Genomic DNA, 142,803 nt, shown 5'->3' with positions numbered 1-142,803 from the left:
AAATTCCTCATGGAGAGCAGGTTGGCAAACCTTAAACATGAGGTTGTTGCAAAACGAATTGCGACTAAGGCGTCAGCCACAACAATAGCTTTGCCCGAAGTGTGAAATTGTCAAAACAAAGTCTTTGATGTTCTCAATTCAGCGTCACGGTCTGAGATTAAGATCATGTGGTGAAAACATACTTGAGGCTTTGGTTCTAGAAAAAGATTTCGCAACGGTTGCCGAGCAAGTAAATGTCACTAGACTTTGAGAGAAAAAACAAGTGCAAGAATTCAAGATCATGAGTTGGATAGTTGCGTGTTCATGAAAACGAAGTTGGCGAGACGCATACGCCACAACTTATTTATGATTTTGGAAGAGAATGTGAAGCGATCCCCCTTCACCAAGGGTTCGATCTCTGTGCTTACTTGTGCTAGTCCCTGGATCGACTCACTAGCACACACAGTTCAAGATGTAATACCAAGATACAAAGGTCAAAAATACTTTATTACATCGTATCATCCAGAACTTAAATTGTACTTACAAACTTGCATGACCTCCTAGGCCAGCATAAACAAATAATGTTCAAAACCATGATAACAAAGTATCACGAAGCTGCAGCGGAAAAATAGAGAAAAAGGGCCTCATCTACTCCCAGAGGAGAGAGCATGTTGGAATGTAAGCACATGACCCAGAGAAATATCGACAAACCTCACTCTTCGTCAGTTTCACCTGCATTATTAATTGCAGCCACTACGTGGTCAATACATTTGAATGTATTGGCAAGCTCACCAGAGTTATAAAGGACCTACCAAGTACATGCATAGTTTGGCTAAGTGGGGTTTGGCCATTTTGCATAAAAGTATCATTATTCAAATCCTACCATTTTTCGACAAATAGTTTTGAATTCTATTGGACACGGGGTAGAAACACCCATGCTCCTATTAACCTAGGCACATTGAGTAGAAACATCAATGCTCCTACCCAGTTCAATCCATTCATTTTATTAGGAAATTTGAATGAGTGAGACCTTCCTTACAGCTCCAATATCTAGTTGCTCATAATTGTCCGTAACCGGGGACACGGCTAAGTACTTAGTTTGACACTCTCGAGAGGTGGTACACTTTACCCACAAGAAATCGACGTGTTAATCCCTTGCTGTCCTCAGGGTAGAGTAGCAACGGCATCGACTACTGGAATTTTCAGAACATAATCCCCCAGACCACCTGAGGGACGCGCCCCCACCTACACTGCTACATACCGATGTCACCTCGGATCCGGGTTCATATTTCTTACATCCATCCTGGCAGAGCCCATTATACCATGTGGTTGTACTGGAAGCTACTAAACAGGAAACTAGTCCAGTCTCTGGTTACCCCGGGTGGCATTCCTCGGTTGCAACGCAGGCGCTCCCATAGAAATGGCGAGACGACTCATAGAAATGGACCCATAGAAATGGACCTGCCGCCGCATACATCTCCACTTCCTCAAAGCAGCCCACCCCGGACGGTTCATTGAATTACTTGTTTTGCCATACACTAGGAAAACTATATTTGTAATTCAATAGTATCACATTGTAATAATACCGTCCTCGTATATTATCATAGCATAGCGTATCACTACTACGATGGCAATTGGTGGTGAGGAAATGGCAAAGGTGTCCTATACTACTAGGAGAGATCATAGCTACCATAGGTACAATAATAATCCTAACAATGCAACTAATAAAATCTAGTGCATAATAAAGTAATAGGTGAATGATCAAAGTGAACTTGCCTTGATAGTAGTTGGTATTCAAACACTCTTCGCAATCACACTGTTCGCTCTCCGAGAAAACTATACAATCAAGCAAACATACACATACATAAACACACCATACAAACAAAGAATATGTATGCCATGATGCAATACAAATCATGTGACATGAGTTTTGGTTTATTTTAAACACACCAAAGCATTGATAATTAAGCACATGCGATTAGGGTTTTTAAACAAAAACAAAAGCTAGGATTTAAATCCTAAAATGAGGTTTTATTTGCATCTGCAAAACAATTTAATTCAAATATATTTATTCCTCTGCCCCATTGGACAGAGGACAATAAAACAAATTTTTGAGCACTGGTTTCATTCAAAAAGGACTTCTAAATAATTAGTTATGATTTAAATGACATAAAACCCTAATCTGTAATTTGAATGTGATTTAAATATTCAAATTTGAAATTTGACAGTGCCAAAAGATTCTACACTTCCTAAGGATTCCAAAAAGGTGTGGATCACTAAATTTGGCCAAACAGATTTAAAGTTATGATCATTTGAAATAACAGGGGCCTATCTGCAAAAAGACCATTTAATTATTCCGGGGGATTAAAATTACATTCTCATTTTATAAACCAGGGGCCATGTGGCACGTTATTATTGGACGGTACCGGTTCGGTTTATAAATAAATCCGAGCCGTTAGATCTAACTTATAAAGATCGGACGCTCCACAGTGCGTACCGGTTCGTTTTATAAGTGATCTAATCCTAGCCATCGATCTAGATCGGACGGACGAGGGGCTAGGGTGTCTTACCGGGCGGCGGCGGCGGTCACCGGAGACGGAGGAGACGGCGGCGCGGGCATGGGCACGGCGGCGCGGGGTGCTCCGGCGACGTGGGCGCGACGGGGAAGCGACGGGGAGGCGCGGCGCGGCACGGCGGAGACGGGGGCGCGGTCGGCGTGGGCTCGGGCGGCGCGGGTCGTCGCCTAGGTCGAAGAAAACGCGGCGGCGCGGGTGCGGCTCTGACGAGGGATTCCGGCGGCCTGGCGGCGTGCGAGCGAGGGAAAATGGGGGGAGGAAAGGAGAGGGGGTCGCGGGGGTTATAAAGGCGTGCTTGGGCATGAAAATGGAAGGCCGGAGGAGGAGATTGCGGCGGCGGGCGCGCGGGGACGGCGGCCGGGAATCACGGCGGCGGCGCGGCCGCTTTCCTTCCGGGGAAGAAGCCCCTGACAGGTGGGCCCCACCTGTCAGCGGGTGCGGGCGCATGCGTGGGGCGGCCGGGCAGGCGGGGCCGGCGCGCGTGCGGTCGGACTGGGCCGGTTCGGCCCAAAGTGGCCGGGCCGGTCCGGTTTACCCTTCTTTTTTTTTTGACCTTTTCTTTTTCTGTTTTTCTCATTTCTTTGATATCTTTTGAGTTTGAACTCCAAATTGGTCCAAATAAATCCCAGAAAATTTCTAAAATCATATTCCACCATGATTCAACTTTTGGGAGTAGTTTTCCCTCAAAATAAAATATGTAAAAATACATTTGCCCTATAAATGTCTTTAGGGCCATATATCTATTTAAAATAAAATACTTTTTCAACTCGAAATAATTATCCAAAAATTATGGGGCAGCTCATATGTGCAATAAACCCCTTATATATATAAACTTTAATGGTTTGAAGATCCAAAACTCAAATATGTGTAAACAAAATCTTTTAAAGCCTTTTGTGATTCAAATTTGAATTCAAACATGCAGTTGTGGCATGATGCTCATGGATGCAATGCACATGTAAAGGTTTGAAATTTTGGGATGTTACAGAATGGCGCCTAGACCTTAGTGAGAAACATCTCAAAAGATCCGAAAAGAGCTTGAAGAGTCTAAAGGAGCTAGAACTAGAGAAGGGTATCACAGTTAGGTTACAATGATAGGAAAACTGTGGATTAGGAAGCTTATCTTTCAAGATATGAAAACTCATCGTACTATGAGGTACAAAGGAAACACTTATCCTTCTTGAATAGCGAAAGGAACGCGACCTTGTAGAAGTTAGAACTTCAGGAAGCCAGAATTTACCTAAGTTAAAGCCACACATTGATCCATCGGTCCAACGTAACAAGAGCTAATAACAAGAGTGGTCGATATGGGGGCCAATCCATCTCGCACCCAAACTATCAACTTTGTACATGAATAGGTGGATTGAGCAACTTAACTCTTGGAATTTACAAAAGCAGGTAGAGAGATGGTGCAACAAGATTGGATAGAACAAGACGGAGATTTTCAGCAAGATTCTGCTGATTGGAGTTGTCAAGGACATTGTTGAAGAGGACCACCAAGAATGTCGAGATATTCTTGAAAAGACAAAGTTGAAGAGACAACAGAAAGTTGATGAAGCATTGGTGAGGCCAAAAAATATGATTGTGTACTCGTAAAGACCAAAACGAGTGGTGAAAGGAAGTCTTTGGAATGTCCTCATTCGGATTTTGAGTTTACGGTAGCCCATTCTCAAATCAAGTTTAGAAAAGGACTCACGTACCGGACAGCTGATCAAAAGATCGTTGATGCGCGGGAGAGGATACTTGTTCTTAATTGTACGCTGATTAAGAGGACGATAATCAATGCACATGCACTTGGTTTTTATTTCCCTTCTGCACAACAGAGTGGATAATTCCAAGGATAAGAACTAAATCGAGAGTAGCCTTTATGTTCGAAGTCTTCCAATTCTTTCTTGAGCTTAACAAGTTATTGGGAAACATGTTACAAGGCCGATTAGAAATTTTTGGAGCTAATCCTGGTTCTTGTTTGATAACAAACTATATTCTTTGTTAGACAGAATGCCTAGCAAATTCTCAGGAATAACATCCGGAAAGTTTCAGATACATGGAAGAGATTCAAGAGTTGAGAAAAGAGTGCGAAGGAAAGTCAAAGCAAAACAGATTCCGAACGGAGGTAATGCTTTGGAAGTCTTCGTCTGAGCTCAGTGTGATGAACAAAAAGAAGCTTGGGAAAGAATCTAGTTGTCATTCATACACAGAAGAATGCTCTAGAGATTGGAGAGGTTTGTTTGACCACTTTTGCATAATGCATGAGTGACAAAACAAGAAAGGAAAGCGACCATAAGTGACATTGCAAAAAAAAATTCAAGGTTATAGTCTAGTTCCAAGTTGTACCACTGATACAAAGTCGTACACACAAGGTTGAAAAGAAAGATCCGAGTTCATCAAAAGATAAACTTGATCCATAACATCAATTATGCATCACATATTGCATGGGATAGTAGTACACAATTGCTATGGATACATGAATCCCAGTAATGAGGATCAAGCGTTACGGACACATTTGGAATTGCCTGTGGTCTCATGGAAAAAATGAACACCGTAAGGCGTTTACTTGCCATAGAAACACGAAAGATGATGGCTGTAGCTGTGAGTATGGTGAGAAAACCAGGCTCAAAGATAAAACCACCAACATCAAGCAACTTGTTGGAAACGAGAACTAGGGTTTCTCAGGGTAAATCACATCCTTAAAGAAGAACCCATCATCTATAGTAGCCAACAATCAACGCAGAGCATTCCATTGTCGTTCACGAGTGGGACCAAGCTAGAAATGTAGATTCTGGTTGATCCAACCTTCATCATGTGCAAACTTAGCTATGCTTAGGTCAGCTGATGATCCTTAAACTTATTGCACATGGTGAAGTAAAATCCCAATTCATGAATGTATCCCTTAGGAATGCATTTTGAAAAGGGACTTCTCCATACTGAGGTACTTCGTACGCAGCAGGGTAAGGAAGATGTGGTTTGGCATGCTAGATTGCAATCTCAAATGATACCATCCAGTGCCACAAACACATGAAGTGGTGTTGCATCAGACGGCTCATCGTCTTAAGTGTAAACCACTACACGATACATCTCCTGGTTGAGATCAAGGTAATCTTCGTGCACAACGTTCTAAGATTCCCAACAAAATCCATGTAACCCAAGGCATTGCAAAACATAGCCAGAGATGACAGAAGATCTTGACTCAACGGACAAAGGAACAACATGTGAAACAACCAACCTAGAAGAAGGCGATCCACGAAATCGTTAAAAGGAAGGTAAAGCCAAGGTAGAAAAGCAAGTTCTATAACAAATATAGAATGCCAGAAAGAGAAAGGAAAGAACAGATTGACGTACTCATTGCATTACGCGGCATGGCCAAAAGACCAGCCTTGTTCTCGCAGCGAGTCAAATCGGACAACCTGACGAAGCCAATTGAAAGAATGTGAAACCATCCGAAAGAAGGCAAGTCGGGGAGTCAAGAAGAAAAGAAGGAGACGATCGAAAGAGAAGAAAAGCTTGGTCTATAACACATAGAAACACCAGCTAGAAGAGAAAGTAGAATGTCTTCATCTGTCTTGAAGCAAAAGAAGAGACAAGAAAGACACCACCTGAGGTACTACGGAAAACCCACGAGATACTTAGTTTGCAAAACTTAAGCGAGAGGGAACTTTTCGGAAAACGAGAAGGGTGGGTGGGTGGGAAAGAAGAAAAATAGAGCCTATTTTCACATTTTTAAATAGTTTAGAGGAACAAAATAGATTTCTAGACACAACTTCGACCAAAAGAAGCCAGGGAATCATAGAGTCAGTTTAGCTTTGATACCAAACTGTGAGACCCTGGGACTGAATTTATGCAATTTAGCCCCAAATGCTAACTCGCGCATAAATTAAGCCCCAATGCCTCCCTACGATGAACACTTCACAACATACACGCAATGTCGTCGCTCGGTGCTCCGACACTGGGGGCGTGCGGCCACGTCCCCCTTTTAGGTTCGGTAGGGGCGTCTGGGGCGGAGACCCGGTGATCGCCGGCACAGCCGATGAGGCCCTACGGGGCCGGCGAGACGAAGTGCTAGGGGTACGCGCTAGCCCAAGAACAGACGCACGCACGTTTTTTACCCAGGTTCGGGCCACCCGGAGGTGTAAAACCCTACGTCCTGCCTGTCTGAGCTGATATTGATTACGGATCAAATGTTTACAGGTTGCCGGGCAAGCTCCTGGGCTTCCTCTCAATGTCTAAGTACTCCTTACTGCTCTCTGCTGGTAGTCTACTGGAACCAACTGATCCTCGATCTAACGAGCCAGCGAAGGGAACTTGTGGAACTGAACGACTGTCCAACTGACTAACCCCCTTGACCGTTGGCATGGGTCCTCCTTTTATACACAAGGGGATGCCACATGTGCCACGGTGCATGAGCTACAAGTGTCCAACGGGGAGGCATGCAACTCCCCCCGGTGAGCTGGTGGCGCGCATGGGTGCCACCTCCGCTGCTAGGGGCCTAAGACCGTAGGGTAGGATTAGACAACCACTGTTCCTTGGATCGGACGGGTAACTACCCGTCGGTCGGCTTGTTTACTGAGCCGTGCGCCTTACTCCTTGCCCTGGTGGGACCGCGCGTCTCGCGCCCGCCACGCGCTCGCGTGGCGCTGTCCACTGGGCCCCACGCCCGAGGCGGGGGCACGCGTCCGGGAACCCCTAGTCCCAGCAAGTCGACCCCGGGAAGCACCCGGGCCCAACGCACCCGGGAACCCCTTCCCAGGAAGCAGCTTCCAGGGAGGTGCCCAGGCGGGAATATTCCCCGAAGCCCCGCTAGCCCCTTTCGGGCTGGTAGCTTGCCGGGGAGCTCATAGACGCTCCCCGGGGTGAGACCTTCCCGGGAACCCGGGAAAGGGGCCCGCGCGTCGCGCAGCGGTGGTACCCCGGGTGCCACTGGTGCGACAGTAGCCCCCGGGCGTGGGCCGGCATCACCTGTTCCTGGAAGGGTCTTCCCCTGGTCGGTTGCCGGGCTACGCCCTTAACCAACGCGTGGGCCCCGATCAGTCGCGGGCCCGCGTCCCTTCGCTGGCCCGTGTACGGCGCCATTACAAGCGGAGCAGTAGACGCGCGATCTCCGCCCTAACTCCCCCCCCCCCTAAATAGGGTAGTTAAGGCCACTCCGCGCATTACTCGCAGTGATTAGGAGTTATCCCCGCCCACCCGTAGGGTACGGAACCGGCCGTTACCAAACGGCCAGGCGTCATAAAGCCTCTACTGTTGCCAAAAGGGGAACAACAGTTTGCCCTTTTGCCTCCATCCTCTTCCGCATCTCGTATCCCTGTGCCCCTGCTAGCTTCCGCCCGTGCTTTCCATGGCGCCCCCCACCACCGGGAAGGGGAAGGAGGTCCAGACTTCGAAGAAGCCCGCGACAAGCAAGACCGAGGCGGCAATCAAAGCGGCCGCCGCCAAGGATCAGAAGAGGCAGGAGATGCGCGCCACAATCACCTTCTTCCGCCCGGGCTATAACGGCAAGGCGCTGGGGAAGCTCCGGCTCGCCGTCGCCTCCAGCTTTAACGAGCACGGGGAGACGCAGATCTTCCCGGCGGGCGTTGAGCACCAGGACAGCGATTTCTGGGTGTTCGCGCGCTTCCTCCTCTGTGGCATGGTGCCGCCCTTCTCTCTGTTCCTCCACGCACTGATGGAGTCTTATCAGTTGCGGGTGGCGCAGCTCCACCCCACCTCGCTCTTCCTCCTCGTCACCTTCCAGTTCCTCTGCGAGGCGTTGGTGGGCGTGATGTCGGTGGGGCTCTTCCGCCACTACTTCTACCCGCGGATTGACAACGCGAAGGCGATGTCGTCAGGGGTGGTCTTCCACGCCTGCGACCAGATGAAGTTCGAGTTCATCGTCCGGTCGGGGAAGAAGATTGAAAAGGACTGGCGGGGCCACTGGTGCTGGGTCCGGGTGGAGGACCCCCAGGAGTTCATCCAGTCGCCGACGGAGTTGCCGGTACCCCAGAACGGCTGGCAGGACAGGTACCACCGCGACGCCGACCTCCTCCCCATCGGCTAGAGAGGCTCACCGATGTCGACGTGGCACGCACCTTCGTCCACCAGCGCATAGCCCCGCTGCAGCTACGCTCCCGGCCCGCGTGGATGTACACGGTTTCCGGGGACAGGACACGCCTCCAAGCGGACGGCATGGATTTGGAGGCCCTCAGGACATGGGTGAGGGGATCTTCGGCGAGATCTTCCAATCAACGGAGTTCTCGCCGGGGGTTTCTGCCACGCCAGCGTCAAGGCGCTCCGCGACATCGTCGGCGCCTTCCCGCCCTGCAACGAGTGGGGGCTGATGGACGACACCCCCACCCGGGTCCCGCACGCTCCCCCGCAAGCATCCCGCGGGAAGCAGGTGCTCGAGGAGAGCAAGGGCGGGTCCGAGCCCAGCTGGCCCTCCTTCCGGTCGCTGGACGACGAGGCGGGCCAGGTGGCCGCGTCCCCGGAAGTTGTCGCCGTGGAGGACGATGACGAGGAAAGCAGCAACAACGCGCCCTTGATCGTGAGAAGATCGAGGGCGTTCGTAGCGGCCGCAGCCATCTCCTCAAAGGCGACGTCCGCCCAGGCGGCGGCCACCAACCTGGCGGCGGCGGCCGTTTCCAGGGCGCCCATCGATACCTCGCCGGCACCCGCGGCAGCAGGGGCCGCGGGTGCCTCGGCGGGAACCGGTCCCAGGGTTCCCGCCGGTACCCCGGCCGCACAGGCGCCTGCGGGGGTCACCGGCGCCCCGGCAACGGCCTTCGCCCCGGTAGTGGGGGCCTCCACGAGTTTGGCTCCCGGCGCCGCAGCGGCATCGCCGTCAACACCCAGAGCTCTCCAGGTTACGACGACTCCGCGGGCGGCCACGGCGCCGCCCGGCACACCAAGCAAGAGGACGCACGCCGAGGTCGGCGGCGGCGCCGACCCCGCTGCCGTGGGGGTCAGTAGCGGTGTGGGCGTGTCCCTTGTCGACTCAGCCCCAACGGAGACAGGGCCGGCACCGGGTATGTCCTTGTTGATTCTCTGCAACTGCAATTTCTGTTAGCTAGGTTCATGAATATACCTCCTTTCTGCAGTCGACGGCAGCTCGCCCGCGGCAATCCTTGTGGATGCTCCTGCCGGCGCAAGCGAAGCAGAGGAGGCTGCCCCGGCAAGCCCGACGGCCGCACAAGGTAACCGTCCTGGTCGCTCTTGTCCGCCTTTGAAGGCGCCATCCTTCGCCGGTTCTCATGCTTCTCATTGTTGCAGGCACAAGTGTGCCCATGCCCGGAACGGGCGCGGCCGTGGTCAACCCGACTCGGTCGTCGAGGCCGCGGGGGTGTAGGTGGAGTCGGAACCGCCTCTCACGTCCGGCCCCACTGCGACGGACACAGCGGCAGCAGAGGACACCGCCGCCGCCGTGACGGCACCTGGCGACGCGCCCGAAGCCGCAGATGTGGTCGGCACTATTGGGAATATGCCCTAGAGGCAATCATGTATGATGTAATTCCCAATGTATTCATAAATATTATTAAGTTGTCCTTGTTTGAACATCTGATATGTATCATTGAATATGTGATTTGATTGTGGAACTATGTATTCATGTTGGCTGATGACTCGGTTCCACTTGTCATGGGCATGGTGATGTCATTCCAGCTTACACGGACTCGGCTAAAGAGTTTAGCGAGTCGGACTGACCCATATTGAGATGCAATGAGTAGGTCGTCATTTGCATGTCTCAATCAATGTAATCCTTAGACCTGAGGTTATCGCACAATCCGAGTTGTGGATCACCAACTTAGGTTCTGTCAAACGTTGTTCCGTAACAGGGCAGTTATAAAGGCAGAGTTCGGGTTGACTGAGAATCAAGTTGTGTGATGTGGATAACCAAGATGGGATTTTGCCCCTCCGACTGGAGAGATATTCTCTGGGCCCTCTCGAGTGATATGATTCGGGAAGCATGGCCATGCGCGACTCGGTTAACTGTTAACCGGGTCGATCGACTAACAGTTAGTCGGATGAATCGTATATCACAGATCGAGAAGAGAGTTGAACTATTAAAGGGATGATGATTAATCGCCTATAGTTCGACAAGGTATATCGTGAGGCAAAAGGGACTAAGACGTATGTCACATTGGAAGGTACGTCGTCATAACTCGATGGTACTTGGGAGTCGGCACGTTTTGCTAGGAGCCGCTACCGATTGATCGATTGAGAGTCGGACTCCAATCATGTCCAAGTCGCCATGAGCCTGCGGGGTCACACACTTAAGAGCGGGAGCAAGTATTTGGTCGGGTTGGACCCGAACCGGAAATGGGCTGACAACGCGAGTTGGACTCGCAGAGTGGATGGGCCACAAATGCTGGAGCCCACTTCCACCGGTATATAAGCCGGGGCGTGGGATTTCTAAGGGGCACGGTTCGCCAATCTCATGCGTTGAGAACCCTAGCCCTATTCAGTCCAACCGTCGCACCGGACCTAGCAGTCCGCCGCCGGAGCTCCTCCTCGCACGCGTGGATACCGGCAGAGGTGCTATACGTTCAGCACTTCGACGATCGCGGGATTGGATCGGCTGGATCGGATCGAGGGACTGCACTGCATCAAGGCGCTGCATCGATAATCCGCAACTGCGCGTCTAGTGGTAATCCTCGTGGCTTTCTAGCTCGGCTAGATCTTGGGAGTTCGCGTAGGAAAAGTTTTTGTTTATCTCTACACGCCCCTTCAGGCACGGGCTCACCCGTCGTCCAACAGGAGGCAACCCCCGCCGGGGGCAGGGAGCCTTCTCCAACCCCAGGGTCCCCGAGCGCAGGCGCGGGGGAAGTTGCCGGGGAAGAACGGCAAGACCCCCGGGAGCAAGTCGACGACCCCGCGCCTAGCCCCACTTCGGCAGCAGGGGCTTCATCATCCTCGGGGGCTCGCCTGGGTACCGACCTCGGCACCCTCGCCGGGGTCGCTTGGAACCCTCTTACTTGGGATCCAAGCGTCTTTGAGCGAGGGCACCGGTTCCTGGACACCGTCCGGGACCAGCAATTGGCCTTCGTCACCTCCTTCCACGAGGTGAGGGAGCACCACACCGCCGCCAAGAATCAACTCGGCGAGGTGCGGGAGGCCGTGGAGAGAGAACGGCGCGAACCCTCCCGGCCGCGCGAGGCGACGCGCCTGGCCGAAGAGGAGGCGCGGCTGGCCCGGCACGCCCTAGAGGCTACCCGGGAGCCGGTAGTCCCGGAGACCGAGCTCCGTCGGCAACTGGAGGCCCAGCGCGTGGAGCTTCAAGGAAGGCTCGACACGATGGCGGCCACCCTCGAGGTGGACCGGAAGGAGCACGCCGAAGTGCTTGCAATGGCCCAGATGCGGCTGGACGAGAAGAGCGAACTGATCACCAGTTACCGCGGCGAAATCCAGGGCCTCCGCGTCTTGCTGGAGGTGCAGGTCAAGGTTGCCGAGGATGCGGCGAGAACGGCAGCTCGTCACAAGGCCGAGCTCAATTCCGCCAAAGAAAGAGCGGCCAGGCTCGAGGTCGAGTTGGCCGCCGTCCGGGAGGAACTCGCCAAGGCCGGCGAGGACAACGCGACCAAGGCCGCAGAGCTTGCGAAGCTGGAGGGCCGCGTCAGCAAGGCCAAGAAGGCCGCGCAAGATGCCCGACTCCACCACGGCACGCTGATCGGGCAGCGGCAGCTCGAGACGGAGAAGCTGACGAAGATCGCCCAGTCGCTGCGCGACCTGCTGCCCAAGTTCGAGCTGCAGGCGGCGGAGGTGGACGGCACGGACGTCACAACGCTGATCCCCTTCTTTTCCGACTTGGTGGGGAAGCTCGGGGCGCTCGATGTCTAGATCGCCAGGTATGGCGCCAACGAAGTCACCAACTGCGCTCGGGAGGTCACCGGGACAATCCTCCCGCGGATCCATCTCCGGGACCCGGAGTGTCCCTTCGAGTCCCTGCTGGACGCTTGGTCCGACAGCGAGGACGAGCCCACGCACACCCAAGCAGTGCGCGCGTTTGTCGATGAGGTCATCGAGCGGATGCAGATAAAGCCGGAGCCTGATCTCCCCGCCGACCCCCCGGCCGAAGACAGCGACAACTAGTTGCCGCAGCCCCCCGCCGTACTCGCTGCTTCCACTGTACCTTCTTCTGTTTACTTTCCCTGCAAGTATGGCGCTTAGCGCCGTTTGAACAATCACATTTTGATTAGTCCATGTAATCATTCGGCACTTAGTCAATCAAGCTTGTTAATTTGCTCAACTTTTGTCCCTTATTCCTGAGACTGCCTCGCATGGTGGTTCCCTTAGCCTTTGCGTGTTACGCCTTGTGTTGCCGGGGACTCGCACGCCCCACCCTTGACCAGACCAGGGACCCGGGACGGACCCGTGGTGCCGACCTGGGGCCAAGCGGTAGACGGCGAGCCACTCCGCTTGCGGGGTAACTACTCCAAGCCGTGTCCTCCCGGGACGGACCCGGGAGCCACACGGGGAGCGCACTCCCCCCGCAAGCGTCCTCCTCACACCCCGGCCGCGCGCCGGTTCCGGGACCACACTTGGCAAAGCAGCGTTAATTCTTAGTTAAGTAAACTTTTTCGACAAGTTCGTTGTTCCTGATGCTGTCTAGCGGGGTGGCCCCTTTTAGCCTTTGCGTATTTTGCCTTGTGGTGTGGGGGACTCGCGCGCGCCTCACCCTTGACCAGACCAGGGACCCGGGACGGACCCGTGGTGCCGATCTGGGGCCAAGCGGTAGCGCAGAGCCACTCCACTTGCGGGGTAACTACTCCAAGCCGTGCCCCTCCGGGACGGACCCGCGAAGCCACACGGGGAGCGCACTCCCCCCGCAAGCGTCCCTTTGAACACTCCGGCTATGTGCGGGATCTGGGGCCGCACCCAGCGAGACAGTGCTCAGTTTCGTTCAGCTCTTAGCGAATTCAGCGTTCATGTTCAGACACTTAGCTTTTTCGTTCGGTCCAATGCCTCGTGACGCTCGGCGGTAGAGTGCAGACGGGGCATTGCCTTGGTAGGAAACCACCTTGGGTACCTGTTCAAGGAAAACGATCTCTGAGGGATGCGGCAGGAGCGCGCGGGTAGGATCGCCGCCAGCGGCAACCGTCGACGACAATGCTACCACCACGCTCACGCGGCAACCCTCGCCTTCAGGGACGGGCCCTGGCCTTCAGGGAGGAACCCTGGCTTAGGAGGACTCCGCCCCGGGAGCAGCCGCAAGATGGCTATAACATCCTCGCCGCCAGCTTCGCCCCACCCCGAACAGCGGGCACGGGTGGCGAGGAAGTTATAGCCTCCCAGCGACAGCCCCCGCAACTGGGGAGACCTGGGTTTTTTTTGGGGAACTCGTCCCAAGGGATGTGTCAGCCCTTGTTGCCCGGGAGCAAAACTGCTCGAGGGCCGCGGCAGGGACACGAGGATGAGACGGAGCGGGCGACGAGCGCCGGCACCGACGCCCTCACAGCGTCCTCGCAACGACCAGCGCCCAAAAAAGGCTCTCTCAAAGGGAATGCGGCCGGGTCTCTATGATAGGGCACCCGTAGCACAAGGCACGGAGGGCATGCACTACCATAGAGTCTCCGCGGCAGCCCCTGCTCCTTGCGGAGGCGTCCTATGGAGGGCGGCGACAAGGGCACTGCGGCAATGCACCCCATCAGCACCGGACGCTGATGGGATGCACCACCAAAGTGCCTCTGCGGCGACCCTCGACCAGGAGCCACCCACTTGAGGGAGCGCGGCAGGGGCACAACGGCAGTGCACCCGTCGGCGCAGGACGCCGATGGCATGCACTCCCATCGTGCCTCTGTAGCGTCTCTCGGGGCTGGCTCGATGGGGTGATGCAGCAGGGGCGCGATGGCAGCGCACCTGCCGGCGCTAGGCGCGGCGGGAAGCACCACCTCCGTGCCTCCGTGGCACTACCCGCCTTAACGGCCCCGAACCCGACTTCACTCTGAGACGTTCTATGGTTGGGGCGCGCCTTTTATAGGCGCGGGAGGGGGATTTGCCACCGCGCGCGACGGACCCGCGCAGCACCCGTGGCGCCCTTCCTTCGAACGCGGCGCAGTTTCCGCCGCCATGTTTACCAGGCAACCGTGGCACACGTGGCGGCAGCCTGTCGACTCAGAAGCCTCGGAGTGCGGTGAGCCCCTTGTGTTGCGGACCTCCCGCACCACAAGGCACCGGCATATGGTGCGACCCGTGGGCAGCTCACGGGCGCCACAGTGTACAAGATTCCACTCTTCCCTGCAGGTTAGACTCTTACAAGGCCCTAGGTTCTGCAAAAAAAATTGAAACTTACGAAAATAAGAGAAAATAAGCAACACAGACAAACCCCTCCTGCTTCCCAGCCCCCGGGCACAAAGGGGTCGATGCCAAACTTGGATGTGAGCATTCCCTTTCCCAGGCGCAGCGACTACGTGGTGCAAGCTGCGGGAGCCGAGCAACTGCACGCCCCAGTGATGCACGTTGCAGGAAGCCCGCCAACGGCATGACCCGTGCCGGAACGATCCGGCAACGGGTTTACGTTTCGAGGCCACAACAGTGCCCTGCTCACAACCAAGTATGGAAAGACACCTTTGTGCACTTAAAGCAGGAGACAAAAGAGGAAAAAACATGCGAATAAGCAAGGCAAATCCAAAGCTCAGGAGCGAAACAGTTATCTTAATTCACGATTAAGTAGCGGTTTACACGCGGGGGCTACCCGGTTACACTAGTTCGAGAGGTATGCATCGGAGGCATCACCTGAGGGCCGGGCTCCGCCGCTTCACGGGTAGAACTTTCGCAAGTGCTCAATATTCCAGCTATTGGGCACCGGCAAGCCGTCTTCGGTTTCTAGACGGACAGCCCCCGGCCTGGTCACCTGCACTACCCGGAAGGGGCCCTCCCATTTCAGAGTCAACTTCTTCCCGGCCTTCGTTCCTTGTATCCGGCGCAGGACAAGGTCTCCCTTCTCGAGCCCCTGGGGACGGACTCGTCTGTCGTGATAACGTCGGAGTCCCTGCTGGTAGCGCGTGGCTCGCACAGCAGCCCGGCATCGAAGCTCTTCGATGAAGTTTAGATCGTCGACCCTTTGCCAGTGTTGGCTGGTGTCGCCGTACGCGCGTACTCGGGGAGATCCGTACTTGAGCTCGAGGGGCAGCACCGCTTCTGCCCTGTAGACAAGGGCGAAAGGAGTTTCGCCCGTTGCCCGGCTAGGTGTGGTCCGGATGGACCACAACACAGGCTGGAGTTTTTCGATCCAGTGCTTCCCGTGGCCTTTGAGCTTGTCAAAGGTTCTCGTCTTGAGCCCCCGCAGTACCTCTGCGTTGGCTCGCTCCGCCTGTCCGTGGCTCCTCGAGTGAGCGACGGACGCGAAGCGCAGCTTAGTGCCCATGTATTCGCAGTAGGCTTGAAACGCCGCGCTCGTGAATTGCGTGCCGTTATCGGTGATCATGCTGTTAGGAACACCAAACCGGCACACAATGCCCTGTAAGAACTTGATGGCCGCCTGGGCAGTCACCTTCTGCACTGGTTCCACCTCCACCCATTTGGAGAACTTGTCGATGGCCACGAACAAATATTCGTAACCGCCAACCGCCCTTGGTAGCTTGCCGATGATGTCTAGCCCCCAGACCGCGAACGGCCATGAGGACGGGATGACATGCAGGGCCTGCGCCGGTTGGTTGCTCTTCTTTGAGTGGAACTGGCACGCCTCGCACGTCTTCACAAGTCGCTCCGCATCGGCCAGGGCCGTGGGCCAGTAGAAGCCATGCCGGAACGCCTTGCCGGCCAGAGACCGGGAGGCCACATGGTGTGAACATGTGCCTCAATGTATGTCTTCCAACAGTGCGCACCCTTTTTCCTGCGGCACGCAGATGAGTTTGACACCGTTCACACGCCTGCGGTAGATGTTACCATCTACCACAGTGTACATCTTGCCTTGCCGCGCTACACGCTCCACGGCGACGTCATCCTCCGGGGGAGCCTCCCCTTTCAAATAGCGGGCAATTTCTTCCGCCCGGGGGGGAATCTCCCTGCCAACGCATGCCGCCATATCAGCGGCATGGACCCCCGCTGCTGCAGGGGTTCCTTTGGTTGCCGGAGGGGCGTCCCTTGCAGCCGGCTGGGGGGCGACTGAAGGAGCCACTTGCTTCTGACAGAAAACCCCCACCGGAGGCTTCCGGCGCTCTGCTGCCATCTTGGCCAGCTCGTCAGCAGCGAAGTTACCTTCTGCTTGACGTGCTCGAAGCGCAAACCCTTGAACTTTCGTTCAAGCTTGCGGACCTCCTCCACGTACGACGCCATTTGAGGACAGTCGTAGTCCTTGTTCACCTGGTTGATCACGAGCTGGGAATCGCCACGAACAACCAGGCGCTTAATGTCGAGGGCGATCTCTGCCCGCAACCCGGCAAGCCGGCCGTCGTACTCCGCCGCGTTGTTGGTGGAGTTAGCGAAGTCGAGTTGAATAGCGAACCTCAACTGGTTCCCTGTTGGTGACTCGATGATGACCCCGGCGCCCGCTCGCTGAAGACTGAACGCACCGTCGAAGTAGAGGACCCAGTGGTCCTCATCCAACTTGCCGGGAAGGCTGGTCTCCGGCTCACTTTCTTCTACGCCCGTGGACGTCCATTCCGCGACGAAGTCCGCCAGGGCCGTGCTCTTAATGCTTTTGGAGTTGGCAAAGCGGAGGTCGAACTCCGACAGCTCCATCCTCCATTCGGCCACCCTCCCAGTGGCTTCACGGTTGGTGAGGGCTTGCTCAAGGCAGAACCCGGACACCACCGTGACGCGGTGCGCCTGGAAGTAGTGGCGCAGCTTGCGGGACGCAAGGAGAATCCCCAGAAGGAGCTTCTGTACTTGCGGGTACCTTGTCCGCGCGTCGCGTAGCACCGTACTAACGAAGTACACCGGGTGCTCCACCAACTGCTTCCGCGGCGCCGAGGTTGCCGGCTCGGGGGCGGTCCCCGGGTCTGAGCCGGTTGCCGGGGGCCGCCCCGCCCCCTGCCCTGCAGCCCCAGTCCCCGGGACGTCTTCCTCCCTCTCGGCAATCAGCACCGAGCTGACCTCCTGGTCAGTCGCCGCTAGGTAGAGTAGCAGCGGCTCGCCCAGCTTGGGGGCCACGAGGATGGGCGGCGACCTCAGGTACTGCTTGAGTTCCTGGAACGCCGCCTCGGCCTCGGGAGTCCAGTCGACTGGACCCTTCTTCTTCATTACCCGGAAGAAAGACAAGGCACGCTCGCCCATCCTAGAGATGAAACGTCCCAGCGCAGCAACACAGCCGTTGAGGCGTTGGACATCTTTCACCTTGCGGGGGGCCTCCATCTTCTCGATGGCTTCTATTTTGGTTGGGTTGGCCTGTATCTCCCTGTGTGAAACCAAGAAACCCAGAAGCTGCCCGGAGTTGACACCGAAGATGCACTTATCAAGGTTCAGCTTGAGCTTGATCCTGCGGAGGTTGTCGAATGTCTCCTGCAGGTCATCAACTAGCAAGTCCCCACGCTTTGATTTGATGACGATGTCGTCCATGTAGGCCTCCGCGTTGCGGCCTAGCTGGGGCACCAAACATTCGCGTAGGGCACGCTGGAATGTGGAGCCCGTGTTCTTCAACCCGAAAGCCATGCATGTATAGCAATAGCAGCCAACCGGGGTGATGAACGCTGTCTTTTCCTCATCCTCGACCGCCATCTTGATTTGATGGTAGCCAGAGAAAGCATCCAGAAAACTCAGCAAGTCACAACCAGCAGTAGAATCAACTATCTGGTCGATACGGGGTACAGGGAAGGGATCCTTGGGGCATGCACGATTAAGATCGGTAAAATCTACGCACATGCGAAGCTTATTCCCTACTTTAGGCACTACTACAGTGTTAGCCAGCCAAGTGGGGTACAAAACTTCCCTGATTGCCCCGGCAGCCCTAAGCTTGCCCACCTCTTGCTTGATGAAATCTTTCCGCTCTTGTGCTTGCCGCCGAATCTTCTGCTTGACGGGGTGCACATCCGGGCGCACCACGAGCCGATGCTCAATCACCTTCCTAGGGACTCCGGGAAGGTTCGACGGTTGCCAGGCGAACACGTCGGCGTTATCCCGGAGGAAGGTGATGAGGGCGCTTTCCTATTCGGCAGCCAGGTTCGCACCGACGGTAATGGTGCGCTCCTTGTCGCCGGTTTGGAGGGGCAGCTTCTTCACTTTGGCAGCCTCCTCCCGGAGCCCCTGCCCCTTGCCGGGGTGCGAACTCGAGCCTGCGCCTCCCCCGGCAAGCCCTTGCAGGGCGGCGCGGGCCTTCTTCGTTGCCGGGGCATCACCAGCAAGCCGTCGTCCTTGACAACATCCTCGTCGCCGGCGTCAGCTGCAGCAGCGGCCCGGACGACCTCACCAACGCACCAAGCCGCGTCTTTGAGGTCGCACCTGATGGAGAGGACCCCATAGACGGACGGCATCTTCATCACCCCATAGGCGCAATGCGTAGCCGCCATACACTTGATCAGCGCTGGCCGACCAAGGATCCCGTTGTAGGGCAACGGGGTATGGGCCGCGTCGAACACTATGTGCTCGGTCCTGAACGCTTCCCGGGACCCGAAGGTGACCGGCAGCGTGACGCGTCCCAGCAGGCGCATGATCCCGGGGTTCACCCCCCGGAACGGTTCGGTGGGCTTCAGCTGCTCCATCGGCAGCTGGAGCTTTTCCACCAGCCTGGCGGACAAGAGGTTAAGCCCCTCTCCATTGTCCACCAGCACCTTGGTCACCGTCATATTGCTAATGATCGGCGAGACGACGAAGGGTATTACCCCTGAACCCAACTGCCGTGCTGGGTGATCGTCGGCGCTGAAGGTGATCGGCACGTGCGACCACCTCAGCGGCTGCTGCGGCTCCGCATCCGGCAACAGCGCGCACACGTCGCGAGTGAGGCGGTTCACCACGGCGTGGGATGGGAGAGCGTAAGCTCCCCCATGAATGCAGGCGACGCAACGAGGCTCCTGGAACCCCGGTTCGTCGCCGTCGGTATAGTCAGACTCGCGCTGCTCCTCAGCGCGCGCCCTGTCGCGTCCCCGAGGAGGGCGTTCCCGCCCCGCGCGGGGTTGGCCGCGCCCCCCTTGGGGTTCACCTCTCCGGCACCACCGCCGGCCGGCCTCGGACCCGCCCTGCGGTTGTTCGGGCAATCTCGGGAGAGATGCCCGATGTCGCCACAATTGAAGCAGGCACCGTCAGCGTGTCACTCCTCGTGGCGCTACTCCCGCCGCTGCTTGATCCCCTGCAGAACGCGGCAACTCTGTGCGTTGTGGGTGGAGTTGCTGTGGATGGGGCAGCGGGGCGCGTCGCCATGCTTCCCACCAGACTCTCCACCCGGCGAGGCCTTCTTTGCGGGCCTCGCGGCAGGAGCCTCCGAGTCCGCAGCGAGGACTTGTTTCCCGCTGCGCTTGCGGGAACCCTTCTTTTGCGAGCCCTCGCCAGGGCTGGCGGCGGCCTAGGCTGCCAGCTCGGGCGCTAGGCGCCTTCCTCGGCCAAGGCGCATTTGTGCGCCAAGGCGTACAAGTCCTACATCGTCCGGATCCGATGCGTGCTCAGCTTCTCGCGCATCTTGGGATCGCGGACGTTGATGGCGAAGGTGTTGATAATGGCGGCTGCCTCCGCCTCCGGGATGGAATATGAGAGATTGGAGAAGCGGTTGACGAAGGCCCGCAGCGTCTCTCCCGTTTTTTGCACGATAGTGTGCAGCTCCGCCATGATTCCCGGGCGCTTATAGCCACCCTGGAACGCGCTCACAAACTGCTCGCGCAGGTCCGCCCAAGTGGCGACGGACCCGGCGGGCAGGTTGAGCAACCAGGTTCGCGCTGATCCTTTCAGGACCATCGGGAACCAGTTCGCCCTGACCTTGTCGTCGGCACCGATGGCATGCATGCCCAACGTGTAGGTCAGGAGAAAATCCTTGGGGTTAGCGGTCCCGTCGTACGTACCGAGCGCAGGCGCTCGGAACTTATGGGGCCACGTCACCCGCCGCAGCTCGCACGTGAACGCGGTGCAGCCGTCTTCGGGGCCCATGGGAGCGTCTTCCTGCTCCTGGGGGCGCGGGCGCTCCACCTCGCACCTGCGTCGGCGCTCCAAGCGCTGGCGCAGATCCTCCTGCTAGCGGGCATTCAAGATGCCACGCGCATCGCCCCCCGGAACGGTGGGCGATGAGTTCGAGGACCCCTCCGGGCCCCCGTCTCCTTGGCCTCGCTGAGGAGGGGGACGGTTCTCCCCCTGTCGTGAGGCAGGTGGTGCGTCTCCGCGCTCCGGGTTCTGCCCGTGGCCAGAGCCTACCGGGGCGCCCTCGCCTTGCGGCTGCTGGGCGGCCAGGGCGAGAAGCACTTCCAACTCCTCGCCCCACGTCTCGTGCGCCGGTGTGCCCTGCTGCGGCTCGTACCGCACCATGACACGCGCGGCGACGATCGCTTCAGCCGGGGTTCGCACGGGGGGCAGCCGGTTTCCTGAACGGCTGCTTCCCGCCCTGGCCCCGGACGCCTCCGGGTGTGCAGGGTGCGAACCCCCAGGGGTTGCCCGTGACGCAGCGTGCTCCTGGTGCCGCTGCCGCGGGGCGTCCGCGGGCCGTGACTCAACCCGTTGGCTGGGCCGGGCGACGCCGTGCGTGCTCGCCCGGCTGCCCCCGCACTAGGGGCAGCCGGTCCCCTTGGCCGATTGTCGGTCGATGGCCGAGGAGTCGGCAGAGGCAGCTACATTTGCTGCACCCTTGAGGGCTCGGGGTTCTCTTGAGCCCCCGACTCGGGTCGCACGTCATGCGACCGCGTGTGCGCCGCTGGGGCCTCACACGGGTCTATGCGTGAGTCACCAGCCCGCTTGGGGGCATGGTGACTAGGCTCATCGGCGAAGAAGAGCGAAGCCGACGCTGATGGAAACTTCTGCTGCCGGTGATCTCCGGCGTTGTCCACTCCCGCGCCCCCTACCTGGCGCGCCAGATGTCGTCGCTCGGTGCTCCGACACTAGGGGCGTGCGGCCACGTCCCCCTTTTAGGTTCGGTAGGGGCGTCTGGGGCGGAGACCCGGTGATCGCCGGCACGGCCGATGAGGCCCTACGGGGCCGGCGAGACGAAGTGCTAGGGGTACGCGCTAGTCCAAGAACAGACGCACGCACGTTTTTTACCCAAGTTCGGGCCACCCGGAGGTGTAAAACCCTACGTCCTGCCTGTCTGAGCTGATATTGATTACGGATCAAATGTTTACAGGTTGCCGGGCAAGCTCCCGGGCTTCCTCTCAATGTCTAAGTACTCCTTACTGCTCTCTGCTGGTTGTCTACAGGAACCAACTGTTCCTCGATCTAACGAGCCAGCGAAAGGAACTTGTGGAACTGAACGACTGTCCAACTGACTAACCCCCTTGACCGTTGGCATGGGTCCTCCTTTTATACACAAGGGGATGCCACATGTGCCACGGTGCATGAGCTACAAGTGTCCAACGGTGAGGCATGCAACTCCCCCCGGTGAGCTGGTGGCGTGCATGGGTGCCACCTCCGCTGCTAGGGGCCTAAGACCGTAGGGTACGATTAGACAACCACTGTTCCTTGGATCGGGCGGGTAACTACCCGTTGGTCGGCTCGTTTACTGAGGCGTGCGCCTTACTCCTTGCCCTGGTGGGACCGCGCGTCCCGCACCCGCCATGCGCCCGCGTGGCGCTGTCCACTGGGCCCCACGCCCGAGGCGGGGGCACGTGTCCGGGAACCCCAAGTCCCAGCAAGTCGACCCCGGGAAGCACCCGGGCCCAACGCACCCGGGAACCCCTTCCCGGGAAGCAGCTTCCCAGGAGGTGCCCAGATGGGAATATTCCTCGAAGCCCCGCTAGCCCCTTTCGGGCTGGTAGCTTGCCGGGGAGCTCATAGACGCTCCCCGGGGTGAGACCTTCCCGGGAACCCGGGAAAGAGGCCCGCGCGTCGTGCAGCGGTGGTACCCCGGATGCCACTGGTGCGACATGCAATATGTTCACCGCAGGTTGGAACAAAAATGATATCATTACATCACTCTAAGACACAAGATGAAGTCAAGCTCATACAAGGAGCGAAATACCAAGTTATTACAACTCATGGACATATGTCCACAATCATCATTACACCAACGGAAGCAAATTATGCCCGAGTACGGACAAGTTACAATTATTGCCTAAGAGGCTGAAATTAAAAGGAGAGCCCGCCACAAGTTCACGGAACCCTGCTCTGGAATCTTCTGGCTAAACGTCGAAGTTGTCGTCGTCGAACTCCACAAAGTAACCACTCACCTGCTCCTCTGGGAACTCTAGAGAAAACAACGTTGCAAAGAACCTGAGTACAAAGTACTCGCAAGACTTACAGGAAGTCTCAAATGATGGATAATATGGTGGGGTTATGCAGCAGCAATATATATCTGGAGAGACTCACTAATGACATCGTCTAAGTAGAGGATGAGAAACATCTACTAAGTGAGGTGATCTTCTAATAACTAACACCAACCAAACACAACCTCTTATCACCCCCTCAACCCCTTGTGAGGAAATGATCCAAAGGCACTCACACTTAAGTAGTTTTAAGCATATCCATGACTAAGGCTAATTACTACTTAAGTTGATGAGATTAAGTTGATTAAGATGATTAAGTTCTCTATGATAAAGTAATGACCAACCAAGTCGTCCATAACCGCGGACACGGCTTTCCGAAAGATTTATCCCTGCAGGGTGTGCCCATTTACCCGTACACGTTCGACAACCCTTATTGCCACCCGAGTAGGAACACATAAAGGCGTGTGTCGGCAGGATTGGGCGACACGATGTTTCCAAGCCCCACAACTAATCCAGGGGACCACCCAACTGAGTCTAATCCGAGACGAGAGCCCGGCCGACGCGTCGTACGGACTCAAGAGTTGCATGGACAGCTGGTAGCGGTTCAGAGCCCGCAGGATAACCACTCCAGATTAGTGCCGCAATCCTATATGTATGCAAAGTACCAACATATCTCCAATCACAACACCAGTGTATATGCTATATGCCAAATGAAATGCCCGAACTATGTGGCCCCTAGAAGAGCTATGAAACGAGTACTAAGCCGAAGGGGAAGCCATATCTTCTCTTCTTCGCTGACCTCTTAGTCCTCGGACCCTCTGACAATGATGTCATTCTAGGGATGGATTGGCTTAAACCTCATCAAGCTTTGATAGACTGTGCTGCTAAATCTGTCATTCTAACACATTCCACTTGCCAGATAGTCACTTTCCACTCTTCTAAGGCCACAAACACCCGGCTCTACTCTCTAGACGCAAAGCCACTTCAACTTTGGAATCTGTTAAGGTGGTTTGCGAATTTCCGGATGTTTTTCCTGAAGACTTACCAGGTATGCCTCCTGACAGAGCGGTTGAGTTTGTGATCGAACTCGAACCAGGAACGGCTCCTGTTCATAGGCGTCCCTACAAGATGTCTCCACCAGAGTTGGCGGAACTTAAAAGACAACTTGAAGACTTGTAGAAGAAAGGATACATCCGTCCAAGCTCCTCTCCTTGGGGTTGTCCCACTCTGTTTGTGCAGAAGAAGGACAAAACCGAACGTCTGTGTGTTGATTACCCTCCTCTTAATCAACATACAATCAAGAACAAGTACCCACTTTCTAGAATCAACGATCTGTTTGACCAACTAGCCGAAGCCGCAGTTTTCTCAAAATTCGATCTACGCTTAGGGTATCATCAAATCAAAATCCGGAAGGAGGACACTCCAAAGACCGCTTTCACTACTCGTTATGGTCTTTACGAGTACACATTCATGTCTTTTGGCCTCACCAATGCTCCAGCTACCTTCTCTCGTCTAATGAATTCTATTTTCATGGAATATCTGGACAAGTTCGTTGTGGTCTACTTGGATGACATTCTTGTCTACTCTAAATCCGAGGAAGAACATGAAGAACATCTTCGCCTCATCCTTTCCAAACTTCGTGATAATAGACTCTATGCTAAGTTCTCCAAGTGTGAGTTATGGCTTCCAAAAGTCAATTATCTTGGTCACGTCATCTCAGCAAAAGGAATTGCTATCAATCCGGAGCGAATTCAGAACATTGTTGGGTGGTCTCAACCCAAGAATGCAAAGCAAATCCGGAGTTTCCTTGGTTTGGCAAGTTATTGCCGACGTTTTGTCCCCAATTTCTCCAAAATTGCCAAGCCTTTGACCGACCTTCTCAAGAAAGACAAGAAGTTTGTTTGGACCTCTCAGTGCAAAGAGGGCTTTAAACTTTTGAAGGAAAAACTCACTACACCTCCAATTTTGGCTCCTCCAGATACTACTCAACCTTTCCAAATCTATTGCGATGCATCTCGCCAAGGTGTAGGCGCTGTCCTTTTCCAAGATGGGAAAGTTGTGGCATATGCGTCTCGCCAACTTCGTCCAAATGAACTCAACTATCCCACGCATGATCTGAACTCGTTGTAGTTGTTTTTGCAATAAAAACATGGCGGCATTATCTTGTTGGTGTACCTTGTGAGATATTTACAGATCATAAGAGCCTCAAGTACATCTTCACCCAACCTGATCTCAATCTCAGATAGCGACGATGGATGGAGTTGATCTCAGAATACAATCTGTCGATTAAGTACACTCCAGGCAAAGCTAATGTTATGGCCGATGCCCTTAGTCGCAAATCTGATTGCAACTCTCTCACAGTCACGGAATTACCTCCTGATCTTTGTGAGGACTTCAAGAATCTTAACCTTGAGCTTATTCCAAAAGGTTATCTTGCAAATCTGGTCGTCACTTCTATTTCATCTTTGGAAGACAGAATTCGTAAAGCTCAGCTCCTTGATGAAATTGTCAAGAAGGTTTCTGATCAGATAAAAGCTAAAGATCCCAAAGCTAAGAGATTCTCACTTGATGACAAAGGAACTGTGTTCTTTGATGATCACATGGTTGTTCCTAGTAATCAAGACATAAGAGATTCTATTCTCAAAGAAGCCCATGACACACCTCTTGCTATCCATCCCGGCTCTACCAAGATGTATCAAGACATCCGAAAGAGCTATTGGTGGACTGGAATGAAAGAGCACATTGCCAGATATGTGTCTGAATGTGATGTATGTTGCCGTGCAAAGGCAGAGCATCAGAAGCCTGCTGGTCTTCTTCAACCTCTGAGTGTTCCAACATGGAAGTGGGAGAAGATCGAAATGGACTTCATCACTGGGTTTACAAAATCTCGCAAGGGCAATGATGCAATCTTTGTGGTGATTGACCGACTTTCTAAAGTTGCTCACTTCTTGCCTGTCACAGAAACAATCTCAGCTAGTCAATTGGCCGAATTGTACACTACCAGAATTGTCTCCCTCCATGGTGTCCCAGTTGAAATAAGCTCCGATCGTGGAAGTATCTTTACATCCAGATTTTGGGAAGCTTTCATAAGGCAATGGGCACTAATCTCCTTTTCAGCACCGCTTATCATCCTCAGACTAGTGGTCAAGTCGAAAGAGTAAATCAGGTCCTTGAAGACATGCTTCGAGCTTGTGTCATATCCTTTGGTATGAAATGGAAGGAATCTCTGCCGTTTGCGGAGTTCTCTTACAACAACAGCTATCAAGCAAGTCTGGGCATGGCGCCATTCACTTTCCTCTATGGTCGCAAATGTCGCACTCCCTTGAACTAGACCGAGGCAGGTGAACGTCAACTCTTCGGGCCAGATTTGATTCAAGAAGCTGAAGACCAATGCTATATCATTCGGGAAAATCTGTTAGCAGCTCAATCCCGTTAAAAGAGCTACTATGATAACAAACACCAAGAGGTGGTGTATGCTCCCGGTGATCAGGGGTATCTTCGTGTCACTCAGATGCGAGGTACACATCGTTTCAATGTGAAAGGCAAGCTTGCACCTCATTACATTGGCCCCTTCAAGGTGATCACAAGGCAAGGTGAGGTAGCTTATCACCTCGAGCTTCCTCCAAATCTCACCAAGGTCCATCCTGTGTTCCAAGTTTCCCAACTCAAACGTTGTTTCAAGGATCCTGGTCGTGCAGTCGACCATGAGATCATCGAGCTCCGCGAAGATCTCACTTACAAGGAGTGTCCAGTTCGCGTTCTCGATGTGAAAGAACGTCGCACTCGCAACAAAACTCACAAATTCTACAAGATCCTTTGGTCTCATCACTCTGGCAAAGAAGCAACATGGGAACGTGAAGATCAGTTACGCAAGGACTATCCTACCTTTCTTGCGGATCCCTGAGAATCTCGGGATGTGATTCCTTTTAGTGGGGGGGAGTTGTAACAGCCCAAGAGCAACATCTTACATTTAAGCCCTTGTTGGACCTGTTTGTAATTTAATTAATGTTGCATAACATTTTACATTTGCATCCATGCCATGTCATCCCTTCTTTTAAAATTTATGTGAAGCAAAGAAGGGATGACATGGCATGGATGCAAATGTAAAATGTTATGCAACATTAATTAAATTACAAACAGGTCCAACAAGGGCTTAAATGTAAGATGTTACTCTTGGGCTGTTACATTTCTGCAGACTGGGGGGATTGCTGTCGGAGTCGGAGGAGGTTCCTAGGGAAACCTGCTCTGTTTCGTCGGGTGAACCCGGCGAGGTGAGGCTGTCATGGCAACTCACTTGTTCTGAGAGGTCGCCAACGTCGCTAGGGACGGGGCTGTCGGCACGTGAGGATGGATCATCTTTAAAATCAAAACAGGTCCAAGAGGGGACTTGCTCTGCCTCCTTGAGTTGCTCCGACGAGCTTGTCGGCGGGTCTTTCTCTGAAGGAGAAAAGAGAAGCAATCCTTCCGGAGTTGAAGGAGTCGGACACGGTAATCGAAGGATACCGGATCGTACGTGGAACTCGCCGAATATGAGGTCCAAGCGGGCATCAAGCTTGTCCAAGACTGCAGGATTGGACTGAAGGCGAGCGGCAGAAGACTCGAGGATCGTCGACTCCGCCTGAGTCGATGATGGTTCTGCTGGATCTGGAACCGCCGAGGTCGTGTTTCCAACACACGTTCTTCCCACAGAAGGTGCCAATGACGAAGATGTAACTTCGACAATGTCCATATTGATGGACTTGTATCAAGGAAAGATGAGTGTGTGTTGGCGAACTCGTCGGCTAACAAGGACACAGGGGACACGATTTACCCAGGTTCATGGCCCTCGATGAGGTAATACCCCTACGTCCTACTTGTCGGATCTGTATTGATGAGTCGATTACAATCGGGCGCCATAGAGTCTAGATGCACCGAGACGTTGAGTGTATCTAGGCGACTTGTATCTAAGTTGGGGGTGTCTTCTTGGCTCCCCCTCCTGGTACTTTATATATGCAGGAACTCAGGTCTCAGGTAGAGTCCAAGTCGGTTACAATGAGGAGATATACTCTAATTAACCTCCTGTAACAGCCCAAGAGCAACATTTACATTTAAGCCCTTTGTGTGGATCTGTTTGTAATTTATTTCTTGTTGCATAACATTTTACATTTGCATCCATGTCATGTCATCACTTCTTGGTTTCACATAAAGTTTGCAAATTACATTTTAACTTGCGGTTTGAAATCTTGTTGTTTGAATTTGCTAGAAGATTCAAATATGAATCATCCTTCTTTGAGTTTGAATTCCTTTTCCTATATTTATAAATGACATTCAAATGGGTTTTGTTTCAAACCTTTAACCCCAGTTGAATATTTCTAAATAGTAGTGCCATATTTGAATTCTTCTACTTCTCAGCTTTTCAAAATGGTATTTGAAATTTGAATCCAAAAACTATTTCCAAAAATAGAAAACAGAAAAGAAAAACAAAAACAAAAACAAAAACCTCACCTGCTTACCCTTTGGCCCGAGCCGGCCCAGCCGCCTCAGCCCTTCTCCCGCGCGCGCTCTCCGCAGCCCCGCCGCGCCGCCCCGCTTTGCGTTTCCCTGCAGCGAAAGCGTAAACTCCAGAGGGCGCCATCTCTCACAGCTTCTTCCTCCCCTCTGCTTTCTTCTTCCTGGCCGGTGAGCCCCGCGCGCCACGTCGACGCGACAGCGACGTGACGGCCTTCCTCGCCTACTTAAGCGCCCCTAGCGCCTCCTCCTACCCGCGCCGTCACCAGGAAACCCTAGCTAGGGTTTCTTCTTCCCCTTTCTGCGCAGCGTCGTCGCCTCATTCTTTCGGCCGCGGGCGCTACTCTGATGAGCCGCCGTTCCAGCAGGAGCTAGGGAGCTTCGTCCGTGTCACCAGCACCGCGACGACGTCTACTTCATCTACGCGCGAGCAATTGATCGGAGAACGTCTACATCCACGTCTACTTCAACTTCTTCCTCTTCCGTCGCCGGCGAGTTCTTCCCAAATTCCGGCAAGCCCGTCCACCAAATCCTCGTCAGCTTCCTCCTGAGGATTCGGGGTGAGCTCCTCTCTCTCCCGCTCCTTTCCGCGCTCATTTTAGTGCTCCGTAGCTTCGTAGCTGTGCGCACGCGCTCCGGTTGCCGCCGGCGAGCTTACTCGTCGCGCCGCGCCTTCGTTCTCCTTAAGGATGATGTGGTGGTCTTCGTGCCACTTAGAATAACTCTGCGCGCCGCTTCCGTTTCCGCGTTGCTAGCCCTCCGCCGTGCCACGTGGTCGCCGCCGACGAGTCATTGTCGTGGCCGCCGCACGCGCCTGCGAGCCACCGGCGTTCCTTTTAGTTTAAAAGGGTTTGCGCCCTGAATCTTGTAAGATCCGTTTCGCAGCCCGCCTGGCTACCTTGCTCGTCCTTTCGCTCGGTCAAACCGACCCGAGTTCGATCTCCCGTGGGCGCAGGGTAAAAACCCCACCTTTTTACTCTTTGTCCAAATCTGACAGGTGGGACCCGCTGGTCAGTGACCGTGGCAGCCAGCTCAGCGCGCTCCACCTAGTCAGCCCTTCCGGGCCCGCTGTCAGCCGCACAGGCTAGCTTTGCCCGCGTAGTTTTAGTTCTCTGTGTGTTTTCATTTGTTTTTAAATTCCAGAAATATTTCAACTCTTGTTTAAATCCTAGAAAATGCATGCTATGTCCAAATTGAGCAAACCATATATGTTTTGGAATCATAAAAATGCAACGAGTTTAACTGTGCAATTAGATTTACATTTTTAAGTTTCAAATTTCAAATATGTCCCAGATTTGAAATTCAAACGTATGAATTTGTTTAGTCTCTAATTTAAAATTGGTAACCCTTCTGTAATTAGTGTAAACATCAAAGTTGATCACTGTAACTTGTAGAACACATTAGCATACTTGGTTAGGCCATTTGTGTATTTTAAAGCTGTTGTTTACCATGTTCTAATCACCTAATGGTTAACTTTGTTGCTAAATGGAATCATTTCACTTGCATATTGTTGCATCATGTTGTCACATGCCATCTCATGTTGTATTGTGCATTGCACCTATGAATGGTTACTTATTTGCGTATTGTGTGATTTGGTTCTTTACGATAGCGACTCCGACTTACTCCGTCGACGATCCGGGTTCCCACACTTCTTCGAATCCCCTCTCTCGGTGCCCAGCGACCGAGAATCCAGGCAAGCAGCCATTCCTTGACCATGTTGATTATTCCTATTGCTTCTCCCTCAATCTTGCATTAAGTTACAATCTCAGTCTTGTCACGATGCCATTAGGATTGCATATCTTATTAGTCAGCTCCACTTATTGCCTTATGTCTTGTTACTTGTCCTAATACCATGTCACATGTTTGTTGTTGCCCTACATCTTGGTCATTAGATGTCGCTTAGTTGCTAGTCTTTTGTCCTTACTTCTGGGGTTACACAATTGCTACATCCACATGCTACTTTTCTGTATTTAATTGCAATTATTAAAGTATGACTGTTATTACCTGCACAAGGCAACGGTGGGAGGCCGTGCTAACGCATTGGTGTTTTGTTCCATTGGCGCCGACCTAAGAACTGGGTTCTCATTTTCGCCGACCCAAGAAACTTCGTGCTAACCGCTCGTGGGAGAATATATGGGTTCCCCCTCGGCTTAGTACTCGTTTCATAGCTCTTCCAGGGGCCACATAGTTCGGGCGTTCCATTTGGCATATCGCATATACACTGGTGTTGTGATTGGAGACTTGTTGGTACTTTGCATACATATAGGACTGCGGCACACGTCTGGAGTGGTTATTCTGTGGACACTGAACCACTACCAGCTGTTCCCGCAACTCTTGAGTCTGTATGACGCTTCGGTCGGGCTCTCGTTTCGGATTAGACTCAGTTGGGTGGTTCCCTGGATTAGTTGTGGGACTTGGAAACGTCGTGTCGTGCAATCCTGCCGGCACATGCGTGTGTTTCATGCTAGTGGCGTCAAGGGTTGGATGAACGTGTACGGGTAAATTGACACACCCTGCAGATCTTTCGGAAAACCGTGTCCACGGTCATGGACGACTTGGTTGGTCATTACTTGATCATAGAGAACTCATACCATTTAATTAACTTAATCTCCTAAAACTTGAGTAGTAATTAGCCTTAACCATGGATATGCTTTAAACCGCTTAGGTGTGAGTGCCTTTGGATCATTTCCTCACAAGTGGTTGAGGGGGTGATAAGAGGTTGTGTTTGTTTGTGTTAGTTGATAGATTATCACCGCACTTAGTAGACGCTTCTTATCCTCTATTTAGACGATGTCATTAGTGTGTGTCTCCAGATATTTTTGCTGCTGCATAACCCCACCATATTATCCATCCTTTGAGACATGTTGCATATCTAGTTTAGATCTCCCATAAGTCTTGCGAGTACTTTGTACTCAGTTGCTTTGCAACGTTGTTTTCTCCAGAGTTTCCGGAGGAACAGGTGAGTGGTTACTTCGTGGAGTTCAACGACGATAGCTTCGATATTTAGCCAGAAGATTCCAGAGCAAGGTTCTGAGAACTTGTGGATCTCCTTTCAGTTTCAGCCTCTTAGGCAATAATTGTAATTTGTCCATACTCGAGCCTAATTTGCTTCCGCTGGTGTAATGATGATTGTGGACATGAGTCCATGAGTTGTAATAACTTGGTATTTTGCTCCACGTATGAGCTTGACTTAATTCTTGAGTCTTAGAGTGATGTAATGATATCATTGTTGTTCCAACCTGCGGTGAACACATTGCGTGTATGTTGTGAAGTGTTCATTGTAGGGGTTGGCGCTCATGCACGCTAATTTGCGTGTATGTTGTGAAGTGAACAGTGGCTGTCCAGTCCTATTTTTTAGGCCTTAGACCCCTAGCCGCGGGGTTGGCGCTCATGCACGCACGCCAGCACACCGAGGGGGAGCTGCCCGAGCTCCTTGCTCGCCACTTGTAAACCATGCACCGTCGCACCTGTGGTATCCCCTTGGCTATAAAAGGAGTACCCCGCCAACGGTCAAAGGGTGCTACCATCTCACAGTTCGGCACTAGCCTTAACCAAAAGTAGCAAGGAGCACTTAGCCGAAAAAAGAGCACCCGGGGACCCTTCCTCGGGAACTTGTAAACCCTCTGTTTCATAGTAATACAAGCTCAGACAAGCAGGACGTAGGGTTTTACACCACAAGGTGGCCCCAACCTGGGTAAAGAGAGTGTGCATGCGTTCTTCGTGCCTTCATAGGCTTCGCATTGGCCCCGCCGGCGATCGCCGAAGCGATCCCCGTAGCCCACTGCCAAACCTAGAAAGGGGGTGCCCGCGCATCCTCGGTGTCGGAGCCCCGTGCGACGACTTCTGGCGCACCAGGTAGGGGGCGCGTAAGGAGAGCTCGCCGGTGACCGCCGGCGGCAGCGTCTACACCAACATCGGCCTCGTCCTCTTCGACGACAGAGCCGGCCACCATGCCCCCCAAGCGGGCTGGTAACTCAAGGATTGACCCGCGTGCAGCCCCAGCCGCGCGCGTCGAAGGAACAGGGTGATCCTGTGCCTGCCCGAGCGCAGCCATCACAGCTGCCACCGCCGCCTCCTCGACCGTCGGCTGATAACCGGTCGAGAGGGCCGGCGGCTCCCAGCGCCAGAGCCAACCGCGCGAGCGGTCACAACACCGCCCGCGCCCTGCAGCAGGGTGGCCCGTGGCTCGACGAACCGCAGCAGCGGCAGCAGCCGCACGAGGAGCACGGAGCGTCGCGGGCGACGCCGACCGACTCGCGTCCGGCCCAGCCAAGGGTGTCTAGGGATTGGGCAGAGGGCAGCCGTTCGGGAAACCGGCAGCCTCCCGCACAAACCCCGGGGGAGGCCATTATCGCCGCGCGAGTCATGGTGCACTAGGAGCCACCCCAGGGCACTCCGGCGCACGAGGCATGGAGCGCTGAGTTGGACGCGCTCCTCGCGCTCGCCGCCCGACAGCCACAAGACGAATATGGCCAGGCAGGCTCTGGCCGTGGGCAGAACCCGGGGCGCGGAGGCGCGCCCCGTGCCTCGCAGCAAGGGGAAAACCCTCCCCCGCAGGGAGGCCAGGGGGACGGGGACCCGGAGGGGTCCTCGGACTCGTCACCCACCGTCACGCGAGGTGACACGCGCAGCATCTTGAATGCCCGCCAGCAAGAGGATCTACGCCGGCGCCTGGAGCGCCGGCATCGGCGTGAGGTAGAGCGCCCACGCCCGCAGGGGTAGGAAGATGCTCCTATGGGCCCCGAGGACGGCTGCACCGCGTTCACACGCGAGTTCCGATGGGTGACATGGCCCCGCAAGTTCCGAGCGCCCGCGCTCAGTACGTACGACGGGACCGTGAATCCCAAGGATTTCCTCCTGACCTACACATTGGGGATGCATGCCATCGGCGCCGACGACAAGGTCAGAGCCAACTGGTTCCTGATGGTTCTGAAAGGATCAACGAGAACCTGGCTGCTCAACCTGCTTGCTGGGTCCATCGCCACTTGGGCAGACCTGCGCGAGCAGTTTGTGAGCGCGATCCTAGGCGGCTACAAGCGCCCGTGAAGCATGGCGGAGCTGCACACTGTAGTGCAGAAGCCGGGAGAGACGTTGTGGAGCTTCGTCAACTGCTTCTCCAGTCTCTCCTACTCCATCCTGAAGGCGGAGGCTGCTGCCATTCTCAACACCTTCGCAATCACCGTCCGTGACCCCAAGATGCGTGAGAAGCTGAGCACGGATCAGATCCGGACGATGCAGGATCTGTACGCCTTGGCACACTTGCCATGGCCGAGGAAGGGCTCTTAGCGCCCAGGAGAGGGCTCGCAGAAGAAGACCTCCCGCAAGCGCAGCGGGAAGCAAGTCCTCACCGCGGACTCGGGGGCTGCTGCAAGGCCTGCGAAGAAGGCCTCGCCCGGTGGCGGGTCTAGCGGCAAGCAGGGTGACGCGCCCCGCTGCCCCATCCACGCCAACTCCACCCACGACGCGCAGGACTGCCGCATCCTGCAGGGTATCAAGCAGCGGCCCGTGCAGCGCCATGAGGAGCGCCGAGCAGCCGGCGCCTGTTTCAACTGCGGCGACATCGGGCATCTCTCCCGAGATTGTCCGAACGACCCCAGAGCGGGGCCGAAGCCTGCCGATGGCAATGCTGGCAGGGAGGAAGCCCAGGGGGGACGCGGCCAAGCCCGCGCTGGCAGGGAGCGCACTCCCCGGGGATGAGACAGGGCTCGTGCTGAGGAGCAGCGCGAGTCCGACTGCACTGGCGGCGACGAGCCGGGCTTCCAGGAGCCTCACGGCATCGCCTGCATCCATGGGGGGGCTTACACTCTCCCATCCCACGCCGCGGTGAAGCGCCTCACCCGCGACGTGTGCGCGCTGTTGCCGGACGCGGAGCTACAGCAGCCGCTGAGGTGGTCGCATGTGCCGATCACCTTCAACACCGACGATCACCCAGCACGGCAGCTGGGTTCAGGGGTCATACCCTTCGTGGTTTCACCGATTATCAGCAACATGACGATGACCAAGGTGCTGGTGGACAACGGAGCGGTGCTAAATGTCCTGTCCGCCAGGTTGGTGGAGAAGCTGCAGTTGCCGGTAGAGCAGCTGAAGCCCACTGATCCATTCCGGGGAGTAAACCCCGGGATCGTGCGCCCCCTGGGGTGACCTTCGGGTCCCAGGAAGCGTTTAGGACCGAGCACATAGTGTTTGACGTGGCGCACATCCCGTTGCCCTACAACGGGATCCTTGGTCGGCCGGCGCTGATCAAGTTCATGGCGGCGACCCATTGTGCCTACGGCGTGATGAAGATGCCATCCGTGTACGGCGTCCTCTCCATCAGGTGCGATCTCAAGGACGCGGCATGGTGCGTGGGCGAGTTTGTCGGGGCGACACCGGTGACGAAGACGTTGCCGAAGACAAAGGCTCACCGGGCGACAGCCCGGCAATGAAGAAGGCCCGCTCTGCCCCGCAAGAGCTTGCCGGGGGGAGCGCAGGCTCGAGCTCGTGCCTCGGCAAGGGCCAGAAGCTCCGGGAGGAGGCCACCAAGGTGAAGAAGCTGCCCCTCCAAGCCGGCAACAAGGAGCGCACTATCATCGTCGGTGCGAACCTTACTGCCGAATAGGAAAGCGCCCTCATCACTTTCCTCCGGAAGAACGCCGACGTGTTCGTGTGGGAGCCATCGGACCTTCTCGGAGTCCCTAGGGAGGTGATTGAGCATCGACTCGCGGTGCGCCCGAACGCCCGCCCCGTCAAGCAAAAGATCCGCCGGCAAGCGCAGGAGCGGAAGGATTTCATCAATCAAGAAGTGGACAAGCTCAAGGCTGCTGGGGCTATCAGGGAAGTTCTGTACCCAACTTGGTTAGCTAACCCTGTAGTAGTATCCAAGGCGGGAAATAAGCTTCGCATGTGTGTAGATTTCACTGATCTTAACCGTGCATGCCCCAAGGATCCTTTCCCTGTGCCCCGCATCGATCAAATAGTTGATTCCACTGCTGGTTGCGACTTGCTGAGCTTTTTAGATGCTTTTTCCGGCTACCATCAAATCAAGATGGCAGTCGAAGACGAGGAGAAAACGGTGTTCATTACCCCGGTTGGCTGTTACTTTTACACGTGCATGCCTTTCGGGTTGAAGAACGCGGGCTCAACATTCCAACGCGCGCTGCGCAAGTGTTTGGGACCCCAGCTAGGCCGGAACGTGGAGGCCTACATGGACGATATCGTCATCAAATCGAGCACCGGGACTCGCTGATTAATGACCTGCGGGAAACGTTTAATAACCTCCGCAGGATCGAACTCAAGTTGAACCCTGAGAAGTGCACCTTTGGTGTAGACTCGAGCCAGCTTCTGGGTTTCTTCGTTTCGCACAGGGGAATACAAGCCAACCCACGCAAGATAGAAGCTACCGAGAAGATTGAGGCTCCCCGCAAGGTGAAGGATGTCCAGCGCCTCAACGGTTGCGTTGCCACGTTGGGCCGCTTCATCTCAAGGCTGGCCGAGTGCGCCCTTCCTTTCTTCAAAGTGATGAAGAAGACAGGCCCGATAGATTGGACCCCCGATGCCGAGGCGGCGTTCCGGGAACTCAAGCATTACCTGAGGTCGCCGCCCGTCCTCGTCGCCCCCAAGCCGGGCGAGCCGCTGCTACTATACCTAGCAGCGACTGACCAGGTGGTATGCTCGGTGCTGGTTGCCGAAAGGGAGGAAAGCGTTCTAGGGACTGAGGCTACGAGGCAGGGGGCTGAATGGCCCCCGGCAACCGCCTCGGACCTGGGGACCACCCCCGAGCCGGCAACTGCAGCACCGCGCAAGCGGCTCGTGCAGCACCTACTGTACTTCGTTAGCACGGTGCTGCGCGACGCCCGTACGAGGTACCCGCAGGTGCAAAAGCTCCTCCTAGGGATTCTGCTTGCGTCCCGCAAGCTGCGCCACTACTTTCAGGCGCACCGCGTCACGGTGGTGTCAGGGTTCTGCCTTGAGCGAGCCCTCACCAACCGTGAAGCCACCGGAAGGCTGGCCGAATGGAGGATGGAGTTGTCGGAGTTCGATCTGCAATTCACCAACTCCAAGAGCATCAAGAGTGCGGCCCTGGCGGACTTCGTCGCCAAGTGGACGTCGACGAGCGTAGAGGAGGAGGCGCCAGAGACCAGCATGCCAGGCAAGCTAGACGAAGGCCACTGGGTCCTCTACTTCGACGGCGCATTCAGTCTCCAGGGAGCCGGCACCGGGGTCGTCATCGAGTCACCGACGGGGCATCAGTTGAGGTTCGTTGTCCAACTCAATTTTCCGAACTCCACCAACAACACGGCAGAGTACGAGGGTTTGCTCGCCGGGTTGCGGGCGGCAATCGCCCTGGACATTAAGCGCCTGGTCGTTTGAGGGACTCCCAGCTCGTGATCAACCAGGTTAACAAGGATTACGACTGCCCGCAGATGGCACCGTACGTGGAGGAAGTCTGCAAGCTAGAACGCAAGTTCAATGCTTTGCGATTCGAGCACGTCAAGCGGAAGGACAACTTTGCGGCTGACAAACTGTCCAAGATGGCAGCGTAACGCCGGAAGCCTCCAGCGGCGGTGTTCTGGCATAGGCAAGCTGCGCCCTCAGTCGCCCCCGAGCCGGCTACCGGGGAAGCCCCTCCGGCAACCGAAGGAAACCCCGCGACAGCAGGGGTCCATGCCACTGACGTAGCGGCATGCGTTGGAAGGGAGACCCCTCCCTGGGCGGTGGAAATCGCCCGCTATCTCAAGGGAGAGGCCCTCCCGGAAGACGACGTCGCCGCGGAACGAGTGCCCCAGCAAGCCAAAATGTACGTCGTGGTGGACGGGAACCTCTACCGCAGGCTTGTGAATGGAGTCAAGCTCATCTGCGTGCCACAAGATGAAGGGCACGCACTGTTGAAAGTGCTGCGGGGGCTCAAGACGAGAACCTTTGACAAGCTCAAAGGCCACGGGAAACACTGGGTTGAAGAACTCCAGCCCGTGTTGTGGTCAATCAGGACCACACCTAGCCGGGCAACGGGCGAAACTCCTTTCGCCCTTGTCTACGGGGCAGAAGCGGTGCTGCCCCTCGAGCTCAAGCACGGATCTCCTCGAGTACGCGCGTACGGCAACTCCAGCCAACACGAGCAAAGGAATGACGATCTGAACTTCATCGAAGAGCTTCGATGCCGGGCTGCTGTGCGAGCCGCGTGCTACTAGCAGGGACTCCGTCGTTATCACGACAGGTGAGTCCGTCCCCGGGGGCTCGAGAACGGAGACCTTGTCCTGTGCCGGATACAAGGAACGAAGGCCGGGAACAAGTTGACTCCGAAATGGGAGGGGCCCTTCCGGGTAGTGCAGGTGACCAGACCGGGGGCTGTCCGGCTAGAAACCGAAGAAGGCCTGCCGGTGCAAAATAGCTGGAATATTGAGCACTTGCGCAAGTTCTACCCGTGAAGCGGCAGAGCCCGACCCTCAGGTGATGCCGCCGATGCATACCTCTCGAACTAGTGTAGCCGGGCAGCCCCCGCGTGTAAACCACTAGTTATTGTGAATAAAGATATGTGTTGTTTCCTGAACTTTAAGATTGTCTCGTCTATTTGCATGCTTCTCCTTCTTCTGTCTCCTGCTCTAGGTGCACAGAAGTGTCTTTCCATGCTTGGTTGTGAGCAGGGGGCTGCTGGAGCCTCGAAAACTTAAACCCGCTGCCGGCTCGCTCCGTCACGGGACATGCAGTTGCCAGGCTCCCCGCAACATGCATCGCAGGACGTGCAGTTGCCAGGCTTCCCGCAACGTGCACCACGCAGTCGTTGCGTCTCTTGGAAATAAATTGCTCACATCTAAGTTTGGCATCGACCCTTCCGTGCCGGGGGGCTGGGAGGCAGGAGATTAGAGATTATCCATACTGCTCTGTGTTTTTGTGAATTTCGAAAAAAATTGCAACATCTCGGGTTTGGTAAAAATCTAATGTGCAGGGTAAAGGCGGAACCTTGTGCACTGTAATGCCCGTGGACCGCCCACAGGTCGCGACGTGTAGCAACGCCTTGTGGTGCGGAGCGACCGCACCACGAGGGACTCGCCGCACTTCGAGGCCCCTGATTCTGGAGCAAGCCACCACATGTGCCACAGCAGCTTGGCATGCGGAGTGGCGAAGGCCGTGCCGCACCACTCCAAGGGGTGGGGCGCCATGTATGCTGTGTTGACCAGGCGTGTGTGGTGGCAGGCCCTTCCCCCGCGCCTATAAAAGAGGCGCCCCGGCCGTGGAACGGCTCAGAGCGAAGCCAAAGAAGAGGTTGCGAAGGCGCGCTGTGCCGCAGAGGCGCGATGGTAGTGCATGCCATCAACGCCCAGCGCCGACGGGTGCACTGCCGTCGCGCCCTTGCCGCATCCCCCACCGAGCCCACTCCGAGGGGTGTCGCAGAGACACGGTGGTGGTGCATCAAACCCGCGCTCGGTGCCGGCAGGAGCACTGCCGTCGTGTCCTTGCCACACCTCCTCTAGCGAGCGGCTCCGGGGCGAGGGCTGCCGTGGTGCTCCTGCCGCATCCCTCCCGAAGCTATCTCCGCAAGGAGCGAGGGTTGCTGCGGAGACACTATGGTAGTGCATGCCATCATCGCTTAGCGCCGACGGGTGCACTGTCGTAGTGTCCCTGCCACACCCCTCCAGAGGCGAGGGTCGTCGCGAGGACGCTGTGATGGCGCCGGTGCCGGCGTCCGCCGTTTGCTCTGGCCCACCACAGCGTCCCTGCTGTGTCCCTTAGGCAGATTTTCCCCAAGCAGCGAGGGCTGTTGCGAGGACGCCATGATGTCCTCGCCACCCGCGTTTGCCGGTGGTGGCGAGGAAGTCACGACGTCCCTGTTGCACCCCTCGGAACAGGTTCCTCCGAAAGCAAGAGCTTTTTCAAAGGCGAGGTTTGTTGTGGAGGCGCGGTGGTAGCATCGTCGTCGGTGCTTGTCGCCGGCGGCGATCCTACCACGGCGTCCCTACCGCATCCCTCCAGCAGGCTCTCTCAAGGGAGACGTGCCAGGCGCACATCTCCGGCAAGCGTGCCGAGCACGAGACCAAACGAAAAGCTAAGTGCTTGAACCTGAACGATAAACTCTTTAAGAACTGAACGTAACTGAATGCTGCCTCGCTAAGTGTGGCCCCGGAACCTGCGTGTAGCTGGGGTGTCAGAAGGACGCTTGCGGGGGAAGTGCGCTCCCCGTGTGGCTTCCGGGTCCGTCCCGGGAGCGCATGGCTTGGAGTAGTTACCCCGCAAGTGGAGTGGCTCGCCGCTACTGCTTGACCCCAGGTCGGCACTGCGGGTCCGTCCCGGGTCCCTGGTCTGGTCAAGGGTGAGGCGCGCGAGTCCCCGGCAACACAAGGCACAGCACACAAGGGCGAAGGGATCCACCCTGCGAGGCGGCCCCGGGAACAAGGAACGAGGATTAAGCAGAACTAAAGAGCTTGATTAACTAAGTAGCAAACGATTACATGAACTAATGAAACTGTAATTGTTCAAATGGCGCAAAGCGCCGTACTTGCAGGACGAAAACAAAGAAGGTGAACAAGAAAACAGCAAAGACCGGCAGGAGTCTTCCGCCGGGGGCTCCAAGGACGGCTTGGGGTCCGGCTTCCGCTACATCCGCTCGACCACCTTGTCAACGAACCCGCTCACCGCCTGGGTGTGGGTGGGCTCGTCCTCGCTGTCCGACCAGGTGTCCAGCAGCGTCTCGAAGGGAAACTCTGGGTCCCGGAGGTGTATCCTCGGAAGGATCGTCCTGGCAACCTCTCGGGCGCAGTTGGCAACCTCGTTGGCGCCAAACTTGGCGATCCAGACGTCGAGCGCCCCGAACTTCCCCGCCGGATCGGAGAAGAACGGGATCAGTGTTGAGACGTCCGTGTCGTCCACCTCCGCGGCCTGCAGCTCGAACCTGGGCAGCAGATCGCGCAGCGCCTGGGCGATATGGAGCAGCTTCTCGGTCTCCAGCTGCCGTTGCCCGATCAACGTGCCGTGGTGGAGTCGGGCGTTGAGTGTGGCCTTCTTGGCCTTCCAGAGGCGGCTCGCCAGCGACGCGAGCTCTGCGGCCTTGGCCACATTGTCTTCGCCGGCCTTGGTGAGCTCCTCCCGGACAGTCGCCAGCTCGGTCTCGAGCCGGGCTGCCTTGTCCTTGGCGGCGTTGAGCTGGACCTCATGCCGGGCCGCCGCATCCACCGCGCTTTCACTGGCCTTGGTCTGCACCTCCAGCTTGACGTGCAGGCCTTGGATCTCGCCGCAATAGTTGGCAATCAGATCGCTCTTCTCGTCGATCCGGGCCTGGGCTGCAGCGAGCACCTCTGCGTGATCCCTCTTGGTCTCTGCCTGGGCCGCCACCAGGGAATCCAGGGCTCCCTGGAGCTCGGCGCGCTGAGCCTCCAGCCGCCGGTAGAGTTCCTCTTCTGGAATGACCGGCGTGGCAGCATCCTCCAAGGCTTCCTGGGCAAGACGCGCCTCCTCCTTGGCGAGGCGCGTCTCCCCCCGCAGCCGGGAGAGCTCTTGCCGCTCCTTCACCACGGCTTGCCGCAGCTCGCCAAGCTGGCTTTTGGTGATCGCGTGGTGTTCCCTCACCTCGTTGAAGGAGGTGATGAAGGCCAGTTGCCATCTTTTGATCTATCTATTCCTACCTTCTTCAGTATCTAGGCTTAGATTATTTCTGTAATTCGTTCTTATCGACTCCAGCAGCTAGGACTAGCATTATTGAGCATATTTTCAACTTTGCATTGCTGATTTGATTATTTGCTATTCCTTGCTACTCACAAAAGCCTCCAAGCTCCACAGATTCTATACCTAGGTTGGTTTGTTACCGAGGCATCGATACATTTAATCTTCGGAGGGCTTGGTCACGCCGCTGGCCATCACCTTCCTGTTTTGCATGGTAAGAACTTGTAAGAACTTGATTTTTAGCTTGAGAGTTGAGCGACTTGTAGCCACATCCTATTAGTTGATAGGAACATATTCCTGTGTTTTGTTTCTTGTCTTATACTAATCATGACAGGACTTACACGAAGGATGGAAAATAGGCCTATGTTATCAAGTGACCGACATGAGCGTTTTTCACCACATCCATCCTCCTCGTCTCTTGTTGACATTGGCAAGGAAAAGGTATATCGCAATCCTTGTAATGTCAATAATTGTTTTGGACCTTTCTTTGATGGAAATAATGATGCTGAAGCTTATATTCATTGGGAAATAGCTCTAATTGAGCAATTCACATGCTTCCATGTACTAGATAGTCATAAGGTCCAAATTGCTAGTAGTAGATTTCGTTTTGATGCATTATCATGGTGGAGTGAGATAGTTAGAGAAAACAAAATACCTCACACTTGGATTGATATGAAGAAAATCATGAGAGAAAAATATGTTCCTGCAAGTTATGCTTATGAGTTGCGTTCCAAATTACGACGTTTGACACAAGATGATAAAACTGTTGATGATTACTACCATGAGTTCCAAATTTTAACCTTGCGATCTGGTTTAGATGAAACCGAACAAAGAAAAATGGATAGGTTTTATTATGGGCTTAATTTTGAAATTTCTTACGTGATTGAATATGGGGATTACAACTCTCTATTGTGTTTGCTTAATCTTGCTCGTGAAGCTGAGAGGAAGTTAGAAAGAAGGTATAATACAAATGAGGCGAGCCCACAAGGTAATGTTACAGAGGTTTGTGTTGCTGAACTAAATATGACTTGTGTTGAAATAAATGAGATATCTGATGAACATGCTGGCCCTTGTAAAACTGTTGATTTACTTGCCGATTTGAGCGCACCCATTGATTCAAATGATTTATGTGATGAGTTACCTGCTGTTTTGGAACAGACTTGTGACGCGATGATTAAATTTGATTTATGTTGCATTGAATTAATTAAACATAAAGAAGTGTTTCCTATGGTTTCGTCTAATAATTCTTTGTGTTCTATTAAACTTGATGCACCTATATATTTGTCACATGCAATGGATAAAGTTTCTGAGTTAACAATTTGAAAATCTTTTGCTAATGCCCATGGATACACTATTCAATTAATTGGAGAACATGATGTCAACAATAAATTTTGGGTGCATCAGATTTGCATTGCTTGTGACAACTTTCTTGATTTGATAGACAACAATATTTTGCATATGCTCAATCATTTTGATATGACCTCTAATCTTGGTGATAGTTGTATGACAAATAACTTGTGGCATGATTGCACATTGACGCATATTGTAGCTCGCCATTTGGGAATTTTGAATTATTGTTCACCTACATTAGGATGGTTTAATGATGAGAATTACAAATTAAAATGTGATACTTGCCGTTGGAATATGACTATTAATCTTTTGTACTATTATGAGTTTTATTTATGTGAAATATCGAATGTGCAGCATTGGAGTGGAGTTAAAATTGATGACATATACATATACCATGCACATACTTTGTCTATTTTGTCAGTCTCTTTTCAGCACAAACGACGCCGAGGACGGCTTTTCTTTCAAGAAAGGGAGGATGATATGGACATGCTAACCATGGATACGACCTTTGGTACCCTCAATTCTATAATATTTGCAAAGATTTATAATCAGGTGAATTCAAGTATTTTCATATTTATGAAGAGGCGGAGCTACTAATATCTTGTCTCGTTTTATTACATAGGCATCTTGTTGAGCTTTTCAAGTCCAAGGTCAAGATGAGATACGATGGAGGCGAACGTGAGGGCCAACAAGAATCAAGCATCCATACAGCTAAGACGGAAGGATTTCAAGTGTACTTTCCAACAAATCAAACGGCATATGATTCGGAGCTTGCTAGAGAAAGATATCACGAATTAAAGTTGAATCCGATTCGGGTCCGAGCTGTCAGGAGACCCGAATTTGTTTTAATCACCCAGGCCGCATCCGGAGTCCAAATCAAGCAAACAAGTACTTGTTGGAAAGGTGATTACAAGACCTTTCCAACGCATCTGGCCCCGTCAAGAGATTCGACTCGTGCTGACCGTGGCAGACAAAACAAGCTGACGGATCTGTTTTTCTGTTTCCTAAAGAGTTGTAGTTTGTTAGAAAAGTTAGAGATAGAGTTGGATTTCGGCCTCCTTACTCAAGGTGGACGAAAATATCTCTTCCTCCATCTTTATATACCCCATGAGCCCCCCTAAGGAGCCTTGGGTTTTGATTAGATAAAGTTTAGCCATCTTTGCTACTTTCGTGTAATCGCGTGTGTCGGTTAGACCACCTGTTTTACCGTCATCAAGACTCCAACTTATCGTCTCGTTGAGACATTGGTTTGATATAGTATATTCACAATTTCAGATTGCATCCGCTATTTATCTTGTTCTTGCTTGTTCTTTGATTGCTTGCAGGAACAAAGACCTTCGTGGTCAGGTTGATCGTGCCCCCGCGTGATCAATAACCCTCTGGAGTTGGTGTATCGATTGCTAAGACGCTGCCTTCTAGGCCGTAGTCGGATCGTCAACGTCACCTCCTACCCAAATCGAGAGTTATCAATCTCATCGAAAGATCGGGCCACCCCGACCCACATCACTCCGGGAGGCTTGCTGCGGGCGGAGTGTCGCCTACGGAAAGAGAAGGTACGGTTACGTCATTAACTGACAATTGAAAATGCAGTAAAGGATGCAGGAAGGAGCTGTACCTCTTGCCGGCGCCACCTCTGTTGGGGCTGGCTCACCGGCAGGTGCGATGGCGGCACCGCTGGCCCCTGAGCCGACCGGGTCGGTAGCGCTGCCGGCGTCCGCACGCGCCTTCTTACTCGGCGCGACAGGCGGGGAGTCGTCCCTCCCCCTCTTGCTGGCGCATGTCAGTGAATCAGCCCTCGGGGGGTTGCGCTGGAGCACGAAGCCCCGGAAGACCCCCCGAGCGAGCGGGGCCGTGGGTGCCCGTGGGGTTGCCGCGGCCCGGGGCACCGCGGGACCCGCCGACGGGGCCGCCGCAACGTCGGGGGTCGACACCAGTTTGGCGACCGCCGCCGCGGCCCCGACAACTGCTGCTGAGGTAGCCGCCGCCAGGTTGCTGGCGGCCGTTGCCGGGGTAGTCACCGCCGTGGCTCCGGCAACCACTGCAGGGGTGGTCGCCGCTAAGGTGCCGGCGTACGCCCCCAACGCGGCTGCCACCGCGGAGCTGGTAGCCGCCACAGGGGCGGACATCGCCGCAGCCGCCGTGGAGGTAGTCGCGGCCGCTGCGTGCGCCCTTGATCTGCGCACGATCAGGGGCGCGTCGTCGCTGTCCTCTTCATCGTCGTCCACGGGAACGACTACCCGGGACGCGGCAGGCTGGCCCGCCTCATCGTCCGAAGACCGAAGGGAGGGCCAGCTTACCTCCGACTCACCCCCGCTCTCCTCAAGTAGCTGCTTCCCGCGGGGTGCGGGCGGGGAAGAGCGCAGGGACCGAGTGGGGGTATCATCCATCAATCCCCACTCGTTGCAGGGCGGGAAGGAGGCGACGATGTCCTTCAGCCCCTGAACGCCGACATGGAGGGAGATAACTGCCGGCGGGAACCCCGTAGCGGGAATGTCCTCGTCGGAGATCCCCTTCACCCACACCTGGAGGGATTCCCGGTCCACGCCCTCGCGATGAAGGCGTGTCCTGTCCCCGGGTCCCGTGTACATCCACGAGGGGTGGGAGCGCAGTTGGAGCGGCGCAACTCGCCGGCTGATGAAGGTTCGCGCCACGTCGACGTTGGTGAGCCCCGCCAGCTGCAAGGCCTTGATCTTCTCCACGATGGGGAGGAGATCGGCGTCGCGGTGGTACCAGTCCCGCCAGCCACCGTGGGGTTGCGGCAGCTCGGTGGGCGAGAGGATGAACTTCTCGGGGTCTTTTACCCGGACCCAACACCAATCGCCCCGCCACTCCTCGATCTTATTCTCCGACCGGACGATGAACTTGGACTTCATCCGGTCACGGGCGCGGAACACCACCCTGATGACATCGCATTCGCGTTATCGATTCGGGGGTAGAAGTAATGCCGGAACAGTGCCACCGACAGAATTACCCCAACGAATGCTTCGTAGAGGAACTGGAAGGTGGTGAGGAGGTAGAGAGGCGTGGGGTGGAGCTGCGCCACCCGCAGCTGGTACGACTCCATCAGCGTGTGGAGGAACAGGGAGAACAGCGGCACCGGTCCGGTGAGGATGAAGCGCCCGAACACCCGGAAGTCGTTTTCCTGGTGGTCGGTGCCCACGGGGAAGATCAGGGTCTCCCCGTGCTCGTTGAACCCAGAGGCGACGACGTGCCGGATCTTGGCCAGCGCCTCGCCGTTGTAGCCGGGCCGGTAGAAGGCGAGTGTGGCCCTCATCGCCCGCTTCTGCTGATCTTCTAGGCCGCCGCCTCGCTTTTGCTGGCCGTCGGTTTCTTTGGAGCCTTCCCCTCCTTTCCCTTCCTGGTGGTGGGGGGCGCCATGGGGAGTGGAGGCAGATGCTAGCAAAGCTCTTGAGCGCAAGATGCGAAGAAGTTGGAAGACGAAGGCTGGAGGTCTAAGCGTTTTCCCCTCAGTGCAGCGGTAAAAGCTTTATAACACTCCGCCGTTTGGTAACGGCCGGTTCCGCACCCTACAGGCACGCTGGGATAATTGCTAATCAACGGGATAATGCGAAGAGTGGCCTTAACTTCCCTGTTTAAGGGGGAGGTTACAGCGGAAATCTCGCACCCACTACTCCGTCTGTAACGGCAAGGTATGTGGGGCGGCGAAGAGACGCGGGCCCGAGGCGAGTCGGGACCCACGCGTTGGTTGGGGCGTAGCCCGGCAACTGGCCAGGGAAGGGTTCGCCCGGGAACGGGTGTTGCCGGCCCACGCCCGGGGGCTACTGTCGCACCAGTGGCACCCGGGGTACCACTGCCGCACGACGCGTGGGTCGCATTGCTAAGTTCCCGGGAGGATCTCACCCCGGGCGACAACGTGCAGGCTGCCCGGCAAGCTACCAGCCCGGAAGGGCTAGCGGGGCTTCGGGGAATAATTCCGCCTGGGCACCTCCCGGGACGGCACTTGCCGGGAGGAGGTGCTTCCGGGCGCAGGTTCCCGCCGTGAGGGCGGGGCCGAGCAAGCAGAGCAGCGGCGCCACGTGGGCACGCGGCAGGCGCCCAGTGTGCAGTCTCGCCAGAGCAAGGAGTGAATCGCACGACGCATTTAATGAGCCGACAGAAGGGGCGTTATCCGTCTAGTCGGACGAACAGTGGCTGTCCAGTCCTATTTTTTAGGCCTTAGACCCCTAGCCGTGGGGTTGGCGCTCATGCACGCACGCCAGCACACTGAGGGGGAGCTGCCCGAGCTCCTTGCTCGCCACTTGTAAACCATGCACCGTGGCACCTGTGGTATCCCCTTGGCTATAAAAGGAGGACCCCCGCCAACGGTCAAAGTGTGCTTCCATCTCACAGTTCGGCACTAGCCTTAACCAAAAGTAGCAAGGAGCACTTAGCCGAAAAAAGAGCACCCGGGGACCCTTCCCTGGGAACTTGTAAACCCTCTGTTTCACAGTAATACAAGCTCAGACAAGCAGGATGTAGGGTTTTACACTGCAAGGTGGCCTGAACCTGGGTAAAGAGAGTGTGCATGCGTTCTTAGTGGATTCACAGGCTTCGCATTGGCCCCGCCGGCGATCGCCGGAGCAATCCCCGTAGCCCACTGCCGAACCTAAAAAGGGGGTGCCCGCGCATCCCCGTGTCGGAGCCCCATGCGACGACAGACCCCTTCACCCCATTCCTTCTGAACAATAACTTCGGCCGCCTTGAGGCCGCTGGAGCAGTATTGCTGAGAACCCATAGCATGCCTGACAAAGTCGGTCTTCTCTTCGTTGGTGTCCGGTTCGAGTCCACAAACTTGTCTGCCGGTGGAGGGGACCCCGATCTGCAGGCCGATGTGCTCGGCGAGCATGTGAATGCAGCCGTCCGGTCTAATCTTCATGGACCGGCTCTTCACATCTATCCTGCTTAGAACGGCTACGGTGTACCTGAGGTTTACCCTGTTGATCCTGGGAGTATGGAGGCAGCCACCAAAACCGATGTCCAGGACGGCCTTTCTCTTCCTGTCGCAAAACTTGTTTATGATTTCCGCGACATGCCGTGCTGAGCTATGCGCAGTGCGCGTGCCCTGCCTCCCTTCGCTCTCAGTTCCCGAATGCTCAGTCACCTCGCCGTCACGACTTGCATCCGTCGTCTCACCGGTCCATCGCTGCTAGCTTCCGTCACCACGGCCTTCCTCCTGGCCCTAGAGCTGCGCATCCGGGTTGGGCGACAGCGTGTTGCCTGCGTGTGGAAGCAGCGTTCACAAGTGACCGCCGAAGCCAAAAGTGAGGACAAATCGTGGGGCAGATCTATGAACGACAGTGAAATGAACACATCCCTAAGGGAAGGGATAAGAACATCATACAGTGCTTCCGGCTGCGCCAGCTTCAGGCTCCATGGCGCCAGTTGAGGCACAGAGCAAAGTTGTGAGGCGCATCTGGGGAGGGCGAACTCAGAGTCCAAGCAAACCTGAAGGATAAAGGGGGGTGGGTGCGAGTCACTGACTCGATGAGCTGCTAGCCATCACCCGTCTGAACAGAGCTGATACCGGGAATCCAGGAGAGCTTGCCTGTACAGAGTCGTGCAGCAAGAAAAGTCGCGTACCTACTTTTCTTGTGGGTCTGATAGGGACATGGCGCGGTGATGTGCGTCAAGTTCCGTGTCTTTCACCCAACACACGTGACGCAACAGACGAGCGTCGGGGGGACCGCCGTCGTCAAGGTCGTTCCGGCGGTGGCTCCCTGTGGACAATCAAAGATTATGACTAGTCCCCCCCCCCTAGAAAATCCGGGTGACTCCAGCAAGCTAAATGCAAGGCAAAGAAATCTGGATTAATCCTCGTGGGAACGGGGGACACGCCCCTCATGAAAAGTACATGGACGCTGCTGCTACAGGAAACAACAACCACACGATGCCGGCGGCGACATTGTCATGGGTGACTAACAACAACAAAATGAGAAACAACGCGAGCTGGCACATCTTCTTGATCCTGCGCAGATCCTGCTCCAGCCACACCTGCCTGTGCTCGTTGATCAGCTTTTGGTGAGCGAACCGGCGCCGGAGCTCGCCCAATTCAATTGACAAGTGCTCCAGGTCTTGTTCCCTTGCGACGACCATCCTGCCCGCCATTTGAGTGACTCCAACCACTGCTCGCGTACGGGCCTGCTGCAATACTCCACCATTGCATCAATGTAGTCCATCACGAGATCCACCCATATCCAGGTCTTGCAACTCCACTACTTCATCAAAAAACAAAAAAAGAAGAAGACCCGTGCATGGAGTGACGGATCTATTCAGGAAAGGGGGATGGAGAGGCATAAAAGTTTACGGAATTGTGGAAACCTTAGATCCGCAAGAGAAGAAGTCACGATCCGGGTTCCTGGATGTCTTTGATTTCATCTTGCAAGCTGGTACCCCGCAGCCGCAGAGAAGCTCCGGTGGCGTGAGCGTGTCGTCAACGCCAGTGGATCTGGATCTGCAGACGGATCCGCCGGGGGTCTGCTTCGGGCTGGCAGAATCCATGTCTGAAGACTACGGTGGGAAAGAGAAACGAGGAAGGGCTAGCTCGGTACGAGAAATGAGAACTGGGATGGGGAATCTAATCTGGGTTTTGGGAATGAGACGGGGGAGACATGTGCAGCGTGCAGACGCGGGTTTCTAGACGTCATTTCAATACACGTCCCTACGCACGGCTCAATTCTTGCTCCTGTTGTGCATTTTGGCCCGGATCTTGACGCAAAGATTGTAAATCGGACGGCGGGGACAGTACAGGCCAGTGGCTGTACTGGCCAAAATGCTTTTCCGCATTTTTATGTCCTAAATTTGTTATATTGTTTTTCTTCATTACTAATTTTATCAGTTGTATCGCGCTTGAATATGCCTGAACCAGAGATGATTTGTCGATGATAAAAGATATCAAATCTGAAACAAGCAACAAAAGAAAACTTACTTAAGTGAGAAAAATGGTAGCGAAAAACAACCCACTTAAAAAGATCTAATATTTGAAATAAATGTTTTGTAGTCTAGGACGTGCGCACGTGCACCTTCCCACTTACTAGTATATAATGTACTACTTCCTCTGTCCTGAAATTTGGATTTAGGTTGATCTCACCCAAGCTCCATGGTCAGATTAGTTTCTGCCCATTAGGTTAATCTGTGGGTATGACATAACACCATATTAGCTTCTCCCGTCCCAAATCTTTCGTACTAAAATTTGTAAGCAAATGAAAAAGTCATGTACTTAAATATGTTTTTTTTTTTGCAACATACTTTTTTTGATGTAATTTTTGCAACATACTTGCGCTCTACAAATATCAGGTTTTAGAATTGAGGACGTTGCAAAATTAATTCAGCATATACCACAGTGCACACATCAGTTTGAACATCTATGTTTGAAATGCCTCGGTTCAGAATCTGAAGCAGCATATGGGGCTACAAGTAAAATCTATAGAAAGGCATCAAATATTAACTTATATTTTTTTTTGGAAAGATGGCAGGAGCTCTGCCGTTCGTTAAAGAAGGGAAAGACTACCGCTAACCTTGGTTATAAGGGTCAAGGTTAGCGAGAAAACCCCCATATAACAGCAAAAGAAAATTATGGTTGCCCTCGTAAACATATTAAAATCTTCATGGATGATATGCGCCACCTCCTCGGGCTCTTTCATCTCATTGAAAAGATACGTTGATTTCTTCTAAAGTGATGTCTCGAACAATAGATAGGGAAGGTACTTGTCTGTAACTCTGAAACCAAAGTGAAACAAACTAAAGAACTACTCCCTCCGATCCATATTAGTTGTCGAAATATTACATGTATCTAGACGCGTTTTAGACATACATACATCCATATTTTGACAAATTTGAGACCATTAATATGAATCGGAGGGAGTATCATATGTATCTTTTGAATCTGAACAAAAGTTCCAAACCCAAAAGCATTGTGTCTTCTGAATCTGAGCCAAAATGTCAGAATTATTGGTTTCAAGGTTGCTTGATATACATAAAAGAACTGATCTGTGACTAAGTCTGCAGATGTGCAGCCTTTTTGGAACAAACATAATCCATCAGTAGACATTTGATTTTGGAAATGTAATAGGACAGGAATAGCTTAATAACTGTTTTTTTGCATAGAAAAATGTACAAAAATATTTAGGAAGAACCAATATGCTTTCAATATAATCCACCCCAACTGATTTGTATTCCTTGGCAAAATTGCATAAGCTAAATTCATGTTCTTTCACAGGCCACTTTTGAGCGAGTGGTCAGAGCAAGCATGAATTTGTAGGACAGTGAGCTAAAAGTTTTTGGTATACTCTAATGGATTTTCAAGTGAGTGGATCTCCGCCAACTGAATAGCTTTCACGGTATCCATTTCTGCACATGACATGGAAGCAAGGACAGCTCGACTATCCCCAAGATTTAGAATGCACAAATATGTTCCCTGAAGAAGCACAACCAGAACGCACGACCCAACTGAAACTAAGTCCTGCATGTCATTCATATCTACTTCAACAATGCATAAGAAGCCAATCTCAGCTTGATCAACAGCAGCATTGAGGCAATTCAGCACACCAGCACACAAAATTTCAGAAAGTTTTACGTCTTCATTTTCTGCAGTTCTCATGGCTAATGTTAACCCACTTTTAACACCATTACGAGAGCCTTCTGATGAATTGTATAGGCTAGGGCTGCAGCGGCAGGAGGTGGAGAACTCACCCGAGAAGGCAGTGGTGGAGGGGGAGAGCTCACTGGAGCAGGTGGTAGAGAAGATTTCATCAATGGCGACGGCGCGGGTTTGGGGGACAGGATTTAAACGGTGGCGGAGGCGAGCTCTCGGGCGCCGCCGCGCCGGCGATGGAGATGACCCGGGGCTCCATGGTTGTGTGGTCATCCGTGATTGAGAAAGAGAGGGGGACAAAGGTAGGGGCCCCAGGCCTGATCCGTCTATGCACACCGTCCGGAAACTCAGCCAGCTTCGTCGACCTCCTTTCTCCCCTTCCCGCTCGCTACTACTCCTTATGCCAGTCTGCCAAGTCCTCCGCGATGGCAACGGCCAGACTTCGTCACGAGATGAGGGCAGCGAAGGGCAGTAACCGGGACCTACAGATTAGAAAGGAGGCGGAGGTTGGCTCGGCAGCCAGCGACGCGGGAAAAACTGGATCGATTTTTTAATGGGAGCCTCACGGATCAATCAGGCGTGGGAGGAGAGATGGAAGGGGCTGGAAAGTGGGTCCCACTTGCAAGTGATGGGAGGATGGACCACGTACCATCACCAACAAATGCCTCTTTTATACGAGTTAAGACTTAAGATAAGTAACCAGAGTTACATCATTGAAAAGGAGGGAATTAAGCAAGAAGAAGAGAGGAAGCCCAGGACCCAACCGACGAGAATTTGGCTTGACGAACAAGTTCGTGAGCAACACGGATCGTTTCACGACCGCAGTGCTCAATTTTTATGCTAGCAAAATCCCTTGAATAAGTAAACACAATGTTTAGAGTTTCCGTCACAAAACTGTTATCACAGTGAATGATGATTTTCCTGCATCCCTGGGAGGAAGCAAGTTTAAGTCCTAAAAGCACTGCCGCAGCTAGCAATCTGTCATTCGACGCAGCAACAAACTCACCCCTAGGGTTCTGGATAACAGCTCCAATCGTTCCATTCAGATCAGCAGCAGAAAAGCTCGCATCAACATTACCAACCACTCTTTTAAGTTTGTTGCCAGGAAGTCACTAGGGCGATTCAATTGTCAGCGTCAACACTTAATTATATGGTTAAGAGTAATTGTTCCACCCGCTCAATTGCAGATTTCCAACCATATGTTAAACTGTTCAATGCTTCTAGGTGTCTAGGTGGCACTATCCCTCAGATGGATTAATTAGATGTTTGTAGGTGGACTATAAACATATCATGTAATACCTATATTTAAAAATATTTGCAATGATACCACTTTTATTTATGTCACTTTTTTGACGAAATTCAGCAGAGCTGATTCGTTAATTAAGAGAAGTACGGAGTAAACTGTGTACAGTGGAAAAAAACAAAAAAAAAGGAAATTAGGAGGAAAAGAGAAGGAAGAAAAGCTATACAAGCTATACAAGTTACGGAGGATCAAAAGGCATCGTAGTTTTCATCCCTGCCACTGGCAGACGCCAAGAGTTCCGAAATCAAGTCGATGAGAGCAGAAGTTGGGTAGGCCTCGAGTTGAAGATTCAGTTATTGCGTTCTTTCCAGAGCGTCCAGGAGCAGAACATGCGGAGGACAGTCTATTTATCATTTGATTCATCTTTTCTTGATTTGTAATTGTGGTCAGTAAACAATGCGTGGACATATTACATTTTCCCTTTTCTGAATGGAAGGGAACTCGATACATACTACAGATACAGGCAGGCTCTCCTGCAGTTTATACTGTACCAGAGTAACTTCTCCTGTCCTGAATTCCGGAGAAGCGAGGAAAGGAGGAACCAAACCCACGTGCCCCAGAACCACGACAATAATACCCGCAACTGTTGTACAACAACGAGACACTGAATACAGCAGCTGTCGCGTCAGGACTGATGGGCAATTTAAAGGAGTGCTCTGGCCGTCGGTTGGATGTAAGTATGTAACTGTACCCAAACGCCGTATTCGAGCCGTCCGTTCTGATTTAAATCAGATGGCACAAAGTTGCGTTCCACCATTTCAATTGGCATAAAGTAGAGGGTGAAAGGGTGGTTCTTCGAGAGCATTCCGTGAGGCTATTTCTGTCAATCAATTTTAAAAGGTTATTTTTGTTAAATGTGCTTGTGGAGCTTGGGAGCTTTCCGTGTCAGGCCATTTTTGTCGATTAGTTTCAAAAAATATTATTTTTGTCAATTACGTTGAGAAAGGGTTGTCTTAGCAAAAAAAAATCCTATTATTGTAGACATATTTCATCGATGAGTAAATTTCATGGACCACAATTCTTCGAGTTAGGGTTTCATCGCGCCATAATTATTACTAATAGTCTCAAAAAACCACTGTTTTTGAGGCATAATGTTTCACCGAACCCAAATCGGGTAGATTAGGACGTTTGAAGTTGTTTTCGACAAGTGGGAGCCACCTGTTAGGCGCCACGTCGGACAGGCCGACCCGTTTTGTTGCCACGTCAGCTCCCGAACATGCCTTGACCCGTTAAGCGCACTTCACATTTCGGGTCCGACGGATCCAAGTCAGGCGACGGCTCATCTACGAGATCCGCTACAACATGTTGCCGCCAGGATCTTACCGATTTTGATGGCATGAAGGAAGGCACCGTCTGAGAGGCCATGTAGACCTTGAGTTTTTTTAAAAAGAAATTAAAAGCTAAAAATAAAAGTTAAAAGAGAAAATAAAAGCAAGAAATTAAACGTGTTTTGATATTGAGAAATCACCGGATTTTAATTAGTGATCCGTCCACGTATAGCCATGTGAGAGGAGAGAGTGAGGGTAACATCCAAATCTTTTAATCTAACTGTTCCAATTTAAACATTTTTCCTTCAAAATGAGAAATCTAAAACATAGTCCTGTCAAATGTCAAAATGCTCAGCGCTTATGGCGAGAAACTCCCGATTGCTTAAAAGAGAGAGAGAAACTCCCGATGTACTTTTACCCGTGACCTGATTCCCCAAACAAGTCCCACTGACAATGCGGAGAACGGGAATCAATCCTTTTCTCCACCAGACGGGCCAAAGTGCCAAACGCGTAGATAAAAACAGATCTCGGTCTCCCCCGGAGGCCAGAACTCAGCCCAAAGCAGAGGAAACCAGGAAAACCCAACCGGCGAGACAGAAGAAGCGAACACCCCGACATCCGGCTCTATGGCTTCGCAGTTGATCGAGGAGACCGGTCGGGCGCGGAGGTGTTCACCGAGCTCTGCGAGGTCAAGGCCCGCGAGTTCCTGGTGGAGCTCGGCCTCCCCGACGGGGTCCTCCCGCTCCCTTCCGTCGAGGAGGTCGGGTACAACCGCGCCACCGGGTTCGTGTGGCTCCGGCAGGGCCAGTCCGGCGGCCTGACCCACACCTTCGACGCCATCGGCAAGCAGGTGTGGTACGCTACCGAGGTGACGGCCATGGTGGAGCGCGGCCGGATGCACAGCATGAACGGGGTCAAGAGCAAGGAGATGCTCATCTGGGTCACCATCTCCGACATCGTGGTCAGCCCCTCCGGCACCAAGATCGTCTTCCGCACCCCCGCGGGGCTCGGCCGCGCCTTCCCCGTCTCCGCCTTCCAGCTCAACCCGCCGGCGCCGGAGGGCGAGGCCAAGGTCTCCGAGGAGGACGCCGCCGCCGCCGCCACCACCAACTGATCTACTAGCAAAGCAAGTAAAAGTCAATGAACGGCGTGTGCCTTAGCAGCGGTAAGCAGTTAATTTCGTTTGCGAGATCCGGTGGTAATCAGTGAGTCCGTGACCTTTCCCTTTCCTGTGTTGCCAGTGTGATGTCGAGTGGATGGTGCCGAAATAAGCGGTGCTTGTATTATGAACTAAATTTCGAGCTGTGATGTGTTCTAGTGGTACGGAGTAGTATTCTTGTTTCAGTTTGATGCGTTTGCTTACGCATTTGATCTATCTGTTAGCTGGTTGTATGGAACTTCATAATGTGTTCAGGATTGGATCTGCGTGTTTTGCGTACTCGTATGCCGAGAGTTCCAGATCGATCTGCCTCTCAAAAAATGTTCCAGATCGAATTAGAGGGAAATTGATAATCGATAAAGTTAAACACGACCAACTACCAGCCTGTGATCCACACTGCAATTACATACAAGTATACAAGGATTGTTAATCTTGCAAAAATATAACCCAAGATGGGTGTGGCTATATTTAAGTTGCCTGATTTTAAAAAAAAACTTTAAATATAAGTTGATAAATCAGAGCTCTTGAATTAACTTGTAGATCTCGTTTTATCCTTTTTCTTTCATCATCATTACGATTATTAAAACACAAATCATAGCCAACGGCTGAGAAATCAACTTATATCTAACTAAAAATTAGGCAACTTAGATATAGCAAAACCTTAATTATGAAACAGTCTAGTTTATGTTCAGAAACATATTATCATTTTCGTCCCATAGTGATCAACCCGAGCCAGGTGGATCACGGTGGATTTCCTGCTGGTGCCTGAATCCGCTTCTTCCCCCTCGCCCCCTCCCCCTCCGCTTCCTTCTTTTACTGCTTTGCTATAAGAACTTGAGACTTTGTTGTTTCCGTTTGTTGAAATGGAAAATGGGGGAAGTCGGTCGATTCGAAAAAAAAACATATTATCCGGTTAATCTTGAATAACTTAAGAACACCTCCAGGCCTTCGAAAAAAAACATATTATCCTGTTAATCTTGAATAACTTAAGAACACCTCCAGGCCTTCGGGGCATCATTCCAACAGGAGTAGGAAAAATCTATGCAATTTGTTGGTATTGAGTTTAAACCCGTGTTGCAAATATATTTTCCTCTTTTTTGGCAGGTGAGCCTGCCCTCCTCGTGTGAGTGAGTAATCTTTGCTATAATAGCACAACACCCGTGAAATTAACATATATAACAAATGCTACACTCCATTAACAATTGCTGTAGTATTAATTATCGATTATTTAAGATTATATAATCTATATGTTTTTTTATCTCAATGATCTTTGCCACAACAACTGAAGAAAATAATAATAATCAATTGGCACGGTTTAAAAGCGAACGATCACAGCCACCAATAGTCTCTTTATATATAGGTGCAAACATTTTACGATCGAGGAACCGTCCTCTGAGGGACATGCCCGTCACCTTCTCCATCCTTTCACCCCACACACAAAAAAACGAACCCTTGCAGAACACTCATTGCTCCTGACACCATTGCGTTTATCTTATTCATAGGTCTCTCTTGCATGCCACACACACTAGGTCGGTTTTTATCTAGATCGGCCGCTACACCTGTTTTTATCAAGATCGATAATTCCATCGAAAAAACACATGCATGCATGGTAGTTTTTACTCTCTCGATCGCTCCACCAGTTTTACCTGCATTGATCACTCCACCTAAAAAATGCACGGATGTTACGGTTTTACATTTCGCACTAACCAACCAACCCAAGCAAAACTTCCTCAACGAGGCAGGAATCGAGCCAATGGAGTGTCCATTTCCAGCAATTGAGTACCATTATTAATAAGTCACTATAAGGCCTTCCAAAGTGTTGAATTTTGTCAGTTCATAAAGCTGATGTACACGGCGTAGCTGGTGTAGGAAAAATTTACATCAACCGACCCATGTACATGAACTGAAGCAAACTGTGCTAGTTGAAACGTAGGAGAGAGGGAGGGAAAGGAAACAGCCCACTGCTGCAACAGATGAGCTAAGATGCTCTTACTGGTAGTTAATTTATTATATAGAAGGTCCTACCACGATCTTGCACCGAACCATAACACCGGAGCAATTTTTCTGAATCGATCTAAACAATGTTGGGTCCTACGTTTCATTCTTTGAGCCAATGCTATGCAAGGCCTAAGGCCTTCTCCAATGTATCGGTGCATATTTCAGTTTTCAGAGTATGCATCGGTGCATGCTATTGGAGCAACAAAAAGCAGGCAGTCCAAACTCAGGTTTTGCTTGCATCAGTTCATGTACTTCCTCCTTTCCATAATACAGCGTATATAGATTTTTTTAATTTGTTCCACAATACACCTCATTTTTCTCCTAGTACCCGCACGCGGCCAATAACTACTCACATCCATTTATTATTAACCCAATATGAGTGGTCAGGTACTAAAAACGAGAGATGCCTTGGTCCAAGTGCACAAATCTATATGATCTGTATTTTGAAATAGAGGGAGTATGAAATAAAGTTGTTGGAAGGCCCCACATGTCATTGAAAAGAGGGACGGGGTGAGAGTATGTGATTGAGTAAATCAATTGATACTTTTGCTAACATGTAGGTCCCACTAGGTATCAAAAAGTAGGTGCATGCCATTGCAGCCAAATGACAAAAACAAGCACCGGTGCACACGTTTGCTTCACCTACACCGTGGAAGGCCTAAGATAAGGCATAAATGCTGAGCCATTAGGGTCGTCTGTTAAAAGATCTATGTCAGATACATAAGATGAGCAAATTAGTTTGTCTCAGATATCATACAAATCAAAGTGGATTTGGTGACTTCCGCAGGCGCAAGTTGTAAGACGTGTGTTCCTAGTGGTACAACAACTTCCTCGAGCATATGGTTGATTAGTCAATGGTGTGCTGATATGAGCAGATGGTATTTTAAATTTTAAATCTGTGAGTTTACATAGGAGGTTCTGCACTTTGCTTAAATTGTGTCAGAATCATGTGACATGAGAGATTCAAAAGTAAAACATCTCACAGCTATGATGTGGTTGGCTGGTTGCAAAACGGTTTTGTAGTGTTACTCAAATAGTTTGATTACTCGAAGGGGGTCCTGACATTATACATGTGTCTGCAGACAGAATACATCCTTGGAGGTTATTTTTGTAATATGAAATTATTCAATCTTGAAGAACTCGTCATGAAATTGCTCATCCCACATCATATCTTCTATTCTCTTTCACACTTATCTTTTTTAAGTATTGACGAGGGAATGACCCTTTGAGTTCTCAACCTTCATATACCTGATACAACCCAACAGGGGGTCCAATCGAAGGCCCATCAAGTAAATGCAGGTCGAGTCCGTCGTAGTGCGGCTCAAGCCAAAGAACGCAATCTTACTATACCAGAATGTACTGATCTGATTGTAACCTTCCTGATTATCACGTCCGAGACCTAGCCGTCAGTATATAAGGCTAGGAGGGGGGATCGGGAATGGGCATCCTCTACACACACGCCAGATCTCATCTGCGCACCATAGCTTCAGAACTTCCTTGTAACCTTGATCAATACAATATGCTAAAGCAGGATGTAGCTGTGTTACCTCCTCGAGGGCCGTGAACCTGGGTAAACCTTGTGTCCCCCCGTGTCCTTGTTAGTCGACGAGGTTGCTGGTGCACCCCGTGCTCTCCTTAGTCCAAAACCCTCGAGTTTGGGTATTGCCGAAGTGAAACTTCGTCATTGGCGCCGACCGTAGGGACGAAGTGCATCAGATCAACAATCTCATCGACCACGCCGTCCTTGATCTGTGACATGTCGACTATGGTGGAGTCGATCCGCTTCGGGTCCCTGAGCTTCACGACTCACCTGCCGGCTCTGCGCCCGGTCTTCAACGACCTTCGCCGCAGTCTGGAGTTGTCGTTCGGAGGTTTCGACCTTCGAGTCTGCCGAGAGGGCATCGTCAGCCTCACGGATCTGTCTCCTTAGTCAACAAGGCAGATCTGCGAGTCCCCGATGGAACCACCGACCGAGCTTTCATCCCCGATACATTCGCTGGGTGAACTAGGGCCTATTTTGGCCAAATTTTTTTGCACCGAGTGCGACTTCCACCACTCGGTGTTCACAGAAGACCCCGCTCCTTACAACGCCAACATCTGTTCGAGTGCGACAAGCAATCCCACTGACAAGATCCCGATCCCTCGAACGACCTTGGCACAGGTCTTTGCAGCGGAAGTGGGTCAAGTATTGTTCAATATAATCTTAGCACCGGCACAAGATTCCCTATGAGAACTTGGAACAAATATGGTATGAAACTAACAAGATTCCCTAGAGAACTTATACCAAATTCGGTAAGTAGCTAAATTTGGTTAAAAAATTTGTTATCTCGCATTCACCTCCATCTGATAGATGCCTTCGATGCTATAACACTTTAGGTTGCCGCACAGTCCATAATTATACTATGGGCGTAGTACACAATTCGAAGGTTCGGGCGAAAATACTGCCACAAGCTTTGCCTAAATATTTTCAGTTGAACTTCACAATTTCAAGGTTCTCTAAATTTTGTCAATCTAAATTCCCTCAGCCAGAAAAGAAACAGTGCCCCGATCAGCGTCCCCACCGGCAGTTCTATAGGTCACCCTCGGACGCACGCTGGTAGCACGTGAGCACTGGACCCTCTGTGGTTGCGTTTGCGAAATTGCGAGTTGCGACCAGGGTTTCGCTTCAAAACCCAAACCGAGAACAAACCCTCGACCTCGAAAGATCGCGCGGCCCAGCAGCAGCCGCCCTCTCCAGCTCTCCTTTCCTCCCCCTTCCTTTCCCCTCGCCGCCGCCTCGCCCACTCGTCTCTCTCTAGATCGCCATGGCATTGCACGCCCCCGTACTCGTGCTCAGTAAGTTCCCCTAGCCCCTCGCCTCTCCTCAATCACCCCCTCCTCCATGCGTCCTAGGGTTTCCGCGCCTGCCCTCCCTCCCCCGTATTTTCTGATATAAATGTTGTTTTCTCGCTTCTAGGTTTTGCTATAGGACATGTGCTGACCTCTTTGTGTCGAAATTTACTTGATCCCGTGATATGTAACCGTGATTCGGTTTTATTTATTCAATTTTGTTGTTGTTTTTATTCTGATCTGATCTCCAATGTTTCTTTTTCTCGATATTTTCTTTAATTTTTTTTGTGCATTTCTTGTATCGATTTGAGCAGAGGACTCATTGAAGAGGGAATCCGGCGCCAAGGTTCACCATGCCAACATTCAGGCCGCAAAGGTCTGTCCTTTCAAGCTCTGTCCCGCTACCAGCTCAAAAAAGCTCTGTCCCACTAGCACTTTGTGCTGCTCGTGCGTCGTTGATGCCTAGCAGGCTCTATGCGTCGCAGTCAAATTTAACTCGCTGTGGGCATTACATTTCGCTATTAATGGAATAGGTTGCACAAGTGGTGCTACTCAAGATGTCAAAGTATTTGGTTTTCTTCTTCCTCTGGAATCAGATAGGTTGATGTCTTAGGTTTCTTATGAGCTTAATCTGAGGTTAACGAAGTCGATTCTGACTTGCAACTATTTTAGCTCAACGAAGCAATATCCAGCTTTAATGGCTTTTACCTGTTACGACATAGTTAATGCAGTTATCAGTATTTTCTTTTACTGTTAGGTAAATGTAGTTGCTTGCTGTGCAGGCCGTGGCAGATATCATTCGCACTACTTTGGGTCCTAGGTCAATGTTGAAGATGCTTCTGGATGCTAGTGGAGGTACCTACACATGCTCTAATGTTGCCTTTACACTGTGCTATTACACTTTTGTATTAGTCCATTAAATTACTACAAATCATATTAATCATATGAGGTGCAGAATTCTGTTGGCGCTAGTTCATCCTTCATTCTATTTTTACATGGGTCCATGGCATAATTCCACTTGTTTGACACGCTGTACTGTCTTAATGTTTTCAATGGAGTCCCCCCATTATGAACTTAGGACATTGATTGTCTCTTGTACTTATCTTGGTCTTGCGTTTCCATTTTTTATGCCTCACCTACTTCTGAGCGGTGTAGTACTCTGCCTCGCTATTTTTCTTTTTCTTTTTGTTATGTTGATATATATGTTTCCTCTTCCCCTTCCGATCTGTTGCTCATTTGCTGCCTCCTCATACCATGGACTTAGAGTACCTGTCTGTTAAGCCCCACGTGGAAACAGAGAATGCTTAATCTCGTTGATTGCGGGAGAGCAGCAATCTGCATGGGTGGGCGTGGTGGTTTCATGTGATTTCCACCATCGTGATAATCGCAAACAGACGGGGGTAAATATGTCCAGTGAGGTGCAAAAATTAGAGATGCGAGTGGATTAATGACGCGCATTAGTTTTTGTTCAAGAAGGAATTGTGCCATAGAAAAATAGACACAGAGAGTACTGATGATCTTAATTTTCTTTGGATATTACTCTTATCAACAGTTTCAACTGATTGCATTTTTACTTTCCTGTGTTATTTGCACAACTATCTTTTATGCATTTGGGACGGTTAGGGAGCCTGTAGTTTACAAGGATATTATAAAATTATGTCATGTTGGCCATATCAAGATCATAAGTAATAAGGGACAGTATTCCATAGGAGGGCTGAACTGGATAACCAGATGGCTCTTCATTAGGCTGTTTGCTTGACTTTTGTCTTATCCATGTCAAATATTATTTGCACCTTGTGCCATCTTCTGCTTATAATTTCACATGTGAAATAACCTGTCTTTACAAGGTTTTATACTTTTATTTTGTTTATCTGAGTTCTGCTTTTGCAGGTATTGTGGTCACTAATGATGGCAATGCTATATTGCGGGAAATAGACATTGCTCATCCTGCTGCCAAGGTATGTAGAATGCTCTCTCTCTCTCTCTCTCTCACACACACACACACACATATTGCTGATGATATTTATAACGGGCTGTCAGTCAGTCTCTTAATTATTTCTCGTAAGTGGATAAAGTCATATTGAATTTAACTCTACATTTTCATTTTACTCAGTCTATGATTGAGCTAAGCCGCACACAAGATGAAGAAGTGGGTGATGGCACAACATCTGTCATTGTTCTAGGTATGCATGTTGTTTGTGATACATTCTGTTTTGGTAATTACTTTGATGAGTAATAACAAGACCCATTTTTTCTTTACTTGTGACCCACTTTTATTAGTCTTACAAGCATGCCATCTGAGATCATCTAACTATGGTCTAACTCTCCAATATTATTCTTGGGAAACTAAGCATATGGCTATTAGCATGAGCTGCCAAAAAAATCAATCTCTTTGTAACTAATTACACTAGAAAGATTTGCACTTCAAAGTTTAAGGCAACTTTTATTCTTCTGTACTAACTTCTGTTTCTCTAGCTGGTGAGATGCTCCATGTTGCAGAAGCGTTTATTGAAAAGAACTACCACCCAACTGTTATTTGCCGAGGTAATTGTTGCATGGTTCTGACGGCCTAAGAAAACTGCACTCTGTCTATATTCCTTGATTTTTAATCTGTTCTGAAGCTTTTGTGTTTCTACTTTTTAGCCTACACCAAAGCTCTCGAGGATGCTTTAGCTGTCCTTGACAAAATTGCGATGCCTGTTGATGTGAATGACCGTAAGTCTGAATCCAGCATGCTACAATTTTTGTATTAGAGTTCTTCCAAATACATTGGTTCTCATGTACTATTTGGTAAACTGATGCAACCGAGACCTACATAATGTAGGCGGGGCAATGCTAGGGCTGGTGAAGAGTTCCATTGGTACAAAATTCACTGGTCAGTTCGGTGACCTTATTGCTGTAAGTATCGTCCTTTTATGTCAAGTTGGCTACCAGCTAAGTTACTTTTCCATTGATTAAGCTTATGGTTTATTTGATCTCTTGTGTTGCTATCGTCAGGACCTTGCTATAGATGCTACTACAACAGCAGGTGTTGACCTAGGTCAAGGCATGCGTGAAGTCGATATCAAGAAATACATCAAAGTAGAGAAGATTCCTGGTGGCCAGTTGGAGGATTCAAGGGTTCTTAAAGGAGTCATGTTCAATAAAGATGTTGTGGCTCCTGGAAAAATGAAAAGGAAGATAGTTAATCCGCGTATCATTCTTCTGGATTGCCCTGTTGAGTACAAGAAAGGAGAAAATCAGACAAATGCTGAGTTGATGAAGGAAGAAGATTGGTAAGTGTACTCCCTCTATCCAAGTTTATAAGTCCTTTGCTGGTTCCGATCACCAATTTCATCAACTATATATGCATTATATTGCACAAAAAGTATACCATTAGATTCATGATCGAAAGAACTTTTCAGCGATATACTTTTTTTTGTCATATAATTTTATTTCGTTAGTTAAATTGGTGATCTAGGAACGCTTGCATGCCATATAAACCTGGACGGAGGTAGTAGATTCAGAATCTCCTGCCCATATGTATTATGAATTGCAATAGCACTGTTTAGTTGCTATGGGTCAGTAGTGATTTGGTAAATATGCTACTGCAGGCAGGTTCTGCTAGAGCTGGAGGAAGAATACATAAAGAACCTCTGTGCGCAAATTTTAAAATTCAAGCCTGATTTGGTTGTCACAGAGAAAGGTCTCAGTGATCTTGCTATCCATTATTTAAGCAAGGCCGGTGTTAGTGCGATCCGTCGACTTAGGAAGACTGACAACAACAGGATTGCTAAGGCTTGTGGTGCAGTTATAGTGAACAGACCAGAGGAGCTTCAAGAATCAGATGTGGGAACACGGGCTGGCCTCTTTGAGGTCAAGAAGATTGGTGATGAATTCTTTTCCTTCATTGTCGACTGCAAAGATCCTAAGGCATGCACTGTTTTGTTGAGGGGAGCAAGCAAGGACGTCTTGAACGAGGTGGAGAGGAACCTTCAGGTATTTGTTCTACCTTCTTAGTCCTTGTTATTTTCGTTGTACGAACTGTCTTGACCTTTAACCTTTTTCATTCACAGGATGCCATGTCTGTTGCAAGGAACATTTTGAAAAACCCAAAACTTCTACCTGGAGGTGGTGGTACTGAATTGACTGTATCAGCAACACTGAAGCAAAAGAGTTCTTCAGTTGAAGGCGTGGAAAAGGTATTGCTTCAGAAGTATTAATATTGGCATTTTATGAGTAACGAAGCCATTTATGTGGAGGCCTACTGTATATGCACATAAAGTATGAACTAATACAGCATAGCCGAATATAATATCTATGTTTTGTTGTGGTTTGGGCATCCCATGGAATATGGTTCTTTCTCTGATAGCAGCTTACGTTATGATTTGAGTATCTAATTACTTTCTGGTTGTTTTGTCAGTGGCCGTACGAAGCTGCTGCGTTAGCATTTGAAGCAATCCCAAGAACTTTGCTTCAAAATTGTGGTTTGAATGTTATTAGGACAATGACACAACTCCAGGGAAAGGTAATAACTCCTATCTTTTTTATCAGGGACGGACCCAGCTGGCTGATTGGGTGGGGCCAATAATATTTTAGATCTCCTTCCATTAGTAGGAATTATTAAAAAACTAAAAGAAAAATAGAATCGCAGTGTATTTGTCCCACCCAATATTTAAAATAGTGTTTGTACCACCCAATATTGAAAAGGTGGGTCCGCCACTGCTTTTTATTGATATGTAACTCTCTAGCTGCCTCGACAAAATGTTCAGGAAGAGGACTCAAGGTTTCAGCTGCAGATTCTGTGTAACATATTTTACCTTATATAGATAGAAGTGTCATGGGTTGAGCATTGAAGTAAGCTGGGGAGGATTGCTCTAAGTTTCTAGCCATAGGTTTCAGCTTTTTGTAGAAACCACCCTTAAAAACAGAGCTAGTTGAAAGGACTATAACTTGCACTGAGATGGCTTTCCAACAGTACTTCTGGTCTTCACACCATCATTTTTTGAGCCATAATAGAAATTCTTGTTAAGGCATTAGCCCCCCACCCGAAACCAAATTAAACCATATGTGTAATGCTTCGTTTCCAGTTAAAAACCATTGCAAAGTTGATGACACCTGTATTACTGCCTCTGCTTGCTTCTTAAATGCATTTTGTTGCTTCAGCATGCGAATGGTGAAAACGCCTGGGTTGGCATTGATGGAAGGAGTGGTGATATTGTGGACATGAAAGAGCGGAAGGTAGGTTTTGGTCTGCGTGAATCTACCATGTCCCTGTAATTTACATGCGAGTGGTGAATCTAAGCACCACGATATTTGTGTTGTAGATCTGGGATTCTTACAGTGTGAAGGCACAGACGTTCAAGACAGCTATTGAGGCAGCTTGCATGCTTCTACGGATTGACGACATTGTCAGTGGTATCAAGAAGAAGCAGGCTCCTGGAGCCGGTGCTCCTAAGCAACCTCAGATCGAACAGGAGGGTGATGCAGACACTGAACAAATGATCCCAGAGTAGAACTACTATGCTGTTGGAGCGAGCCTGCACGGTGTACGAAAGCCAGAGTAGTGCCAATGGAGCAGAATGTTTTAGTAACATGTGAATTGATGTCGCCTGGTTGCATCTCTTGAATGTTTGTTCGTGGCCAGGCCAGCTGGATTGCCTAGTATTAGCATGGGTTTGTAGCTTTTCTATATGTTCGGATGTGGGGCATGAGTCTGTGTATTGTATCAGCATTTTGGGATCCGAGGTTTTGCAGGATTGGCTGCTGTTAGTTTTGTTTTCGAACATCAGAATTTCGATTAAGCTGAACTTTATGAGTTACGACTAGCTTATACGCTGACAAATACTCCGTATCATCCATTCACTTAGCCAGACCATTTCTAAGTGCCGATCCAGGTAATGTTTGAGCTGTGACCATTAACTTATCCCGTTAGCGTGACTAGTAACTGAGAATCTTAAGGCTGCCTTTGTTTAGGCTGGAGCTGGAAGAAGCTATTTTCTTGCTGAAGCTGAAAGGCTGGAGCTAAATCTGACTTGCTGTTCGTTTAGTGTAGCAGTGAAATTATGGATGCAGCTGGATGGGAATGGAATGTTTGAAATGCCCATGTTTGTAGCGATATTTGATCAAGCATTGAGTTCGATGTTGGTAGTGCAAATGATGAGTTTAAGAAATATTTTGAGCGTTAAATACGTAATTTGATAGGATTCATCTAAAATCGTTTGTTTGGCTAGATTTAGAATAACTTGCTTGATTTCATATATTATTTAAGCTTGACAATGAGTCAATGAATTCATGTCCCTGGTCATGGCATGTAAGAGCAAACAATGAACATGGATACAAACATACAAACACATCTGCACTGGACATTCAACCAATAAAAAACTAATAAAATCTCCTGCAAACTATGCTATTTCCTTCGTATCTCCTCTAGCAGAGGATGCACAATGGAGACCAGGATCTATCACATCTCCTTCAAAATTCTCCTGAACAATTGCATGAACTGAAGATCTCCCTGTCTAGAATGAGAAGGGGAGAGGTGGTCGACGGGGAGGCGGGCCGGTGGCGCGGTCACGTGGACGACGGGGAGGCGGGCCGGCGGCGCTCGGGGAGAGGAGGGACGCGGGCCGCCGGTCGGGGAGACGAGAGGCGCGGGGCGTCGTGGCCCTCGACGGGGAGGCGGGCCGGTGGCGCTCGTGGAGAGGAGGGACGCGGGCCGCCTCGGGGAGAGGAGAGGCGTGGGCCGCCGCTCGGGAAGAGGAGAGGCGCGGGGCGTCGTGGCCCTCGACGGGGAGAGGCTCTGGGCGTGGTGGGGCTTCGCGACCGTCGATGGGGAGAGGAGAGACGGTGGGCGTGGCTGGAGCAGAGAACATGCAAGGGGCGTCGCCGCCGTGTTCGTCTGGATCGGGGCTGAGGCGGGCCGACGGGGAGAGGAGAGGGAGGGGGACCGGTGGAGGAGGCTGTCGGGCGGCACGGATCTCAGGCGTTCCGGTGGCGCGTTCGGCTGGCTCCGGGCAGACGACGGGGAGGCGGAGGATGGTGAGGCCGCGGTCGTGGAAGAGAAAGAGGAAGGGAGGGAATCGGGGAAAGAGCCAGCTCGGGAAGAAAGCGGTTCCGGCGGCCGGTGGCAGTTTTGATGTAAATACTGAATAAGTGACAGGGGTAAAGGGGCAAAGTGACAGGGGTAAAGGGGCCTGGATATTTCACAAGCTCCAGCCGGAGGTGCCTGTCCTCTCTAGTGCAAATTCGACCGTAGTTTCTTCTCTCCAGCTAGCTGCAGATGAAGTGTTTGTTTTGGGTTGTTGTCCCAAAAAGTCAAATAAGCACAAGTCTCAGCCTAAACAAAAACACCCTAATGACTTGTTTGGTATTAGTGTAATTTTTAGCCACTAGTGTTTTGGTATTTGAAGAGTTTGGGTGTTCACTAGTGTTTTGATTTGGTACAAAAATGGAGTGTTTTGTGCGGAAAAACTAGAGATAATTCCCTATAAATCCTTCCTACCAAACAACCATTCGAGTTCAGTGTTTTTTCATTTGGAGTGGATAATACCCTAAAAGGTCTAGTACCAAACAAGGCCTAAATGATTATTTTTACAAATCTCATATATTTCAGTCCCGCATGTCAATATTCAAATTTGTGAAATGTTTTCCGTGAATATTCCGTAGGCATGGGAACGTCATGTATTTCAATCCACGGGTAATTTTTGGGGTCTTGACGGTCTGTCATAAGTTTTTCTTTCTGAACAGAAACCGATGTTCCGAAATATTCGCCGTGCATAACTGCATACTCGCTTGTCCTTTTTTTTTAGGGAACTGCATACTCGCTTGTTGTACTGACTGAATATGCTGAAAGTAAAATTCAAACAGTTTCAAAAGAGACAGAAAGAAATGAGGCCGAATAAACTGAAGACCAGAAACCAGCCGGGGAACAACAAAGAACTTCGACCCCGCCTGGTGCCTGCTAGAGGGATGTGATCATGTAAAAAGAGTTCCTTTCGTACAATAATAGGAAACATGCCCGACGCGACATGGAGTTATAACAGACTACGAATGAATAATCGTGAGGGTAGCTAGACGTCTGCAAGAAGAGAAGACCAGAAGAGTAATCGAATGATGTCCCCGTCAGTGTTTCCATGTAATTAAATTAAGATTACTAGGATTATTATTCATCCATGAGGTTCGGACTTGGGTAAATTTATGTGTTCCTCTCAGGATACTTCTCATTGCGTAAGTACAAATCACGTGACTATGGTACCATAGAATCCCTCGGGCCTTATTTGCCACTGGTGTTTTTTGGGTGTTTTTTAGGGTATTATCCATTCCAAACTGAAAAACACTAAAAACCCAAATGGTTGTTTGGTAGGAAGGTATCTGTTTTTTGGGTGTTTTCTAGGGTATTATCCATTCCAAACTGAAAAACACTAAAAACCCAAATGGTTGTTTGATAGGAAGGTATCGGAACGAATTATTCCTAGGTTTTCCTCACAAAACACTCCATTTTTGTACTAAATTAAACACTTCTCATTTCGGGTTTTTGAGAGTTTTGGGTGCACAACCAAAACTCTCAGATATCAAAACACTAGTGACTAAAAAAATACACTAACACCAAACAAGGCCTCAAGGGTTTACTTTGGGACTCCGAGCTACCTCCACTTGAGTTGGTATGTCCCTGTATGGACCCCGCTTAGAGCATCTGTACTCATCGGCCTGGTAAGCCTAGTTACATCCCATATATTGTACACATGAAGCAAAATGATCCACCGACAAGAAAGAAGGGCCAAAGCGCAAAGGTATAAGAACGTATGGGAGAAATAGAAAGGGGCCTTAAAGAAAAAAGTGGGAGTGTATAAGCCATTTGGTCGATGGCAAAGCCTCGACAAGTTCTACTTCTTTACCCCTCATTTCTCTCTCCAACTTTTCCATGGACGCCTAGCCCTATAAATACCCCCATGGTGATGTACCCTCGTTCAATCTTTACTCGAATAAACTCAAGGGGAAGAGATCTAGGGAAGACAAGAGATTGACTACTCAGGGAGCTCTAGGGTCGAGACCAGGAAGTCTCGTGTGGCCCGAGGTCGACCACAAAGTGTCGGGGAGTCTTGTGGTTGACTTGGGAACTTTCATACGGCCCGAGCACCCTACATGATTAAATACAACCTCAAGCACGAAGGCTGTCATAAAGATAAACAACACTAATGAAAGGGCTTGGCTAGAAATAAAGAAGGTGTATCCCGATGTTCACTCTCTTGGGGAGAGTTAGTCACCGCTAGAGAGGTGTCGGTTACCATGAAAGACCCCTAACGCTACCAAATGCACACCTTCTTCTCCTTAAGACTCCTCCACGAAGTAGGAGCTCAATAAACAGTGGTAGGCCTTGAGGTGACCTCCAAACCCTCACAAAGTTTTCCAGGGAAAATCCACACCATGGATGCTCCCGAAATAGGCTCCAACCGTCTAGGAGTCTTCACAACTCCAAGAGTAATAAATCACTTGGTGAACTCAAAGATGAACAAATCCATTTGGTGGAGATGTAGATCTAGCTGGGTCACCTCTCACTTTTCCCTCGGAGGATGGGGTTGAATCGATCAAAGGAGGATGAGCTATTTGAGCTTTAGGAGCTTGCAACAATGGAGTGAGGGAGAAAGGTTGGAAACAAAACAGTGGACTTCAATAGATCCCCCAGAAATATGCCCATTGGGGCGTTTGATGTCAAAACTGCCGAGTGGAAGGAAACCAGTGCACCCGTTATTCCAACCTAGCCTTCGGGTGATTCTAATAGTTTTGGGAGTCGCTCGTAGGCTAGCCCGAAAGGTGGTCCAGATTCTACTGCACCACCTCTGTTTGAAACTGAAGGCTTTGGATTGGCCTCCCGCCTTCGGGTGCTTGGATTGCGGAGCAGCCTCCGGGTGAACATAGAAGGTGTTGTGTTCACTCTGATGCTAGTCCGGATGGTTAGCTCTCTAATCATGATGTCATTTACACCAATAGCTAAATAGGGCAAGATATCCTTTCAATGCTATAAAGCGACATATATAACCTACTCAAAAAGCATCGGCGTGTCTCTTTTGTCAAGTGTATGATGTCTTTTCCTCATAAGGGAGACGTACACACCCAGCTTACTGTTACAACTAATCCATTGACACCCCTAATTCATTTTGTACGTTGAAGACAACAATCCATTTTCTCGTAAATATTTAAGCTTTGAAATACACTATTTTTTGCAAATTTGTGAATCGTAAATTTGGCAACATAATCTTGATATTATTTTTGAAAGTGGGTTGTGTATTAATCATAGATAAAGTTTGGATTACAATCACACATAACCTGGCTCATCATGCGGGACGGCACAGAGTGACGCAAAACACCTGTACACAACACGCCACGACCCTGACGAGAGAATGACCCGCCGGGTCCTCATCCTTCATATACCCTCTGTGGCCCATCATGAAGCCCATCCGAAGGCCCACTGGGGTTCATGAAGCCTGAGTACCTATAATTGCGGCTCAAGACAAGGAATATAATCTAGAGATTCTTAATTATGTTGATCTGTCGTAACATACCCAGGCTCCAAATGCGAGACATAGCCTCCTATATATAAAGGACTAGGAGGGGAGCCAGGAAGGACAAGCCATCTGATATGCACTCGCCAGATCCAATCTGCGCACCATAGCCTCCTATATATAAAGGACTAGGAGGGGAGCCGGGATCGATCTCTTCGTAATCACCATCAATACAAACACATAGAGAAGGACTTAGGGGTATTACGTCCCGGAGGGCCCTAAACTTGGGTAAACTTGTGTCCCCTAGTCCTTGTTAGTCGACGAGATCGCCGTTACACCCTCTGCTCTCCATAAACACAAAGCCCTAAACTTGGGCATTGCCGAGGTACACCCTCGTCAGACCCCACTTAGCTAACTCGTGAGCCACCACATTAATTAGTAATTTTGAATTCATGGTGTCAAGTCTATCAAAATAAAAATAAAAATTCATGGTGTCAAGTATCTTCATCACTACACCACTGCATAGAATTGCCGACTGTTGTTGGTCGGAAAAAGTGTACATATGGTGTCGGACGGTTGGTCGGGGAAGTTGATATCGGATGGTTGGTCAGGAATTTGTATGTAGGACGACGGACCGTTGGTCAGGAATGAATAATACAAAGGAGTCGAAGAGTCGGTCGGCAATTCCGGCGTTAGCGTCAAACGGTCGGTCGGCAAAAAACGCCGACCAATTGTTGGTCGGGCCTTACCCACCCGAAAATGAAATTTTTGGCACCATATTTTGGCCCAGCCCGCGAACATTTCCGCTCTCTAATTCCAAATCCCTAGCCAAGCCTTATCTCTTCCCATTCCGTTTCTCAGTCCACGAGACAGCAGTCCACAAGAGCACGCCGCCGCCGCTGGTCCCGATTCCGATCCGGCCGGTGCGGCCACTTCGCCTCCGCCCCGTCCCACACCACCGGCCGCGCGCCTCGCCCCGCCTCCTCGCCGGCTTATCCCATCCGCCGCCTGCCACACCCGCCAAGAACTACTGCCGTTGCGCTCGACAACCACCAATCCACCCTAGCCGCTAGAGCTCCGCCCCCATCCCTCCTCTCCGCTATTCTCTGGACTGTCACCGCGGGATCTGTACCGCCACCCCGTCGCCACAGGATCTGGACTGCCTGCATCCCCGCCGTTTCTCCTCGCAGAGGTGGTCCTGTACATGCTCACACCCCCAAGCTGCCGGCGACTTCAGTCTGGTGAGCTGCTCTCTCTTTCTCTTTCTCTCTCTCTCTCCATGTGCCTGCAAGCTGGGAGTTCTGTACTGGGATTTTTCTGTTAGTTTGTCTTTTAGAAAGAATAAAACCGAAGCATTTAGTGTATTGGTGTATTAGACCGCAACAGTAGCAGTCTTGCACCAAGACTTGATGTTAATTTTAATGTACTTGTGAAGAACTCTTTTGTTGATTTTATATTTAGGTGATTTGGTTCATCCGATTGATTTTTGCCATACCAAAAATTTAGTCTGTCCTCTGCCATTGTTAGAGATTCTCTATTCCATCAAATTTATCCGAATGAAACAAAAAGTTGGTTCTGCTAGGGCAGATGTAGATGGATTAGGTTTTAAGGCAAGTGATATTGGAAAAAAGTAAGTGTGATGTACAATTTTGCTTTTATGTTTGTTTGTAAACTCAGCCACATACTTTTTTACATTATGTCTTTTTTTCACGAAAAAGAATGGCAAGTGCAAGAGGAAAGGATAAAGATGGTGGGGTCACGTCGGACAAACTAAAGGCAGTTGAATATCAATTACAAAGAATTAGGCAAATAGAAGAAAATAGCAAGAAGCTGGCAATTGTTCGTGAAAGACGAGATGCACTTAGAGGTCATATGGAAGCAACCCAACCTCCTAACAAGAAAATAAAGGTATGTTTACATGTTTTACATGTGCATGTGGAGCTTCCAACACTAACTATTCCTGAAGTGTAGAAAATGTAGTTTGAACTATGACTTTTCTATGTTGATACCTACGTCGTCTATGCAGGCATCCTCCAGAATACCTGACAGTAGAAATGAACAGCGTGTTTTAAGGTCGAGTGCAAGAAAAGATGATCTTGTAGATTCTGGACAACAACCTTCGAAAGGTACATATAGTTAATTATACTTCTCCTTATTATAGTGATCTCATGGCACTAGATAGTAACTATGACCATTGTCATGTAGAGGTTATTCATGAGCTTGATGGTAATGGTAATGGTGAAAAGAAAGGTGGAAGAAAAATTACTCAGAAGTTAAACATTTATTCGAGGTAGACTAAACCTAAAATCAAAATTCCATTTAATGAGCTTGGCCAGCCTTATGGGGCAGATGCAACTGAATTTGCAAATTTCATTGGTACTTTGGTGAGGAAGCATATATCACCTGCGAAGTTAGATTGGAGAGATGTTGAGCTGGAAGCACAGAAGTCACTGGTGTGGAATCACTTACAGGTATGTGTGGCAGACATGGCTTATTACTTACAATTTATGTTCTCATGTCTGTTGCTATCTAGCTGATGATCGTCCTTTTCTGATTTCAATTATTAGGCTTTCTATGAGCTGGACTAAATGGAAGGAATGGAAGGCTGATTTAAAGAAGACAAAGTTTGATCCTGAATTGACTGATGAACAACTTATGAGAAGATGTGATGGGAGAATTAGTAAACGTGATTGGGCTACCCTTATTGAATATTGGCGATCTCCAGAATTTGAAGTAAGCCATCCTGCCTACATATATATAGATATACTGAGCTGCTCTTTTTAAACTTTTGATATGAACTGGATATTTTAGCATTTTTTTAGCTTTATGTACATAAACTAAACTGAATGGCAGCAGCCTTGCTTGGAAGAGCTTATATTATGCTAATAAACTTTGCATACGCCAACAGTACCCTCAAGAACTGTTTTCTTATGTTGATGGTCCTCCCCTTGCTCAGGTGTCCTAACAATCATTAACCTGAAGTTTGGTGATCAAATTTTTATTCTTGTAGGCTCGCAGTGCAAGAGCGAAAGAGAATCGTGCCAAGTCGACGGTGTCGCATACAACTGGTAGCAAGAGTCATGCCTTATCTCACTTACGAATGATATGATGTTGTATTTCAAAGCCTAATACATTGTACTAAACTTGGACTGATTGTAGGCTGATGAACTTGGGTATGCCCCTCGGAGAGATGAAGTTTTCATCAAAACACGTACACGCAAGAATGGGGACAATTTATCACAGGCAGCGCCAATAATTGTAAGTCTTTGCCCATTCATTTAGTATTACTCAAAAATTCTACAAGTAAATGCAATACATTTTGCAGAAACAACTCGTTGAAGAAGCCGAAAACCACCCTGACTGGAAGGAAAAAAGTATTCAGGAAGGTGACCTATATGCACGTGTTTGTGGAATGAAGGAACCAAGGGGTCGTGTCCATGTATTAGGTATGGGGCCAACACCAACTGATCTGGGCACACCGGGTACACAGGTCCGAATGACCACAAGGGTTCTTGTGGAAATTGAAGCACGTTGACAAGCTGAACAACGCCTGGACTCGATGCAGGAGCAGATGCAACGAATGCAGCAACAACTGAACCAATTGATTTCACAAGGAGGTCATATTGTGGGGACTCCTAGCTCTCAACATGGTTCTAATTCTCGACTGGTAATTAACTATGTGCAGATCTAGTCATTGCATTCATGATTGAGCATGCTTGTAATAACTCTATTTAAATATATGTTGTGGTTTGACATAGAACTCAAGAGAACCTGAGGAACGTAATGACGATGAAGAAGGCGATGATGAAGACACCTATATGCATAGAAGAGTTATAAGGGTCCCCCAAAGTAGTTTCCCAAATCACCAAGATGGAAGCCTGATAATTTATCTTCTAATCCTTTCCTACATATTTAAACATTTTTGTTTGCATGTTCCTAAAATAAATATCTCTCAGATTGGTATGGATGTGCTTCTGCTTGCTTGGAATGGTCCTGAAACTCCTGTTGCTAAGGCGACGATTATCTCAATCGCTGAAAACACTATTGTTGGCGGGGAGCCCCTTGGGCTAGAGAATTATGAGGTGATCGTCAATGTTGCGATTAGAAGGGAATCTACGCTACCTTTTTAGTATGATGGTTTACGATACATCAGCGATGCTGTCAAGATGTCCATTGCATGGCCATCAAGCAAGGTAATCACCTACCCTGTTAATTTTTTGAGTTTTCCTTGTATTGTTGGATGTAAGCTGCTGACCGCTGATGATTTTTCTAGATGAAGCCCTACAAGACTGCTGCAGCATTATCCTCCACATGTCGCTAAGGTATTCTTTTCTATAAACTTGAGATAACCGTTGAGACAGTTGTACCTTCAAGCTCTATAAAAGAATCATCACTTTGAGTAATTTCTTATCCAAATCTGAATCTTGATGAACAATATAGTGTTATGATAGTAGTAGTTGCTTCATCCAAAATTTTGTAGTTGTTCTAGCAATTGTGCTTTAAGTATCAGTACATCTGGAAATACAGTGCCTTCTATATTCATCTTCCACAACTGCTCACCTCCATCTGGCACAACACCCGTGATCCACTCATTATATTCATCTTCTACAACATTTGCAAATGTGGTTTCTTCAATCGGGTCCCTGTATTTCATCCCCCTCTTTTGTTATAGCTTGGAGTTGAACTTGATAAACACCAGGTCCCTCATTTTGTTATGAAGTAGCCTATTGCGTCTCTTTGTGTGCACCTGTAGGTGAAGTGGCAAAATTGAATGCTACTGTAATCTGATTCAAGTATTCAACATTGATCTGATTGCAAGTAATCTGAATATCTGATTGCAACTTTGCGAATAAAATTAGATGTACTTCTTTCTTACTTGCTGAAAAATACTCCAATTCCTCTCACAAGCAGAGGAGCTGCATGTCAAACTCAAAATTCGCATCGCCAATATCTTGAGATTTGGTGCACTTGAGCCATGGTTGGACCACCATTTAGCTTCATTAGAAATAGGAAGTAAAAACAAGAGTTAAGTAACCACTATAAGATCTGATTTGAGAACTGAGGACAATGTAAATAACTAAATATTCACCTGGATCAAAGCTTTTGTTTCTCCGCTGCCGTTTACCAATGTCCCTTCCAAATGAGCCTTCTTCATCTGTATATGTATTAATCTCATCCATGATTTTATCTTGAAGGCGATTATCTCCAACCATTTGTTCCATGCAAGTTACAAGCCCATCTTTAAATGATCCATCTACCTCAATAGCCAGTCTGTTTGCATAATAATAGTATGGGTTCAAGTAGTATCCAGCCCTATGTAGTGGCATCTTTAGCTTGTTGTCCCATCTTTTATCTACAATATCCAATACTTGCTGAAAACAAGTTTCTGAATTTTCAAACTGGGCTGAGATCTCTTGCTTCGCATCCAAGAAGGCTCCGTATATGAACCCCATAGCTGGTACATCGCTGTCCATTCGCCTGAACAAATTAGCCAATGGCTCAAAGAATTTGACAGCAATATCTAATCCTCTCCAAAAAGTTTCAGAGCGCACAGATTTGCTGGCTGCACTTCCCTTCACCTTCATGTGGAGATTAATTCTAGATAGGCTGTTTACATAAGAATAATTGCTATACTGATATGTGAAACAAGTTTTTGGTTCATTGTGCTGTTTCTCTCTGCTGTCATGTACCTAGATATGTAAAATAACAGCTTTTTTATGTATGTGTGCTCTCTTTCGTACATGATTCACCTGAGACCTTGCCTTCACGTGTCTAAGTACATCAAAATTTTCTCTCCAACATAAGATCCATTATCTGTTTTATAACAGCATGAATTGCATTTTCCTTTTTCATGATCTAAATGTTTAGAACGTCATTGTGTTACCAACTTATAAATGTATTGAGGCCTTCTTATCTTTTATAGGGATGGTATGCGTAAGGACAAAGAACCAAGAAGCTGGCGGGCGAGAAACCATGAAGTCGGGGTTTCTGTCAAATGGATATTTTGTGTAATGGAGCAAACAATGAATTATTTTGTAAACTTGTATGGTTTCTTGAACATTGAACGATGGTGTTTCCTTTAGTTTATGAGAATCTGAATGGTAACTATGTATCGAAGATATGAATTATTTATGTGTGTCAAAGCTTACTGTTGTGATATATGTAACTTGATTTAGTGTGCACGTACGTAGGCAATGAACCCGAAGTTGGGTTGGCAAAATTACTATCATCTAACAGTTGGTCGGGAAAAGATGATGTAGTGGCATCAGAAAGTTGGTCGGCAAAACTGAATACCATCAGATTGTTGGTCGGCAAAAAGTTGTGGCTGGCTCAACAGAAGGTCGGTCGGTGAAACGCATGCCATCGGACTGTTGGTCGGGAAAGGGTTGCCTATCGGGAAAAGACCGTCGGTCAGAAAAGAAAATGTCGGTCGGGAAAGATTTCATAATAGCAACAAACAGTCGGTCGGTAAAGAAATGTTGGTCGGGAAAGGCCTTTGCCGACAGGACTTTCGGTGACAGACAATGTTGGTCGGGAAAACCCTTTCCCGACCGATCTTCCGTCGCTAAAAGCTGTTTCCCCGACCAACTTGGCTGTCGAAAATCCCGTGTATTGGTGTAGTGCATGTTCTGTAACTAGAGAAAAATTCTTGTCTTCTGGAGAGATATATGGTTATGCATCTATGTTTAAAAATTGGTTTTCTTGACAAATTAGTTTTCATAATTGATTTTCTTGTTAATAGGTTATCTTCTATATCTAAATAGGGGAGCCCCACTACATGAATTTCCTGACTCCTCGTGATGCCACGTCATCGGTTTTCCACCAGTTTCCGTGATATCCATCGACGTGGTCGCACTCTTTTCCTCGCCGCTGTTGCACCCTTCTCGCAAGCCCATAATTGGGCCAAGTTCCCACCTTTGAAGCAGAAATTCTTAATTACTAGTACTTCCTCCTTCCATGTATGTAAGGCCCCATTTGACAATATCTAGTATCAAGGCGAAGAGCGTGCATTTCGAATAAGTTTTTTCTTGTTTTGACCAATAGATTTGGAACCCTAGAGACTTGCAACTTACGCATAGTTAGTGAGTTAGGTGATAGGTCGCACTTAATGTAGATCTTACACCAAGAGAATTACAATCAAGTGACGCGTGGTTTGAGGGAGAAAAATTAGAAAATGCCATTACAATTTTGGAGAAACCAAATTGGAAATTGGGCCTTACATACGTGGAAGGAGGAATATATGTTAATGCTACTTTCAATTACCGTTAATACTATTAATCATACATACTCCCTTTGACACGCGTGAGAGCGACACTTACTCTTGCCAACGTGATGATAAGTAATACTCTTTATGAACACATAGGGGTTCACCAGCAAAATAAATCTCTTAAACAAAGTTCTATTCATACCTTTCTTGGCATTCCACCTTGTATCATTTATTCGGCTCACGATAGGAGCCTCTATGAGGTGGCGTTGAATTAATGAGGAAAGTGAGGAATTTTGTATCTTAGATACGGTATCATCATGGAACCGATATATCTCATTAATTCATGCTCCTATTCTCTTCTCCGCTCGTATTTACCGATTTGACTTACTAATCCGAAGAGAGTGATTCAAAGGTCCTATAATAAAATCAGTGTCTGCATTATTATTTCGGATTGTTTGCAATCGATGTGTGATATTTCATTGGCAACCAACATGAGCTAGGTAGTTCATGTCAATATGTTATCGGGAGAATGATGTTGCAACTATTGGTATACTATGCTGTAAGCATTTTTTTTTAAAGATGAACGTTGTTGTTACACTTGCATTCTTTGCGCATTCTGTATAGTGCCAACTGCCAAAGCTGTCACGTGCCGATTAGATGAGTTGGAACCCCTCGAACTTCTCCCCTCTAATCGATATATACCCAAACGCAAACCCCAACTGAGGAGCAAGAAACCCTCACCAAATCCAATCCCCCGGAGGCGAGAGCCATGCCCGATTCCGCCGATCCCCTGCCCTCCCAAACCTCCCAGCCCCCGCAGGAAGCCTCTACCGCCTCCGTCAACCCCGATCCGGACATGCCTCCTGGGGGATCCCACGGCGGCAGCAAACTCAAGAAGCCCCTCACCGGAAGGCTCCGCGCCGCCGCCGAGGAGCGCCTCGCGCACCTCCGCGCCCACCTCCGTCTCCACCCGCTGGATCCCCCGCCCCGCTCCCTCTCAGCCACCGCCTCGCCTCACGAGGCCGCCCTCCGTTCCCTCGGTCTCCTCGACTTCGCGCGGCTCGACCTCGAATCACAGCCCCCGCGCCCCGATCTCGTCACGCAGCTCATCGCCTATTACGACCCGTCGCAGCACCGCAGCTTCGTCTTGGGGAACGTCCGCCTCGGTATCAGCCGTACGGACTTGGTCCGCGCGCTCTCCCTCCCACCCAAGCCGGCCTCCACGGCTCCCCCTCCCGACGTGGACCCCGCCGCGGTGATCTCCGCCGTCCTGGAGTTCATGCAGTCTTATATCCTTCCCCCGTTCCAGGGCGATGACATGTGCATACTGCCGCAGGAGGTGGCCTCCGCGGAACAGGCGGTCAAGGATGGGTCGGCGCATAGGGTTGACTGGGCCGGGCTGATCTGGGGACTCGTTGAGAAGGAGATTCTGGAGGTGCCCAAGAGGGATGATGGGGTGTGCTACTACTGGCCATATCTTCAAAGGCTCATTTCGACACAGAAGCCCAATCTATTCCAAGTGGTGAAGGAAGAAGAGAGAGGGGAGGTTGCCCTGGAGGTGTCTGCGGATGGTAATGCGGATGCCATGAGCAAGAACTTGGAGTTGGACCCAATGGATGCTGATGCTGATGTGAGGAGCAAGATAATGGAGGAATCAGGATTGGAGATGGTGGATGAAGTTGCGAGGGACAAAATCTTGGAGGAACCAGAGATAGAGGGTGCAGCTTTGGCGAGCAATAACTTGGAGGAGTTGGAGGAAGGGGATGTTGATGTTAGGAGCAAGAGCATGGAGGAACTGGAGTTGGGAGTTGTGGATGTGGCCGCTAATGTGAGGAGTAAGATATCATTGGAGACACCGAATAATGGCACGAGCTTCGATGACTCAAAGGCGGGGGATGAGTTGGAGCTGGGGCTTGTTTCATTGGAAGCAGCAACAGTTACGCATCAGATGCTGACTTCTAATGATGAGGTTTCAGCAGAGCGGGAGGGAGATGAAGATGCGTCTCGTGGCGCAGCAGAGAAGGATGCAAGCCCATTAGCAGAGATGAAAGAGGATGAGAAGGCAGACGGGGAAGAAGAGAAGGACACGACTGGGTTGAGCTTGGGGATTAGCTCTGTCAATGATTATGACAGTATGGATGCGGAAGAGAATGCATCTGTGGAAAATCTGGATGTGGACGATAGTGATAATGAGGAGGCGAAGGAGTCGGAGGATGATGCATTCGTGGGGTATCGGGGTGGAGTGGACATGGATTGGGCGATTGGGGATGATAAGGGGGACGAGGGAACGACACAGTTTTCACAGCAATATGACCAGCACACATTTCGGATGGAGTTCGAGAATTTGAATAAAGGGGATATTGGGATGAGGGATGAGGTAAGCTTTGATGATGGATTCTCTGTGAAAATGGGATCCTTAAATGGGATGCAATCAACAGACCTCCTTCATGCGATGAACTCAATTCCCTCGACGTACAATGGTATGGAAAATACGCATGACCTGTCCTCTGGAGAATTCTTGGCTATGGGTGCTGATGCACATAAGAATGGAATGGACATGGGTCCCGGGAGCTCAATTTTTGGTGGGAATAATGGGAAGAGGCACATCGGGGAAATTGATGGGTACAATGACCATATGCAAGAACAACCGCAGTTTTCATTGGGCAGTCAGCAGAAGCGGATGCGGAACTGCAACGATAGTAGTGTATCACCTGGATCATCAGTCTTCAATACAAATATTGCAGGACCCATACAGAACTTGATGCTAGAGGCTAGCATGCTCTATGAACAGAAAGATAGAGCGCTTCAAGATGTGCTATTAGAGAAGCAACACTTGGTTAACTTGCTGCATGAGAAGGACGCAATTATCCATTCCATGGACTCAGCCAGGTTTGAGCAAGAGAATAAGCGGAAAGAAGATCTTAGGCGCTTTGAGCATGATCTGAATGAGATGGGCAAGTTGGTCAGTGGCTATAAGGCAGCTTTGAAACATACTGCTGCCGCTTTCTTTGAGTACAGGAAGAAGTTCCCTTGTAACAAGTTCCGTTATCACGATGTTGCTGGTGGCGGCGGCCTTGTTCTTGGTGTCAAGGAGTTGGAGAGGAACCGGTTGAAGGAAGAGGAGCGAAACCTTGCTGCAGCAAATGATATGATACATTTTTTTGAGCTTGAATGGTTTTCAAAGATTGATAAGTGGACAGAGCATCTCAATCTTCTGTGCAGCAAAATGGAAGGACTCGCTAGGGATATTCATTTTCTCAAGGAAAAAAGAAAAGCGAAGGTTGCAACCCCGGCTACAGAAGAATGACTTCTATAGTTAAAGGTACATGGATTAGCATATACCCTAAGTTCTTGCGTTCATGTACTGTGGAGGAATTGAATTGTTAGAAGATAAACTAGTTTCATGTATTTTGTTAGAATCCAATGGTGGTTAGGAGATCTTCCTGGTTTCTGTATGGTTGGGGATTCTAATTCACTCTATTTTTATGGTCTATGCATATGCAATATCTTTGTTGAAGTAATGCATGTTTATCTGGTATCTTAAGTGAACTACTAAAGTAATTAGTTAAATTAATAGGATCAAGAATGAAAGAACCTGCATGACTTACTTTAGTTTACTTTGCTATTATTTTTTCGTACTGAATTGTCACGACTTGGAGTCATCAGTTTTTATTTTATTTTAAATACAGCAGCTGTCCTTTCTAAATAGTGTGTGAATTGGTTTCATGGTCTACAGGTCTGCTTGCTTGAGCAAATTATGTTACAGTTATTGTGATTTGTTAGTAATCAAATACCCCCTCTGTTTCTTTTTCTAGGCTGTATTTTGATTGTTTAAGACAAGCCTTTGAACACAGATTACCCCATTAATATGAGGTTTATGCGACACAAAATCATAATCATAAGCATTTTTTAATACAAAAAATCTACGACATCAAATTTATGTCACGTATTGCATAATGTAATTGTTGGTCACTTTTTCTTAAAAAAACAAATTTGGTCAAAGGCTTGTCTGGACCAATCAAACACCCTGTAAAAAGAAGCGGAGGGAGTGACATTTCTGGGTTAGTTGAGATCAGCTCAGGGGGGGAATATCGAGTATGGAATATAAATTCAGGCATGGCTGTATTTTTAGTAAGGCAACATATGTGTATTCTTGGTATGAGGTTATGAGAAGCTTCTAGTGGTAGTGAGATATTCATCACACTACCTTGATGGGCTATGGCCCATATGCTTCAAGATGGATAGGATATCCTAACAAGTTCATATACACTATATTTTGAACACTTGCATAATGTACAAAAAAACTCATAATTGCAAGTGAAGATCAGTTTGTCGCATAATATTAAAACCCCTTCCTTCGTCCTAAAACACTTGTAAGCTACAAGAAACTAAGGATTGTTTGTGAAAATGATTGCTCCTTGCATAGTATGTAAACCCTACCCTTCATGCTTCAACACTTTAATCAGATCAGAATGGTTTATGTTTGGGAGTTTACAATCATAACATTCTTGTACCCCAGTTCTTGCATGAGGTCTCTCTCCTATATCATTGATTGCTTCCTCTGATTGCAAATATATGCCCATTTAGCTTTGAGCACACAAAGCAAGGACTAGTCGAAAATGACCTGGTGCTTTTCATTTTGCTAGTCGCCACATTCTTTTCCTAGGTATTTTATATTTTGAAAATGAGTACCGGTGCAGGTCTAGCTTACTAGGGGCTTGCTTTTGGTGGAGTTGGGTGGTTTTTTTAGCACAGCAACTGGTCAAATATGTCCAGCATTTTAGAAGCCAAACATTGGCCACTCTATTTTTTCGTTCATATTGAATAGAGTTTTTTTGTTCCAGGGTCTTACTTTGTGACTGCTAAAAATGGTAATTGTCTAGACACACATCACGACAGACTAGTAATTAAAGATTTTCCATGATTTTGAGCTTGATTTTTTTCTGGCCTTTACTGGAACTCAAACTATGCCAATAAGTCGGGCTTAGCTGGCAGGTCTTATGAAGTGACCTTGTCGGCTCCATTTTTCAGGACCGTGACTATCCACGTTATTTTCGATATTGAAGGGTGGCTTTAGCCTTTTTTTTGGTTGAATTGCTTTGCATGTTCCGCATGCCCAGGAATTGACAATTGGGATGTTTATGGCAGGTTCTGATGGCAAGGTGGGGATGTTTATGGCAAGGTTCTGATGGCAAGGTGGGGATGTTTATGGCAGGTTCTGATGGCAAGGTGGGGATGTTTATGGCAAGGTTCTGATGGCAAGGTGGGGAGCTCTTTTGGATAAACGCACACATCCGTTGGACGTCTTAATGTCAACAGTGAGCGCGAATCAGCTATCGTGGCAACCTCATGTGCATTGTAGACTCTAGACTTTAGTATACATGACTTTACTATCCACCTGTGACTGAAGGGTATCGTCACACAAGGACGCTTCAACGATCTGTGGCCAGTGCCCTGTTTAGATGCCAATCCTCTATCAGACTGTATTTTCAGGCTCGGTCATGGCAGTTCGATATTTGATTGATGGTTTCTCGCTTCTCAGTCAGAACGTGTAATCTATTCCATTTTTACATGACGTCCGTTCTGCCTGTCTAGTAAAAGAGGTTGTCGATGCATCTGAACGAGATTTCTTGATGTGGGTACTCCGTTCCGGTACAATAGAGCATACATGAGAGCTTGGCTGTCACATATTAGAGCATACATGAGAGCTTGGCTGTCACATATTAGAGCATACATGAGAGCTTGGCTGTCACATATTAGAGCATACATGGAGCTTAGCTGTCACATTCTTCATACTACCTCCATTTCGGCATAAAGGGTTCATGTGTATTTTCTAGGTCGGCGATTTAACTAATGTGGCATGAGTTTTATATAACAAAATTATATCTTCAAATGTCCTATTTTTCAACGGTATTATTTATGTGATATACAATCTACATTATATATTGGTTGGGTTACTGATCTTGGGATATTCATAGGCCTTTTATATCGAAACGGAGGGAGTATTGGACTTCGTGGAATTAAGAGACCCTAGAATGGAGCCAGCTACCTGAGAACCACCATTGAATTGAGGCTGTTGGATCATGATGTTGAACGGCCAGATCTTTCTGTGATTCTGTCCTCCATGCACCTGGACTCTACATTTGGGGAATGTACCCTAAATTTGGCCTCCAAGACTCGTGTGGTTTTCCAATTACTTTTCTCCATCTGTCTCTGCCCTGTGCGTTAGCGCCGTCCAGGGAATAAAGGGCGCATGTTCCTTGGTCCCCTGCGGACTGGAAAGCGAGGGCGAAAGTATCTGAAGACGCGCCGTCACACGTCCCCACAACAGCACTCCGCTTCACACTCTGCTCTGCTTCGCCCTCCCCTCCTTCCACCCGCAACGGTAGGATTCACATCCTCCAATCAGCTGCTTCCAGATCGTACGAGCCCCAATGGTGGCGGCCTCGCCTCCCCTTCTCCACCTTGCCCTCCCCCTCCTCCTCTTCGCCGCCCACGCGGCTGTCGGCAGCGCCGCAGGGGCCGTCGCGGTGAGCAGTGGCGGTCAGCTCTGGTGCGTCGCGAAGAATAACGCCGAGGATGGCGCGCTGCAGTCGGCTATCGACTGGGCTTGCGGCCCCAACGGCGGCGCCGACTGCCGCGCCATCCAGCTGGGCGGCGCCTGCTACGAGCCGCCCGACCTCCTGGCGCACGCGTCCTACGCATTCAACGACTACTTCCTCCGATCCGGTGGCGCCGCCAACCCCGCCTCCTGCGATTTCTCCGGCGCCGCCGCGCTCATCGGCCTGAACCCCAGTAAGCACCCACGCCGGCTCCTCTCGTGATTTCGCGCATCATGAACGAGCATCCTTGGATTTCACATTTATCAAGCATTATTTTGCTTCCCTTGCAAAAAAAAAAATGAAAAGCATTGTTTTGCTTCGTTGAATGCTGGATTCATGAGATGGAGCTTTAACGCTGTGGCATTGGCGTCTCGGCGCTGCAACTTGTTTTTTTTGCAGGTCATGGGAACTGCGTGTTTCCTTCCAGGTCAGGTGCAATCCAAGTTCGGTTTTCATTCTTATTGGTATCTCTGCATAAGCTATCTTGGAGTTTTTTTTAGATGAAAGGCTTTTCGCCCAGTTCCATTTCAACAGAAACGAAACCACAGTCGTCAGGTTCAGTATTACAGCCAACGCACCGACCGGTGCCCAAAGAAAAAATGGGCAGAGTACTAACAGCAAAGGCGTTAAGCTATCTTGGAGTATCAGTTACTTCTTCTGGTTTCGTGCCTATATTTTAGATATGTTGTTGTGTGTGTTGGGGCGGGGGATGTTTGCATGGAAAGTACTGGAGTAGTATATAGCACGCATCATTGTGTCGAACACCTTGAACTCACTCTTAGAGAATGAACACGAAAATCTTCAAAAATATATCCGGTGCTAAATTCGGCTACACATAAATATTGTACTCAGTAGCATATCTCTTCAGAAGAGCAACTCCCAGTGGATATCAAATCTACTTTATCACTTTCTGTTTTGCAAGCATCAACTAATTACAATCTATTTATGAATTTATCAAGTCTCTAAATTCTCCTTGTGACTATGTTTATGGTCCATACCTTGATGGAAGATATTAGGCCCGATGAGCATGCCGTGTTGTACTGGCATGATACGGTGAGCCAATAGCCAAGCCCGATATCCGGCAGCCTATCTTCGACCTCTTCCATAGATGGGCTATCCATGCTTTGGTTGCTCTGCCACTCTTCTTCTGACCTCTTACTGGTGTTGTGTGAGAAGTCTGACTTGGTTGTGTACAAGAGGAAGACTCGAAATAGTTCATGTTGCACGTGTTCAAAACTTTCAAATAAGTCCAAATTGGGTGGATTAGCTATTAACAAGAGTTCTATACAATTTTGGTAACCCCCTTTGAGGATACAGTGCTAGAAAAGCAGTATAGATGTGATACAGATTTGCAAGAGTTTCCTCCTCCATCCTTGTATCAACATGTTTTAAAAGTATGATGCCCTAAATGGCCTTTATAGATATATTTGTCTATTGGCTCTGCCATTAGCCAAGTATGTTTCACAACTAGGCAGGACTTGAGTTGATTTATAGAAATATTCTAAGAAAATGTCAAATTGATTAACAATGCCCCCTTATAACTTGATAAGTTTCAGTCCTTTCGATTGAGAATGGGCATGAGCAAAGACGACTAAGTAATGTTTTCCTTTAGATTGAGAATGGGCATGAGCAAAGACAACTAAGTAATGTTTTTATTGATTAGTTTCTTCGACATGATGTATCTTGAATTGCAACTCAATGTCGTGTCAAGACTAAATGTTAAGCCCTGTATTTTTCAAAGAAGCATGCACAAATGACCTCATAACATCTTGCACAACAAGGTTGATAGTGTTGCATATACATCGATGCGTGATTTCAAGTGTGTGAACATGTGCACCGACTTCATATTCATAGAAGCGTTACCGTTTCTTTGAAACGCCACATACATTGTAGATGCACACACACCCACACACATCACCACACGCATGCACTTACACAGTGCCTATAGAAGACTGGTGTCATGGAGCCTTGAGACTGAGTGCGCACATGTGAATCCCTCGAACTCATGCCATTGTTATTGCCCTCCAGAAGCTGCAGCCCTACCGAATCCACCGGCCGACACAATCGCCTTCAAAGTCCCTTGAAGTCATTGAGGATGCCTGGTCGATGCTCGTTCCCTCCTCCCCACCTTACCTCGCCTTTAGAGAGATGATGAAAGCAGTGAATAGAGAAGACTACAGAGTATAGAGGATCAAGGACTTGGCTTTTGACACTTGACACACATAGATAGGATGTGGCTAGGCCTAGGTCTTGCCAGGACAGACCTCGTGCCTCGGTACTCCACGTCCACGGCAGTCAGTGCCCCATTGTGCTTGGACTATTCATGATTGGAATGTAGCATTTCCTCATTGCAGTATAGAATCATGGTACACAATGGCATCGGGTTTACATAACCCCATATACCATGCACTAGTTCTGCACGCGGGATACACAAGTACATTGTTGTGCCCTTCGGTGGCTCCAGGTGGTAAAAACCTGTGAACATGGAGAATGCAAGAGCGGTGATTAGTACTGCAAAACCAGTAGCATAGGACCATTACCTTCAGAACAAAATATCTTAGCATGACCAAACTGTAATTTGGTCCTCTTGTTTGCTTTGAAGTTTGCATAATGTTTCACATTCTTCTCCATTGATCTATTCTTGTCATATCCTGGATGTTAGTGAGGCTATGGATCGAGTGGCATATCCCAGAATTTCGACAATTGGAGTGGCAAATCCTCAATTTTTCCTACCGACGTCATTAGAAAATAGATGTATTTGCATACATGATTAATATTCTTGACTATATTCACCTACATGGAAAATTACTGCATCAAAGATATGTTGTGTTTGCCACTCAAAATGAGCTGGATAGCATTCTTGGGCCAATGGTCACGATCACCTACTCTTTTGACGCAGAAGAGAGTTGCGATGCAACGCCATATTCCCCAAAAAATGATTGAGTCGACCATCACCTCCAAAATAACTAACACTTAGGTCATTTGTGTTGGTATGGGAATTAGAAGTTGATGGTCATTATGTAGTTAATTCTATCTTATTGTTATCATATAATATACACTAGCTAAATGCACGTGCATTGCTACGGAATTAAAAATATATTACATGTATGCGTTATTTTAAATATGGGTGTGGCTTAAGTCGCCTCATTTTTCAGAAATGAGTCTTAAATACCAGTCGACGTTTCAAAACCGTTGGATTAAGATCTGAGGGTCATCCCCATTCTCTCATCTCCCACTTGATGTCGTTGGATCAAGATCCGATGGTTAACATGTCGATTAACCTCTAGTTTAAAAACAGGCGACTTATCAATAGAAAAATCGTTTAAATATTCATGTGATCGTGTTTTCTAATTTTATGCTAAATAAGAATTCTCAAAATATTCATTTAAGAAATAATTATCTCAAAAGTGTCATGAAATCAATCAAAAGATTATGATACATAAATGTACTACATTGAAATGGGTGACAATCAAGTGACGACCACCTATCAAGCTACGGAGTAGTCTTGTAGGGTGAATTGACGACCACCAACTCGGATCTTTATAAGTGTAAAGATATTGTTTAAACCATCACCAGCCTTTTTCTTATACCATCAAAATTGCTGGTTGTACAGTTTAGTAATTAAAAAGTAAAAATGATCAATTTGTAGGTCAATTTTTTCAAGATTCACATGTAGATAGTTGCAGTTTGATAAATCGACATCCTTCAATATGGTTTTGATATTATTGAATGGTTGAAAATGATCCAAGATGAGAATGCATGTCAACATATATCTGTATACACAATTAACCATCAGATGAATTTTACAGAGTGATAGGCATCTACTAAGGTGAGGCTAGCTGTAGTTCTGTAGCCAAACACTGAGTCAAACTTTTGGAAATTCTTTCGAAGTGAATAGCATCTTGTTGCATGAAAGAAGCAAATTTTATTTGCAAGGTTTTTCAACAAAGAACCTTTTTTATTTCAACACCGGGAAACAGTAGGGAAAACCCAAAAAATTACCAATTTTATCCCTTGCAGTTTACGGTTAACGTGTTGTGCTTGCTTTTGAAGCTACCAAGGAAAGTTCTCAAAAGTCCATTTCTCTGTTTTGATATATGGGATTAAAAGTTGGACACAAGTTATCCAGTTGTTGTCATCTCAAGATTTCAACATATATGTTCTGGGAAGTAATAATGTATCTCTTTTTACAATTTAATTATGAAAAAAAGTTAGGCAAACACCCAAGTATCTAAAAACAGCTTAACCGAATAAAATTATTATACCCCAACTTTCCAAAAGGAGTCCTAACATTTTAAATCCAGCCACTTTACCAATTTTCAGTTCTTAGAAAAATCTTCTCATGTTAAACTTGCCAAGCGGAACTCTTCTTTCATGCTATGCTGTATCAATATGTCAATTTTGCTTTGGTTTTATGTGTATTATATCCTGCATTCCCCTCCGTGAATGCTGCAACACCCTGAATTTCCTCTGCCTTATCATAGTTGTACCACTGCAGTGCATCCCCCAAAAACGGCAGCTTCACAGGAACAACAAGCTATGGTCAGAACGCTGCAGATTTAAGCGAAAGTTCTTCCTGTCAACTCAACCTGTGGTCATTGCTTTTATGCATGTCTATATCTGTAACAATTTTGGTCGTGTTGCATTTCTGAGGAATTTTCTTGAACTCCTTTCTGCATGTATATGATAAAATGTTGAGCTGCAGCAATGCAGTGTGTTCTCTAAGTGGTTGAAGAATTTCTTCAGGAGGTAGATGAGTATAGAGAGAAAGAAAATCCCCCTCTGATGCTTCCCCAGTTTTCCTTCTGTTCTTTCAAATGTGCGTTATTTTAAATGAGCATTCAGAGGGGTCCTTGGTCCTTGCTCTCTTCGGTCCCATGCACTTATTCAACTTTGCTTCGGTTTTAAGTGTATTATCCTGCATTCCCCTCCGTGAATGCTTCAACACCCTGAATTTCCTCTGCCTTAACATGTTGACAGTGAAAAGCTATCTGTAATCTAAGTTGGGGTTATTCATGGAACCCCGGTGGATGAGATGTCAATTCGATTGCGATTCCAGTGAAATACAGTATGCACATTACGATTCGGCACTGCGACATCACCATACATCCATGTTTATCTTGAAATTCAAAAAAATAAGGGGAAAAAATAACCCTGTACAGACATTCCCTGCAGATGGTGATGATCTATGCAGGGGAAAGATGAGCCTGATGATATATGCAGAGGAAACACGAGCCGTTTTCTGACTGGCTGCCGAGTGATCGCTGACCCTGAACCGGCAAAGCAGGCATGTCGAATGCGAAGCAAGCCAGAGATCGATGCAGTCGACGTGGTAGATGTGGGCGCACGCCGGCAGCAGCTTCACCATGTCGCCGACCTGGATCACGCCGAGGCAGATCGCGCACTCGCTGCTGCAGAAAGACTTACTAGTGACGGTAGTGGCGGTCGCTCCTACCCGACCGACACTGATACATTTTTGGTATTTAAAAAATAATTAAAATCGCAGAAAATACACAGGAAATACACAGAACAATATGTACAGCACAGAAAAATGTATCTCGTCACAGAAAAATACATATAAACCCGCATCACATCACAGCACATCACATTACATTATTTAAAACATATAAATGTATATAAGCCACATCATTTAAAACATATAAAGAATACAAATGTATCTCACTTCACGACATTGATTACAAAGTGTCAAAATTCTATAAAAGCATAATTACAAAGTGTTAAAATTTCATGGAAGCATATAAAAAATACAAATGTATCTCATTTTAAGCTTGAATCTATTGTCGTGAGTGAACCCTAGACACGACTTGTTCCACGTGTTCGAAGAAGTCCCCACTAGGCTTGATGACCTCGTTGTTTATAAGATGGGCGAACTCCCTTTGAGTGTTATAAACGACCCATTTAGGTCGGTGTCCCATTGTCATTCGGGGCCGCCAGTACTTTTCCATCGCCGCGACTGACCCCTTCCACTCAGGCTTGAACATGCTGGCATTCTCCATAAGGATGTGACAACAGTAGTAGCTACAGAACACACTGCCGGACGGCTGTTGCTGGCAAGGGAACCTGTGGTTGTGGTGAGGCTTGTCTTTATAGTTTTTACCAGCTAGTTTTCCCTTGGTCGCCACTTTCCAGGCAGTGTTAATGAGTGATTTGATGGGTTTCCAGAACCTACCTCGAACACTCTTCTTCGGAACTAGTGAATCGAAGTAGTATAGCGCGGACCAAGGCAAACAAATGAGTATTGTCACCCAATGGTCTCTGTTTTAAAAAAAAACAAACTTTAGTATCTAAGGGTGTATAAGAAAGACTGAATTAGAAAAAACAAACGGTTCCATATATAAAATTGAACTTACTCCAAATTAAGGAAGAAGAGGATGAAGTCGTCGTTCGTGTATTTATCGAGACATGCCACCAAGTATTTAGATGCCATGGTTCTTGAGGCATCCTTTTCTGGCTCAAGACCGATGTCACCGTAGTTGAACATCGCGGGGTCTAGAATGGCTACTTTTTTTTACCTCCAATCGCTGTAGTTCTCTTATTTGGTAGGCAGACCACAGCCTTAAGAGGTTGATATCAAGCTTTTGGCGGTTGAAGAGGTGGAACAGTTCGTTGAATTCCACACCAAAGGTGATAGGACGTTCCTGAATGTTTCCGGTTTTTTGGTCAAAGAAGCCATAGTCTTTTGGGATGCTAACATTGATCTGTTGGGCATGCCGTTGAGAACCAGCTGATGCTTGCATGTAGAACTGATGAAGCTCTTGCATCTCTCTGGACACGGCACGCAGGGAATCTTCGGTGACCATCGGTCTTCCGGGATAGTAAAGAAGCACCCGGTCAAACTCCCTAGCCACGAAATAGGATCCGTCTTCAAATCTCTGGCCTTGATATGGGTTCTTGATGAGAATGTTAGGTCTATTGTCCTCCCAGACTCCAGTTATGTCAGGCACATGGTGCATCTCATCTTGAGTGACATTGGAGGACTCCTTGATGGTCTTGCCGCCACGCCCTCTCTTTTTATGCCTCCTCTTACTGTCCCATGCTTTCTGCTCCTCTGCCTTGTACTTGTCATCGATCTTGCGGCCACTCATGGACTCAGCGGCACCCAAGAGAGAAAAGGTGGGAGGGACGCTTCCAGCCTGTGCCGACCCTGTGGTCTGACTATCTTTGAGCTGTGCAGGCATAGACATTGCTTGCTCTTCATCTCTGCCGGCATCGACAGGAGGAAGTATCCTAGGGGAAAGGCCGAGCGGCGAATGAGAAGTACCTTTGTGGGCGGAGGGAGATGGAGTCATAGAGGACCGGCGCTGGTTGTAGAGAGATACCAAGCTCCTAGGCCACATAATCCGGTAGTTTGGACAACCACCTAGGATATCCATGCCTTCCTCCAAAGGTAGCGGGATAGCATAATCCCGATGCTCCTCGACGATAGAGTCCACCATTACACTCACTTGTGCGTCGTTCATGAGAATGCCGTGCACCAGTAGCGGTGATTGTCTGGGCATCAGGCGGCCAATGGCGCCTACAGGCTTCCCAGGCTTGTCAACGTGGATAGGACACTTCACCCGTGCCTGCGCGTAACAAGAAGAAGGCATATGTGTGTAAGATCTTTATTCATAAAGGTAAGGAGTGAAAAAGAGTTTGAAAAGATTACTTACAAGGATGTTGTCGCTCGGACCCGGATCGTTATCCCGGATGCCCTCGTTTGGGGAAGGTTGGCTAGCGGGGGTTTGTCCATGCTAGGAGCTGGGCTGTAACATGGGGTGTAGGTGTTTTCGTCCTCCACACGTGTGTCGGAGGCGGCGCTGCTCTTCAGCGGGGTGCTCTTTCGCGGGGGATGAGGAGGAAGAGGAGGAAGGAGGTTCCTCAAATCTTCCACTCCTCCCCCGAGTATGGCGCCAAGGGCGGGGTGGTCTTTGACCAATGCTAACACCAAATGATGGACGACTTGCACTGCATATTCCCGCGACACCTCTTGAAACACGATAGATGCCTGCTCTCGCGCCTCCGCCTTAGCTTGTTCTATTATCTCAGAAGAAGCGGGGAGCTTTTTCTGGACCCTGCTTCGCTTCGGAGCAGGCGGGAAATAATCATGCCAGTAGGCCCCTTTGCTTTCTCCTAGAACACGGCCCGTGTGCTCCGCCTTTGGCAAGCCGGCGGTCACAGCCGACTCCCACCTCTTGCTCTGCATGGAGTTGTCGGAGATTTCTGACCTCTTGCTCTCCTCCCATTTGTGGGCATTTTCCTGTTATCATATAAGACAGGACGTGAGTCTATATGGATCAGAAGTGTCAAAATTAACGCCGAAAACAACTAAATGCACGTGAACCCTTACCGTAAAATTTTTAACAGGCGGCTGCATTGGTTCAATGCCCGCCCACTCCTCGAGTGTCATGTGCTGACGTGCATATTCTCTAGCACGTTGGTCCTCCAGCATGTCATGCATTGGAGGCACCCTGCCTGCCGTCTCGAGAATTCGGTCCTGCTTGCGCCAGACCTTCTTCTTCCCCTCTTTCCCTGCACTCCCTAGCCTGTGGTTCAAGGGCTTCCTCGCGCGCAACGCCATCATGCGTTCACTCTTCGCAACGAAGGCAGGGTCAGACGATGCTTGATGAGTAGTTCGATGGGACTTTAATGCCCTGCAGGCACTGGCACATCCTATGCAACTCGTCTTTGTACAGGTTGTAACATGCCAGACGACACCGCGTGGTGACCGTCACGAAACCATTCTTGTCGGCTGCCGACACTTGATCTTTGCCCCACAACTCTTTCTTGATAGACATGAGTTCCAGATCCTTCCGTGCATTGGGTCCATCTTTCGTCTTTTCTGAAATGTTCATCAGCAACCCCAGCACGCTGTCGCATATATTTTTCTCCACGTGCATGGCATCTATGCTGTGGCGGCATTCTAAATGTGCCCAGTACTCCAGGTCCCAAAATACGGACCTCCTTTTCCACACGACGCCTTCAGGTTCCTTATATTTCTTCGCAGCAATCTTTCCGGGGACAACCTCAAGATCGTTCACAATTTCGAGGATTTGCATACCAGACTTCTCCTTCGGTGCTGTCTCGTGCTCCGTCTTCCCATTGAACCTTTCCTTGTCATCCCTCCAAGGGTCTTTAGCATCCAACCACTTTCGGTGGCCCATGTAAACAATTTATGATGAAGCGGGCAACTTCTCCGATGTCATGTTTTCCCCGCACTTTGTACAGGCCTTGTACCCATGTGTCACCTGGCATGAAGTATTTCCATTCGCGGGGTAGTCATGCACGCAGGTCAGAAGTGCTGCTCTCATCATGAAGTACTCCCTCCTGTTTGCGTCCCAAACCACTCTGCCAGGGTTCCAAAGCTGCTTCAGCTCATCCTTCACTAGCTGCAGATAGACATTTAGGTCAGCTCCCGGCTGCTTTGGACCCTGTATGAGCATGCACATGTGGATGTACTTTCTCTTCACGATTAACCATGGAGGAAGGTTGTAGACAAACAAGATCACTGGCCATGTGCTGTGCTTGTTGTTCATGTTTCCGAAAGGATTTATCCCGTCAGTGCTGAGACCGAGCCTCAGGTTTCTGGGCTCTGCCCTGAAATCTGGAAATGCCGTGTCGAAGTTGCTCCACTGAGTCCCATCGGCAGGGTGTCTTAGGACCCCAGCTTCCTCCACACGGTAGTGCCCGTCAGGATCGAATGCAGCCTGCGCCGGATCGTGATAGACGAGATACCTCGCATCCTTAATGTTCTGCATCCAACGCTCAACTTGGCCACCTGCCGTAAGATACCAGACAGTCTTTGTCAGCCTGCCCTTCATCACTTCTTCCCCATCGTCTTCGCCAGCTCTGACGTTTTTCTTCTTGTATCTCGATGCACCGCATATGTGGCAGCTCTCATGGTTCTCGTACTCTCCAATGTATACCATGTAGTCGTTTGGACATGAATGATGTTTCACGCAATCTAATCCGAGTGGGCATGTAATCTTTTTCGCCTCGTATGTGCTCTTGGGCAACTTGTTTGGCTATAGAAAAACCGAAGTAAGGTAACTCAACAAGTTCGTGAAGCCCTTGTCTGACCAGCATGATGCTGCCTTCAGCCTCAAAAGTTCGAGCGTCACTTCGAGCACTTTGTTTTCTTTGCCAGCTCCATCATACAAGGGTGTGTTTGCGTCCTCCAACAATTTTTTGAACTGAGCAGACTCTGCCTCATCTTCGGGGTCCTCTAGCTGGTCCCGTAGGTACGGGTCATCTAGCATTTCCGCAATCCTGCCACGTGGAGCTCCTTCACCTTTCACATTAGCCTCCTCATAGACTCTTGTTTTTTCCTCGGAATCATTCGACAGATCATACCGCAGGATATCACCATCTTCGCTACCTCTACCGACATCAACCGCATCCTCCCCGTGACAAGTCCAGCGAGAATAACCTTCCACAAAACCCGATGCCAGCACGTGCATCTGAACATCTTCAGGCTTCATCATGCATGTGTTTCCACATTTGCGACATGGACAACGCATCATCAAAAGTTCTTTTTGTACATATCACCTTTCGCGACTCCAAAAAAGACCGTCCATTCGGTTATCTATCGAGCATTGATTCTTTCCTTGGCGTACATCCACGAACGGTCCTTCGATCTACAACACAATACACAAGAAAACAAACAAAACAAAATAGTTAGCCTAATCATTTACAAGGGGATTAAGGTGTTAATTAACCGGAGCTAACTAAAAATTTGAAATTAGAGACATTTGGATAGAAATTGGAGGCCAGCGAGAAAGATCGGGAGGGAGAGAGAGCTGCAAGCGAGAGGGAAGCTCCGGGTGACGACGAGGAGGGTGCATTTTGGCCGGCGGCCGCGGAGCTCAAAAATTTGAAATTAGGAAACTTCGGAGAGAAATTGGAGGCCGGCGAGAGAGATCGGGAGGGAGAGATAGATTGGGAGGGAGAGATAGATCAGAAGGGAGAGGGAAGTTTCGGGGTTGAGAATCGGAGCTCGCCGGCCGCCCACCGGCCATGGAGGCGGTGCCGCCGGCGCGGGGGTGGGGGGGGGGGGGGGAGGAGGGGCTACCTGAGGGGCTCGCCGGCGGCCATGGCGCCGTCGGGCAGCACCTCGCCGTCGCTGGAAGTGAAGGGGCCGAAGCTGGTCCGTTACAACGCGCGGCGCGACCAGCTGCGGCTCTGCCCAGTCTATTTAAACCGCGACGATTATTAATGTCGGTTGGGGTTTGGGCGACCGTTACTGATAATCGTGGGCACATCAGTAATGGTCGGCGCGACCTTTACTGATGAACGACTGCCACTGATGTAACTCGCGAGTTATGATTGTTCATCAGTGGCGGTCGCCTCGCGTGACGGGGACGGGCAGAGCCCGCTCTGTTCATTAGTAACGGTCGCGGCCGCGACCGACACTGATGTTGTTCATCAGTAACGGTCGCGCCAGACCCATTACTGATGAACAACATCAGTAACTGCCGTTGCATATAGACCGTTTTGTAGTAGTGACTCTGTCGAGGCCTTCATATTACCCTTGCCGCTGTGCCGGACGAGACGGTTGTACATGAACGGGGGAAGAAGGCTCGAAGCCGCCGTGAGTGCTTCTTCCTCCTCCGAAACTCCGGCTGGAATAGAAGACGGTTGTTGTCGTTGTTCATGGCGTGCGAGGCGCTTGTACAGCGAGAAGAGGCCGAAGACGGCAGTGACCGACGCCGTAACGGAGCAGAAGAAGAGGAGGTTGTCGGGTGATATTACGAAGTGCATAGCGGTAGGAGCTGGGAATGAGCACTGCTTTGGACCAAGCTAGCTAGGCTGAAGTCCACATGATTCAATTTATGTTTCTTTTGTTGCGTGCACTGCCTCCGGTTTCGCAGTTTTTTAAGCTCAAGTGATTAGGTTGGTCCGTTGGTGTTGTGTGAATTGTTGTTCAATCCTCAATAAACGCTTCTCTGGTGGTTAACGTAGCTTCGATTGCGACTACTCGTTCCACTGATTTGAACGGCTCGGTAGTTCGCTTTCCTAACGAATGGTAAGCTCCTCGCCTGCATAGCGACCTGGCACATTCCTCATGTTTTATAAGATTAAATAAATAATCTGGGTTATGGTAATGTGTCATCCTAATTTTTCATTGACAGAGACCAGGCACTGAACAGAAGCCCAGGCATACATTTTTCTACGAATATCATGCATAAATATTTGGCAAACGATCACATCAGCTTTGTGAAGAAAGCATGCTTGCAGGATAGAGCCGGCCCGGTGGTGCTAGAATTTCTTCTCTGTTCGCCTCTCCGTTCGGCTGTTCCGGTCGACCGACTCTGCGAGGTGGTCGTTGTTACTGTGTGGCATTTGTGGTGGCAAAAGAGATAATTCATGCACAATGATCCGCAGATGTCCCCTGAGCGAGCCGCTTTCTCCATCTCGGCCATGGTCTCAAACTTCTCAATTGCATCATATCGTAGGGCGGAGATCAAGAAGCAAGGTTGGACAAAGCAATCTCAGGATTGTGTCAAAATTAATGTCAATGCATCTTTTGACATTGATGATCTTTAAGGTTCAGCTGGCGTTGTTATTCGCGATGCGTCGGGAGCTTTTGTTGCATCGATTAATGAAAAAATCGAGCTCGTTTCAGATGTGGTGACGGCCGAGGCCATGACTGTTCGGCTTGGTTTGGAGCTGGCCATTTCTTTAGGGTGCAGTAGGGCTGTGTTGAACTCTGATAACATGCAAGTCGTCGAAACTCTTTCCGGCAACGAGGCAAACTACAGCCCGGCTGCCGCCGTCTTTGATGACTGCTTCGTGCTTTATGCAGAGCTCGTTAAACTGCAAGTCCAGCATTGTTGTCGTGGGGCGAATGAAGTGGCACACGAAGTTGCACAGCTACCAAAATTCTCTGCTGCTTGTTCCTCGGTAGATTCCCCACCCCCTAGCATTGTTCCTCTAATTATCAATGATGTAACTCTTGTTTCAAAGACTTCATAAAGAGGGACTTAAGCTGTAAAAACAAAACTTAATTACTTAAATAACTATTTTCATAATAAACTAACGCGATTCCTATTTCTGCTAGCACTATTTTGCCTTTCTGTCTTCTGGTGCACTCACTCCTTGATCTGTTCGATCAGGATCCCATGCTGTGAAATCATAGATGATGTGTAACATTGGCAAGTGTTTTAGATGAAACATTGATGTGGATACTTTGGGTAATATGTATACTTATATGAAGACTTGTATCTTGTTTGGACTTAGTGTTTTGCTACTGGTGTGTTGATCCATTAGTTTCTTATGTGAAAACATGGCGTTACCCTGAGTCAAGTCGTGGACTTGTGCTCGTATTGGTTATTTGTATGTTCGTTTTCAGGTGTTGCCGGAACTAGAGGAACGTGGTCGATGACGGGATCAAGGGACGAAACTTGGGAGAAGCTGAGGTCGAGGGATCAATGTCATGCGGGACGTTCGTGCAAAGAAACAATGATAGTGAAGACTACGATGATTCGTGAGGGCACCGGTTTGTCATACGTTGTTTATACCGGAGATATACGGTATTGGAGATATTCGACACGTGATGGCCGAGTTTTGAAAACATCACAAGAAGAGTTGATGGCATGGACTGACATCGACGTAAAGACATGTAGATCCAGCCATGGCTGGATGAGAGTTGTTTAAAGATTAAACAGTAGCGTCATCAAGATGGTGTCCGATGAAAAAGTAATCCACACGAAAGTTGTGCGCGTCGTCGAGACGAACAACTTTAATTTTGGAGTCATCTCAATCCGAGGTTGTATGTGGGCCCCACGGACAGAATAACGACCGGGACAGAGGAGTTCGTGTTGGATTCAGACTCAGTTTAGGGTCGTGAATTTTCCCTTATAAATAGAGAGCGTCCTAACTAGAGTTTTAGCAAGGATGTGAGGGAACTCAGAGCTTTAGATTTAGATTAATTCTTGGAGAGTTTTTGGATGCATGGTTGCATCTTTTGTAACCGATCGACATCGTTGCAATAAAGAAATTCGTTGGTGGTGTCATCTTTGTTCTTCTCGGATCTTCGTGGATTTTTCGTGCTAGATCTTTATAACACTTTGCTGCAGGTTTATCACGAGTTCATAATACTTTTCTGCAGGTTTACCAAGAGATCAAGGAAAAATCGCGATTACTTCATCTTTCTTGTTATTCCTCGAAATCGATTATAGATTAATTCTCGTAACTTTCTATCAGCTGTTACTGCTTTGATCATATCTTTTGATTGGTAAGTCCAATTGAGCTGATTCTTGTTGCGTTGGTTACATAATTTCAAAACCTTTCTTTGGCATACTCATACGTATTTTTTGGTTCATCTAATCAAAAGTTACGGCTGTTTTACTATCACGGACAGAAAGGTGATTTAGGGTTTGAACTTTCGGGAAAAGTTTTAATTTGCTTCCGCGCAATCATTCACCCCCCCTCTGATTGCCTATCTCGATCTCACAGATGCTTTGTATCTGTTCACATCTCCTCTTTTGTGGTCTCGCCCACATCTCCTTCTAGTCTTCGATACCAGTATACCACTCGACCCCTTCTATTTTCCTGATGGGCTAGAGCCATGGAGGTGTGCCATTGATGTCGTCTCTGCAAATCCATCCTCTCCGCTCTCGGCAACCATGAATGTGTGTTTGCCATCACTGGCTGCCTCGCATCAGGCAGCCCTGGCCACATTTTCTTTTTCTACAATACACCTAAGAAGGTGTGTTATATATTGAAGAAGAATACCGCAACACAATAATATGCTCTTAGGTCAATTACGTGCTTACACTCAACGACATAGTACAAAACCCACTACTCTTGAAAAGCGCACCAAGTCAAACCCCCATTCCAATCGGTTGAATACTCCTGACAGCGCACGGAGCCACACCATCGAACAAACGTCCATACCAAGCCGAGGACGGAGGCAGGGCACAAATGTCCTAGACGACGTCATTCCACCGTACATGCCACTACTGTGCACACAGACCTAGCAGCAGTGGCGAAGGACGAACTAAAATTTTGGTGCGACGAAACCAGTAGTAAGAGGAGTGACAATGCCTACAATGGTGAGTTAATAGATAAACCAAAATATACGACACAAATTCATCCAGTAGTGTCAGGTACAGCGCGCACCCTCCTACGGAGTGACCACTATTGGCTATGGTGGTGGGGAGTATTGGGGACAAGGGGTGGCCTGACGGGAGATTTATCCGGCGCCTCGACGGTGCGCCGATGCCGGTTGCTCTACAGATTAGAGGGTTTGGGAAGGAAGAAGACGAGACTAGAAGTGGAGGGAGGACAGTAAGATTAAGGATTTGATTTGTATATCTGTATAGGGCTTTTTTTTTCAGGGTAGTTCCGTTATCCAATCAAAATACAAAGAAGACCCAAACTTACTTCTTCCAATTTTCTCTAGAAAAAAAGTAATTAGGAGAGGTCGGCATTAATCTATTGATGCACCAAAACATGGTACGGCAAGTGCCACACCTTGCCATACCGGGCCCTACGCTCCTGCCTAAGAGCAACAAAAAGCAAGATAGATGCCAGGCGTTGATTCGGGGTCTCTCGTCTTTCATCATCAGACCAACTATCAAAGAATGGGAAACCCCCTGAGATTGAAGTTTTCTTCAAAGGCGCTGCCTAGGGTTTGGCTATCTATGCTCTCGGGTCTTTTTTATCCATCATGTTACAATTTTTTTCTTCTTCGTGGGAGAACATGACTTGGTTAATTGAAGAATTTCTGAATGCACCTCTTGGGGCCAAGCAGACATTCAAAGAGTACATTGCCAGCGGGACGTGGACCAGGCTCGTGACAAGGTCGTGCTGAGCAAAGAAGAGTCCCGGGCCCAGCGGCAAAGCTACAATTTTTTGTCATTGGGATCATTCATTAGTGAAAGTAGATTCCAAGTAGTCCCTCCCCCTAGCGTTGTACGTCTTTTGGTATAACTATTATCACAAGTTGCTATTAAAGATGTCTTTTGCTGTGATTTTTTTTCCACGTAGTTATTAAGAGTAAAGAACCAATGAATATAAAGGGATTAGCCTAATTTTATTTTATTGGGTTCATATGAACCCAATAGCTACATGCCAGCTCTGCCCCTGCCTAGACTCAGTAGTAACCACAAGCTCAGTAGTAACCACAGTAGACGAATCTTTGAGGCTGTTGCTCGTAGGGGAACTTGTGATTGTGTTGGAGCTTCGTCTGGCTCTTGCGGCTGAAACTAGGCAACTAGTAAAATTTCACAGCGTCATGCCAGGCTGTGTCGATGACGTATTTGATCGAAATCCAGTCGGAGTGGATCAAAATATGTTACCGACCAAAGATCGAGACAGATGGCGATTGTCACCCAATGTCTGCTGTTTCACAAAAGGAACATACACTTTATGAGCAAAAAAATATAACAAGTAAGTCTCCCGATGGAAATAGAGGTATGTATTCACGTGAATTGAAAACAACTTACTGCAGATGGTAAAATAGCAATATGCAACGGTGGTTTTTGTGCTTCAGCATGAATTGGTTGAGGTATTATATCGCCAACCTTCTAGTTTTGTCCAACAGTGGGTCCGAACCAAGTAAAGTGGCATTGAATAGAAGGGGGTCGGTGACGGCCGTGCCAAATTGCTTCAGCCTCCAAGCCTCCCTCGTGTAGAATACACACCACGGTCTTAATATGGCGTTGTCGAGGCACCGTCGGTTGAAGAGGTGAAGCAAGTCGAGGAATTACACGCCGAAGCTAATGTCTTCCTTCTCCTGGATGCCCCCGCATTGGAGTCAAAGAAGCCAAAATGCTTTTGCATGCACATTAACCCTAATTTAGAGATCTGTTAGGTTTGTACCACTTGAGGCTATATTCATGTAGAATTCATGTTGCTCTTGCATCTACCATGGCAGGCCATGCAGGGATTAGCCTACATTTAGCGTTTTCTTGAAGCTCAGTTGCGACTCGCTCGTACAAGTTGATTAGGGGTAGGCTAGCACTACTGCAGAAAACACCTACAGTGATGGGTGAAAAATAGGGATAGTGGGGCGGTGGTCAGACCCGCCACCAACTCTGCGCCACTGAGATTTGACCTCCAGTGGCGGGCAAAATACCCGCCACTGGTGGTCATAGGGCACCAATGGCGGTCCAAATCCCCACCACTGGTGATGCCTGCGGCACTTTTTGAAAGATGCGTAGACGACACCAGTGACTGGCTGCATACCCGGCACTGGTGATTTCCAGTGGCGGTGACTGATCACCGCCACTAGCTTCGTGTTCGTATCAGTGGCGGTGGTTGTGAACCGCGACTAGTACGTTTTTCTAGTGAAAATAATACATAAAGTATTTAATTATTTAATATTCTTGTAGCACAGTATATCATTAGTATATACATACACATTATATAGCAGCAAAGAAACAACATAGAAACAACATTATAGCAACAACATATTAACAAGTTCCACACGAATTAAACATTCAAGTCACATGCATACAAAGTGTTTGAAAATGAGATCACGATGTTTTGGCGACAACCGCGCCACCGTAGAAATCACCGATCTCTTTGAGGACCTCCCTGTTGAAGATTCAGGCGACACATCTTAGAAGGTCTTCTTCCCTTTCGGCTTGAAGTCGTTGATTCACTGCTAAATGTAGTGCGCGCAGTAGTAACCACAGTAGACGAATCCTTGAGGCTGTTGCTCGTAGGGGAACTTGTGATTGTGTTGGAGCTTCGTCTGGCTCTTGCGGCTGAAACTAGGCAACCAGTAAAATTTCACAGCGTCATGCCAGGCTGTGTCGATGACGTATTTGATCGAAATCCAGTCGGAGTGGATCAAAATATGTTACCGACCAAAGATCGAGATAGATGGCGATTGTCACCCAATGTCTGCTGTTTCAGAAAAGGAACATACACTTTATGAGCAAAAAAATATAACAAGTAAGTCTCCCGATGGAAATAGAGGTATGTATTCACGTGAATTGAAAACAACTTACTGCAGATGGTAAAATAGCAATATGCAACGGCGGTTTTTGTGCTTCAGCATGAATTGGGTGAGGTATTATATCGCCAACCTTCTAGTTTTGTCCAATAGTGGGTCCGGACCAAGTAAAGTGGCATTGAATAGAAGGGGGTCGGTGACGGCCGTGCCGGGCGAGTGGAGGCGGACCGAGGCAGGGCGACAGAGAAGCTCCGTAGAGAGGACCACCAACCTCCTAGGGCAAATGACGTAGGTGTTGATGCAATCCCATAGGGTCGTCGTCTCTTCATACGGAGGAAAAGGGACCTCTTCGTCCTCGTAGCCCTTGAGCATGGAGTCCCCTTGCACCTTGACCATCTTGTCAGTCAGGGTCCTATGGTGCACCATGGCCCGACGTGGCATCAGCAACCCCTTCGGGGCCAAAGGATTCCCCACCGTCGGCAGGTGTGGCCGGCAGACGCCCTTCCGCGCATGACAAACATGACAACATCAGTAATAGGTTAGAGAATGAAAATGGCGATGAACATGTCGATGTCACGCTTGTCCTTCAACTTGTAAGGAGAGATTTCTTGGGGTAAAAGACTATAACCGTCATTTGGATAAAATATATAAGTTGGGTGAGGAAAAAAACCCCGAGCACTGGAGACTTCTTCCCCAATCCTCTCCTTGAATCTGGGATAGAGATAGGGAAAAATAAATCTCAACAATCCACCTCTGTGGTCACCATGGTTTTAAATAGCGCGCTATTTTCTCGCTATAGCATATCTGAAGACTCGACGCTACGTTTAAGCAATTTTTCTCGCTATGGCGCTATTCTCGCTATTAGCACTCTAAATGACGCTAAACGCTATTTTCTATAGCGTTGCTAAATAATTTAGCGTCCAAAATCCAAATAGTATCATGCCGGCCTAAAGACCAGGTTCAAAATCTCTTGTATCAGTCTCTCAGACCTAAACGGCTCCACCATGAGGATGGAGGTGGCAGATCCTACAGCTCGTGACCGGCAGCAGGGGCGACGACTCCTTCCTCCAGCTCGCAACATGCCGCCTTTTCTCCTGCTCGCCACCGACGGCGGTGCCTCCATTGCTTCAATTATGCTTCAAATCTATGTTTATGTCATTGACTTGGTCTTGTAAATGCTTGGAAATCTTTTTAATACGTTGTTATGCCGAAACCTTTAATTTTGGGCTATATTTGATCCATTTCTTTTGCAAAACGCTATTTGAAATAGCGCGGGCTATAGCATGCTATAGCGTCTATACACTACTACAGAAAACCCCATCCGTGATCCCCCTCTAGTGGCGGTTAAACGGACCAAAAAACACACCGCCACTGGAGGCCTCTCGAGGCATCCACGAGCGCCACCAGTGGCGGTGATTATCACCACCACTGGTGCCCCACCACCAGTGGTGGTGAATATTGTCCCGAAACAAGTGACCGCCACTGGTGGTCCATCACCAGTGGCGGTGAGGCCATGGAAACCCTAGCAACCACCAGTGGCGGCCCTAAGAAAGAACCGCCACTGGTAGACCACCCGATACATGATGGTACTAATCAGTCTCAGTGACCTTCCTTGAACCCCTTAAGCACCGCCCGATCATTCGTTTAGTACTCAACCGGAACGGGAAACGCACTGAGCACTGAGTAGTAACCACCGGTAAGTGGGGCGGCGGAATCCTTTTTATGCTGGTCGGAACTCATGTAAACTAGCGTGGTGGGACTAAAGGGGGGAAACTGGTGGGAGAGCACCAGTGGCGGGCCTCCTTTAACCCGCCAGTGTTGAGTCCTCCAGGGGCGGTTTATTTTTCCGCCCGCCGCTGGAAGTCGCCAGTGGCGGTTTATCCTTACATCCGCCACCGGTCTGTCTGGTGACCTTCTTATATATAAGTACTGTGTGTGAGCCCCAGCTGGTCGAGCTCGCACGTCTGTCTGGACCAGTTGCGCCCCTTTCCTCACTCGCGCCGGCGATGCCCTGCAAAAATTGATGGCGGCGGCTGGCAGGTAGCTCTCCCCCCTTCTCCTCCCTCTTCCTCTCCTTCTTCCTCCTCCTATTCTTCTCCAATTTGGCAAAATTGCCATTAATGGCGTCGTGGCCGCCGGTGGGAAATTCAGCCCCGATCTCTCTGTAGAGGCTCCCCGGGTCTGCCCCCGCTCTATCCGTGGCTCCCCCGCAGCATAGCACTGCCCTCCCCCCCCCCCCCCCCGGATTGCCCTCTCTTATGGCTTTAATTTGCTCCCATGAGCGCTTTCTCTCTCTAGCTCTCTTTCTGCAGCTCTCTCTCTGGAGTCCATGGCGGCCGCTGCTTACGGGGGAGCTTATCCCCTGGGGGTTAGCCCTAGGGTTAAGCTTAACCTGGGGACCGGTGTACGTGCATGTTCAAGCATATTAAATGTGTGTTGACACCGACCTTCGTGCCGTGTATTTCTTATGTGATGTGATACCGGCCGTCGTGCCGATGTGGGTGGGGGTAATTTGTTTTTGATGGAGGCATCGATTTTTCATAGTGCAAAATGCTATTTTTTTAGCAAAAGTCATGCCGAAATTTTCCATTTTTGTCGATCAAGCTGATTCATTTTTTTTTAAATTGTGTTGTATCTCGATGGGCCGTGCTTGGATGTACGAGGACATGTTACGTGTTGAGTGGATAGAGCGGCTGAAGACTTTTGTCGATGCCGGCGTGGAAGATATGTATAGGAAAGGGGGTGATAAGATGTGTTGTCCCTGTGTGAGATGTCGGAACAGCAAGCTGTACGAGCTGTGAGATGTCGGAACAGCAAGCTGTACAAGCCAAAGGATGTCAAGATGCACTTGCTCATGCGGGGATTTGTGTCTGGTTATTCAAGGTGGACTTCTCACGGGGAGGATGGCATTGAAGTAGATGACGGTATTAAGATGGAAAACATAGAGTCTGATGACCAGCCTGGTGAAGAAGCATACCGTGGCGAGGATGCAGTACAGGACGTTCCAACCGGTAGGATGGTTGAAATGCTGGACGATCAGCATCTGCAGAATCAGTTGGATGACCCCGAGGATGAGAGGGTGTCCCGTAAGTTCGAGAAGCTGAGGGAGGATGCTGAGACACCGTTATATGAAAATGCCGACGTGGATAACAGTGTGATAGAAGTAACGCTCGAGCTTTTGTGTATAAAGGCAAAATACAACATGGTGGACTCGGGATTCATGGAGATTCTGAGTTACCTACATACGGTACTTCCTCCGGGCAACAAGTTGCCTAAGAGCACGTACGAGGCGAAGAAAGTTACATACCCCCTCGGGTTAGAGGTCATCAGATACTATGCTTGTCCGCTGGACTGCATCATATATAAGGGTGACTACAAAGACATGCACAACTGTCCAGTATGGAAAACATCCCGATAGAGGAGGAAAGACCCCAACCCTGACGGCGGCAAGGAGGAAGAAATGAAGCGTGGTCCGGCGGCAAAGACGATCTGGTATCTCCCATGTGGCACCAGGCTGGAGCGTTGGTTCCAGAACGAGAAGGAGGCCAGGTGGTTCGTCTACCACGACGCGACTCAAGCGGATATCGATCCCGAGGGCGTGTACTGCAACGATGATGGAGTCCTCAGACACCTCGCAGATGCAGCTCAATGGAGGACTCTAGACGACGAATTCCCTGAGTTCGGCGCAGAGCCCAGGAACATCAGGTTCGGGATGAGTACGGACAGGATCAATCCGTTCGGAAACTTGAGCAGTAAACACAGCACATGGCCGGTGATCCTGTTCATATACAACCTCCCCCCGTGGCATGTCATGAAGAGGAAGTACATCCACCTATCAATGCTCATACAAGGCCCTAAGCAGCCTGGAGCTGATCTGAACGTGTATCTGGAGCTACTGAAGGATGAGCTAAAGGAGCTTTGGGAGAAGCGTTGAAAGGTTTGGGACGCTCATAAGAAGGAGGAGTTCACCCTTCTAGCAGCTCTCCTGACATGTGTGCATGACTACCCGGCAAATGGGAACTCATCGTGCCAGTCAACACATGGGTACAAAGCATGCACAAAGTGCGGGGACGAGACAGAAGGGTTGTTCCTGCCAGAATAAAAAAAGATTGTGTACATGGGGGACCGTAAGTGGCTGGAGATGAAGGACCTGTGGAGGGATGATAAGAAAAACTTCAACGGGAGGGCAGAGAGGTGGCACAAACCGAGAGAACTGACTGGACACGAAGTATAAGAAATTGTCAGCGACCTCGAAGTCGTGGCCGGGAAAGCACAGCTGGCTGCTGGTCCAGATGGCGGCCTTACGTACAAGAGGAGGTCCGTGTTCTGGGACCTGCCTTACTGGAGGTTCTTACAGAGCCGTCACACCATAGACATCATGCATGTCGAGAAGAACGTGTGCGACAGCCTGTTGGGCTTGATAATGCACCACGCGGACAAGTCAAAAGATGGACCAAAGGCACGGAAGGACCTGCAGTGGATGGGGATAAGGAGAAGCTGTGGCCGATAGAGGAAGAGGCGCCGCAGGAAAATAAGAATGGTGAACGCACGATATATACGCGATGCAAATCTGCGTGTTACAGTCTAAGCAAAGCCGAGCTGCATAGAATGTGCGAGTGTCTCCATGGCATCAAAGTTCCATCGAACTACTCATCCAGCATCAAGAAACTCGTTGACATGAAGAGCCACAAACTGGTTGGCATGAAGTCTCATGACTGCCACGTGATTCTCACGCAGCTATTTCCGGTTGCAATAAGAAGCTGCATGGAGCTATGGGTGAGAGAGACGATCATGAAGCTCTATGACTTCTTCGACACGATCGGCCAGAAGTCCATCACGGTGGACCGTTGCCTGCAACTAAGGGACGAAATGATACAGATATTGTGCGAATGTGAGATGTTCTTTCCCCCAACGTTCTTCGACATTATGGTCCATCTGATGGTCCACATCGCCGAATTGATCTTGTTGTTAGGGCCATCGTTTCTGCACGACATGTTTGGGCCCGAACGATACAACAGGGTGCTGAAGCGATATGTTCGTAACAGAGGACGTCCCGAAGGAAGCATCATGGAAGGCTATCATGCAGAAGAGTGCGTTGAGTTCTGCACTGATTGGTTGGCGGACCGCAAACCCATAGGAGTCCCCGTATCACGACATAAGGGGAAGCTAGTGTAACAGCCCGAGACCAACTCTTTTCCTTTTAAACCCTTTTGGACTATTTTGTAATTTAATTATTGTCATCATTAACATTTTGCCATGTCATTAGCATCATGTCACATGAAATATTAATTACTTGCATTAAAATGTCATTTTTGTTTTGTCTTTCCATGTCCGTGTCTTTTCGTGTGTTCGCAAAAACCTAAAACTATTTTGTAAAAATCCTATTTTGGTTTGATAAATTATTTTCGGGTTTAATTAGACCACTCGTCTGTTGTCTTATTTGTTGAGAAAATCTAAATTTGCAAAACCTATATTTTTGTTTGAGGCTTTTGTTGACCCAAAAGCCCATTAAGCAAACTAGCTCCCTGCCTTTTTCTTTTTTTCTCTCCCTCCTTTTCGTCATCCGCCGCCACCTTCTTCTCCCCTTCTCTTCTTCTTCCCGCGAGCTCCTCCCTGCCGCCAAGCTTCCCGAGCTCCCCTCCTCCCTGGCGCCATCTCTCTCTCCCGTGCTCCCCGCTCCTCTGCGCCGCGCGTCCCTCTTCTCCTCTCTCCCCGCACAGCTCTGCCCCGCGCTCGCCGCCCAGCCCCTCCGGCCGCCTCCACCGCGCACGACCCCGCGCGCCGCCTCCTCCCGCGACCGTGCCGCCTGGCCGCGTCCGCCCCGCGCGCGCCTCCCCGTTGACCGCTCCGCCTCCCCTCTCCACCTTCACGCGGGCGCCACGCCGTCTCTCCCCGTCGCCCTCGCTCCCCGCGCGTCTCCACCTCGCCCGAGCTCCTATGCGCCGGCGACCCCCCTGCGCACGTGCTCGCCATCCACCGCGGCGCCAAGCTCCCTGCTCCGCCTCCCCGTCGCCCGCATCCGCCTCGCCGCTGCCTGCTACCCCTGGCCGGCGCCGCCTCTTCCCGCGTGCCCATGCCTCTCCACCATGCCGGTGCCGCCTGCCTTGCTCCCCTCGCGCCGCCTCCACCTCGCCGGCCCGCTCCGCCTCCCCTGCTCCAGCGCCGCCCAGCCGAGCCCCTGCTGGCCCATCCTCTCCAGCCTGTAGGCCCAGCTTGCCCAAGGCCAGGCCGAGGCCCATCTCCAAGCCCAGGCCCGTTGCCCATTTCCCTTTCTCTTTTCTTTTCTGGTTTTCCTTAAAATGTGTCCCTTACGTGTGGGCCCTGCTGGTCAGCGCCTTCGTGTGCTTGCTGTTGTACTGTTGTTGCCGCCGCTCCGCGTGTGCTTCGCAGTGCCGCTGCCCAAGACCTTGCCGTGCGTCGCGAAGACCGACGAACCTCCGAGCCGGTCCCATGAACGACTACTTTGCCGCGACGACTACGTACGAGGAGCCGCGAACGCCTACGTGTACGACTACCCCGACCGTACTTCTACTTCGACAACGTCAACTACATCGACTACGCCGTGGCACGCAACAAAGGTAGAACCTTGGAGTTCCGTGCCGTAGACCCGTAGGTTGCGCGATATATGAATTGCATGTGTTGTATGAGATGTCCTGTATGTACCGATAGTATCGATAATGTTAGTTGCAGGTACGTCGTTGCCATCGGCGTGTGCAATCCCGTTCGACTCGTTTGTTTGGTGTGTTGTTCCTGTTTTAAAGCATGCATCGCACCTATCCATGTCATTGTCATGCATGCTAATCCAACTACAATATTATTGTGTGTAATTGATCAACTAAACTCTATTTCCTGCATATGGAGTTGTATAGATGCTATGTGTAGATGATTCGGACTCCATTTAACTTGGTGATCGTATATCAGATTTACTTTCGGGATCCTTGATATGACATGCATCATTCCTATGGCATGCATCATTCTTTGATTGCGCATATTAACTGCCACGTGTATCTTATATGCTTATACTTTCCTTTTATGTGGTGGATTTGTTTCTTCCTCGCTAGTCTTCGATTCCTACGACGACGACTACACTTGTGTTCTTTTTTCAGGATTCTTGCTCAATTCCGGGCAATTGAGTACTCCAGGCAAGCAGCCCTTCTTTGACCATGTTGATTATACCTATCGCCTCTCCCTCAATCTTGCATTAAGTTACGATCTCAGTCTTGTCACGATGCCTCTAGGTTGCATAGCTTGTTAGTTAGCTCTACTTATTGCCCTATGTCTTGTTAATTGTCTTATTACCATGTCACATGTTTGCTTGTTGCCCTAGTTCTTGGTCATTAGATGTCATGCTTAGTTGCGAGTCTAGTGTCCTTATATCTGGGGTTCCACAATTGCTACATCCACATGCTACTTTCTGTATTTACATTGCAATTCTTGAAACTGTGATATGATATTAAACTGTAACAAGGCAACGATGGGAGGCCGTGTTCTAACGCATTGGTGATTTGTTCCATTGACGTCGACCTAAGGACTGAGTTCTCGTTTTCGCCGATCCAAGAAACTTCGCGCTAACCGCTCGTGGGAGAATATATGGGTTCCCCCTCGGCTTAGTACTCGTTTCATAGCTCTTCCAGGGGCCACATAGTTCGGGCGTTCCATTTGGCATATCGCACATACACTGGTGTTGTGTTTGGAGATTTGTTGGTATTTTGCATACATATAGGACTGCGGCACACGTCTGGAGTGGTCATTCTGCGGACACTGAACCACTACCAGCTGTTCCCACAACTCTTGAGTCCGTACGACGCTTCGGCCGGGCTCTCGTTTTGGATTAGACTCAGTTGGGTGTTTCCCTGGATTAGTTGTGGGGCTTGGAAACGTCGTGTCGCCCAATCCTGCCGACACACCTTTTTGTGTGTTCCTACTCGAGTGGTAATAAGGGTTGAACGAACGTGTACGGGTAAATTGGCACACCCTGCAAGGATAAATCTTTCGGAAAGCCGTGTCCACGGTTATGGACGACTTGGTTGGTCATTACTTGATCATAGAGAACTTAACCAATTTAATCTCAACCACTTGACTAGTAATTAGGGATTATTTATGGATATGCTTAAAACTGCTTCAGTGTGAGTTTCCTTTGGATTGCTTCCTCACAAGGTGTTGAGGGGGTGATATGAGAATTGTGTTGTTTGGTGTTTAGTAAATAGGTTAATCACCTCACTTGGTAGACGCTTCTTATCCTCTACCTAGACGATGTCATTAGTGTGTCTCTCCAGATATATCTGCTGCTGCATAATCCCACTTTACCCTGCTTTGAGACATGTTGCATACTAGCATAGATCTCCCCGTAAGTCTTGCGAGTACTTTGTACTCAGTTGTTTTGCAACGTTGTTTTCTTCAGAGGTTCCAGCAGAGCAGGTGAGCCGCTAGCTTCTTCGTGGAGCACAACGTTGGATTCGATGTTTAGCCAGGAGATCCAGATCAGGGTTTTGAGACTCGTGGCGGGTTTCCTTCCAGCTTCCAGCCTCTTCAGGCCATGCTGTATTCTTGTCCGTACTCAGGCATAATTCGACTTCCGTTGATGTAATGATGTAATGTTGGGACATGTGTCCTCTCTTTGTAATATTTGTTATTCTGCTCCTTGTACGAGTTTTGTAATACTCTCTTCTGTAGAGTTTTGGTAATGATATTCATGTTGCAAAATCCTGCGATGAGCACCTTAATGCATGTATGTATTGAAGTGTTTATCGTAGGTTAAGAACCTGAGGCTTGAATTATGCAAAGGTTAGCAATTTGGGGCTAAATTGCATAATTCGGTCCCGGGGTCTTATAGATAGAAGGTGAAGGAGGGCTTGGCCAGAAAGATTTTGATGTGCATGCCCGCCAAAGAATGGATGACTTTATAAGAGCACACACAATGGTGCTGCAACTCACGTCAGAGGTCGAGCCGTTCATCGACATGCACATCGAATAACTTCGAAACCTCAACCCTAACAGGAATGATTGGATCCAGCAAAAACACAATTCTACATTCGCCATGTGGCTCAAGGATCTTTGGTATCTGAGGGCTGTGGCGAATGAAGATGAGAAGATTGTCCAGAAGTTGACACGGCTTCCTGACCGCAATGTCGTGACATACCCGTCGTACGCAATGAATGGGTATACGTACTACACCAAGGCTCAAGACCGTAAGAGTACGTACCAAAACAGCGGTATAGTGCTCATTGCTGAGACGGGGTCCGAAAGCAAAGGCCGGACTAAAGCGTACTACGGCGTGGTCGAAGAGATCTGGGAGCTTGACTACACCTTCACCACCATCGCCATGTTTCGCATTAGATGGGCACGCGATGTCAGGCATGAAGATCATAGGTTCACAACAATGATTATGCCGAAAGAGGTTCCCCGTCATCAGGTGAACGTCAAAAGAATCTCGGCACTGCTTGAACCATGGCAGTTTGCTTCCAAATGCAAACAAGTCTTCTTCATAGAAGACCCGATAGCGAAAAACCGCGTAGTCGTGAGGAGAGGTAAAAGGAGCATTGTTGGGATCGACGGAGTAACTTCACAACAAGACTATGAAGGTTTCCCCGATCCCACGACCAGGCAAGAAGAGGTGGCAAGACGGACGATCTAGACAAGAAAGAAGTCAAAATTACCCACACAGGACGGGACCTACGCCAGAAGTAGCCACGATGAGGTCCAAACGTATAAGAGGAAAGAGAAGACAACAAAGAAAAAAGACAAGATTGTCCAATAGTTCACTATTTGTGTAATTTTGATCAATTATGCACGTTGATGATTTTCAATGTAATTTGAATTCTAACGAGGTTTGAATTTTAACTTGTTCAAATTTGAAAACAAATGCCGCAAATTTCTTCCAAATATTTTTCTAATGTGAATGCATATTTTATTTGCTTGTTTCGATTTCGGAAACAATTAAGAGATATGGATTTTTTTAAAATCTTATTACATGTTCTTTTCATTATAAAAGAGAAAAAAAGTTTTTAAACCCGCCCAAGTCAACTGAGCGTTTCGGGTTTGGGCCTAGCCAGGCGAACCCGGGAGCAGCCTACTACCTACTAGGCCAGCGCAGACCCGGGCCCACGGCGCTGTAATCCGAGCCCACAAATAACAGTACAGGTACCGGACTCACGGGCCACGCGAGGAGCACAGGCGACAGGCGAGTGGAATATTCGCAAGCTGATGGGAGAAGGGAGGAATGCCTTATATGCTGGTCGAATCGCTTGTAAACTAGCGAGGTGGGACTAAACTCCCAACTCGCCTCGCGTGGCAACTCGCAGAAGGCCACCAGTGGCGGTGATTTTCCTGAAACCCGCCACTGGAAGGGGTACCAGTGGCGGTGATTACAGGGAAATCCGCCACCGGACGGGGGCACCAGTGGCGGTGATTTTCCTGAAACCCGCCACCGGTGAGTGCTACAGGACTTAGGGATTTCCCAAATCTTGTCCAACTCACCAGTGGCGGTGATTTGTATGAAACCCGCCACTGGTAATGATTTCAGAATGCACTATTATATTCCTATTATATTCTCTACATTCCCCAAAAATATAGCATTTGTACCTTTAGGTGTATAATAATATTGTTTGTTCCCAATACAAGTTTTAGACATTAATTCATAATATTTCATACAAATTTCTGTGATTATGTGTGGCTTTGGTGCTAATTTAATTCCATAAAATTCAATTTTCATCAAAATGAGCTGAAACTTGGCATGGGAACACCTCTCAGTCTAATGAAGCCACATGGAAAAAAAAAGCTCAAAGTTGTTATAATGTTACAATTTGGATGTTGGCTTAAAAGGTATTAGAGATATCTACCTAGATGATCCCAATACGGTATTCTTATGGGATTCATTTGGAATTTTGACACCAAACTTCATATACAGGCATATTGTTGTGTGAGAATCCTCCATGCCAAATATCAGACTATTCTGAGCAATTTTTTAATTTATAACAATTTTTAACCACAGTAAACACTACAAAAGCATAAATATTTCATTTTCAGCAATGTATTTAGCATTGAAATCTTTAGTGAGACAAGAAATAATTATTATACACTTGAAAGTGCAGGTGCTATAATGTTTAGAGAGACACAAAATATAATAAGAATATAATACTAGAGCCAAAATATTAACCAGTGGCGGGTATATACAGTATCACCGCCACTGGTGCGTGGAACAGGAATGTGGTGAACCCTCACTGCTGTTCAAATTACCAGTGGCGGGGTTTTCATATACCCGCCACTGGTGGGTCACCAAAGGCGGGTATTCGGAAATCGCCGCCACCGGTGGTCTCCTGTACCAATAACCCTAGGAGGGGTCGCCAGTGGCGGGTATCCAAGAAATACCCGCCACTGGTGATGTTCCCTATATATATTACAGAGCGGGACTTGGCAAAAATTTTCGTATCCGAAGCGTGAGTATTCTCGACCAACAACGCTTCCTCGAGCTCCCCGATGGCGAAGCGCTGCCCAAATCTCGCGCTGCCGCCGCCCTTCTCCCTCGCCACCCTTCCCCTCCCTCGCGCCTCCGTTGCCGCCGCCCTGCTCCTCGCCTCCCAAGCCCTAACCCTAGCCGCCGCCGCCATGTCGTCGCAGGACCCGACCAGGGGGTCGCAACGGATGAGGAGGAGCGGGAAGCCCCTCGCCTCGCAGGCCCCGCCACCGGCCGTCGGATCCGGCGGCCCCGCCTTGCCGCCAACCGGCCCGCATCGCTGGGGGCGCGGCCGGGCCCCGACCGTTGCCGCCCCTACCCCGGCCACAACCCCGGCCGCCCCTTCCCCGGCCCCAGTCGCCGCCCCTACCCCGGCCCCGACCCGGTGCCGACGACCCTCGCCGTCGCGGCCCCCGCCCTGACCCCGGTACGCTCTCTCTTTCTCTATCTCTCTTTCTCTCTCTCTCCCTTGCTGTTAGGTTAGGGTTAGGGTAGAATTTTTTAATTTCGAAGCTGAATCTTGTTGTTTAGCGTCCAATTAGGGTTTAATCTTGCTGTTTATGGTTAGTTGTAGTTAATTAGGGTTTAATCTAGCTATTTAGGGTTTAATATTGTTGTTTAGGGTTTAATCTAGATATTTAGGGTTTTAATATTGTTGTTTAGGGTTTAATATTGTTGTTTAGGATTTAAAATCTTGTTGTTTAGGGTTTAATATTGCTGTTTATGGTTTGATATTGCCATTTAGGGTTTAAATCTTTATATTGCTGCTCTTGTTTAAATATTGTTGTTATTGCTGCTTTGGTGCAAAGATTGATACATGCATGTGATCCCGACCATCGTGTCGATTGATATGAGGAATGTAGGCTCGGCCATCGTGTCGAGTCGTTGAAAAGGGTTCGGCCATTGTGCCGAGGGGGTATATGTGGGTGGGAATATTTTTTATGCAAGTATAAAATTCGGGTAGACTCATTTGTTGTTTTACAGCAATGGTCATGCCGAATTTTTCTGTTTTTTTAAATTACTTTTATAGGTGTTGGATAGGAACCTTAGGCTCGTGTTGAATAGGTGCCTGAGCAACCACCGGTTGTGGAGGGAGAAGTCGAAGAAGAAGCGGGGGCATCTTCCTCGGGCTCGGAAATTGCCATGAGCGATGGCTTCGAGCATGGCGAAGAAGGAGCCGAGGAGCAGCTAACGAGGAAGAATCCCAGGGTGCGACGTCTCAGGCTACGGCTTCAACTACTCAGTCGAAGTCCAAGCGGGGGGGGGGGGGGGGGGGACAAGGTGCCGTCGGAGTCGTGGGTCGTCACCAAACTCAATAAAGAAAGCTACCTGTTGGAACTAGTGGAGGCTGCAGAAAGATTCTCCAGCACATGCGACGCCATTGTATGGGGACGCGCCCGGATCTACCAAAGATGGAGCGACGTCCCGGAAGCTGTGAAGCAGGACTGTTACGACGCGGCATGGAAGTGGTTCGTGCCTGCCAATGATGAGATCAGTAGACGGTTGGAGTGGTGGATGCACCAAGTCATGAGGAAGGGACAGAGCACGTGGCGATATAACTATAGGAAGCTCATCGGCAAAGACTGGAAGACAGTGGTTAACAAGCACTGGAAGGGATCTCGGAGGAGGACTGGGAGAGGTTCAAGGTGTGGGTCAGGTCCCCTGAATTCAAGGCCAGCCAAAAATCGTACAAGGAGCTTCGTGAGAAAGGCCCTTCGACCACCGCCTCGGCAGTCGTGGACGCCCCGGAAAGGAGAAGGTGTGGGCGAAGGAGGACGCCGCATTGGACCAAGCTGGTATACAGCCGAGGGTCCCAACTTTGCTTCACGGTGACCGCTCCAGCAAATGGCTGCGGTCGTCCACGACCGCAAATCAGTGGGCAGGCTTGGAGCCTATGTCAGAGAAGCAAGAGGCTGCACTCATAAGGCCTCGTCCTGACATCTTCTTTTATCGGTTGGGCTATTCACATATAAGATTAACACCGATCATGTTGTTTTTTGTATACATGGTGCAATGGCAGAGTGGGAGTCGGATGGCTCCCACTCGTCTATCAACCAACAGTGGGGTAATGCCATCAGCTACGCTTTGCAACGAAATGAGCACGGGGGCATATGCGAGGTGTCGGTTCCGGGCCCTTTCACAGGCAGATGGCGAAAGAGCAAGGTTCCCGAAAACGCAGAAGGGCGTCCAGCAAAGAACAGAGCTCAGAGGAATTAGATGAGAAGATCCGGGTTATGCGAGGGAGGAGCTCAGGAAGCTCATGCGGCATGCAAGGGACCAGCGTGACGTCGACAACTTTTTTGATCACAGTGTTTTCCCGCCGGCGCCCATCCAACCAACCCCACCCACACCGGATCCGTCCCCGCTGGGGAATAAGAGAACCTCATGCTCCGGCATCGAGTGCCAGCTTGACCCGCTTGGGCCACCCGACGAGAACCTCATGGTAAGCGTCTTTGCGCACTACGAAAAATAGTGAAATACCACTATCATGCTCCAATCTATTAATGATGTTGCCATGTTTGTCATGCGCAGAAGGGCGTCAAATGCCGGTTACACATGCCGACGGTGGAGAATCCTCTGGGCGCGCACGGGTTGCTGATGCCGCGTACGGCCGTGGTGCACCACGTGACCCTGCAAGACGACATGGTCAGGGTGCAGGTGGACTCTGTGCTCAAGGGCTTTGAGGACGAACGGGTCCCTTGTCCTCCACACGAATAGGCGACAACCCTAAGGGATTGCGTCAACTCCTACCTCATCTGGCCTAAGAGGTTGGTGGTCCTCGCTACGGAGCCTTCTCCGTCGCCATCTCCGTCGCCCCACCTAGGTCCGTCTCCACCCGCCCGACGCCAGACGTCTCCGTCGCCGCTTGGCGCCTCACCCGGTTCTTTGGACTACGAGCCCGTGGAACGAGACTTCTCACCTTCAGGCCAAAATTCTCCGTCGCCGCCCCGACCCGAAACCCCGAAGCCATCCGTACCAAGACCCGTCCCTCGGAGAGCCGCAACACAATCGTCCCCGTTGGATCCCCGTCCAAGTGCCCCATCTGGGATGCAGGTCCCCATAAATCGGACAATTCCGATTTCCTGAGCTCCATGAAAAATACATGAATGTGACATCATCATCAGGCACAGACCTAACAAATTTGGAAATTAGGGTTCGAGTGCCAAAGCATTATGGCTTCTTCGACTCCAATACAGGGGAAATCCAGAGGGAAAACGACATTACCTTCAGCATTGACTTCCTCAACTTGTTTCACCTCTTCAACCGCAAGTGCCTCGACAATGCCATATTAAGACTGTGGTGTGTATACTACACGAGGGAGGCCTATAGGGTGAAGCAATATGGGATGGCCGTCGCCGACCCCCTTCTCTTTAACGCCACTTTGCTTGGTTCAGACCCATTGTTGGCCGAAAGTAGAAGGTTGGCCATTGAATGCCTCACTCAATTCATGTTGAAGCACAAAAATCGCCGTTTTATATTGATATTGTACCATTTACAGTTAGTTGTTTTTAATTCGCGTGAATACATACATCTTTTTCCGTCGGAAGACTTGCTTGTTATATTATTTGGTTAATACAATGTGCGTCCTTTTGTGAAACAACAGCCATTGGGTGACAATCGCCATCTGCCTCAATCTTGGAGGGGTCACATATTTTGATCCACTACGACGCAAGGAGAATGAACCACAACGTGACTTTGAGCCGATAAAATATGTCATCGACGCAGCCTATCGCGACGCGGTGAAATGGTATGGGATGCCTAGCTTCAGCCGCAATCGTGACGCTCCCCTCAGGCACACTTTCAAGTTCCCCTGCGAGCAGCAATCTGAAGGATCCGTCTACTGTGGTTACTAATGCGCGCACACTATTCAGCAGTTCATCAACGACTTCCAGCCGAAGGGGAAGAAGACCTTCGAAGAAGTGAGGAATTGGTTTCTGGCGAACGCCGAGTTAGGGCACAACTCAGAAATTCTCGTGTACGAGATCCAGAAGGACATCGGTGAAATCCTCAACAAGGAGGTTCTCAAATCGAGCGGGGATTACTACAGCGGCGGAATTGTCGCCAAAAGTGGTTAAATTGTGTGGAACACTTCTATTTGTGGCTCATTCTTTCAAACACTTTGTATACATGCATGTGACTTGAATGTTTAACTCATGTGGAACTTTGTAATATATTTGCTGCTATTCTATTTTTTTGGTGCTGTATACTGTGATGTTGTATTCTTGCTATTTCTGTGCTACAGGAATATTTATTTTTATGAATAATTCATTTATTTTTTTCGGAAAAAAACAATACTAGTGGCGGTTATAAACCACCGCCACTGGAAAAGGTCCAGTGGCGGTGGCCAAAGACCGCCACTGGAAATGTCCAGTGGCGGGTAATTTGCCCGCCACTGATGTACTCCACGCACTTTTCGGGTGGTGCCGGAGGGATTTACAGTGGCGGTTTGTAGGTCTTCAGTGGCGGGTATTTTACCCGCCACCGGTGCTAAAACCTGCAGTGACGCAGGGTTGGTGGCGGACGTGATCACCGCCACCAATCCCATTTTTTGACCGCCACTAGAGGGGTTTTCTGGAGTAGTGATAGCATCTGGAAGAGACCGACGCTAAACCATGGTGCTCACAGATCCGAACAACCTCGATGGACACCATCCTCGAGTTTCTCGAGCACCCTCCAATGGACAGATCAATATTAGCGGGTACAAGCATGAGTAGGGTATTACCTCACATCGAGTGCCTGAACCTATATAAAATCTCTGTTTAGGTTCTACCATCAGTGATCTTTTGTCGTGTGTCACCTCGAATCATATATTGTCGGTACAAAACAACAATATGTATCTCAAATTGTTTGTCCGATTCAACAATCCATTTTCACTATTTGCTTCATGTCGATGAGTGCTTTAAAACTAGATCCGACTCGGATATGTTCGACAAAAAAATAGGCCTCTTATTACCCGACGACAGTGCATAATTTTTATTTCTAATTTGAATGAAGTTAGCATGTGGTAACTTATGACTAACACAACGGTAACATCATATATTATCAGATTCACTTTGATGCACTAAATCGCCATCCTATTTTGTATGAAGTTACCATGTGGCAATTCTTTACTAACAGGGTGACATGTTGATATAATATTAGGTGGTAACTTTTAAGAAAAAAAAAGTTATCTTAACGTATAACATGAGATTTTGTTTCAAAGATATCTTGGAGACAAAACTAACCATGAAGGTCGATCGTTAACCGAGGACATCGTTGAAGAGTTAATTCTACACACTTTTGCCGGATAGAGCTTTTGCCCGCGGAAAGATAAATCTACACCATTTCGTGATGCGCCTCCCATCTCCACCCCTCGCACGTGCTGGAGATCCGTGCAGAACGTCATTGATAGATACCGCGTCACATGCTATTGTTGCCTACAAAGCATCCATATCACACCGCCACCTCGGTCACCTAGCGTGCCCACGTGGCGCAGTCGCATGGATCTTGATGCGCCGCCTCTAGAGTGCAGAAGACCGCGGCCGCACAGAGCTAGCACTTAGCAGCCATATGGAGCTGCCAATGACACCATGTATTAGAGGAGCTGCCGCCATGTATCAGAGGAGCCCGCCGTGGGCTGCCAATGCCCGTTGCATATTGCCTGTTGTGCCGCCGCCGCCGAGGGAAGGGAGGATACTTTCCTGGTACGCCGTCGCCACCAGGGGCAAGGGAGGAGATGTGCCTGCCTCACGCGCCACCGCCGCTGGGGGAAAGGAGGAGACCCGCTAGAGGTTTGGGGAGCGAGGTGGGACCCACAGGTTAGCGTGAGAGACATATTTATATGTTATTGATGTGGCGCGGATCCGCATGCACGATGGACGGATAGGACAGTGGGTGTCGTGCGGACAGCCATAGAAAATCCACTCGCTTTTGCCATGTGTTGTTATTCGCTCCGTCCCATAATTCTTGTCATTGTTTTAGTTCAAATTGTATTAAAATAACAGACAGGATTTATGGGAGAAGGAATATAAATGTTTTCGTAATATTCTCCTCTCGCAGCAAATTAAGTGCGAGCGCGACTCTATTTTGTACATATTGCTGCCTCTTACTTTGTAGATGCAGCCGAAACCAACGCTTTCACGCAGCCTGGCACGAGAAATCATGCATTTACAAAACGTCCCGCCGGCCTCTGACACCGCAAGCCAACCAACCTAAACAGGCGGCAGTCGGCCGAGCTCCGCCGTGGCATCGGTGTCCGAGCGGCAGAGCGGGCACGTCGAGTGCGTGTCCAGCCACGGGTCGATGCACTCCACGTGGTACAGGTGCAGGCACACCGGCAGCAGCCGCACCTTCTCGCCGAGCTGGAACGCGCCCAGGCACACCGAGCAAGTCGCCGCCTCCTGATCCCCTGCGCCCGTCACGTTGTGCTTCACCGACCGGCTGTACGTGAACGCCGGTAGCCGTGCCGCCGGGTTCGTTCCGGCGGCACGGGCCGGTGGCAGCTCCTGAGTGAGCCTGCGGAGCCGCGGCGCCTGCTGCCGCTGCCGAGCCGCGGCGTCTTCGGCCGCGGCGCGAGCTTCTCGGCTGTTCCGGTATCCCTTGCAGAAGCTGCACGCGAAGATGGCGAGCAGAGTGGCCGCGAAGCCGATTATCAGGCGGACGACGATGATCCCGCTTTCATCAGCCGGAGGCGGGGCCAGATGCCATGGCGGCGGGGGAGGAAGGTCCGGTACGGAAATCGGCGGAAGATGAGTCATTGGTGCGTCGTGTGTGGATCAATGGAAAGTACCAAGAGAACTATCCTGTGTGCGACGGGGTTAAATTGCTGATTTGTTGTCAAGCGCACACATAACGAGGACAAAACTACTGACGGACCTTGCGCGGTTCAGTTAATTGTTTATCCTTCCATAAAAACCGTCAGCCAGCAGTACTGCGCTTAATTACATCGTCAGGGTCGTTCGTGCGAATGTGACTTCATGGACGTACTCATGGCAGCTGCTAAGTAAAAAAAGCTTTAGAACAACTAGCACGATCTAGTAGCTGTTAACGTGATCGCCTCCGAGACACCGGCCGCCTTGGGAGATACGGAATATGTACGATCGACGATCGATATATTGCGCTGCCACCCCTTGGATTTATTTGCATCAGTAAAGTCACCTCTGCCACGTTGAGTACTCCAGGAGACACATCGGCGCGGTGCTTTGGAACCAAGAAACTATCGAAATCTAAAGAAATTAATGAAACCAATCCACTTAAGTTGATTACTACATACTCAGCTATGCTAATCTGGTCTATGTTTATATAGAAAAAAAATGAAACTACCTGGAAGTTTCGTCGAGAATGGGACAAAAATGGCAACAGCAGAAACTGTGATCTGTTGACCAAAGAAATTAGAAGAATGGGACACTGGAACAAATAGATAGTTCCAACTAGTAGAAACAAAATAATGCAATAAATAAATTACAAGCCAGTGAAACGAAAAATGGTCACATGGGAAAAAAACATCAGGAGTTAAATTATCGAGAAGTCGTCTAGTTAGAGATCAGTCGACATATTAGCCATCGAATCTTAATCCAACGGTTCTGAAACATCGACTGAGAGTTAAGGCCCATTTCTTAAAAAAATCAGGCGATTAGAAATAGCCACACCCTAAATATATTCTAAATTGACGCGGCTAGCGTAGTGCATGTGACTCCGGCGCTTGCTCTGACTCTCCAGAAAATTTCAGACTTCAGATCGATGCGTTAAGACGTTGAGTGGCCTGGCCCAGGAGGCGTCTAAGCGGCTCCCGCACATTATTATTTTAGGGAAAACAGTGGATCAATGATCCACTGCAAATATATTATATATGAAAAGAAAATATATACAAGGCCAATAATGAAAAATTATCGAGCCAGCAGTGAAATGTCATCTAAATCTATCAATCCAATCTTTGAAATTAGAGTAAGTCTTTTTTTTGACCCTATGAAAGACAAGATTAAGCTCTCCCTTGAAGATATGCCGGCACCGCTAAAGGGACGGCCTAAGATTATTGAAGATGCAGTCATTCCTGGTCCTCCAAATGCTCCAACAAACCAGGGTAACAATTTCCATATGGAATGGGACATCTAGATGCTTTTTGAGCTTCATGATGTTACGATGCACATTGTGTTGTGGAGTGAATGCAGGGCATATGTATCTCCAGCACACGATGGAGAACTGGCAATGGAAGAAGAGGTGATCCCTGATTTTCAGATGCACGCCATTGCAGAAAACACAAGAGTAATCGGGTAGGTGCAGGTTCCTCTCATGAAGCATGTCCTTGGTGTTGAGCCTATCAATGATCATGAGCCATAAAAAAAAATTATGCTTAATTTGACAACAAGAATTTCAGATCCACATTAGAGTAGCAAGAATGTCAATGTGATCAATGAGTCTGTCATAGGCTTTGGCAGTGGAGAAGCCAATAGTTAGCAACCCCTCTGAGTGCCCAGCCGGCGTGCTGCTGGGAGACTGGAATCTGATCAATAAGGTCAGTATGTTGGTTGAACTGATCAAAAGAAACAGCTGACATTGAAAGTGCAAACAGTCCAATCCTGTCCTGAGATATAAGGACGTCAGGCACAGAAATGTCTTGATCCTGGGCAAATGAGAACAGCTGAGGCTATCTCTCTGATAGGATGTTATCAGACCATCTATCTTTCCAGAGTATGACAGATTTGCCAGAGAAGACAGTACATGTGGCCAAGTTCTTGTAGGAGTCCAAGATTTTGAGAATATCTCTCCACCAAAAAGAGGCATTGGGGGATTGGATCATAGGGTTGCCATGAAAATAATGCAGCTCCCAAACAAGGTGAACCCAAGGCAAGTCAATATGGTTAAGGAATTTGTGGGCATTCTTCATAAGGAGAGCTTTATTTTGAGTCATCAGGTTCTTGACACCAAGGCCACCTTCCTTCTTAGGCCTACATACCAGTTCCCATGCAGCTAATGGGGGGTTTTCTTGGTAAGATCTTTCCCACGCCAAAGGCAGTGTCTTCTGTATTTATCAATCTGTGAGATCACTACAGTAGGAAGAAGGAAAGTGATCATAAAGTAGGATGGGAGGGCATATAACACAGAGTTAACTAGTTGCAGTCTTCCACCATATGATAACATAGATGAAAAGCAAGTGAGCCTCTTCTCAATTCTTTGGATAAGTGGGAGAAATTCCACAATGTTAGGCTTGGTATTACCCATTGGAAGACCAAGATATGTAAAAGGAAGTGCCCCAATTTGACAACCAAATATAGTAGCAAGTTCCACAACCTTGTCAGTCTAAAGGTTGATGGGAATACGACTAGATTTCTGAAAGTTGACTCTTAGGCCAGTAGAGACATGGAATTGAAGCAGGGTCTTGCAGTAGAAGCAGTTGTGAGGTGTCAGCCTGCATGATGATGAGGGTGTCATCAACATACTGAATAACAGGGAAATCAGGACATTCAGTAGTGGGAATAGGCTTGGCAATCTGACCATGTAGCATGGCATAGTTCAGAATGGTTTGCAGGAGATCAACAACTAACACAAAAAGGAGCGGTGAAAGTGGATCTACTTGTCTAACAACTCTTTTACAGTGGATCATCTTCCCAGGAATACCATTGAGGAGAACTTGTGAAGTAGCTGAATCCAGAATACAATTGATCCAACTACACCATTTACTTCCAAAACCCTTAGCCCGTAGGATTTGCAAAATGGCAGCATGCTCCACTTTATCAAAAGCCTTTTCAAAGTCCAACTTAAGGATGATAATTTTCTCACTAGATTTATGACATGCATGGATGTATTCAAAAGCCCATGCAAGGCAATCTTGGATAGTTCTGCACTTGATAAAGCCATATTGATTCTGATGAATGAGTTGCATGATGGAGTCCTGAAGCCTATTCACAAGGAGCTTAGTCAGAAGCTTAAGTGTGCAGTTAAGCAGGGAGATTGGGCTGAACTCATTAACACTCATGGCATTGTTATTCTTGGGGATGAGAGAAATGAAGCAGGTCTTAATACTGTCCAAAGTAAGCTCCCTCATGTGGAACTAGTGACATAGGTCATAGAAATCATCTTTAATAATGGGCCAACATCTCTTCATGAATTCATTACTAAATCCATCTGGACCAGAAGATTTATTATTTGGAAGATTCTGAACCACCTGATCAATCTCATCATGTGAAAAGTGTTCTTTAAGCAGGTTGAGGTCCTAGGCATTCTGGAAAAGTTCATCGAGAGGGAATATCATATGCTGACCATCCGATTTACCCAGCTTGTCCCTAAAAGCATGCCAGAACAGTGAGGCCTTGCCATCATCATCACGTTTGATCACTAAAATTTTGTTCATACGGTTTTGAATAGTGGCCAAGGAGTGGAAGAACTTAGAGTTTTCATCTCTAAATTTTACCCAGTTGATTTTGCCTCTCTGCCTCCAGTAGGATTTTTGTGTGTCCAGGCATTTTCTAAGATGATTCTTACAATCATTCCTAAGTTTGGCTTCTCTGTCAGTGAGTTGCCTGACTTACTCAATATGGTCCAACAGAAGAATGAGTTCATCGAGCTCATCAATCTGGGTGTCAAGATTAGATTTGATTTTGTTCCAATTCTTCATGATCTTTTTGAGTTCTTTCAGTTTAGAAGCAATTCTTTTGTCAGCTGCAGTGATAAAAGAAGGTTTGTTCCACACATCAGCAACAAGATGAAAGAAACCAGGAATATTCATCCAATGGTTTTCAAATCTGAAGATCTAAGGTTTGAGTGAGTTGGTACCAATTTTAACAACATATGGGACATGGTCAGATGTTGTTTTAGCAAGTGAGAAAGCCTCAGTCATAGGAAATCTAACTGTCCAGCTCATGGTGGTAAAACATCAATCAAGTTTCTCAAGCAGAGGATTATCATATATGTTGTTCCAGGTGATTTTTCTTCCTTTTATGGCTATTTCCACCCATCCAATCCAACTTATACATTCATTAAAAAGCAGCATGTCATTAATGTCTCCCCCAGGCTTATTCCTATCATCTGGTGATCTAATATAGTTAAAATCCCCAACAATGAGCCCCTCAACATGATCAGGGATAGTATTATTCTGGAGCCAGTGGGCAAACTGCACTTTTCTTTCATCAGTGCAAGGGCCATATATATTAGTGAGGGTCCAAATTTTATTGGAAGTGGTACATTTAAATTCCACAGATAAAGAGAAATCTGTAACATGTGCATGCGTCCCAGAAAATCTAGTACCATTCCAAATGGTAAGGAGACCACCAGACCTACCATTGGATGGTAAGTAGTCAAATTTGTTAAACCTTTTAGGATAGAAGTTACGGATAAAGTGATTATCCACTACTGTTCTCTTAGTTTCCTGCAGAAAAATGATGGAACATCCACTTTCCTCAATCTTCTTCTGGACCTGTACCTATTTGTCCTGCCCATTAAGTCTCCTAATGTTCCAAGTGAGAATTTTCCAGTCCTGTGTACTCATAAAGAAACAGATGGGGATGGTGCATATTGCACCCAAGATATAGCAGACTGAGGTTCAGCTGCTTTAGTGAATAAACACCACCACAAAGGTCTACTGATGTACCACGTAGCATAGCAGGATTGCTTACGGGTAAAAGTATAATGCAAACAAAAGCTATTATTAACAAAAAGGAACCATAAACACAGGTTCCAGCACCTCACTTCTTTCTGACATGACTCACTTCCTCTGCTTCTTCTTCTTGGGGGCAGCTTTATCATTGGGCAATGCTGGGTTATTGGGGATGGATTCATCAGTGTGTGAATCCTCTTCAGTCACCAGACCAAATCTCTTACTAAGACTTCTGACAATTTTCTTGGACACTTTGGGTGGGATGGTCGAGCATGATAAGCAATCTCTATCAATGCAGCTTTTGTGCTTAAATCCAGCCTGCTTTTTGCTGAGCCTAGGGCTCCTTCTCACTTCTGTGACCGCAGTGGGTGGTTTTCTAGCTTTCCTAACCCTAAGAGCAGAAGTGGATGCATGTGGTTTATCACAGAGAGCCAAGTGCTTGTATGCCTGTGGAGTGGTGAAACCCTGACAATCAGCAGTCACTCTATCCTGAAGCTAATAAGAAATAGGTGTGTCAGCCGGGCATCTCTCGGGAATAGAAAATGCTCTAAAGCATTCTTGTCCAGCTGAAAATGCCTGTCACATATTAGATCTAAGAACTTTCCTGGCCCACTCAAATTCCTCAGGTGACATCAACATGGAAGTAAAGAAGTTAATCCATGGCCCTGGAATGGTAACTAAGTAATCATCAGGCTGCTCCTTGTAAAAGTGCTTCTTCTAGATCTCAGTACTTTCACCTGAAATATGGAGCTTTTCTATTTGTGGATGGGTTAGGTGGGGGCACTGGACACATGTGAACACATCAGGAGAGTGGGAGAATTCAGGGATTTCCACCCTTCCCACTATCATGTTGTGATTAACCTGGTCATTATGCAGGTTAACACTGGTGGAGCCTTCAGAACTGTTAACAAGGGCATTAAGACTCAGAGAAAGTGTGATTTCACTGTCATCATTCAGGTCATCCAGATCAGCCAACATCTGTGCATTATCAGCTTGCATATGATCATCATCAGCAACAACATAAAAGATATGAATCTGAGGAGCTGGTGCAATAGCTTATTCCACCATCTGAGCATTGTCAGCTTGCATAAGATCATTATCATCCGCAAACATATCAATGTTCTGCCCCTGCATAAGCACATTATGGAAATTTGGCGGGAGCTGGAGGTGCCAGTCAGCATTGAACTCATGTAAATTAGGCTGCTGAGGCTATTCATGCCACTCCAATGCAGGTAAAGGGTGTGGGGTAGCACCATTAGGAGGTGGTAAATCCTCATCCTGTAGCTGCCCACCAAGTAGTCTCTAACTAAGTATAAAGACAGGGACAGTCCAAGATTCCCCTTGCATGTCATCCCCATCAGTGACCACAATGCTAAATGGGATGTGACTGAGATCAGCAACCTTAACTTTAATAATCACTCTAGCTAATGTGCTAGCAGCCTTGTCCCAGTGAACTAATCTCCCCCAATAAGCAACTGCATAACTGATGTTCTCATATGTCCAATTATCAAAAGGAAAAGCAAGCAGCATGAGCCAAGCTTCTTGATTAAAGTTAAATGCTCTCCAATTGATTACTTTGTTATGCTCACAGAAGCTAATCAAGTGGTTATTATGCTGATGTGGAATGTGGAGGATTAACCAATCCTTAATGCTAGCTGACATCAGTCTGACATAGGCATCACCAAGTGGGCATTTTTCAATAGCATCTGCATGAACTCCTAGGTGGTCAAGAAGAGCGTTGATGATACCTTCGATGTTCAGGAAGGGCCCGTCCAGTGGGAGGGGTGGCTCGATGGAGAGGTGAAACCTGCTCTGCTGAGGACGGCCCGCGACTTCGATAACATCATAGAGCCCGGGAACGAAGCGCGCGGGGTTGACGGGGAAGTTCGCCATGGCCGATGAAGCGCGAGCTTCGCCGGAGTCGCCGGTGGTCATGGAGTGACGGTGTTCGGTGATTTGATGGGAGGGGAGCTGGGTTTATTCCCATTAATAAAAGCAGAGTAAGCTGCAAAGGTGGTAAAAATCGGAGCTGCATTCGCTCGGTGCTCTCCAGTCGTCGATCTGAACCACGTGGCAACAGATCCATCCGGCCAGTCAAAAATAGCAGGTGCCGGGAATTTAGGCCGAATGGAAAACCCAGTAACACGTGCGCTCTCAGTGCAATTGCAACTCTCATCTAGGACACGTCGATGACAATACCTATAAATGTGCCTGGGTCAGAGACAATACCGACAGTGAATGGCGCGGCATGCCTGCACTCCTTGAAAGTGTGTCCAGAAAGAAAACATCTCGTGCAATTGGGCCTCGGCCCATCAGTGGCCGCCGCGGTGATTCTGCCCCCAGGGAGTAACTGGCTCATCAATGTGCGCAGTATTGGGCCGAAAGTTTGGGGCAGTAATATTCGGCTCATTACTAACCACGTCATTACCCAGATGACCATTGGAGATGTCGGCGTTCGTCTCTGGCACCGGCGGGGAAGTGATCCGCCGGAAAACCGAATTCTGACCCTGCAAGGGTGTGGGGCACGGGAAACGGAGCCTTCCAAAAACCGTGGAGCATGGGACAATGTCTTGAATCCCCTGCTTAGCACGCCATCTTCTCAGGTAGTCTTGCTTGGTGGCCTCGATGGCAGCAGGAGAATAACCACAATCTGTCAAATCCTGCTCTTTGGTGGCACACCAAGGTGACATCGGAGGTGATTCAAGTCGCTGAAACACAGATTTTCTGCCAATCGGCACCTGGTTCGCACCCGTGAGCACATTTGTACCAATGATCTTGGCAGCAGGCTTAGGAGTAGTCGAGGTGTTCCTCTCTTCCAAGCTCCAGTCCTCGAATTCCTTCACATAATTGGGTCCACCGAAGCCCCAAAGATGAAAAAAGACCACAAATGCCGAGCAGGTGAAGGAGAGAAGCTTGGCGATGTGGAAGCCAATAAGTCTACTCGTGACCGAGAATCGGAAGGTACGATCACGAAGATGGATCACTCTAAAACTCCTCAGGAACACCACCCAAGGAGGCATTAAGGAGGTTGGCCACAGAGATATCGGTAAGCCGATACTTGCACCGGCCAAAGGATGCAACCATGAAAAAGTCAAGTCGCGAGGTAGTCGGAACAGTAATGGGCATGCGCCACCGGCGCCAAAGTTCTTTGCGCAGTTGAATACCCGAGGTCCTATCAAGATGGTGAGGATCCATACCTTGAGCAGAGTGGGGGTCATCAGACCTGTGATGACCCATGGCGGCTAGCAAGCTTGGCCTGCGTTCCATGGTGGAGAGGTCCAGTGTCTTCATGAGGCGCGTCCTATCCGATCCATTTGGTGTCCTTGGCGTGTGAGGCGCCGGAGGGCGCCGTTCCATGATGGAAAGGTCAAGGATCGCTGCCATGTAGGCGGGCAGCAAGGTGCCGCTGGGGGCGATCAGGCCGCCATAGCCTCTCTCAAGCTCACCGTCGCATTTGAGTTTCACAACGCCAATCTCTTGGCTCCCGCACATCCTCTACAATCAAGACAACGTTGACTGCTCGAGGCTCCATCCTCAATGGCAGAAGGGCGATCACGAGATTCACGATGTGTTCTGTCGACGCGACAGATCAGCTCATGTGCAAGGAGAAGACGATGAAGACATCGCCATTAATTGAGGTATATGCATTGTCCGATTGTCTCTGCTCTGTTAAATTTTTGTGATGCGGCCATCGAGCCATGGTGATGCCAGTGAGTAGCTATAGCTAGATTTTCTCGGATCCGGCGACCATGGTCCATGGAGCTAGCCGTGGTGGCGCCGACGAAGTAGCTATACAGCTAGGTGTTTCTGCTGCGACAACATCTCGGTCGCGCCAATCCTGTAAACCATCGCCGGACCAAACACAACGAGCTTGACATACATTTCGTGCGCGAGAAGGTTGCACTTGGTCATCTGCGCGTGATGCATGTGCCTACATGTGTCACAGCAATCAACCCATGGCATGATAATTTGAGTAAATTTCACAGAACCACACTTTTTATGGCAGTGGTCTCACAAAAACCACAGTTGTTGCTAACAGTCTCACAAAACCACAACTCTTGGAGCAATAAGTCTCAAAAAACCATAATCTCGATGATTATGCGGCTTGATGGTGTTTCTGACGATCCGGGCCCGCAAGTCAGTTGCCACGTCAGCCTCCCCGACTCGTCGCCTATGCCACCTGGGCCCGCAAGTCAGTTGCCACGTCAGCCTCCCCGACCCGTCGCCTATGCCACCTGGGCGCACAAGTTAGTTGCCACGTCAGCCTCCCCGACCCGTCTCCAATGCCACGGCCCACAAGTCAGTTGCCACGTCCGCCTCCCCGACCCGTCTCCAATGCCATGTTGTGGGCCTGGGTCGTCAGAAACACCATCAAGCCGCCTAATTATCGAGATTAGGGTTTTTTGAGACTTCCTGCCCCAAGAGTTGTGATTTTGTGAGACTGTTAGTAACAACTGTGGTTTTGTGAGACCACTGCCACAAAAGGTGTGGTTTGGTGAAATTTTCTCTGATAATTAATTCACGTCCAGCCTGTAAATCGGTCCTCTCGACGCATAAACCGCGCGTGGTTTGTGGTGTTGAACGAGTCTTAGTAGTTCGGTTAGGCTGCTCACCCCACTCCCTCCTCTCTTCTATTGCTTTAGATCGCCTGTTAAGTCCTGTACATCACCGGCTATCTAAGTACATGAATGCATACCAGAGCACTTGTAACTGTAATAATTTGCTTTGGATGAAATTGAAATGATAGTGATGTCACCGCGTGTACTACTTTTGTGAATTTGTGATAATTTGCCTTGAATCGAACCGAAGTACTTAATTATGTGAGTGTGTCCTATTTTGCTTTTGAAACCGAATACCGCAATTTAAACTTCGCGCGACCTGCCAACATAACACAGTGTGAGATCAAGAAAACTACATTTGTTAAAACACACAACGCAAACGGGTGTTGTGGTTCACATCGCACACCGTTGCTACACAATAACTGTGGGCGATGTAGACCACCTTGCACCTGGCCAGGCAATAAATTGTGTACGACATGGCAGCCACACCAACGGCAAGACGTGATGACAGTTTTTGTTTGTCTGTTTTGCGATGAGCGCTCTAACAATTTCCACTTGTAACGGGCTGATTACAGGAAAGAAGAAAAGGAAAAGAAAAGGCAATGATCCAAGGAGGTTTTTGGCCCTGTTTAGGAGATGTTTTTCACTGAGATTACACTCGTGGCAGGCAGATTCCGGCAATTCAATTGGAACCTTACGGTTTGGCACTACCTCTATTTCCAAGCACCAAATTGATAATACTAGGTCTAAATTAAAGAATCTCATTATGACTTTATTATTTTAGTTGCACCGATGGCAAAACTTAACCTTGTAGATCGTGCTAACTTCAAACAACATGTATTGTGACATGCACACAAGGTACATCATTCGTAATCCATCTCCAGCAATACAGATGCATAAAATTTACTCAGTTTTCTTTGTGTGGGAATCCTCTGCAGGTACACTTGCGGAATCTCTACGGTGATTTGCGTAAAAGAAAAAAGAAAAAAAAGAACCTCTACGGTGATACCCAATGCTATGCCGCCCTATTTACCCACCTCCAGGGTATCTTTTGGATACCCTGTCACACGTCAGAAGATCCTAGTTCCTCTCCGCTCTGGCTGTCTCGCAGGGACAAAAAAAGCCTAAACAGGCGGCAGCCGGCCCGGGACGTCCATGGCCGGATCAGTGTCCGAACGGCAAAGCGGGCACGTCGAGTGCGCGTCCAGCCACGGGTCGATGCACTCCACGTGGTACAGGTGCAGGCACACGGGAAGCAGCCGCACCGTCTCCTCGAGCTGGAACGCGCCGAGGCACACTGAGCACGTCGCGGCCTCCTCCCCGGCGCCTGTCACGTTGGCTTCACGGACGGGCTGTACGTGAACGCCGGCAGCCGGGCCGCTGTTCTGTCCCTGCGGCGCTGCCGTTCGTCATCGTCGTCGTCGTCGTCCCTGCTATGTTCAAGCGTCGGCCACGGACGAGGGACCGCGGCGGCAGCGGCACGGTGCGAGCGCGAGCGCGGCTGCTGCGTTGCCCCTTGCAGATGCTGCAAACTATAGCGAAGAGGAACAAGGAGGCGATGAAGCTGATGACGAGGCCAGCGATGATGCCACCTTGAGAGGGCCCCTCATCTTTTGACGTTCGCGACGGCGGCGTACGATATGGCCGCGGCGCCAGCGGTGGATGCCATGGCGGAGGTGGACCAAAAATGTATGGGAAACCCGGAGGCACTTGAGCCATTCTGTCAGTTTTGAGCGATTGCCGTTCACTGCATGCATGGTTTTATAGTATGAGTCTTAGATCGAAGATACCCTTACCAACGAATCTGTAAATTTAACTTCTTTTTTTGACACGCTGGGGTCAAGGGAGCTAATTGCCGAACCATTGCCAAATGCGCGTTTAAGGAAGGGGAAATGACAGACAGACTTCTCATTCATTTGTTTGTGCGCTGCCGGCTGCAGCATGCACGGTAACGTTGCCATGGCCGTCCTACGTCTAGATGTGATGGGTAAAATTAACTAATGATCGTGCGTACAATGTGTAACTAGGACAGATTACACTACACAGGACCCATCAAAGTATCAAACGAAGGGGCTCCCCAACTATAACACAGCCATGAGTATGTGTGATCAGCAGCCTTGGTTCTGGGTGCTCTGTACGGTGGCGCCTATCGGCCAGGCTGGCTGGCCCAAAGCCGCGGCAGCTGAATGATCAGCGAATTCCAATGGGCAGCGACAGTAGGCCTGACTGCCTGAGCACTTAGATCGATAGCTAGGCAATTTGTTACCTAGGCCTGAAGGAAGCGAAGCAGATCAGTCATAACCAAAGTGCTCAGTCATCCTGGACGTTGGTACATCAGGCAGCAGATTCTCCAAATTATCTCCTTTCTATCAACGACAAAATCCAAGATATCTTCACTCTTGCAGATAAAGAGCATCTTCAATGAGATCCCCAAATTTTGTCCTCAGATGTCTTTTTTTTTAAGGTTTTTTTACGGTAGGGACGGATAAATACAACCCCTCCATCGAGCAAATCTAAACGCTGTAATCTATCAATACTAGGAGACCAAGGAAATAGTATTTCCCCGTAAAAGGACAAAACGGGTAGAAGTGCTAACAAATCCCACACAACTAGAGGCATATTAGGGAAATAATTTTTTTTATGGAAGGAGGGCAGCTGCAGGATCGGCCTTGATCTCCATGCAATTTTACTATTGTTCACGGAAAATTAGATGCAATGACGATGATTCTCGTTTTGATCAAGCAGACAGTACAGTAGCTTTTACCGTGACAAAATCAATTTCCTTTAGCAAGAAAAGCTGGCACGGTGAATCCCTAAATAAAAAACAAAAATAGGACGGTAAATTATAGAGTTGGTCCATTGAAGTAGTTTGAGGGTTGTTCGGATGAGCCACAAGAGTCACAAAGTTGACTTTTTTAATCGTGGGTTATGTGATAAATCCAAGGATATGACTGGGTTTGTTTCACGAAATTGGTCGAAAACAACTATATAGTGTTGTTCGGTTGAAACCGAATAGTTGATCAAAAGTTGACCTTCACAACTGTTAGTCACGTGAGAAATCCGAGGCCATCGTTGGGTTGTGTCGTGAAGTTGGTCGAAAGCGACTATAGCGTGGCTAGGTTTCCTTCCAGCCTACAAAAGAATTTCCGTTTAAAATTACCCTAAAAAATTCCGTTTAAAATAAATAGTTTCGAAGGAAAAACTGGATACACATAACACATTTTTCCTTGGGACCTAATTATCGGTCAGTAACAAACAAATTCCTAAAAAAGAGCAGATACTTTCGTAAAGAAGAGGATAATTACCGAAATTACCGGTCCTTTTTTTTGCAAAAACAAATTACCAGTCCTAACTGTCAAGTTCGCAGCACCCAAACATTCCTTATAAGAGTCACGTAGGGGTTCGGGTGTGTGTGTAGGGGGGGGGCACTTTTACCAAAGAGGATCGCCTCACAAATGGAAAAAAAAGAAATAATTAAGATAGCCTAACGTTCAATGATCAAAATACCCGTTACAATACTACTCTCTGGAGGCACTAGTAAGTTGTACCGCAAAAAGCCTCTTTTTTTCCATTTGGGGAAGCAAGTGGAATTGTGTCCCTTCGTCACCCAATGGCGTCCCCCAAATTCCTCCCCCAAATATTTTCTTTTTTCGTTTTTTCTTTTCTCTACACGACAACATCAAGTTCTGACATCAGAATTTTGTTTCCATCTATCCGAAAAAAACAAGAAAAAGTTATCCACATCGACCTATTCTATTCAGCATGAACATAACACAAGCCCAGATATTCAGTGAGCTGCTGTGCACTCTGCAACGTTCTAGATTCCACGAATCAATCAACGCAGCCAGGAAGAAACCTACAAGATTAACATCCATGTAAAGCGATTTTATTTGTGTGAGATGAGGTAGAGTTGTGCGCACACCGTGAACCGCATGAGAAGTTGTGGACGAACCTGAATCCATCGGGGGTTCCTCTACCATGAGTCACTAGTACTGCTCGATGCTATGTCGTGGAGCCGGGGGAGGCGCGCGAGGGAGGAACCAGAGGGAGGCGAGAAGCGTTGCGCGGTGAGCCGTCTGGCGGCGAGGCTCGGGTAGAGATGGCCGGCGAGGAGGTCGACCTGCCCCCTCCACAAGCTGGGCACTGCATCGATCTGGGCGCCGCAGCTGGAGCTGAGGAGGACGCCACCGAGCCAGTCGAGGCATGGGGCGCGGTCTCCGGCGAGGCAGGCACCGATCCATGGCAGAGGTAGGCTGCGGCGGCTCGAGCTGAGGGAGATCGAGGCTGCTGCTCGTCGGCGGTAGCTGCGAGTGGCTCCTCTGGGCCACCGCGCACGCGAGATGAGAGAGAAGGGAAAAGGTGCGCACGGGCGGAAAAAAACAGTCGGCCAGGCCGGATAAAGGACAAACCGACAACCCATTTATCATCCAAAGTGCTTTGCTACGAGATTAAAAATTTGCGGCTGTGGTTCATGTTTTTAAATTTCTGATAAATAAGAGTTATCTAACAATATAATTTTTGGAAATAGTCATTAAAACCAATCAAGAATAGTAAAAAGATCATGATACGTATAAAATGAGCGACAATTAGATGAGTCAGTAGCCATTAAGAGTTAGTATTGCTAGAGTTTGTTGGAGTGAACTCGCGACCACCAACCTAGATCTTTATAAGTGTAAAGGTTTGAGGCAACTTTGAGGATCTGTCCGAACAAAAATATCAATTAGTCTGTTTGGGGTAGCTCATTGGAATCTGTTTTTTAAGCCACTATGTCCGTTTATCCTAAAAATGACATTTGTGATAACTTTGAGGTAGCCCATTGAAGATGTCCTAACAATTCGGTGGGCATTAAAGCTCGCGGATTTCAGAGATGTACCCCTCTTCTAACCTGTATCAATAGAGATCATAGATGATCATAGTAGTCCTACTTGTCCTCTCGCAGATCTGTAATATTCAAAGCCTGAACGGGTCAAGGTTTACCTCTTACTAAGTTGTTAAGGAATAAATCTCCTGTTTCTTTAAAAAAAATACCGTCACAGGCAGGAGTTAAGTCCGTTTAAGCCCCTACTACGAGTGCGTTTCAAAAAGAAAAAGAAAAAAAACACTACAGGTGAGTGAAAGGTTGGGGCTTTTTCATGTGGTTGGACTAGTATCATGCTACCTTAAAAAAAACTAGTATCAACTATCGAGACCCTCGCAGAATTTTGGATGACAGATCAATAATTAGCCCAAGAGCTGAACAATAGACAAGTTAGCATGTTGTTAGCAGTAAACACTGCGACTACTAGTGTGGAACAAATTCTACTTCCTCAGTTCAACACTAAGTCATAATTTTGACAAACTTGAAACTTTTTTGTTGGACAAGGAGTACAAAGGATTGGTGACGGTTCAAGCTCGAGTTGGAGTATTGAATGGAACATCAATAACGGGAACATACTGTTACTGACATCACTTAGTCCTATTTGCAAAAAAAAAATGACTTAGTCCTGTACACGTGTAGAGTTCGTTAGTTGACTTAGTCTCACGCCAACGGCTACCTCATCTATAGTTCCTTGGCTAGCTTGTTGGGGTTAGTTACTCCCAAGGCACACATTTGTTAATCAATACAAATCATGTGTTGAGTCACTCCATCTCTCTCATGGATTACATGGTATCAGATGCTCCAAGTTTCTAAGATTCGTGCGCCCTCAATTCCGATGCCCGTCTTCTGACACCTACCTCCCGGCCCGTGACATCGATGGTGATCGGCGCGCTCCTAGCTACCACCGCTGGCTTCGGGCCTCCCCTGTCACCGCGCCAAGCTCCTCCTCTCCCCTCCCTGTCGGCATCGCCGCCACCTTGGGCATCGGCACTGGCCCTGAGTTCTCGTCGGGCATGCCCATGACGCATCTCCCCACTGCTCAGGTGTCTTTGACTCTTCTTTCGCCTCAACGCCTGTCGTCCGTGATGCGGGACCTTCCAAGGTGACGGCTGCCTCTCTTTGGCCAATATGCATCATGGAGCACGTCCCGGTCGTCCTCGACCTCAAGTGCTCCAACTACGGCTAGTGGAGCACGAACTACGGCTGGTGGAGCACCTTCTTCCACAAAGTCTTCAGGAAGAACGACCTCGAGACCACATGGATCTCTGCTAGCCCCCCCCCCCCCCCCCGCGCAAGGACGCTGAATGGAATGGAGGTCGATTTCACCATTCTATCATGACACTACACCACCATCAGCAAGATCCTTGAGACCTTGAGACCTTGACATGGTCCTCGTGCCTCACGATCCCGCCTTCATGGTATGGTTGAAGCCATGTAGCCTCATTCTGGAAAAAATGATGACCCAAACCGTCTACATGGAGAAAGAGTTCCACGGTCTCCAGCAGGGTGATTTCTCTGTCTTGGACTATTGCTCGCGCGTCAAGGTCCTCGTCGATGGCCTGTGTGGCATCGGCGTTCAGTTGTCCGACCAGTCCGTGCTCTTCAACATGCTACGTGGTCTCAGACCCGTTCTACGACATGCCGTCCGCAGTAAAACAATTAGTCTAGTCACCGCTAACGTTTGTTTTCACCCAACTTCAACGGCGACTATGTAAACCAACTGAAATTAAGGGAGTGGGCCTAGGTTACTTGGTTGGGTGAGTGGATTTACATCCCACCACATGGTTTGAAGTCCTCACAAGTGCAAATTTAGGTTCTTATTCATATTGTAAGGGTTTCCCTTACAGCCTCCTTAAAAAAAACAGGAATTTAAATCATACAAAAACATTGCACCAATATGAATTTCATTGCTTTACATACACGACAGAACACACTACATACTACATTGCATATTAGACCACATTACATTGCATTGCATACATGATCAGACACATTTCACACAAAATGGTACATATTACATAACGTTATCTACAAGATCGAACAACATAATGAAATGTACAAAACACGTGATGTCGGTAATATCATGGAGTGATGAGGACATCCCAACCAATGATACAACCACGGTCCCTACAACACATACATCTCAAGAATCGGAGATACACGGACCAATTACCAGAGCTCGTGCCCGCCAACTCAGTTATCGAGTACTTTCGTTTCTTGGTACTATGGGTAACCTAAATGAGAATATGATGCCACCTAAATCAGATGCTCTTATGTTGATTACGAATGAAGGACCAAGTCATGACACAAGTGATAGGAGGGAGTCGAACTTCGAGGATGACGACACGCATACGAAAGGAAACAGTGCAACAACTACAACGAGAATACGAGAAGCTGCAGCCACTTAAGTCGTGGGAAGAAAAAAGATGCTTGTACTACCACTTTCACTTCGTATGGGCCCAAGTCCATATAACAACCCAGCCCATCTTATGATTAGGAAACCCTAGCTTTCTTCAACCTCCCACTCCATATAAGAGCAGCCACTACCCCTGGGCTGGTTGGGTTTTATTTAGATAAGTTAGCCATTGTTGCAACTTCGAGATTCACGGTAATGCCAAATTGGCCTAGGGAAGAACCGCTTTCGGAACCCCACCTTGTTACTCGTCTCCTTGAAACTATTGTACTTCATCTATATTTGCAATTTCAGATTGCCTTATCATGATTCTTGCTTGTTCACGATTGCTAGCAGGGATATGAACTTTTCGTGTTTAGGTTGACGGAGCCATCGGTTCGGTCAATAACCGCAGGGAGTTGGTTCAGAGATTGCTAAGGCGCATCGACTTGTGCATGGTGTAGTCGGGTCGTGAGAGTCAATCCCGTCCAAATCGTAGTTATCCTTCTCATTGAAAGATCGGACCACCACAAGGAGTCAAGGAGCGTATCATGGAGACATCACGTATGTCGATGAACGACGACAAGGAAGACAAGCACCGCAAGTACAACAAGAGCAACCTGATGCTTTGAGGCATGCAATCGTGTGCGATTGGTTGGGGCTGTGGTCTTAAAGAGCCCAATCTTTACTAGTGCAAAAAAATAGTCAAATGTGTATGTGAATGTATGGTTGACTATTTTAAAATTGTATGGCAGTAAACTTATTTCATAAGCTTCATATAATTAATGATAATGCATTTTTCAAAAATGGTAGCTCGCACAGTCTCGGGGGTTGGTCTAGTACGTTCTCTTCTAGAAGTAAAAGATTGATCTGGTGACTCAAACGCAATCAGATGATGAATAATGGAGCTGCTGCTGACAACAACTACCAGCAGATGAAATAAAAATATCAGTGTTCTGTTGATTAATCGGTAACTTGCAAACATTAATGTACTACATAAGTTGTGATCTTGAAACATCTGTTGGACTCAAAAACAATTCTTTCGTGTACAATGTTATTTACAAGTTGCAACTGCAAGCTGTATTAGCGGATAAGAAGAACTACAGTAACATACAGTTGACAAGCTGCAGAGTAAAAACTAATCTTTTTTTTGGAAGCAGAAAGAACAAATTAATTACATGCACCTTGCCGGAGAACCACTTCCACGACCGGCCGGTCAGCGCGCTACACCGGCAGCTGCTCCACCGTCACTGCGGGCTCTCCGTCCCCCGGCGGCTCAACCTCCGAGCGGCAAACGGGGCAAGTGTCATGCGACGCCAGCCACATATCGATGCATTCTACATGGTACAGGTGCTTGCACAAGGGCAGCAGCCGCACCATCTCGCCTGCCTGCACCGTGCCGAGGCACACGGAGCACTGGGCGCCATCGCCGCCGCTCCCTCCTCTAGCGCTGTGCCCCGCGGACGGGGTATATGCGAACTCCGGCAGCCTGGCGAGGTCCACGCTGCCACGGCGAGCCCCCTGGCCAGGGCCGGTCCCCGCGCCGGCCGCGGCGACCGGCGCTCGGTTGCGGACTTGGTAGCAGAAGAAGAAGAGGACGGAGAAGAGCGCCGTGCTCGTGAGAGCGACGCAGGTGTAGCTGAAGATCACCGTCGCTTTGTTCGTGTGGTGCTGATGCTCTGAACCTGGCAAACTCGTCGGTCCAAAAGAAGCCATGGCGTTAGCTAGCTGCTTCTGCTTCAAGCGATTCGCCCGTAGCGTAGGTAGAGAATGCGAAGAGGGATATGAATAGATCGATGCTACGTCCGCAGTGACTTAGTTTGTGCATTTTTTTTAGCGTTCCGCTGCGACAATTTTTAGTCGAAGCTCTCAGCAATTTGGCGTTGACTTGTAGTAGCTTCGGAGGGGGTATACATGCATCAGGAGCGTTTACCGCCACGAAAATGACATTAGTATTTATTTATAGTTTAGAAGGTTAGACTTGGTTAATTAAGTACCTGCACACTAGTTCAAACGAACAAAAAGAAGTATTTTGCTGATTGTCAGCTGTCTATGACTCGAAACTAGAAATGTATGCGGTCTTACTTAGCAAATTTGTGTTATAGTGGAGTTTTACGTTAATTTCAAGGGTTAAACGAGTAAGCTAGGTGAAAATGAGAATGGTCGGATTAGGATCTCCTCTCATATCTGATGTTCCACGGACCCAATACTCAAACAATCTAACTAGATCAAATTTCTCAAGGAAAGTAATAACAAGCTCACCAAGTTTGAAGTATATTCAAACACGTGAGCCTTCAATCAACAACTTGAAGACAACCTATGTCGGGCCAACAAATCTAGAGAGATATAGAAATCACCTTTTCTTCTTCTTTCTCTCTTCCAAAAGGTTGTAATGTTACTTTGTGTTCCTCTATTGCTCACAATGGTAGCCACCAACTGAACCTAGGTGGCTAGGTTTTCTCTCTTCACCCGTTTTCAACAGGTGAGCAATCTCACCGTTGAATGCGACTAAAATCAACGGTTCACAAGCACCGGGCTTGTGGCGTCTTTGTTGGGCCATAGCCGCACCTCCATGTGGAAGGGAGGGATGTCTCAACAAACTCCCTCTCCCAACATCATGGAGGGCCTTACTACCTTTTGCAGTGATGCCAGCAAGTTGGTGGCATACTTCGAGTTTACCTATAGTTAGCAAGTTTGTCAACATATCAGCACCCATTGCAACTTGCAAAACAATGATATTGATACCGAACATCTCTAATCCAATGATACTGAACGTAAGTATGCTTTGACCTTGAATGAAAACATGTGTTCTTACTCAGGTGGATAACACTTTGTTTGTCACAACACAACACTTACCGTTTCAACCACAATAGCTATTTGATTGCCTCTATTGCTGCAATAAATCCAATTCAGCTTTGGTTGTAGACAAATCCACACACTTTTGCAACCTGCTTTTCCATGCCACCACCCACCGAACGGAGGAGATGTGGTTGTCCATGAGATGGGTGGGGCAAACGAAAGGGGAGAAGAGAGGAGGGAGATGGGCTTGGCTCAGAGATAAAAAGGCGTATCGTTTTGTTATAGTGTATATTGGATACTACTTTGCAACAAGAGTAGGTAACAAAGCATAGGCGTGAAAGAGAAGAACCCCGCCTTAATTTGCTCCTGTGTTCTCCACTGACTCCCTCACCTCTCGTGACCTATCTGGTTCTGGGAAGCGAGGGACCACAGCCCACGGGTCAACATATGGATCGGAGTGAAGTTCAAGTTAGTTTTTGTTAGTTTTGTGTGTCCTTATCGGTTATGTCTCGATGATGGTGACAACACGAAGCATGAAATTGAAGTCTCATGGATTGACCGTTCCAATCCAGCGAGGGTGGAGTTATAGACCTACGTGGCTACGTCTTACCTTGGTTGTATTAATCTGAACATAGAGGCCATAATGTGTCTTACCCTGTCCGGAGTCACTCACCGGTCTATACATAGACAGCCAGACAGGGTTACAAATTGTGTTCGTATCCTAGATGGATAGGTAGGCCTATGGCAAATCTGCCAAGCCTTCCGCTCTGGGACTCGCAACGCAAGCCCAAACTCACCTTTCTTGGTATGCCGCTGATTACTTGGGTCAACAAGTCCCATTGTTAGGATACCCAGTTGGCATATTCTCAACATTTAAGTTCTCACATCTTAGAGTGGGCGGCTCATGCAGCAGCGCAGAACTTTTGAGGGAAATTTCATGATGCCAAAGGTGGAGCTAGAGAACAATGTGGAAGAATGTCGATTCAACTTCAGTTGTACCAGGATATGTGGTGTTCTTTTTTCTATCTTTAATTTAGAGTAAAACACACCATTAGTCCATAAACTCGGCAAAAATGAACATTTTAGTCCACGAATTCGGAAAACGCACACTTAAAGCCCTAAACTGGGACTACTGTGTCACTTTAGTCCAAAAACGGTTCGGCGAGACTTAATCCCGCCACGTCGGTTTCAGCGACCCCTTCACCAGCGTCCTCTTGTCAAAATTGAACATTGTGGGCTTGATAGCAAACTTAGGCGGCAGCGGCGGCAACGGCATGTTTCTCAGGGCCCTAGAATCCCCGTCTGGGCGCAGCCACCTTGCCCCTCACGAGCGGTTCGGGCATGGTGATTTTGCAAAAAAATCCTGAGAAAATCGAGTAGCAGCCCGCAGTCCTCCTGGTCGACGCTGACGTGGTGGTCACGTGGCGTATTTAAGCTTCGCCGAACCGTTTTAGACTAAAGTGACACAGTAGTCCCAGTTTAAGGGTTTAAGTGTGCATTTTCCGAATTCGTGGACTAAAGTGTTCATTTTTGCCGAGTTCATGGACTAATGGTGTATTTTAGTCTTTAATTTATTCCATGTGATGCAGTTGGTTTCATTGAGCAATAAAGTTAGATCTTCTCCCAAAAAGTAACAAAGTATCGAGTAATGTTCTGCATGATATCATGTAAAAATCGGAGCGCCCTGTATGCTGTATGCACAAGATTCTATTTTCTTTGTCTTTTGAGGACTAAACAAGGAAGAGTTCATGTAAAAAAGGAAGCAAGACTTGGTTATCACAATCTTCAGCGGGAGAAAAAGTTGCAACCATTTCTATATTTTTCTTTTTGCAGGACAATCCTTTTTACAGGTTACTACTTTTCTGGTACAACTAACATTTCCGGTAGACACAAACAATTCGTCACAAAATCACATCATCAAGAAATTCCCCAACTATTAACCATTACAAGCGTTTGATTTTCTTTGGTTAAACTGTGGATGCAGAACAGTAACAAAGCTAGACAGGGCTAACAGAGTCATCGGTGTACCCGACCGGCGGCGGCACGGCGAACGCCCGGCACACCGGGCACGTCGGGTGCCCCTTGAGCCATTTGCCGATGCACTTGTCGTGGAACCGGTGCCCGCACCGCGGCAGGTCCCGGAGCGCCTGCTCTTCCCGCATGCTGCCGAGGCAGACGCAGCACTTGTCGTCCTCGGCGCCGGCCCCGCCGCTGCCGCTGCCGCTGTCGTCGTCCTCGTCGTCGCTGAGCCTCAGGAACGACTTGGCGGCCGACATCGAGCTGCTCGCCGAGGTCGGCGAGAGCCAGACGACCATGACGACGATGTTGGCCAGGCAGAGCGCGTAGGCCACGACGTCCGCCTGGCTCCGCTCGAAGACGACGATGATCAGCGGGACGAACACCATGAACAAGAAGGCCAGGCACCGGTTGGCAAGCAAGGCGCCCGCGGCAGCGGCCGCGCCAGCTCCTGCCGCAGCCGTCGTCTCCACCAGCGGCGTCAGGACGGGCGGGTCGTCGTCGTCATGCTGCCGCGACGACGTCGACGGGGCCTGCAGATCGGCGCGCGCGTCCATGGTGTAGCGGTACCAGCGGGCGAAGCAGTAGAAGAGGAAGATCTGGAGGGAGAAGCTGCCGGCGAAGGTCGCGGCGACGACGCCGTAGTAGTCGTAGGCGAGCCGGGTCGCGAGGAGCAGCGTCAGGAAGGTGAAGGGCAGGTCCAGCCACGGAAAATCCATCGCCGCAGCGCCGCAGTCGAGGATACGCGCATCACACACGCGAGATGCGCGGGAGGGATGCGATTCCTTTCCTTAATTCTCACCTGGAAGAATCCATGGAAGAACAGTGGGATTGAGAGGGATGTTCCTTGGAGTTTATCCCCTCTGCAAGCTCGCCTCTTTTTTCCGTTTGGGAACACAAGCCAAGAAAAATTAATTGAATGGAGAACAATCAGTCGTTAGCTTCCACGCAATGATGGTGATTATCGACTTTAATGGATTGGCAGACAAGTCTCCATTTTAATATTAATAATTTCGTTCCTCACTTCGGCTATATAAATAAAGGTGATTTGTCCGAAAGCAGAAATAAACTGCTCCTCCGTTTCACAAAGTTGACGTATTTTGTTTTGTTAAGACAAAATTTTGACCAAAAATTACTCTATTAATATGTATTCCTTCCGTTTCATAAATTTTGTCCCAAATTTGCCAAAAATGGATCTATCTATTCCCAAAACACGTCTAGATACATGTAATATTTTGATAAGAGTTGTGGAACGGAGGGAGTAAGTTATATGAGACGAAGTCATGATCATTAGTAAGAACTTTTAAAGACGAATACATTAATATAAATTTCATGTATGAAAAAACGCATATCAATAGAGTTTTAATTGGTGAAAGCTTTGTCTTAACGAAACAAAATACGCCAACCTTTGTGAAATGGGGAAGTATTTTACAGTACAACTTTGTACTTAATCAGTGGCACTTATAATAAATCAAAGGCAGTACTAAAAGTCACGGCTGCTGTGATGTGTGCACTCTGAAATCTTCTGAGACAAACAAAACTACAAAAGAAATTTTCTATTTGATA

General features: G+C 49.0%; 6 protein-coding genes, 2 long non-coding RNA genes and 2 pseudogenes across 15 annotated transcripts in view; 5 read left to right on the top strand and 5 right to left on the bottom strand.

The window, feature by feature from the left end:
• The first annotated feature begins 53,842 nt into the window (after positions 1-53,842).
• On the top strand, positions 53,843-54,849 carry LOC100835615 (annotated as a pseudogene).
• Positions 54,850-59,241: 4,392 nt separating this feature from the next.
• On the top strand, positions 59,242-65,204 carry LOC100835308 (T-complex protein 1 subunit gamma). Its single transcript, XM_003563760.4, has 14 exons — positions 59,242-59,403; positions 59,712-59,773; positions 60,180-60,252; positions 61,288-61,355; positions 61,511-61,580; positions 61,873-61,941; positions 62,041-62,112; positions 62,222-62,295; positions 62,395-62,672; positions 62,991-63,375; positions 63,453-63,578; positions 63,800-63,904; positions 64,543-64,617; positions 64,704-65,204. Exons 1-14 carry the CDS (start codon positions 59,373-59,375, stop codon positions 64,890-64,892), a joined length of 1,677 nt encoding a protein of 558 aa, XP_003563808.1. The 5' UTR covers positions 59,242-59,372; the 3' UTR covers positions 64,893-65,204.
• A 5,487-nt stretch (positions 65,205-70,691) lies between these two features.
• Positions 70,692-76,041, top strand: LOC100834692. Of its 5 annotated transcripts, none has more exons than XR_001405449.2 (12): positions 70,693-71,116; positions 71,594-71,783; positions 71,902-72,001; positions 72,081-72,346; positions 72,443-72,608; positions 72,886-72,943; positions 73,035-73,133; positions 73,201-73,321; positions 73,441-73,542; positions 73,634-74,068; positions 74,149-74,197; positions 75,799-76,041. It is a non-coding gene; the product is annotated as an uncharacterized LOC100834692 (long non-coding RNA). The 5 variants fall into 5 exon arrangements; XR_001405447.2 differs by having other exon boundaries at positions 70,694-71,116; positions 73,201-73,542; positions 73,634-73,724; positions 73,832-74,068; XR_002961732.1 differs by having other exon boundaries at positions 70,692-71,116; positions 72,225-72,346; positions 73,201-73,542.
• Positions 76,042-77,790: 1,749 nt separating this feature from the next.
• Positions 77,791-82,623, top strand: LOC100827228. Its single transcript, XM_010229350.3, has 2 exons — positions 77,791-80,404; positions 82,231-82,623. The coding sequence occupies exon 1, from the start codon at positions 77,852-77,854 to the stop codon at positions 80,387-80,389; it is 2,538 nt and encodes an 845-aa protein (XP_010227652.1). The 5' UTR covers positions 77,791-77,851; the 3' UTR covers positions 80,390-80,404; positions 82,231-82,623.
• Positions 82,624-83,032: 409 nt separating this feature from the next.
• LOC104581551 (PLASMODESMATA CALLOSE-BINDING PROTEIN 5) lies at positions 83,033-88,633 on the top strand. Of its 2 annotated transcripts, none has more exons than XM_010229348.3 (3): positions 83,033-83,877; positions 84,084-84,116; positions 88,183-88,633. In XM_010229348.3, exons 1-3 carry the CDS (start codon positions 83,517-83,519, stop codon positions 88,245-88,247), a joined length of 459 nt encoding a protein of 152 aa, XP_010227650.1. In that variant the 5' UTR covers positions 83,033-83,516; the 3' UTR covers positions 88,248-88,633. The 2 variants fall into 2 exon arrangements, with proteins under 2 accessions (XP_010227650.1, XP_010227649.1); XM_010229347.3 differs by having other exon boundaries at positions 84,084-84,111; positions 88,183-88,560.
• A 30,476-nt stretch (positions 88,634-119,109) lies between these two features.
• Positions 119,110-119,781, bottom strand: LOC104582172 (E3 ubiquitin-protein ligase ATL9). The gene has a single exon (XM_010231530.2). The coding sequence runs from the start codon at positions 119,779-119,781 to the stop codon at positions 119,236-119,238; it is 546 nt and encodes a 181-aa protein (XP_010229832.1). The 3' UTR covers positions 119,110-119,235.
• Positions 119,782-130,101: 10,320 nt separating this feature from the next.
• LOC104582171 lies at positions 130,102-130,891 on the bottom strand (annotated as a pseudogene).
• A 1,752-nt stretch (positions 130,892-132,643) lies between these two features.
• On the bottom strand, positions 132,644-133,579 carry LOC112271409. The gene is made up of 2 exons (XR_002964313.1): positions 133,125-133,579; positions 132,644-133,028 (listed from the first exon to the last, which is right to left on the bottom strand). It is a non-coding gene; the product is annotated as an uncharacterized LOC112271409 (long non-coding RNA).
• Positions 133,580-137,362: 3,783 nt separating this feature from the next.
• LOC100834388 (RING-H2 finger protein ATL39) lies at positions 137,363-138,322 on the bottom strand. The gene has a single exon (XM_003563757.3). It carries the CDS (start codon positions 138,136-138,138, stop codon positions 137,647-137,649), a length of 492 nt encoding a protein of 163 aa, XP_003563805.1. The 5' UTR covers positions 138,139-138,322; the 3' UTR covers positions 137,363-137,646.
• A 2,683-nt stretch (positions 138,323-141,005) lies between these two features.
• The window catches only part of LOC100826611 (E3 ubiquitin-protein ligase Os06g0535400), a 2,639-nt gene continuing 841 nt past the window's right edge, over positions 141,006-142,803 (bottom strand). For all 3 annotated transcript variants that reach the window (XM_024457793.1, XM_003560651.4, XM_024457794.1), the window contains exon 2: positions 141,006-142,803. This exon is cut by the window's right edge. In XM_024457793.1, the coding sequence (XP_024313561.1) occupies positions 141,219-141,956 (738 nt within the window). In that variant the 5' untranslated portion in view covers positions 141,957-142,803 and the 3' untranslated portion in view covers positions 141,006-141,218.

This window comes from Brachypodium distachyon, chromosome 1, assembly GCF_000005505.3.
Source record: "Brachypodium distachyon strain Bd21 chromosome 1, Brachypodium_distachyon_v3.0, whole genome shotgun sequence".
NCBI classification, from domain to species: Eukaryota; Viridiplantae; Streptophyta; class Magnoliopsida; order Poales; family Poaceae; genus Brachypodium; species Brachypodium distachyon.
The sequence above is the reverse complement of the archived record's forward strand: the minus strand, read 5'-3'. Positions and strand labels throughout refer to the sequence as shown.

Bases quoted from the DNA above. Each gene is read 5' to 3' on its own strand.
- LOC104582172 (XM_010231530.2), bottom strand. From the start codon at position 119,781: ATGACTCATCTTCCGCCGATTTCCGTACCGGACCTTCCTCCCCCGCCG.
- LOC100827228 (XM_010229350.3), top strand. From the start codon at position 77,852: ATGCCCGATTCCGCCGATCCCCTGCCCTCCCAAACCTCCCAGCCCCCG.
- LOC100834388 (XM_003563757.3), bottom strand. From the start codon at position 138,138: ATGGCTTCTTTTGGACCGACGAGTTTGCCAGGTTCAGAGCATCAGCAC.
- LOC100835308 (XM_003563760.4), top strand. From the start codon at position 59,373: ATGGCATTGCACGCCCCCGTACTCGTGCTCA. The intron at 59,774-60,179 runs GTCTGTCCTTTC...CTTGCTGTGCAG, and splicing joins CCAACATTCAGGCCGCAAAG to GCCGTGGCAGATATCATTCG. The intron at 62,296-62,394 runs GTAAGTATCGTC...TGCTATCGTCAG, and splicing joins AGTTCGGTGACCTTATTGCT to GACCTTGCTATAGATGCTAC.
- LOC104581551 (XM_010229347.3), top strand. From the start codon at position 83,517: ATGGTGGCGGCCTCGCCTCCCCTTCTCCACCTTGCCCTCCCCCTCCTC. The intron at 83,878-84,083 runs GTAAGCACCCAC...TTTTTTTTGCAG, and splicing joins GCTCATCGGCCTGAACCCCA to GTCATGGGAACTGCGTGTTT. The intron at 84,112-88,182 runs GTCAGGTGCAAT...GTACCACTGCAG, and splicing joins AACTGCGTGTTTCCTTCCAG to TGCATCCCCCAAAAACGGCA.